This window comes from Elephas maximus, chromosome 2 (assembly GCF_024166365.1).
Source record: "Elephas maximus indicus isolate mEleMax1 chromosome 2, mEleMax1 primary haplotype, whole genome shotgun sequence".
Classification (NCBI taxonomy): domain Eukaryota; kingdom Metazoa; phylum Chordata; class Mammalia; order Proboscidea; family Elephantidae; genus Elephas; species Elephas maximus.
Window position 1 is genome coordinate 167,327,345 of NC_064820.1, and position 126,805 is coordinate 167,454,149.

A 126,805-nucleotide genomic window follows, 5' to 3' on the forward strand; every position below is an offset into this window, starting at 1 on the left:
GCCTCCTCGTTGTTCAGAGGGGAACTAAGGCTTAGAGAGAGCAAGGGATCCCCCACGCCCCCCACCCCCAGGGCCAGAGTCAGGGTTTACGACCAGTGGCCTTTACAAGAGCCTTGCCTAATATCAGGCCATGCTGAAGGGGGGCAAAGCAACTCAAGGGGTTTGTAGGGATTTATCTATGACAAAGACCAAGGCCAGGCCTCGCCTTCTGTACAGACAAGTCATATGGTGGCACAATTGTTGGTGATTTGCAGTGTGGTTTCATAAGAAAATGCAAAACACTGTAACTCTTTCTGCACTCTAATAGATACATAGGAATTAGACTTCTAGCTGGGGGACCTGTGTCATCAGTATAGAACAGGTACAGTGATTGGTGATATTGCTATCATCATAGTAGTAACAATAGCCAATGTTTTGTCGTTGTTGAGTCGGCTCTGACTAACGTAGAGCAGAATGAAATGTGCCTGGTCCTGTGCCGTCCTCATGATCGCTGGCATGCTTGAGTCCATTGTTGCCTTCCAACCAAGGGGGGTCATCTTCCAGCACTATACACATGCTCTCATTCATAGAAGTGGACAAACTATAAGGCTTATCCCAGGGGTTCAGAGGAGTGAGAGAGCTCTTTTGGCTAGATCAGGAAAAGAAGGCCTCCTCGAAGAGATGAGCCTTAAGATGGAATTGGGTTTGAATAACATGGGAAGGGAGAAGGCAGAAAAACATTCTATGATAAGCTTCTACATAACTATCTCCTGTTTCTCACGCCATCCTCTCCTTCTATCGCTCTTCTTGCTCACTCTGCTCCAGCCACACCGGCCTCCTTTCGGTTCCACAGCTACCCCAAAGTTACTCCCACCCCAGGGCCTTTGCACTTGCTTTTACCTCTTCCAGGGACACCCCTCCACCTGAATTTCCTGTGCCCGGATCTTTCTCATCCTTCAGGTCTCTATCCTAATGTCACCTCCTCAGAGAGATCCGCCCTGTGACCACCAACTTGAATCAGTCTCCTTGCCTCTCTCCCAGGCAGAGTTCATCCTTTTACGCTGTTTTATCACCTTCATAACCCTGCCCTTCTCAGAAATGATTTGCCTCCACCACCAGATGGAAGCTCCATGAGAGCAGGGGCTTCATGTGTCTCATTTACTGCAGGGTTCAAATGCCTGGAACAGTGCTTAACCCAGAGTTAGCTCTCAATCAGTGTTTGTTTCAGTGAATAAATGGACCTCTGTTTACCCATCTGAAAACTAAGAGGGTTGTCTTTTAATAGCTTTCTAGCCTGGAACAATGCTTACCACTGGTCTTCAAGAGGTCCTTGAACCTCCTGAAGTTAAATGTAAATGTTTGAGTGTCTGTGTTTTTCTGCAAAGGTCCATGGCTTCCATCAGGCTTCTCAAAGGGGTCAGTAGTCCAAGAAGTCTTCTATAGATTATTCCCAAGTCTTCTCCTTGGTCCAAAAGCCAGGAACTGATGTTCTGCCTCAGCTGTTCAACACAGGGTACTGGCTGAGTCCCAGGTATCTGTTTGCCATCTGGACATACGTATATTTTTATAGGATTGGTTGCTATAGCTCCCAGGAATCATGAGGACTAAAATTAACTTCAATTTTTTGTTTTCTTCATAAACTAAGATGATGGTTTTATGAGGATGAGCCAATGGAACCATCCACAGTCTTTGGCAGGGGTTCCCATGTGGCTTTTGGATCAGGAATTGGAAAGCTGATTGGGGTTAGGCTGAATCTCTAAGGGCAGAAATCTCATTCTGAGGTCACCCCTGAGCCCCTGTGGGAAGACTCTGAGCCAGAAGCCCTCAGAGAAGGAAAACTTGACAGATTTTATATCCAGGGATAAGAGCATCCTAGGGGAGCAGGAGCCTCTGAAGCAAGGACAACTCTGGCTTGGCAAGGGAGACCACTAGAGCTAAAGCTGGTCCTCCTGATACCACCAAGGGTTTTATAGGAAGGTAGAGAAGCACACATAGGGCCAGGTGTGGCAGACCTGGGTGCGAGGCCCTGCTCTGCCACTGAGTGATTTGGGGCTCATCCCTACCCCCATCAGAGCTTCACCTTTTTCATTTGTAAAATGGTTTGGACAGCATAATCATAGTAATATGAACCAGCGTTTATTATTAAACATCTAGTATGTGCCAAGTAGGTCACTGGGTGGTGCAAACAGTTTGCAATCGACTACTAACATAAAAAAAAGGGTGGCAGTTCAAACCCAACTAGCAGCACTGCAAAAGAAAGCCCTGACGATTTGCTTCCATAAAGATTACAGCCAAGAAAACTCTGTGGAGCTACTTTATAACATATGAAGTCACCATGAATGGGAACTGACTTGAGGGCAAGGGGTGTTTTTTGTTTTTAATGCGCTGAGCACTGAGCTAAGCACTTTGCATGTATTTTCTGATTTGATCCTTGGGAAGTAGGTATTGTCATTGTCCTCATTTTATAGATGTGGAAAATGAAGCTTGGATAAAGAATTTGCCCAAGTTCATATACTAAGTACATGGTAGATGGGAATTCAAACCCAGGTTTAAAGGACACCAGAGCCAATGCTTAGCCACTCCACTCCACTCCGCCCCACTATGTTCCCCTTCGGCTCTGACATTTGAGGACTTGAGACTGCACAGCTACTTGGCATTCCATTCCTTAATCAAGTAGATTGCTGATTCAGCATCAGGTTGATTAGCTTTCCACCTTGTAAAATGAAGAGTCAATCTATGAGGGTCCCTTCTGCCTGCCCACCACCCCTCCAGTCACTCTCTAACTCTGCTGTCTGAGGCATCCAACCACTTTCCCTTGAGCCTGCTCTTCCCAACCTAGCACCACAGCCATAGACTTAGAACTCAAGAATGCTGTATTGCCCCATGGCTTGGGAATGTCGCCATATGCGTGACACCTAGGCTTTCTACACCTTCCAGAACATCAGCTACCCTGTTCATTCATTCCTTCATTCAACCAGTACTTATCGTACTTTGCATCAGACACTGGGGATATAGCAATAAGTAGGTCAAAGACTCTGTCTTCATGCAATTTACAATCTAGTTGGTGGAAGAACACAATAAACGAGTTCCAAGTTGTGATACGTTCTGTAAACAAGATGAACAGAGTGACATGAGAGAGTAAGAGGGGGCCACCTCAGTTAGGGTTGTCGGGGAGGTCTTCTGGAGGAGACAAAATTCAAGGAAATTGTTGAACCATAAAAAGCAGACAGTGAGATGAACTGGAGAAAGAATATTCCAAGCTAGGGGAGAATAAGTACCACAGTCCTGAGTTGGGAGAATCTGGCTTATTTAAGTAACTGAATGTATGGCTAGAACTATCCATTAGAGGATTTTATCCTCCTCCTCCTGCTTTTCTTCCTTTTCTCCTTCCTTTTCCTCTTCTTTATTCTTACTGCTTTTTATACAGTTTTACCTTTCCAAAGTACTTCCTCCTTTGCTATCTCAGTGAATAAGTAGTACTGTGAAGAGTCAGGGTAGGTATTAGAATCGATATTGTTCAAAGATATGGGGAAACTGAGTCCCCAGTTACCCGACGGAGTGGGGTGTCAAAACCTTGTCTCCTGGCCTCTGGCTCCGAGCTGGATTCTTGGCCCCATAGAGAACCTCCAGAGCCTCTGTCACCTGAACCGATGGACCATCTCTGGGAGCTGGACTGGGGCCAGGTGGGCAGCCAGAGTCCCAGTGCACGGGCAGGAACACCTGGAGAGAGCAACAGGTTTGAACTCTAGAAATGAATTAGGGAGGCTCTGTAGATTTGGCTTCCAGAGAAAAGAAAAGCAACCAAGCAGAAAGTTGAATAAATCAGTCAGGGCCAAGAAGCATCCCCTAAGGCCTTGCACAGCAGTGTCAGGATCTCTGTGGTTGAAATCTCCAGGCCATAAGGCCTAAGAGTAGCCTTGCAGGAAGAAGACTCAATGAATTTTGCATGTAGGGGACTTGAGGGTCTGTGGGGGGAGCAGATCCCACTGAAACAATTATGACTCTGAACTGGGAAGAAAAGCAATAATATCCAATGTTTACTGAGCAGACACTGGGCAAAGCGCTTTACTTCTATTACCTCATTTACCGGTAATCTCCACATCAGCCCTGTGAGGTAGGCACAATTATCATTACCATTCGTATAGATGAGGAAACAAAGACTCAGAGATTTTATAAACTCATAATAACTCACTCAAGGTTGCAACTGTGGTGAAGCCAGAAATCCACACAAGTAGCTCATCTCTAGGCCCCGCACTCTCCATCACTGCCTATGTCCAGTTCCTGGCCAAGGCTGCCTCCCTTCCCCCATCTGTTCCAAGCCCACCCACCCTTGAAGCTCAGATTGAATTCCTCCTGTTGGTTCAAAGATTAGAGACCATAAGGTCCTTAGGTCCTATTCAGTTCCACATACTCCTTATATAACTGGCGAAATTGAGACTCATAGAGTCCGAGGTCACAGGGTAGACAGCTAGGGCCTGGGCCCTGATCTCCCAGTTACAGACCCAGGCTGAGCCTATCTCTGGCCTACTCCAAGTCTTTGGAAGCAGGGACTGGGTGGGCTGACCCTTTTGGTTTGAGGATTATGTATTAAAATGCTCAAAAGCAGCTTGTGTGTGTCTGGCTCAAAGTCAAGTTTGCCAAGCTGAAAAGGCCGGGGTGCATTGGAGACTGACTCAGCCCTTTGCCTTGATACTGTATCATTCCCCACACAGACCCTCCCATTGGCCATCAGGCACAAAGCCCTCATTGTCATCAAGCCCTAAGTCTCCTGGGCAGAGTGGCCACTGACCAGGGCAAGGCCAAACAGAGGAGGAAGAAATTCAACTTCAGCACCTCCTCCTCCTCACTGGCTACACTCCTAGCAAGCAGCTTAAGAATTTTTCCTGCAGCTTTTTAAATTTCACAAAGGACTTTTATTCCCATAATCTTATTTGAGTGTCATATTCAATCTATAAGATAGATAAGTCATGCTTTGCTAAGCAAATTTTGAGCTTGAAGAGAAAGATACTCCTGTGAAGTTCAGGGACTTGCCCAAGGTCACATGCTGGTCTCCAGAGGACATGAAATGAAAACCCCAAATTCTTCAGGACGCCTTCCGCTACACCAACTGCCTTCACCTAGTTTTCCAGTGAGAGTTTGCTGAGGCATCTTCTTCTCACAGAAACTGCTTGCCACCCTCCTCCACGGAGGTGACAAATGGTTAACAATGAGTTAGCTGCACTTTCTCACTTTAACACAAACCCATCCAAGAAGAAGTGTTAATCTGAGTTCAGATTTTGGTTCTGCCCTTAGAAGGACCTGTTTTCTAAGGTCTTGCTTACTGTCTTCCTTAAGCAGCTCACTTTCCCTCTCCGAGCCTCAGTTTCATTATCTATACAATGGGTATGATTATAATTGGTACAAAGTCTGCGTAAGATTCAAGTGAATGTGGGTTTTAGAGAGTCAGCAAATAGAGAGGTTAAGAGGCCCAGCTTTGGAATCACATCTCTGGACCTAGATCCTCGGGGAAGTTATTTAACTCCAGGAAATTTGGGGCATGTTATTTAACCTCCAGGAGCCCTGGTTGTGCAGTGGTTAAGAGATTAGGCTGCTAACCAAAAGGTCAGCAGTTCAAATCCACCACCTACTCCTTGGAAACCTTATGGGGCAGTTCTACTCTGTCCTACAGGGTTGCTATGAGTCAAAATCAACTCAATGGCAACAGGTTTGTTTTGTTTTTTATTTTTATTTATTTATTTAGGTATTTAACCTCCAGCTTTAGCTTCCTCGGGTGTAAAATGTAAAACCTCCCACTTTATGAAGCTCTTGTGAGGATTCAATGAAGTAATAAAATACATGTGATGTATTTGGCTTATATCCTTATATCCTGAACACTCAATATATGTTAGCTATCTTATGATTTGGTCATCTAACATTTCCCAAAGTACGTTCTACAGAAGATTAGCTCTAAACCATATTCTAGAGAAAAAAAAAAAGAGGGTGGGACTCCTGGGGTCAAATGAGTCTGGGAAATGTCACATTCACCACCTTCCTCATTGAGATTCCTGAAGCATATTGGAACGTAGAGGCTCTAAAAATTTCTGCAGAAAAGACCTGTTTAACTCTGTTTAACACATCACAGAGCCATGTTTTTCATGAACTTCTAGATGTATCCCACAGAACTTGTGTTTCATGAAAAACTCTTTGGAAAATGTTTATTTGGTCTAATATCCTTGTTTTAAGAAGAAACTGAGGCCCAGACAAGTTAAATGACTTGCCCAGGGTCACCCAGCCAGTAAATGGTGGTGCTGGGACTTAACTCCTGCTAATAAAATCTTTTGGCAATTGCTTTTTCTATTAAACCACACTGAGAAAATGCCTTCAGCTCTTGATGTGAAAAAGCACTCTTTAAATGTTGCAGATTTGTATCAGTGGTTTCATAGACTTTAGCCTTTCTCCTGAGCTTTGTGTCCATGACTTTGATGGCACAGGGCTCCCTTAGTCCTGTGTTGTCTCCCTCTGACTAGGCTAGGGTCCAAGCAGCTCGGTGAAGGATTGGTTCTGTCTGCTTCCTTGCCGGGTCTGTAATGTTGCAGCTGCTGGTTCAGGTCCAGGGAACACTCATACGCAGCCACCAATTTTCTTCTGAAACCCCACACGCCTGGAAATCTTTTCTGAAGGAGGGGAGAAAGCTCAATAACCCAACCCCGACAACGTGGCAGCTCTTACATATTCCCTGACGTGGCCCACAAACCAAGCCTCCCTTCAGTTAACAGCTGTGGGGCTGGGAATAATGACAGGACTGGCGGTCCTGCAACGTGGCAGGCTGCTCTGCGACTCTCCTGGCCTGAGGGGCAGCCTGGGGGCTCCATCCCGTCTTCTTGGTCCAGGGCCTAGGACAGGTGGGGAGGAGCTCTGGATTAAACAGCTTAACCCCTACCCGCCTTCTCCAACCCAAGTCTCTTTCTCTCCTCCATTCTGGAGATAAGGCAGGCCTCACTGGCATCTTCTGAAGCTAATATGTCTCGGCCCTCTAGTCCTCTCCCTGTTCCTGTCTCCTATACCTTTCCTTCCTTAGACAGGAGTTTTTTGTGTGGGATCTTAGAGTCAGTGTTTTCTAACCGTGTACTGTGGAGCTCCAGGGGGTCCATCCAGGAGCTTTGAGGTGGCCAAAGGAAGGCCAAGGAGGCAGGTCTCTGGGCTCCTACCCATCCCTGCTTCTACCAGGCAGGACTGCTTATATTGTTTGACATATTGGGCTTTTACATAAAATTCCATTTCTAAAAATAGTTTTACTACTTAAAAAAAAAAATTGAAATGTACTAGTTTATTTCCAACCTCATGGCTTTAGAGATGAAGAAAATGTACCCTGGAGATGGGAGCGGTCTGTGCAAGGACACAGAGTATCACTAACTATACTAGGTACCGTGGGAAAGGGGAAGTTTCCAAGACCCATGTGTGAGCCACCGAAGAACCATGTCAGAAGTTCACAGCATGGCCACCCTGGGCAGGCAGCCAGAAGTAGGGACCCAGAAGGATGAGGAAGGGGCTCCACCCATCAGCCCAGTACCTCCCAGGAGGAGAAGTCCAGGTGTTGTGGAGGATTTTATCTTAGAAAACTAATAGATACTCACAAGTTTGTTGCAAGGTAGTCATGGCAAGGTACACAAGTAATGCCTCACAACATTTCTTTAGAACGAAGAATCAGAAATAACAATTACAATGTTACTTGAATGGTTAGAGTCCAAATCTTTAGACTTCAGGCTTTTACCTTTAACAAGAGGTCTCAGGGAGGAAGGCTTAACCATAGTGTGAACTTGTCAGATGTCCCTTGTTACTAGGGTCTAAGGTCACGGTGGCAGACAAAATCTCAGTTCCATTCTGCTTTTCTCGGTAAGCAAGCAGAAATTCAGGGTTTATATGTGAATTTGTCATCTTGGCTCCACACACTAAGGGTCTCATGCAACGTCAAAGACTAGTATGTTGTGTCTTTCCTGTGGGGGTAGAGAGTAGCCAAATGACGCATCTTCTCTTCAAGGTTAGGGATTAGGAAGGTTGTTTAGATTTAGGTTATGTTTTCATATGTCACATTCTAAATAGCTTTCTTATGATTTACAAGTTTCTAATGACTTTTAGTTAATGTTAGAGAGCCTTACAAAGGTAGACATATTTATAAGTTCATATCATGAGTGCTTATACATATGCATTTAGAAGTAATACTGACTTATACCTTACAGAATTTGAGATCATTACAGAAACATACAGAACACCTGAGATGCAAACTCAAGCACCCTTAGGGACAGGCAGGTAACCCAGACATGAGCAGACCCATGGAGTGGGGCCCATGCCCACAGGGAGAGTACATACCCCACCCTGAGATCCTTCCCCTTCCCATTTTTAAATGTTATCTCCTACAAACAAAACCCATCTGCTAGAGAAATGTCTCCTAACAGGGGCTGAATTCACCTTTCTGTTTCCTGCTGGGAGAAAGACAAAATCCAACAACCTCCTGGTTTTGAAAACTTTAAAGTAACCCAAGCTCTTCCTTTCTTCCTTTTCACTGTTCCATCTATCCCTCTATTTTCATCTCTCTTCTCTCCTTCCCCTCTGCTTGGACCCCTTCTCTTTCTGTCCTTGGAATCCTTTTGAAAAGAACTCTAAGCAAGGAGCTAAGAGATGTGGTTCCTCACGCATTCTGTCAAATGGCTTGGGCAAGTCATTTCCCCTCTCTAGGCCTTAGTTTCCCCATTTGTAAAATGAGGGTGTTGAGTTAGGTCATAGTTTCCAAGTCATGGGTGATGAGGACCCAGATGGTGGGGCTCAGATTCCCCCTTTCTGTCCCCAGAAGCAGCTGTCCTTTTGCTATTTTAGTTGTGTTCTCTCATGTAAACAAAAAAACAAAAAAAAAAAAAAACAAAGAGGTCTGCAAATAAAACTTTTTAAATCACTAGGCCATAAAACATAAAGGCCTTCCAGCCTTTAAAGTCAGTGTTTTCCTCCTTTCTCTCTTCCATTGCCTGCTTCTCTCCCTCCCCTGGATTCCTCACTCAGATACTCAGGTTTGCTAGCAGAACCTTATGATTCTCCAGGGTTGCAACACTAAGTCTATCCTGCTACCTCCCTGGAGGCTGGACTCTGCCCTTTCACTTGCGACACGGGAGAAGAAATTCTTCCTTCTTGAAATCCCAAATATGGGACACCCAAGAGCTATGAGAAATTGTAGCCAACTCCCCCATCTTGGTCCCCAGTCCCCACACTGAGATCTCCACCTCCTCTCCCTCCCCCACTAAGCTGCCTGTTCCAGCTCCATCCAAGTTGGGTTATTCTCCTGATTCAGACATTTTTGTGGTGTGAAATCACCTCCGCCCCAACCAGCTGAAGCCGGGAGCTGGCTACAGCCCACTACAGCTTGCCTGCCCTCCCTTCCTTGCCACGTCCCCACACCCTCAGCGCCTCTCCTCCAGGCTCTCAGAGTTTCCACTTGATTTCCTTCCAATTCTGGAAAGAAATGCAGACAGAGTGGCAAGGGGATGTCTCATTCAGCTCTGTTCCTTCCCCACAGCTCCTGGTGCTGGTCCTGGCACATAGTTGACTCCCAGGCAAAGGGGATTAAAATGAATGTGTAAAGTCAAGAAGACAGAGAGAGACAGAGTCAGACAGGAGAGAGAGAGACAGACAGTGGCAGAATCTGAGAGAGGTGGCTGAGAAAGATAGAAGGAGATAGAAGTGGGGAGATAGAGGAAGAGACAGACACGCAGAAATAGATGTGAACAAAACTTGTGCAAAACTTGGCAATAAGACCAAAGGGTTAACTGCTTGTCCTGTCAGTGTTGGGGATGGCCTAACAAGCTCCTCCAAGGATTAGCTTATTCTCCAAAGGTGCCTCTTTGTTTGATTTGCTTATTGATTAGGGCTCTGACTCTGTGAAGTTATGTGTTGACTCATAGATTATGTCCACTTAAAAAAAGAACCCCAGAAGTTACAATTTTATTGCTTTGTAGGACATTAACCCATTTCATATCTAATCTAGCAATCTTATTCCAGCATTCTTTCAGTGCCTATATGTATATAATCATTTTTGGAGAAGACAGAAGCAAAAGGTCTCTTTGACTTTCTGTCTGAAGACTGAATGCCTGCTGAGATCAACTGCTTTTAAAAACTGACCTTGGACCCTAGGTACGGGGAACCTCCTCTGAGCTCAAGGGGTAGCCAAGTCTCCTCCCCCGAGACTACTCATTAAAGACGAAAGCCTGAAGACTAAAGATCTAGACTCTTTAACATTTAAACTAACATTGTATTTGTCAATTCTGATTCTCCAGCACTAAATGAATGTCTTGAGGTTTTACTTGGCATGCCTTGCCATGACAACCTTGCAGTAAACTGAGTTTATGCATGTCAAACCTGAGCGTTTATTTATTCTTAAGATAAAATCCTCCAAGACAATTCCCCTCCAGGCTCACAGTCCTCTGACTCTCCAGATCCTTGGAGAGAAATCTAAGCTTCTCTGAAGTCATTACTTAGCCTTTCAGGCCATGGCTGGCTTGTGAGCCAGGGCCAGGTGGGTTTTGGCCTGAATCCAGGCAGGGGACCCTTCTACCTCTTAAGGTCCTTCTCCAATTTCTAACCCAGGATTTCAGCCCCAAGGACAGTGTCTAATCTCCTTTAGCTGCTCAGCTGGCCAAGGAATAAGAAAGATGGCCCTGTGCTCCCTGGGAGGGCAGCCAACGGACTGGGGATGGGGTGGGGGGAAAAAGGGCAGTGGAATGCACAGGAGAGTCTGGATCACTGCTATCCATTTCAGGGGCTCTCAAACCCCTTCACCCAGTGACCTCCCAGGGCCTCTCCTGGTCATTTCAATTAAAAATGTTATTTCCCTAATGTTTCTCAGAGACTCTCAAAGTTCCAGAGGAAAGGCAGCCAGGGAAATGCCAGGTGGGAGAGGTGGCCATTACCTAAAACACAAGGGAGTAGTGTGGTCCTGAGCAGGACTGCCCAGATTTCAATCATCCCAGTACCACCTTCACCATCTTTGCCATATCCTCATAACGCCTATAGAATTATTTGCTTTATTTCAACTTTTTAAAAACCTAAATACATTTAACTTAAAGGAAAGTTTATATCATGATGTCTCTGAGCGGTGCAAGCACTTAATGCCCTCAACTACGTTGACACACATGGAGCCACCACAAGTCAGAGTCAATTAGATGGCAGCTTTTTTTTTTTTAATATTACAGCATACATGAGTAAACAACATCATTTGTTGAGCCAGATGTCTCTGTTTGCCCCTCACACCCACTCTCCACCCCTCCCCATCTGTCTGGGTTCCCGTGTCCAGTTTCCATTAGGAATTGGCCAATGGAGCAGCACATCAGAAGAACTTTGGAAAGAGGGAGAATGAGGTTGGCATATTTATTCCCCTAGTTCTTTCCCCAGAGGATCACCACAGGGGGCTATGTTCCTCAGCCAATGTCCAGGTCCTGCCAGGTGGCCCTCTCTGGTTCTAGTAACTGCTCTCCCTTTACCCCTTCAGGCATCTTGCAGCTGCTAACACTGGGGGCTCCACCGTTCCTTGTGGTTTACCCACACCTTTATAGACCCACACCTTCATAAGTTTTTTTTTTTAATCAAATTCTCAAATTATCCAATTTGAAAGCACCATCTGTTTCCTACCAAGAACTTGATACACTTGTCATAAATAGAAATTAATCAACACAATGATAATAAAATTATTAAATTCTAACTAAATATAAAAAGAAATGAGGAAGAATTTGTCTATAATGCCATACAATGATCTCCAGGATACATCGTTAAGTAAAAATCAAACAAACAAAAAACCAAAGTGTAGGACAATGTTTAGAGTGCAAGAAAAGGAGAGAGAAAAATATGTATATGCATCTCCTAATACTTTCAAAAGGGAACAATTGAAAAATAAACCAAAAATTAATAGAAATTGTTGCTTTAGGGAGACAGTTGGAATTGTCCAGACACTTTGTTGCATAGTTTTGATTTTGAAACTATGTAAGTGTTCTGCATAACTAGGAACAATAAATTATATCAAAAATGAAAAAAAGCAATTTCAAAAAATATAAAAGAACAGATAATTGAATCTAATTGTATGTCAAGTTGGTAGCATAGTTATCCTTAGAAGCACTATTCCAAGTTTATTTAAAACAATATTTTGGCTGTTCATCTTTAGTAGAATATATTCTGAGAAAAAAAGAACATTCGATAGCCTTATCCTTAATATGAATATTGGTCTTTTGAAACAATAGGATAAGGACAGAGTAGAACTGCCCCATAGAGTTTCCAAAGAGTGGCTGGTGGATTCAAACTGGCAACCTTTTAGTTACCAGCCATAGCTGTTAATCACTGCGCCAGGGCTCCAATAAATTATATATATATGACAAAGCAGATGAATTGTGTTAATATTGTTATCAATCAAGATTTGCAGCCTAAGAAAAGAGATAAAATTTTAAAATACAAAATAAATTTGAAAACAGATAATGGTGATGGCTGTATAATATGATGAGCAATTAATGTCAATGAATTGTACATATGGAGAATTTTGAAATGGTAAATGTTTTGTTACATACATTTACCACAACAAAAGAACTTAAATAAAAAGTTTGTGATCATGAAAGTCCTTTTCAATAAAGGGTACTAGATCAATTGAATATGGTTATGGGGGAAAAATCTTGATCCCTCATATTATTATTTTTTCTTTTTTAAGATTTTTATTGTGATTTAAGTGAAAGTTTACAAATGAAGTCAGCCTCTTATACAAAAATTTATATACACCTTGCTATATATTCCTAGTTGCTCTCCTCCTAAAGAGACAGCACACTCCTTCCCTCCACTCTCTCTTTTCGTGTCCATTCCGCCAGCTTCTGACCCCCTCTGCCCTCTCATCTCCCCTCCAAGACGGGAGATACCAACATAGTCTCATGTGTCTACTTGATCCAAGAAGCTCACTCTTTACCAGTATCATTTTCTATCCCATAGTCCAGTCCATTCCCTCTGAAGAGTTGGCTTTGGGAATGGTTCCTGTCTTGGGCAAACAGAAGGTCTGGGGACCATGACCTCCGGAGTCCTTCTAGTCTCCGTCAGACCATTAAGTCTGGTGTTTTTACCAGAGTTTGGGGTCTGCATCCCACTGCTCTCCTGCTCCCTCAGGTGTTCTTTGTTTTGTTCTCCGTCAGGACAGTCACCAGTTGTAGCCAGGCACTATCAGTTCTTCTCGTCTCAGGATAAAGTAGTCTCTGGTTTATGTGACCCTTTCTGTCTCTTGTGCTCGTAATTACTTTGTGTCTTTGGTGTTCTTCCTTCTTTGCTCCAGGTGGGTTGAGATCAATTCATGCATCTTAGATGGCCGCTTGCTAGCATTTAAGACCCCAGACACCACTTTCCAAAGTGGGATGCAGAATGTTGTCTTTTTAAACAATTTTTATGGTGCTTTATGTGAAAGTTTACAAATCAAGTCAGTCTCTCACATAAAAACTTATATACACCTTACTACATACTCCCACTCACTCTCCCCCCAATGAGACAGCCGCTCCCTCCTTCTAATCTCTCTTTTCATGACCATTTTGCCAGCTTCTAACCCCCTCTACCCTCTCATCTCCCCTCCAGACAGGAGATGCCAACATAGTCTCAAGTGTCCACCTGATGCAAGTAGCTCACTCCTCATCAGCATTTCCCTCCAACCCATGGTCCAGTCCAATCCATGTCTGACAAGTTGGCTTCAGGAATGGTTCTTGTCTTGGGCCAATAGGAGGTTTGGACACCAAAATGTTTTCTTAATAGATTTTATTACCTCATATTATTTAAAAAAATCAATTCCAGGTGGATTGTAGGTTTAAAAATAAAAGACAAAAAGAGAATATCCTAACTTTAGAGTAAGCAAAAATTCCTTAAATAGGACACTAAGAATATTAACCGTAAACAGAAAAATTCATAAATTGCACTACATTAAATTTGAGTCCTTCAGTACTTTTGTTCCTCAAATTACATTAAAAGAATAAAAAGGGCCACAGACTGGGAGATGATATTTGCAATATATACATCCAACGAAGGACTTACATAAAAAAAAAAAAAGCTATTACAAATCAGTAAAAAGACAGAAATAATAGGAAAAAAAGGTACTTCTTAAAATAAAAGCATAACCAAATGGCCAATCCAAAAACCAAAACCAAATTCGTTGCTGTTGGGCCAATGCCGACTCATAGCGACCCTATAGGACAAAGTAGAGCTGGCCCATCGGGTTTCCAAGGAGTGGCTGGTGAATTCGAACTGCCAACATTTTGGTTAGCAGCCAAGCTCTTAACCACTGAGCCACCAGAGCTCCAAATGGCCAATAGACATATGAGCCTGGGACAACTTTGTTAAGCCATAAAACAAGGAAATTATCAGTCTACTGAGGTCCTATCAAAAGGACACAGGAAATGGATAAGGTCAATGGTTGAACAACATGATGAACATTATTAATGTCACTGAGCTGTACATGTGAAGATTGTTGAAATGGCAAATGCCGATACATACATACATACATACATATATATATATATACCTACCACAACTAAAAAAAAAAAAAAAATTTACCCCTAGACAATCAAAATTGACTAACGTAACAGTGGCATTAAAACTACTGTGGGTGGGGAGGACCAGGGGTTGAAGGGGCCAGAGATGGAACTATCTGAACATCAAAAAACAATAATGGCTGCTGTGGACTGACTCATATTAAATACGTTTTATTCCACGAGTTTATAATGATCCTTAAGAAAGACAAAAAAGGGGAAAGAGGGAGAAAAATTTATTGATTGCTGTATCAGTCATGATTCAGAGCAACAAAACTATAGTAAGGAATTTGTTACAGGGATTTGATCTTTCACAACTGTGGGAGCAGTATCTCTAAGGCTGTTCACATCTGATGCTGGAGCTTGAAGTCCATAGAGCAAGCAGTCAACAAAAGAAGGCTGTTGTCAAGTAAGAAAGAACAAGGACTAACTGGAATCCTCAACCAGAAGTGAGAATTCATGAGAATGGACTGAAATCCATGTTAGCTCTTGCTGCTCTGACCTTGATGGTGAAGGTTCGTGAAGAGTTTGTGGCCTTGGTCATGAATCCAGGAGTCTGAGAAGCTGAATATCCAGGAGTCTGAGAAGCTGAATGGTTCCCAGGGAAAGGTAGAGCTGTGTTCCAAGCTGGACATGTACTCTTTGCCAACCAGATGAGCCAGCAGATGAACAATGACATGAGCTACAAAATGGCTTCTGCTCTACTTCTGTCCTCCAAATCTCCCGTAAGAATCTTTCTTGTGGCATACTTTAACCAGAAACATTTAGGAAAGGGAATTCTGGGAAATGTAGTTCACCCTAGCCAAATTGACAGCTGAGCTTTTATCCACTTCGTGTCAACTTGACACCCATACACATCTCCTTAAACCACACTTAAATCTCCAAATAAAGTCAGTAACCAAGTCATGCTTCCGCCTAACATGATACAACTATCCCATACAACTGAAAACATGCTAACTCTTTTTTCCAAACTTGCTTTTTTGTCTTTGGGTAATGTTCATTCTTCTTGCTGATTCACACTCCCCCTTCGATATCCTGTAATTTAAATACTGAGATTTAAAGTTTACTACTAACTCAAGTTAGATAATAGGATGAGAAAGAAAACCAAAATATCTGTTAAATATATAAAACCCAGTGCCGTCAAGTCGATTCTGACTCATAGCAACACTATATATAGATGAAAATTCATATTAAAGGAAGAAAATACTCAAAACTATTTATTACTCCAACCAATACAGTAACCCTTTCTTCGCTTGTTGATTCACTGGCATGAGGAGCTTTTCTGCTTATTCAGATCAAGTAAGACTTTAGTAGATAGCTTACCTATTTCAGTTCTAAGGACACCATGATCAAACAGCTAACTTCTATAATCTCTATGACAGCTACAAAGTCTGCCGCTTAACTTCTACCTCCAAGTCTTGCACAACTCTCTCTTAAAGCCCACCCTAACAAGATTAGGCCCGCCCTAACCAGAAATAGATGGGGACAGGAATTCTGGGAAATGTAGTTCAGCCCAGGCAAGTCGACTCATCTCACTTACTTTGGACACGTCGTCAGGAGGGACCAATCCCTGGAGAAGGACATCCTGCTTGGTAAAATAGAGAGTGGGTGAAAAAGAGGAAAACCCTCAACGAGATGGATTGAGACAGTGGCTGCAACACTGGGCTCCAGCATCCGTACTATTGTTAGAAACCCCAAGATTATGGCCCTCAGACACCCTTTTAACTCAGTACTGAAGTCATTCCTGAGGTTCACCCTTCAGCCAAAGATTAGACAGTTCCATAAAACAAACAATAACACACATAGCTCAACCATGTATATGAAACCAAATGGGCACACCAGCGCAGGGGCAAGGATGAGAAGGCAGGGAGGGGCAGGAAAGCGGGATGAATGGAAATGGAGAACCCAAGGTAGAGAAGGGGAGAGTGCTGATACCTTGGGGCTGGCAACCAGTGTCAAAAACTATATGTGTATTTATTGCTTAATGAGAAACTAATTTGCTCTGTAAACCTTCACCTAACGCACAATTAAAAACAAACTCACCTACTATTGTAAGGATGGCACAGGACCAGGCAATGGTTCATTCTGTTATACATGGGGTCCCTACGAGTCAGAACTGACACAATTGCACCTAACACCAAAAACAACAGCTTAAGAGACACAAGAACAAAATGAAGGATGTGGGCTTCTTTGGATCAGATTCAAACCAACCAAATATAGACACTTTTGAGACAATCTGCAAAATTTGAACATAGACTGAGTATTGAGTTATCTTAAAGAATTAATGTTGATTTTGTTATGGTGAGATAATGGGATTATGGCTAAGTTAAAAAAAATAAGTATCCGTTAACTATACATGCTGAAATATTTCCGGGTATAAAGATATAATGTATGAGATTTCTTTTGAAATACTTCTGAAAAGAAGTTGTGTGAGGGGTGGGTCTATAAAACAACACTGAGAAACTATCAATAGTAATGAAAGCTGGGTAATAGGTAAACGGTGAATTACTTTTCTTTGCTTTAGGATATGTTTGAAAATTTCCATAAAGCATTAAAACGATAACGTTAAATTAAACAGTATTGAATAATTTGTGAAGGTTCTGAGTCTAAAATCTTCTCCTTTGTTAAAAAGGAAAAGATTAGCAAGTGCTAGAAGGTGTTAGCAACTTACTAGCATCAAGTTAAGGGATTCTCCTTTAGGTAATCAGAAGGCTGGGAAAATAAAAGCAAACAATTGGCTCAGTATGTAGATCCAGTATTATTTCATGTTAAAAAAAATCTTCAGGAAAAAAGTGGTAAGCATCCCACCTTGAGAAACTCTGGTATTGTAAAATAAGCCCAGGACTGGGAGGCAAGAAACCTGGAGTCTAATTTTTGCTCAGTTATAGCCTCATAGAAAATCTCCTTACCTTTGTTTCCTTATCTGTAAAATGGGAAAAATCAGACCAAAAGATCTCTAGGATCCCTCAGATTGTCTCTAGCTGTGACTCAGTAAATAATTGATACATATTTAAGAATTTATTCAATCATTCAACTATTATTTATTGAATACCTACTATGTGCTGTACTTGGTGCTCAGATGCAGTACAACATAGTCCTTGTTTTCATAGAATTTACAGTCTAGCTGTAATCTGCTCTTCCTAAGAGAAAGTACTAGGTACTCTGCAAAATAGGCCCTGACCGAGTGGTATATTTTGGAAGGAATATGAAGCAGTTTCCTCCCACGTCTCTGCCTACTCAAATGTCCTACCCTTCCTCCTCAGACCTTCCGCACTTCAGAGCCCACTAAAAACCCAAAACCCATTACTGTCGAGTCAATTCTGACTCATAGCAGCCCTATAGGACAGAGTAGAACTGCCCCATATGGTTTCCAAGGAGCACCTGGTGGATTTGAACTGCCAGTCTTTTGGTTAGCAGCTGTAGCTCTTAACCACCATGCCACCGAGCCACTAGAACAGTTATAAGATCACTATAAGTCAGAATTAACTCAACAGCAATGGGTTGGCTGGTTGAGGACAGCTGTTGCCTCCCTGTGGACAGGAGATAAGATGCTCTTATTGGCCAGGTGAGCCACATTCTTTCCCTGGAAGTAGGGAGTAGAGTCACTTCATCTATACCCAGGTGCTGGGACTGGGAGTGGGGACAGTGGTCCCCCAGAGGAAAACGAAGATGCTGTTACTAGAGGAAGGGCTAATGGATGCTGAAGGACAAAATGCACCAGCCCACTCCCTTTCTTGTCTCACTCATAAAACTTCCTCATTTCCTCTGAGGAGTGATAACATAAAAATTTCCAATTTTACTTGCACTCCTTGTAAACCGTATGAGGCAGTTCTACTCTGTCCTATAGGGTCGCTGTGAGTTGGAATTGACTCTACCGCAAAGGGTTTGGTTTTTCGTTTTTATCAGTAGGAATCAGCTGAAAGAGCAAATTGGTCTAACCTCTCTATATTTCAGTTTTCTCCTCTGAAGAATGATGATGATAATGGTACCTATCCCCTACAGCAATTGAGAAAATTCAGGAAGATAGTTCATGTAAAATGCTCAGCACAGTGCCTGGCTCAATAGACACAGCTGTTATCACTAACTTTTGTCCATTTAATTCAGATCACCAACCCCAAAAAGCAAGGGGTCCCAGGATGTGACCCCTTTTTTCAGGGTCTTCTACTTGGTGGTTTTCTGCAGCCCCTGCTTTCGTCTTTTCCATGTGACCCAGCAAACCCAACCTTGGGCCGGTCATTCAGCATATGGTGGCTGAGATTCTCTGGGTTTTGTGGCTTGAGCAGCTTTGGTTGGAATTCTCAAGAAATTAACCAGATTTTTTTTATGAGTGCTCCTTAGAATACTAATAACCATTAAAAAACACAGCCCAGATGTTGGGATGGATCCGGTCCCTTGTTTTTCTTGAAGACTTTCCAATTTCCCATGTCAGACACACCTAGCCCTTCTATTAATACTAACCCCAGGCCATTCCTGGCTGCTTTGTTTCAACCTGCCCTAGATCTCCTAGTCTCATCTCCAGAACAGATTATTTTATCCCTGTTTTAAAGAAGTACTCCCTAGGTCCTCCCGAACAGTCACAGTCCTATACCCTTCAAAATTCAACCGTCAGTGGCTTCCCACCTCCCATATGGTCAAGACCAGCATTCTCAGTTCACCTCCAAGAACTTCCAACTTCTGACTTCAGCTTCCACGGTGACCTTTTATACCACGTTTGCTTGATTTATACAGTAACTGGTGATTATTCCCTGTAACAGCATTTATCCACCTTCTTGCTTTTCTCTAAGTACCACAGATGCTTGTTAGACTTTAGGCAAGCTGTCTGTATAATCTGACAGAATTCCAGGTTTTTTCAGGGATTGGGCAGGCGACAATATTTGATGAATCAGCTCAATTTAACCCCAGAGAGTAGGGTGGAACCTGCGGTGAACCAGGATGTACATGCTATGCCTAAAGACATTCAAATTAAAAATACTTAAAAACAGAGTGAGAGCCAGACAAAACACATCTGCTGGCTTGGGCTCTCCAGTAGATCATTGCTTTCAAACTCTTTAATAGTAGAACCCCAGTTCCAAAGGCAATTGTACACAAATTCCTTTACTGGTTTATTGACATAAATTTAAAGATTTTTTTTTTTTTATATACATCATTTTATGTGTTAGAAAATCAGTCAATGAGAAGAATGGGTATTGATCATAAAAATTTGAAAGGGAGTTTGAATGACAGCTGCAGTCTTAAATCACTCTTAGTAGCCAATTTATTTCACAATTTTTTTAAATTATATGATATTGAGAAAATACCAATTTTTCAGATACATAGTTGTAAATGGTAACAGTTTTTAAACAGCTCACGTTGAAACACAAGATATTTTGCAATTAAGCAGAGAATAAGGGAAAAGCTTTATTCCAATGGCTGTACAAAAATAAGTTAACCTGATAGCACAGAGGTGGCACAGGCTGTAGTTGACCCCAAATATTTTATGTACTCTTCTTTCTCTGGGATTATTAACTGGTTGCATGACAACAGAATATTTTTTTTTTTTAATTACATTTTCCAGTCTCTTTTGCAGTTTGGTGTTCTGACTAAAAGAGTATAAGCAGCCCTGTTTACAGGCAACGCTTGGGAAGTGTCCTGCTGACTAAAATGCCAGTCGGCTGGCTGGAGTTTGAGCAGCAGCCATTTTTGGAACTTGAGATTTAAAACTCACATCAAATATGGCAAAGCAACAAAATAGAATGCATCTAGCCCTCTTATGATCATGGATCCACAATATTGGCCCTTGATAACTTACCTCCAAATTGTATCTATGCAAGAGCAAAATTCTATTTTGTTCAAGACATGGTTGCTTTTGGTTTTGTTATTTACAGCTGACCCTAATGCCAATGAATATGTTAAAATGTGGTATGTAACACTTAAAAGTGTTTCTGTTGTTCCTTATTTAAGATTTTCAAGTAAAACTATTATCTAAATTAGGGGTTCTCAAACTGTTGGTCTCAGGATCCTTTTAACCCAGTGCTGTCGAGTCGATTCTGACTCATAGCGACCCTATAGGACAGAGTAGAACTGGCCCATAGAGTTTCCAAGGAGCACCTGGTGGATTCGAACTGCCGACCCTTTGATTAGCAGCCGTAGCACTTAACCACTACGCCACCAGGATCCTTTTATATGCTTAAAAATTATCGGGAACCCAAAGAACTTTTATTTAGCTAGGTTATACCTATCAAAAGGAGTCCCTGGGGGGTGGAAACAGTTAAGTGCTCAACTATTAGCTGAAACGTTGGCAGTTCTAACCCCCCCCCCCCCAGTGGAGTCTTGGGAGACAGAACTGGCGATCTGCTTCCAAAAGGTCACAGTCTTGAAAACCCTATGGAGCAGTTCCACTCTATACACATGGGGTCACTATGAGTTGGAACCGACTGGGTGACAATGACAATATCTATCAATATTTATTGTATCAGAAATTCAAACTAAGACATTTTTAAAACACAAGATACATGAACATATACCATTAGCCCCTAGAGCAATGACATCATCACATATCATGTAGCCAGAGGTTGTGTAGCCTCTGGAAAACTCTATTGTACACTCACGAAAAAATGAGAGTAAACAAAGCAAATAACATCTTAGTAGTGTTATGAGAATTGTTTTGGCCTTGAGGATCCTGAAAGGAACCCCCTAGGACCCTAGACCACATTTTTAAAATCACTGATCTAAAATATGATTTTTTTTTTTAATTGTGCTTTAGGTGAAAATTTACAGCTCAAGTTAATTTCTCATTCAAAAATTTATAATCATGTTTTGTGACATTGGTTGCAATCCCCACAAAGTGACAGTACTCTATCCCTTTGCACCCCAGGTTCCCTGTGTCCATTCATCCAGTGTCTGCCTCTGCCTTCTTGCTTTTGGGCAGGAGTTGCCCATTTGGTCCTGTGTATTTTCTTCACGTGTGTTATTGTTTGTTTTATAGTCCTGTCTAGTATTTGTCTGAAAAGTGGGCTTCAGGAGTGGTTACAGTTCTGAGTTCGTAGAGAATCCAGGGGCTCCTCCAGTCTTTATTAGACCAGTAAGTCTGGTCCTTTTTCATTAATTTGAATTCTATTCTACATTTTTCTCCCATTCTGTCCAGGACTCGCTGTTGTGATCTCTGTCAGAGCAGTATGTGGTAGTAGCTGGGAGCCATCTACTTCTGGTCTCAGACTTGTGGAGGCTCTGGTTCATGTGGTCTTTTAGGCTAATATTTTGCTTGTGTCTTCTTCATTTTTTTTGCTCTGGACGGGATGGGACCAATAGATACATCTTAGATGGCTGCTCACAAGCTTCTAAAACATGAAAAAATTTTAAAAATTAAGTATTTAGAGAAGCTCAGACATACCTCGGAAACCCAGGTGGTGTAGTGGTTAAGTGCTACAGCTGTTAACCAAGAGCTCAGCAGTTTGAATCCGTCAGGTGCTTCTTGGAAACTCTACGGGGCAGTTCTACTCTCCTATAGGGTCGCTATAAGTCAGAATCGACTCGACGGCAGTGGGTTTTGGTCTGACATACCTCCAGTGATTTAAAAATCTCTGAACACAATGACACCTAGGATTCTGTTTAGTTCGGGGCTGCTGGCATTCACTTCCCTCTATTACCGTCTTCCACACTGTTAGCCCATATACTCCAGGTGGGGTTTCACCTTTACATTAGAAACAGAGCATGAGACTAGGGCTAAGCCATTCCATTCCTCTTGGCCACGGTGACTCTTTCAGGGAAGACATGAGATGGAATGTATGACTGCAACAGAGAATCTAGATTTTTCCTAGTGGGCTTGACTAGGAGTGGGTGTACAACTCAGAGTAGCAGCAGCATTCCCAGATCACAAACGGAGGCCAGCATGAATGTGCAAGAACCCACTATGATGGAGGGCAGGGTAGAGAGAGAGAGAAAAAGCCTGGTCCTGGGACTGCATCGGTCTGAGTCCTTAAACCAGCATTGGGAAGACACTACCATTTGCCTGCCCAATATCCTTTCTCTTCTGCCTAGGATTTTGTTCAGGAAGCTCTATGTCCAGCTCAAAATACTCAGCTTCCTAAACTAACTTGCAGTGCAGACAGGACATGTGACGTGCCTCCAGCCAATGACTTATAAGTAGAAGCCACTGGGTAGGGCTTTCAGAAAAGCTTGTGAAAGGAAGTAGACTTGGTCCTTCATCCCTCTTCTTCATTCTTAGATTACTGACACAAGACTACAAGTGGAGAAAGAGAGAATGGAACTCACAAGGAAAGGCTGACAGAAGGAGCTGAGGCACCAATGGTGACATGTATATATACTACATCATCCTTAGGTGGCCAACCTCTAGATTTCTAGAAAAGTGTGGAAAAAAAGCCTCTGGAATCAAGTTTCTGTGACATGTAGCAGAATGCATTTCTTATCTGACATACAGCCCAGCTCCTGGTTTCTTTTACATGGGCCAATAAATCCCCTTTTTGTTTAAGCTGGTTTGGGTTGGGTTTTCTGTCACTGTTAACAGAAGAAATCCTATTTCTGTCTCTGAGAGATTCCGTGCTGACTATGATACCATGGCTAGCAGGCATGTAGCCATCTCCTCACATCTATGAGTCAAGGCCAGCAGTAAGAAGAAGCACCCTGTGGTGCTAAGAGGAATATTACCCTATGGCCTAAAAGGAACATCTAAGCAGGAGGTAGAGAAAGGAAGAAAGTCATGAGAAGGGGAAAAGGGAAGCTTAAGGAGAGAAAAAGTTTGTTCTGGCCTCAGAAATGATCTGAAGCAGTGTCTGGAACTGACTGTCTAGTCACAAAAATAATTTTGATGACTCTTCAGCCAAGCTATGTAGCAGAAGCTCCCTCCAAATTTTAGCGCATTGTAGTTTGCCCTTATTCTTCTGAGGCATGTGAAGAATTGCATTTTTGGGGGGTGGGGGGCTGGACCTTTTCAAGACTTTTCTCTTTCCTGGAGAGGCCCAGGGCAGGAGTGGGAGAAAGATAAAAATTAACCTGGTCACGCACAAATTTTGGAGCCGTTAAGATCTTGAATTTAAGTGCTGAGTCTGTGCCAACTTGCTGGAGACCTTGAGTAATGTATTTCATTTTTATGGGACTCAGCTTCTTCATCTATAAAATGGGGGCGATGAGAGTTACTTCATAGAGTTGTTGCAAGGATTAGATGAGCTATTAAATTTTAATAGGAAAGAGTTACGTCAGATGTAACCATTGGGGGAAAGTGGGTGAAAAGTACACAGGGCCTGTCTGTACTGTATTTTCAACTTCTTGTGAATTTGTAAGACCAAAAAATCAGTTACCATAGAGTCGATTCAACATGTGAACCTGTAGTTATTTAAAAACAAAAAGTAAGAAAGGAAAGACAAAAATTCAAAAGTCATGAGTGTACAGTTTTGTAGTGTTTCCTAGCAGTTGGGGGATATTCTCAGGAGTTGGGGAGATAGGGAACTTAATAGGAATGGAAATGGAATTTTGTATGAATTATTAATTAGATCCTTTTAAATATTCTTAGAGATAAAAAAGTGACAATTGGAGTTTTTAAATTACTTGTGACTATGGGATTTTGTTTTCTTCAACTGTAGCTCTGCTCAAACTGGGCCTTTTGAAGCGTTGGAATTTTCCAGAATTATGCAGGTAGAGACTTGCTCTTTAAGAGGCAGGCCAGATAAGCTGGTTCTCTTTCATTGTTCTAACCATCACCTTCCCTCAGTCCTCTGAACAGACTGCCCAGCACCACACCAATATTCCTCTAAGAAGAATTGTCAGAATAAGGATAAAAGTAACACCCTCTGCCCCTGGGTCTTCCTAGAGCCTTCTATAAGGAACAGTCTGTTAGGCCCATGACCTCATCCCTTCCTACCTCCACCTCTGAAATGGACTAAAAGCCTCCTGTTTTGGGGGACAAAGAGACTCCTGAAGAACAGGGGATGAACTAAACAGCTTACACTTTCCACAATGCTTTCCACTCTCAGAGCTTCATGTAGTCCATTAGGCCCTTCCCTGGCTTCTTTGCCCAGGAGAAAAGTAAGTGGTAGCAGATGGAAAGGCTCTATTGCTGCAGTTTGATTGTGTATGCAACACAGAAAGCTGCCAAAGAGGAAGGCCTGCTGTGGGCTGCTCAGGCAAGGTCTGGGGATGGCACTGCCCTTCTGGGGAAATTGTGATCCCCATGGAGTCGCTGGGCAGTGCAGTTAATGCACGTGGGTGCTAACAAAAGGTTGGCAATTGAACTCCACCCAGAGGTGCCTTGGAAGAAAGCCCTGGTGATCTACTTCCGAGAAGTCAGCCATCGAAAGCCCTATGTAGTTTTCTACTCTGGCACATACGGGGTTGCCATGAGTCAGAATCAACTTGACGGATACTTAGTTTAGTTTGGTGGTTCTCCCATATCTGGGGTCAGAACCTTTGCAGGTTGTGAAGCTCCAGTTAAGCCATTTGCAGTATTAGGGGATTGACTCACATCAACAGGTTGAGAAGGATGCTCTTGGTTAAGGCCAACACATTGACTTCCTTTGAAGGATAGGTTTGTGCACTGGTGGAAAGTTCTCTATCTGCCCTTCAGGGCATATTCTTCCCTGGGCCAAGGTGCTAAATTAGACATCAAGAGGTTGATGCAGGAGCATAAAATTGGGGCAAAGATTGGTCTGGCGGGGGGGGGGGGGGGAGTGTGACATCCAGGTGGTGTGATGAAGTGTTCTTGCCCCATGGTAGTGTCTTCCTCCTCACACAAAGAGCAGCAGCATAGAAGTTAAAGTGTGGGCTCTGCAGTCGCACTGCCTGGGTTCACGTTCTGGTCCACACCAAGGAACAATGTGGCCTTGGGCAAGTTACTTATCTGGATTGCAGTTTCCTCATTTGTGAAATGGCAAAGGGGGGGGGGGGAAGTACCTATCTCCCGGCTACTGCTACTGACCATTCTGACCAGAAAACACAGTAGAAAGTCCCAGACAGAATGGGAGAAAAATGTAGAACAAAACTCAAATTCCTAAAAAAGGCCAGACCTATTGGACCGATAGAGACTAGAGGAACCCCCGAGACTACCACTCTAAGATACCCTTTGAACTTGGAATTGAAGCTATTTCTACAAGTTACCTTTCAGCCAAATAATACATGGGCTTATAAAATATTAATATCACTCGTAAGTAATGTGCTTCCTTAAACAATTAACTGTATGAGGCCAAACGGTCAACATTTATCCAAAAGCAAAAATGAGAAGGCAAGGAGGGGAAGGGAAACTAGATCAACGGAAACAGAACAAACAGAATGGAAATAATTAAAATGCTGACACATTATAAAAATTGTAACCAATGGCATGGAACAATCTGTATAAAAATTTTTAAAGGGGAACCTGATTTGCTGTGTAAACTTTCACCTAAAGCGCAATAAAACATTATTATTACACACAACAAAGCAAAAAAAAAACAGTACCTTTCTCTCAGGGTTGCTGTGAGCATCAAATGAGGTAAAGTATGTGAAATGCTTAGCCCAGAGTCTGGCACATAGGAAGTGAATATGAAATTCAAGCTATTATAATTGATGGTAATGGAAACCATCAGGACAAGTCAGTACTAGGCGCAGCCCTGCTATGAGTTACACTTCACACTAGTAAATCCCTCAGCCTCTCTGTATCCACCCTTTCTCCTCTGAAAAATGAATGTGCTGAACCAAGGGTAGCCCCTTGTACTACAACAATCTGAGACCTCAGGGGGGAAAATCTGAGCCACTCCCTGCTAAGAAGCAGCCAATACTTTTAAGCACTGAGTTTTCAGTGCCCCAGTAAACTATACCTCCTCTGGGGAACCCACGGCCCAAAGAGAAGGCTACTGAATGACAAAGAGTTTTTCGGGATATTTGGCCAGGGCTGTGCTGAATCAAAAGAAACCAGGAACACAGTTCTCAGTCCTGATGATAATGTAAAGGTCCCTGCCAATCCCCAGAGAACAGAATTCTAGAATGTCAAAGCTGGAAAAGCTTTTGGGAAGTTTCTAGTTCTGGGATTTTTAAGCCATGTTCTGTGATTATTTCTCAGTTCCACAAACTACTGACTTTTATATCATTTTGTATACCTCAAACTGTATTTAAAACCATGAGTGAAAAACAAAAGACCTAAATCAGTCGCCCATCAAATGTTAACATATCAGAGACCACAACCCATTAAGAAGTTGCAACATCAGTAATGATATCCCCTGTTCCACGTTCTCTTCTGAATCCAGCTTGAATTTCTGGAAGTTCCCTGTCGATGTACAGCTGCAACTACTTCTGAATGATCTTCAGTAAAATTTTACTTGTGTGTGATATTAATGATATTGTTTGTTACCTGACTAGGGTCCGTGCCCTGGAGCAGTCGAGCCAATGAAACATACTCCAAGTCAGAAAGAGTGAGAAAGTTTATTAAGGAGATGCATACATCACAAGGCTGTCTCTATGGAGTCCCAAAGAGCAGTTTTACATTCGAGCTTATATAGAATCTTACAAGGGTTACAAGTGTCTTTGTAGTCCCCTGCCAGACATTTCTTTATTAGGCTAAAGACATACATATCTGATACCTGGGCTCCAACTTTCCTGTGGGGGTTGTATGCCACAGGTAGTCCCGCCAGAACAAAAGATTATTTGCATCAGTTTAAAACAAAGAACAAAGTCATTAACATTTGGTCCAAACAAAGTCGTTAACAGAGGTATGTGAGGAGGCAGGCAGAGGAAGAACAACTTACAGGTTTATCATGGCCTTAGTTATGTTAAGCTCTCAGTTGCCTATTTTGAAAAAGAAGACATGCTGGGTGGTATTGAGGTCACATGTTCCATAATTTCCATGTTCTGTTGGATCGCCTATCTTTGGAATGGGCACAAATATGGGTATCTTCCAGGTGGTTGGCCAGGAAGCTGTCTTCCAAATTTCTTGACATAGAGGAAGCACCTCCAGAGCTGCATCTGTTTGTTGAAACATCTCAATTGGTATTCCGTCAATTCCTGGAGCCTTGTTTTTTGCCAATAACCTCAGTGCAGCTTGGACTTCTTCCTTTAATTCCATTGGTTCTTGAGCATATCTTACCTCCTGAAATGGCTCAATATTGACCAATTCTTTTTGGTATAGTGATTCTGTATATTCCTTCCGGAATTAGTAATATAACATTTTATAGCACACTGGAATGATTATAAAGGAAACACTCTCTAGTAACTACCACCCAGGTCAAGAAATAGAATTGAAATAGGATTTTTGAAGTCCTGATGCATGCTACAACATGGATGAACCTTGAAAACATTATGCTAAGTGTAATAAGTCAATCACAAAAGGACAAATATTACATGATTCCACTTATATAAAATATATAGAATTGGCAAATGTATAGAGACCAAAGGGGCAGGAAGGAGGGGAAGAGGAGGACTCACTGCTAAGGGGCACTGAGCTTCTGTTAAGGGCGATGGAAATGAATAATGGTGATGATTACACGACATGATGAGCTTAATTAATGTCCCTGAATTGTACATGTGAAAAAAAGTTGAAATGGCAAATGTTTAGTTATATATATTTTTACAGAAAAAAAAAAATAGAATTTTGCAGCCACTTCAGAGGACCCCCATGTGACCCATCCCAATCAGAATTACCTCCCTACCCCAAAAGTAACCTCTATTCTGCCTTTTATAGTAAACACTTCCATGAATGCGTGCCTTTAGAGTTTTATAATGATATGACATTTAACTGAAAAACATTTTGGTCAAAGACCCCCTTTATCTGTTTTATATGGGATGTAATTTAAGACTTTTTTGGACAGAAGGGCTCCTCTGATCAAAAAGCTATAAAATCACTGAAATCATCTGACCTCTCATTTTACAGAGGAAGAAAATGAGGCCCAGAAAGGGAAAGGGCTTTCTAAGTTCAACCAGGAGATTAGTGGCAGAATGGACTAGGACTCAGGTTCTCTCTGATTCCTTACAATTTCACCTTCCAATTCTTTTCAGGGACAGGGACCCTAGATACAAGGCGCCAGCCTTGTCTAATGACTCAAAGATGAGAAAGACTTGCAAGCCCAGCCTTAGTACAGGGGATTCCGTCCTCAACCAACACCAAACCTGGCCCTTTCCACACAGATCTGAGTAGAGAGACTTCCAAGGACCTTAGCAATGATTCTTTCCAGATATCTTTGCATTTTAACCCAAAGGAATGCATCAGCAAAGGTGGAATCACAGACAGAGCCAGGCAATGGGAATGCTAATTGAAGTGATGTCTCAGCCTTCCTCAGAACTCAACACGTGGGCCTGTCTCCCATGGTGCAGTACGCACCAAGCCTGACACACAGAGGACCTTAGAGATCACTGTGGGTTAAAGTGGTAAGACTCTGGAGACCAAGTGTGATGCAGACACAGAGACTGGAGCAGGTCCAGGCTCCTCTGCCCTATTCACTCAACTGTTCTGCCCCACCTGGGGCTGCTCCCAGCTGAGAATTCCAGGAGAATCCTTCACACTCATTGTCTTAGTTTCCTAATGCTGTTGTCACAGAAATACCATAAGTGGGTGCCTTTAAACAATGGACATTTATTTTATCACAGTTCGGGAGGCTAGAGGTCGGGTTTCAGGGCACTGGCTCTAGCGGAAGGCTCTCTTTTCTGTCAGCTCTGGGCGACGGCCCTTGTCTCTTCCAGCTTCTACAGCCCCAGCATTCCTTGGTTTCTTGTCGATCTTCACTTGGCATCTATCTTCCTGTTTGTGCTTTCTCGTCTCTGTGCCTATGCCCCTCCTTATAACTCAGAAGGATTAAATTTACGGCACACCCTTCTCTGATAATAGCCTTATTAATGTAATAAAAAGCCCGACTTCCAATAGGGATTTGTTTTCAAGTAGGACATGGCAGTATCCCAGATCTTTCATTGGCTAGATTTTATAGCCATCTCTGTCCTGAATGCTTAAGGGGAAGCCTGACAGGCTTCAGCTTTATCCTATGGATCAGAATTAGCAAATAACATTTAGCAAAGATGTTAGTAGGTGCTTTGTGTGTGTGTTGGGGGGGGGGGGGATAGGAGGGTGGTTATTGCAAGGACAAAAAGTTTGGGAAACAATGCACATTATATCTCCTTTTTTGAAAATTCACAAAGTACAATATTAGCATTTGAAAACTGAGAATTCCCACAGCAAAGAAGTTTGCTAGATTTTAACTGGCCTGGCATTTCTTTGACTTTTGGACCTTGTGTTTCATTAACAGCATTCTGCTGAAAACAGTTTGGCAATTGATGCTGCAGCCCCTTTGATGGATAAAGAATGCATTATTATACATACGGACACACCATGTGGCTGGAAAATCACCTTTCTGGCCCAGGTAACCCATCTCTTTGGAAAATTACTGAGTTATCCCAAATTCTGTAGAAATCCATTCATAATAACCCCAAGACGTTGTTGGGGTCCTCGGGGGAGAGCTGGGCTGGGCCCCACCACCTGACAGCAGCTTGTTGTCCCAAGAGCCCAAACCAGCCAGTAGCTACCCAGTGTGTGTCTCGACTTGTTTTCCCTTCCTACCCTGCTCCTTTTAGAACACAGCTGAATGGCTCTAGTCTCTCAGCCCCGCTCCCAGCCCAACTCTGGACCCCTCAAAGTCTGGCCAACTCTTCTCCCATCTGCCTTGACAAACACCCAGCTCCAAGCTGAGAGCCACAACATGCGCTGTTTTTCTCCCTCCTGCACCCCAGGAGGCCTCTCCCCTTTGCCTGGGCTTCCTTCCCAGGGTCTTGGCTGCCAACCCATTTTAAACTCATCCTCAGGCCAGTCACCTGAAGAAAAAGAGGTTCACAGAAGGCCCAAGATGAAGGAGTCTTTTATCCTGTGGCCTTTTGAGATTTGTTTTTAGCAAGAAAACCTTATTTTCAAAACAAATTATTATGCAGAACTCACCAGTTTATAAAAGAGACAAATAAGAACCTTTATGGCAGTCTTCTTTATTAAAGTGAAACAATGGAAAAAACGAAATGTTCATTAGTAGGAAACTGGCTTAACAAACTATGGCAAGACATACAATGGAATATTATGCAACCATTAAAAAGGAGGCAAAGTCCAAGAATAATAAAAGTTCTGGGAAAATCCTTATTTTGTACAGACAATATTTGGTCAACAGTTCCATTTTTGTGCAAAGATAAATATCTCTACTCATTTTGTTATAACTTACCACCTCCTATCCAAACTTGTCTAATGTTTTTATGGTACTTAACTATGGTGAACAAACATCCCAGTTTGCCAAGAACTGAGGGATTTCCGAGAAGGCAGGATACCAAAAAACCAAACCAAACCCATTGCTGCTGAGCCAATTCCAACTCATAGCAACCATATAGGACAGAGTAGAACTGCCCCATGGGGCATCCAAAGAGCTGCTGGTGAATTCGAATTGCTGACCTTTTGATTAGCAGCTGAGCTCTTAACTTCTGTGCCACCAGGGCTCCAGAAGGCAGAATAAACCAAAAACCCATTGCCTTCAAGTCAATTCTGACTCATAGCGACCCTGTAGGACAGAGTAGAACTGCCCTGTGGGTTTCCAAGGAGTGCCCGGTGGATTTGAACTGCTGGCCTTTTGGTTAACAGCTGTAGCACTTAACCACTACGCCACCAGGCTCTCCCAAGGCAGGATACTCTGCTTAAACTGAAAAAACCCCAAACTGGGATGACTTAGCCGCCCAACACTTAATGGAAATTAAGACTTTATTTTAGAAAGAATAGAAAGATTATTAAGGTCCCTAGGTGGTGCAAATGGTTTGTACTTCACTGCTTGCCTTAAGATTGGTGGTTCGAACCTACCTGGTGGCTCCTCGGAAGAAAGGCCTGGCTATCTGCTTCTGAGAAGATTGCAGCCAAGAAAACCGAACGGGGCAGTTCAACTTTGTAACAATCAGCAGCAACTAACAACCACCATGAGAGAGACTATTACTACTTTTAGCCCATGTAAATAAGCTTGTATATTCACAAATGAAATTGAGCCAGTATTTACATTCTAAGAAGTCCCTGGGTGACACAGAGGGTTAAGTACTTGGCTACTAGCCAAAAGCTGGCAGTTCAAACCCACTCAGGGACACCTCAGATGACCTGATGATCTGCTTCTGAAAGGTCACAACCTTGAAAACCCCATGGAGCAGTTCTACCTGTACACATGGGATCACCATGAGTCAGAAACAACTTGATGGCAATGTTACCCGATTACGGTCCCTGCTGAGGAGCAGTTAAGCCAATGAAATATAGTCCAAGTCAGAAAGAGTGAGTTTTTATACATCACCAGGGACCCAGCAGCAACACAGACTGTCTCTATGGAGTCCCAAAGAGCAATTTTACATTAGAGCTTATATAGAATCTCACAAGGGTTATAGTGTCTTTGTGGGTTAGTGTCTTTGTAGTCTGCAGATGGGCTGCTTGGAGGAGGAATTATGCATTACAGGATCTTGACAAAAGACTCTTTATCAGACTAAAGAGATACATATCAAATACCTGGGCTCTGATTTTCCTATGGGGGTAGTAAGCCGTAGGTGGTCAGACATAACAAAAGGTTATTTGCATCAGTTTAAAACAAAGAACAAAGTCATTAACAGGTATGTGAAGGAGGGGGCAGGCAGAGGAAGAAGAATCTATAGGTACAGGATGGCTAGTTATGTCAAGCTCTCAGTTGCCCATTTTGAAAAGGAGGAAACATGCTGGTTAGTGTTAGGGTCACAACAACAATTTACACTTTAAATAAAAGGACAAAACTATGTGGGCTGATATGGAACTTGAAACCATCTCAAGATAATAGTGAAATACAAACCAAAAAAAACCCAAACCTGTTGCCAGTGAGTCGATTCTGACTCTCACCAACCCTATAGGACAGAGTAGAACTGCCCCATTGGGTTTCCAAGGCTGTAAATCTTTACAGAAGCAGACTGCCACATCTTTCTCCCAAGGAGCAACTGGTGGGTTCGGATCACCAACATTTCAATTAACAGCCAGAGTGTCTTCATTGGTCCAACAAATTTCCCATTTAATAAATCCTAATAGAAAAAAGTGGAAAGTTTTTTGTGTTCTGTTTGACTGGCTTATGTGAAAGGTTGCTTAAAAGATATTTTCCAAGATTATCCTGTCTATTATTGTCTTTATACCTCAGGGCCCAGTTGATGTGTCCTTGTGAACCCAAGGACAGGGAATAATGATTCCAACATTATTTTCTAAATCATGGCGCAGTGGTTAAGCACCTGGCTGCTAACTAAAATGTAGGCAGTTCACACCCACCAGCAACCCCAAGGGAGAAAGATGTGGCGATCTGCTTTTGTAAAAATTTACAGCCTTGAAAACCTTATGGGGCAGTTCTACTCTGTCCTGTAGTATCCCTATGAGTCTTTGGGTACCCTCCTCTGGGCTTTGACAGTTGTAAACATTTTGTCACTTGTGGTTCAAATCTTTCTCTCTTTAAGAAATAAAGTATTTATATATACAGTGAAACCCAGTCCTATTCTTCATCTTCTCTCTCAAAAGTAACTAAAACCCATTGTTGTCAAGTAGATACCTACTCATAGTGACCCTACACTCTTAACCACTACACCACCAGGGTTCTTTTAGGAATACGTACTATACCTGTTGCCGTCAAGTTGACTCTGACTCATAGTGACCCTATAGGACAGGGTAGTATTGCCTCAGTGTTTCCAAGGAGCACCTGTTGGATTAAAACTGCTGACCTTTTTGGTTAGCATCCAAGCTCTTAACCACTGCACCACCAGGGCTCCAAGGTTTGTGAAGGAGCCCCAAAAATCTAGGTGCTTGGCATAAGGAGATAATTCTGCCAAAGATGTAGACTGGACTCCATTGTTATTCTGTACTGCTCATCCTGAGCTGACTCTAAAAAGCCAGCTAGCCAGAACACCTCAGGACACCTGTGAGCACCCCTCCCTTCCCTTCCTCTCAGAGCAAGCTCCCAGGAAGGATACTTACTCAGGTTGGCCCCCCCAAATATCCATAGATTAGCAAGATGTTACTGCCTCAAACTTTATGATTAACACAGAACAATGCTTAGGGGACCTTGTAATTGCCTGGTGTCTCTTAAATCATGATTTTGTAAATGTCAACCAGTCAGTATTTTTTCCTTGTAAGCTCCTGGATTTTCTGTTCTTAAACTCTGTGAAAATTTCCTTTTGCTGGAGCACTTTTGTGAATCCTCACGAAGTGCTGCACGGTTTGGATCTCTCTGTTCCTTCAATAAAACTCTTTAACAGAAACTCCAGTTTGCTCTTTGACACTTTTTCCTACAATTTTGTCTGTATAACTTTTCCAATTAAAAAAATGATGAAACAATAATTATCAATGGCCACTAAAACCATGGGGTGATGGGCAAACAGATGGGGAAATCTGTAATGGCTGGTTCAGGTTAAGGATGTCCTTAACATGAAGCACCCATTACAAATCCATCCATCAATCTTAGCATGACAACAAGAAGGACAAGCGGGTATCAAATGCTTCCTGATGTAATTATAAGGACATCAGAGCAAAAAATCAAACTTGGCTCTAATCGAGCTTAAACCTAGCCACCATTTTAGAGGAAATTCAGGGAACAGAGGATTGTGTTGCCGCAGAATGCCTTCGTCTAAGATCCAGAACGCAGGAGACCCTACAGTACAAAAGGCCCAGCCTCCTCGACAAATAATTTCCCAGGAAAAAACAAAAGGGGGGAGTGGGCCGGTGGGTACATATTAAAAGAGACTTAAGAAATATATTATTAAAAATATAATCATGTATTAATATAAAAGAGTAACACATTATTTGATTGCTCAATGATTTAATAAACAGTTTGCAAATTGAAGAAAAGGTCCCTCTTACAAGAGGAAGCCACCTCTAGAGAATGAAGAATTCACAGAGATTTAAATAACTTGCTTAAGGGCGGGGAATTGGGGACTATGGCTTCAGGGGACATCTAAGTCAATTGGCAAAATAAATTCTATTAAGAAAACATTCTGCATTCCACTTTGAAGTGTGGCATCTGGGGTCTTAAACACTAACAAGCAGCCATCTAAGATGCATCAATTGATCTCAACCCACCTGGAGCAAAGGAGAATGAAGAACACCAAGGTCACAAGGTAATTATGAGCTCAAGAGACAGAAAGGGCCACATGAACTAGAGACTACATCATCCTGAGACCAGAACTAGATGGTGCCCGGCCACAACTGATGACTGCCCTGACAGGGAGCACAACAGAGAACCCCTGAGGGAACAGGAGAACAGTGGGATGCAGACCCCAAATTCTCATAAAAAGACCAGACTTAATGGTCTAAGGCTAGAAGAATACCGGCAGTCATGGTCCCCAAACCTTCTGTTGGCCCAGGACAGGAACCATTTCCGAAGCCAACTCAGCAGACATGGATTGGACTGGACAATGGGTTGGAGAGAGATGCTGATGAGGAGTGAGCTACTTGCATCAGGTGGACACTTGAGACTGTGTTGGCATCTCCTGTCTGGAGGGGAGATGGGAGGGTAGAAGGGGTTAGAAACTGGCAAAGCAGTCATGAAAGGAGAGACTGGAAGGAAGGAGTGGGCTGACTCAATAGGGGGAGAGTAAGCGGGAGTATGTAGTAAGGTGTATAAAAGTTTATATGTGAGTCTGCATCCCACTTTGAAATGTGGCGTCTGGGGTCTTAAATGCTAACAAGCGGCCATCTAAGATGCATCAATTGGTCTCAACCCACCTGGAGCAAAGGAGAATGAAGAACACAAGGTCACACGACAACTAAGAGCCCAAGAGACAGAAAGGGCCACATGAACCAGAGACCTATATCATCCTGAGACGAGAAGAACTAGTTGGTGCCCGGCCACAATCGATGACTGCCCTGACAGGGAGCACAACAGAGAACTCCTGAGGGAACAGGAGATCAGTGGGATGCAGACCCCAAATTCTCATAAAAGGACCATACTTAATGGTCTGACTGAGACTAGAGGAATCCCGGCGGCCATGGTCCCCAGACCTTCTGTTGGCACAGGACAGGAACCATCCCCGAAGACAACTCATCAGACATGAAAGGGACTGGACAGTGGGTAGGTGAGAGATGCTGATGAAGAGTGAGCTAATTATATCAAGTGGTCACTTGAGACTGTGTTGGCATCTCCTGTCTGGAGGGGGGATGGGAGGATAGAGAGAGTTGGAAGCTGGCAAAATTGTCACGAAAGGAGAGACTGGAAGGGCTGACTCATTAGGGGGAGAGCAAGTGGGAGAACGGAGTAAGGTGTATATAAACTTATATGTGACAGTCTGACTTGATTTGTAAACGTTCACTTGAAGCTCAATAAAAGTTAATAAAAAAAAAAGTTTATATGTGAGAGGCTGACTTGATTTGTAAACTTTCACTTAAAGCAAGATAAAAATTATTAAAAAAAAAAAAACTTGCTTAAAGAATACAGGTTTCCATAGTGATAAAGTATTTAATGGCTACGGCGTTAACATTAAAAAGGTAACATCAGGGAAGATTCATTCTCTCTATCCACCTGCAATCCCCAAAAAACTAGTGACATCTGGAAATTCAAATTAAAGAAGCCTCCGCCATTTAATCACAGGTTAATGGTTTTGTTATGACCTGCTCTTTGGAATGCTATTTTGGGTGAGAGAAAAAAAGCTGCTGTTGGGTTAATTTTGGGTCAGTAATTTTTATGTTTCTGCATAAGAAAAGCCCTCTTGAAATAAAAGTAAAATATCTATTTTTAATATAAATTTGAGTCCACAATATCAACAAAATGCAATGGATGGACCTTGTTTGCATCCTGATTTGAACACACCAATAATCAATCAGTAATAACAATAATATAATCAATACTCAGTCAGTAATAATAGGGAGAATTTGAATAAATAAATAATATCAATAATCAATGACATAACAATAGGAGAAATTTGAACACTGGATATTTTATGATATTAAGGAATTAGTATTAATTTTCAGGTGTCATGATGCTATAGTGGTTTTGTTTTTTTTTTTCAAAGAATTCTTACCTTTTACCCAAAGCCATGGCCCCCAGGAGTTCTGTTAACCCAGAACTAAAACCATTCCCAAAGCCCACTCTTCAGACAAAGATTAGACTGGACTATAAAACATAAAATAATACTCGTGAAGAGCGTGTTTCTTAGTTCAAGCAGATACATGAGACCAAATGGCCAGCTCCTGTCTGGAGGCAGGATGAGAAGCAGGAAAGGACAGAAGCTGGGTGGAGGGACATGGGAAACCCGGGGTGGAGAGTGCTGTCACATTATAGGGATTGCAACTGGTGTCACATAACAATACCCAACAAAACAAACAAACCCAGTGCCGTGGAGTCGATTCCGACTCATAGTGACCCTATAGGACAGAGTAGAACTGCCCCATAGAGTTTCCAAGGAGCACCTGGCAGATTCGAACTGCCGGCCCTTTGGTTAGCAGCCGTAGAACTTAACCACCATGCCACCAGAGCTTCCGACATAACAATACATGTATAAATTTTTGTATGAGAAATTAACTTAAGCTGTAAACTTTTATCTAAAACACAATAATAAAAAAAAAAAGAGTCCTTACCTTTTAGAAATACAAAATGAATCTCTTATGGATGAAATAGCATGTAGTCTGGTATTTACTTCGGAATCATCCACTGGGGAGCAGGCAGTGAGAGAAATTGCAGATCCAACAAAACTGGCTATGAGTTGGTAATTGTTGAAGTTGGGTGATGAGTATATGTGTTTCTCTATACTACTTGGCTTTTGGTATTATGTTTGAAATTTACCATAATAAAATATTTTTTTAAAATATCCAACTAGTTAACTTCAACAAATAAGAGGAGCAGTCTTAGTAGAAAGGTACTAGGGGCCTGGAGCCCCACCACCACCACCTCCCTTTTCCCTGGTACCTCCGCAAAACCTTAAGTCTCCATGGAACACGGTTTGAAAATCACTGATTGGGACTAGGGATTGGCAAACTTTTTCTGTAAGGGCCCAGATGGTAAATATTTTAGCTTTTCCAGGCCACAAGTCTCTGTCACAACTATTTGACTTAGCCATTGTCGTGCAAAAGTAGCCATAAATATTATGTAAATGAAGGAGCATGGTTGTGTTCCTATAAAACTTTATTTACAAAAACAGGCAGTGGCTGGATTTGACCTGTGGGCCATAGTTTACCGACCTAGTGGTTAAAGCTCTCACTGCTAACCGAAAGGTCAGCAGTTCGAACCCACCAGCTACTCTGGGGGAGAAAGATGTGACAGTCTGCTTCCTTAAAGATTACAGCCTTAGAAACCCTATGGGGTAGTTTTACTCTCTCCTACAGGGGCCGCTATGAGTCAGAATCAACTCCATGGCCATAGGTTTTTTTGGTTTGGGTCTAATCCAATCCCTTCTAAAGCCTTGGAAACTGAGACTCAGGGAGTTAAAGTGGCTTAAGATCCCACAAGAAACTTAGGTCCCTGTGAGGACACCTGCTGCTGACACCATCAGCAGTGTCTGCACATTTGGTGTTTTCAGAAAAATTAAAAGCAACAGTATGGTGGGTAGGGGAAGGAAGTCAGGGAAGGAAAATTAATTATATGTCAATTAGGATTAGGTTCAGGTATATGTATATACTACCTATTGCTGTGGACTAGATTCCAACTCATAGCAACGCTATAGGACAGAGTAGAACTGCCCCACAGGGTTTCCAAGGAGTGGCTGGTGGACTAGAACTGCTGACCCTTTTAGCTAGCAGCCTGAGTTCTTAACCACTTTGCCACCAGGGCTCCATGTACGTAGTAGTAAACCCAAAATATCAGTGGCTGAAACAATAAAGAAGGTTGTCTCTCTCACACATGAACCAAGTCTGGGCTTATGTGTAGGATCTATCATATTCAGAGAACCAGGCTCCACCATCCTCAGCCTCTGGGTTCTCATCCTCAAGGTCAAAGTCCAATACTGGATTTCCACCATTACATCCTTGTTCCAGATAGCAGGAAAGAAAAGGTGGCAAGGGCAAAAGAGGGAGGGCTTTCTTGCTGTGTTGGTTCACTTTATGAAGCCTTTTTGGGATTTTCTTGTATCTCATTATCCAGAAGTTAGCCACATGGCCACACTTAGGGGCAAACGAGCCTGGTAAACGTCTACATTTTGGTGGCAATGTCCAGTAAGAAACAGTTACCATCAAGTTGATTTCAACTCATGGCCACCCCGTGCATGTGAGAGAGTAGAACTGTGTTCCACGGGGTTTCAGTGGTTGAATTTTTGGAAGTAGAACACCAGGGCTTTTTTCTGAGGCACCCCTGGGTGAACGCGAAACTCCAATCTTTCGGTTAGTAGCCAAGTGAAGAGTTAACCATTTGTACTACCCAGGGATTCCAGGTGGTAAAGTGCCTGGTGATAAACTGAGGTTCTATTACTAAAGAGGGAGGAATAAAAAGCTTTTGAGTAGGCAATTAGCAGTCTCTTCCATAAGTTATTTGGAAGAATGTGAGTTGACCCTTTCCATCTGATAAGCTCCATGCCTAGGGGTATTTAGTGACCAAGACAAAGCAGCACAAGGCTAGTGGGAAGAATGCTCCCAGCTGCCCTCCACTTCTAACATTCTAGGGGCCCCAGAAGCACTTCCATCTCTGAAGGCTTGGTCTGAGGGAGGTGGTTGAGTGGGTGGTGGTGAGACAGATACCATCTCTGAAGGCTTGGTCTGAGGGAGGTGGTTGAGCGGGTGGTGGTGAGACAGATAGGGTTAACTGTGCAGGCAGCTGAACAAAAGACGTGTTAAAAGATTACCATCTACAAGTTGGGTAAACAGGAACCCACCCTGTCAACATGAGATAAGATTGAAACAACCCATGAATTACCATCTCCTTCTTAGTGTTTTTCTAGTCACTTCCTCCTTTGCAGACTCTGCATGTGCACAAGAATGAAATGTGGCCACTGTTTAATCTGCCTTAGCCCTCCAAAGATGGAGATGCAGTGCCGATGATCAAGAAGATCAAGTGCCCTTGTGCTATATCCCATAATGTGATGCCAAGGGCTACTGAGAGGACTCCATCTTGAATATCAGAGGGTTCCATCTTGGATTCCAGATGCATGTGCAACCTAATTAGCATACACTTCCATTCTGAGAAGTACCCACCCCTTGAAAGAAGCCCACTAAATATTCATTACTCTATTGTCTCCACTGAACCCATATAAGCCCTAGCTTTGCTTCCCTTTTCTAGTCAGTCTTTTGGAGAGGTTTATATCTCTGCTGATTCCTTTTGCTTGACTCAAGCAAAATAAAGCTTGCTGAAGATAAAGTTTGTCTTTCACATGTATTCTTACTCAGGGAAAGACAAGGACCCTTTGTGTCAGACTGGCAGTTGGTAACAATGGGAGGGCCTGAGATCCCGGTCTCCCAACCTGGGGGAATGTAGCCCTTTTAGAGAGCCCAGGTTGCTCTTCCAACCTTTAGCTTTTCACCCTTCCCCTCCGGCCCTCCTAGCCATCTCAATGGCTTTTCTCAGTGCTATTTTTTTTTTTTTATCTCAATGGCCCCTTTAATTACTGGGAATGTAGGGGGGATTACAGCTTCTATTTATGCCAAAAAAAGAATACCCACAAATGGCTGCCTCAGTGAGACCTGTTTCCACATAGGACCCTGGGAGGGGCAGGGATTGTTCCCAGGCGGGTGACACTGAGGAAAGAGTTAGGGTCAAGCTTGATGTTGGGTGTGGCCTGACTGGGCAGGCTTAGGCCTTTTACAAAGTGGTAAGATTCAGGGGAGTCATTCTCAAAAATGTAAAATAGGAAAGCTGGCGTTAATGGAGTACCTTTCACATACCAGGTGCTTTGTGCGCATTACCTGTGAGATGGGTGCCTTCAGAGCCACACTTCCCAAGTGAGGGGAAGTTGAGAAATCTGGCCAGGTTCCATCCATTCGATGAGCTCATGCTCTCTCTATTCCTAACCAGATGGGGTCTAGTTAATTCCAACTCAACAAAGACTCCAGAGTAGAACTGTGCGCCATAGGGTTTTCTCTCTTTTTTTTTTTTGTAAGTAGATTGCCAGGCCTTTCTTCCAAGGTGCCTCTGGGTAGACTTGAACCTCCAACCTTTTGGTTAGCAGCCAAGTGCATTGACCATTTGTGCCACCTACACTCCTAAGGTTCCCTCTCTGCTCTTAGTCCTGCTGCTTCCATTCTGGGTTGGGAACCATGTGAACTGGTGATCACTGGTGATCAGCGGAGACCAAGAACTGCTTGGCTGTGTTTTCTTGGCCTCCAGTATCAAAAAGGCAAAAAAGCTAGTGACGAGGTGGTTCTGATAACTCAAACCTCTGTCCCTGGGGCATGGCTGCAGGAAGGAACTTGGAATATTCCTTGTGGGACAGACCAGGGAGGGGATGGTAAGAGTGGAAAAGGAAGTGACTTTTTGCCTCTGAGGAACCACCAAGGCTAGACTGATGCCCTGTGTGTCAGGACAAACTAAGGACTGCCCACCCACCCCACTGCTGTCGAATAGATTCCGACTCATAGTGACCCTACAGGACAGGGTAGAACTGCCCCATAAGTGTTTCCAGGGAGCGCCTGGTGGATTCAAACTGCCGACCTCTTGGTTAGCAGCCATAGCACTTAACCACTACACCACCAGGGTTTCCAAACTAAGGACTAGTCATGAGAAATGCCCAGGAGAGATACACATGAGCTCAGGGGCAGTGTGCAGGCCAAGCCTTAGGGACCACCCATCAGAGGTAGGGAACGATGCAGACGCTGGGTTGAACAAACAATTAGGTCTTTTGCATTCTTAAGATCCTACAATGATGATAATAATACCCAAACGGAGCTCCTTCTGTGTGTATGCATCATCTCATTTCACTTTAAGATATTATTATTTCCATTTTACAGATGAGAAAACTGAGACCCAGGGAGACTTGGCTAGTGCACACAGCTGGTAAACAGCCAAGTTGGGACCTGAATCCATGTCTGTCTGCCTACAGAGTCTGTGTTCTTATCCAAGACACAGCCTCATTCTAGGTGTCTGGAGTTTTATGCTTCTAAAAGGATTTGAAGTTAGGAGCCCAATGGGGAGGCGGTACCCTTCCTTCCAGAGGCTCTGATATTTTATTTCAAGGCTTTAATCAGCAGTCATGGGATCTGTCCAGAGACACACAGACTTACCCCCCCCCACCACCTTAGGAAACAGATTAGGAAACTTGTCCACTTAAAGGAAAGTGGCCATAGCCCCTAAAGACAAGGAAATCTAAAAGCAGCTCTGACAGACACTCCCAAGAAATTACAGACTCGGGCTTTTAAAGAGACTGGCTCTAATTAAAGGAGAATACCATCGAGAGGGCATGACCTGAACAACAACCGCTCACCCTCCCACATGGTGCAATCCTCCAAGCTCCATTTTTACTTTCCGTAGGCTGCCAGGGTTGAGAGGATCACCAGGATTTGAAGTTTTCCGACTTCCGTTTCATAATTGTTGAAACTTTTTGTTCCAACAAAAAGCTTATTTGTGGAATGCCATTATCGAGTATTGGGCACATCATGATCTTACTGAATTCTCACAATAGTCATATGAAATACGTCCTATTATGAGCCCCATTTTACAGACGAGAAAACTGAGTTGCACAAAAGACTCTATCTTTCCCCAGGTCACACAGTTACTAAGTGGTGGGGGAAGAATTTGAATTCAGATCTGCTGAAGTCTAGAGTAGGGGCTGGTATAGTGGGGTTGTAGGAGGAAGCCTAGCAAATAAAACTATTAGTTGAACTCCACTGCTTTGGAATTGGCTGTGTTAGGTTTGGAGACTTCAGCCCACTGAGACTCTCCCTTGTGCCCTGTGAGGCTGGTGGGGGAACTTGCTGGCTCCAGACAGCAGTTTAAAGAACTGGAAACAACTCAAATATCCAATAACAGATGAATGAATCGTGGTATATCCATAAAATGGAACCAAACCAAACCCACTGCCATCAAGTCAATTCTGACTCATAGTGACTCTATGGGACACAGTAGAACAGCCCCATAGGGTTTCCAAGGCTGTAATCTTTAAGGAAGCAGAGAGCCACATCTTTCTGCCATAGAACAACCAGTGGGTTTGAACACCAACTTTTTGGTTAGTAGCCGAGCACTTTAACCACTGCACCACCGAAGTACAGAATAGTTACTACTCAGTAGTAAAAATAAACAGACTATCGACATATGCATCATCTCAAAATACTTATGCTGAGTGAAAAGGCCAAACAAAATGATGTACCTACTGCATGATTGCATTTACATAAAACTCTAGAAAATGCAAACTAATCAAGTGTGACAGAAAACACTTGACTGTTGTTGCTTAGGAACTGGGGAGGGCATTAGGAAACTTTATGAAGTGATAAATATGTTCATAATATTGCTTGTGGTGGTTTCACGAGTGTGTGTACGTATGTATACATGTCTGTCTATATACATACATACGTGTATATATATGTCAAAACTTAAACTGTACATTTTAAATAGGTGCAGTTTACTGAATGTCAACTATACCTCGATAACCCTTTTTATTTTTTAAGCACTAAAAAGTCAAAAACTTGTATTTACCAGAAGCCAGAGTTGTGAGGGGACTTGCTGAAGCTCACTCAACATATGGTGGGGAGCTGGGGCCAGGTCAGAGTTCTTCCTGAGGTCTACACTGCCATGGTAGATGGGAGAAGGGGGTCTCGCCCAAGAGCAGCCCCCAGGCTCTGTCTCCAGCACAATGAAGGAGCAGAGTGGCGTCTTCTCTCCAGTTCGTGCTGATACTGGCTCTAGAAAAGCCAAGGCTTTGGCCCGAACTGGATGGGTAGGTCCACAGAGGCAAAATTGGTAGAAGCTTCACCCCATCAGTCATGAGTCAGATATTCCTCTAGGGACCCAGGAAACAATGGACTGTTACTGGGAACACCCCAAGGGTGGCTTGTATTCACAAGAGGTATCTTTGGAAAAAAAAAAAAACTGCTAAAAGGGTTAAAACCAAACCCACTGCCTTTGAGTAGATTCCGACTCATAATGACGCTATAGGACAGAGGAGAACTGCCCATAGCATTTCCAAAGTTAGACCAGGCAATTTCCTCTCTGTAAGATGAACTCAGCAAACACCTACTGAGCACCTACTCTGTGACTGGCAGGTCCACTACGTCATGGGGACTGTGCGAGGATGACACGAGAGTAAGGCAAGTGCGTGACCCACGATAAGCACCCCAAAACGGTAGCCATCCTCATCCATCAAACATCCCTTAAACGTCCCCTCCAGGCCAGATGCCTGGCCTGATTCTTGAGGATAGGAAAGACACGTGGACAAAAAGCTTTGCCACAACACTGAAGCTTACGATTATTTCCAGTTGTGTTGAGGTTTCATGGAGGCTGCGGTATGCAATGAAGGGAGAAAATTTGTACACGGAGACAAGGAGGTAGTGGGGAGGCAGCTGCAGGGATTCGCTCCAGTTACAGAGGCAGCAAGAACAAAAGCAAGATACTTGGGAAGACACGTGAGGAGCGGCCTGGCTGAAGTGAGGGGTGGAGCAGGAGGGAGGCAAAGGTTGAAAAGGTGGGCTGGGGCCAGGTGTTGGAGGGAAACAAGAAGGAAGAACTGCATCTATCTTCTCCTCACTCCACCCTTGCGGAAGCCCTAACTCTGCTATGATCTCATTTGTTCTGTGGACAGCCAATTGGGCTGGGGCAAAGGGACATCCCCAACTCCTCTGAGGCCTTGAAGAATAGAACCAAGGGCCTCAGCTGGAAACCTGGATGCCAGCTGAGGAGTGGGGTGTGGAAAAGAGCCAAAGAAGAGGAACTGCTCCAAGGATCACTCACCCTAAAAGTCACCAGTCTCCCAAACCTTGGGCGTTCCCAATGGGCCAAGCCGGCCTAAACCAGGTGTCCTGGGGAAACAGTGAAAATGGAAATAATCCTCAAGTACGTGCTCCCAGAGCCCACAGAAACTGTTTTAAATTTCTCAGACCTGAAGACAGAAAAAACAAAGGGGGTGGGTGGAGGGTATCGGGTATCGGGAGCAAATTCAAAGCACACTGCCCTCTGGTGGCAAAGAAACCTATATACCATTAAAGCTGGGAAAGCCAGTCCTCCCCAAATGCTGAAGTCCCGGTGCCCCTGAGGGACCACAAAGGCAGAACCTGCTCTGAGACTCGTTACAGGATCAAATTATGTTAGCAGTTTAAAGTAGAGGCTGTTTCTTACTACTGGGTACCTAGTTTCAGGCCCTCCACCCTGAGGTGCAGGTATTACAGCACACATTAAGCAAGTGAGGAAATTGCCGCTGGGAGATGTTAGGGGGCTGGTCCAAGGTCCCGGCTGGCCAAGTGCAGAGCCAGGTCTTGTCCCAGGTCCAGCAGTGTTGGGTTCTCAGTAAATGTCTAATAAATGGTTCAAGCAGCAATTCTTAACACATAGTCCCCAGTATTCTTTCAGAAGGTCTGTGAGGTAACTATTTCCATGAGATGCTATTTGCCTTTTTCACGCCCACATGTGTATGGCAGAGTTTTTGTGTCTCCACGATGTGCAGTGGGATGTGCTTATTTATAGTCATGTGTTTTAAAAATTTCTAAAATAATTTCTAATACTGTATGTATTGATAGATATAACCCACATAAGCAAAAGCCCTTTGAAATCCTCATTTTTAAGCATGTAAAAGGGTTTTAAGGTCAAAGGTTGAGAACTGCTAGTTTAAAGAAATATTTTCTAAAAATAAAGCTTCACATGGGGCTGCCATTGAGTTGGAATTGACTCAGGAGCAACTGACACCATCACACAGACAAACTAAAACATTTCTTTTGATATAATTAAGTCCGTTCTCCGCGGCACAAAGTCTTAGGCTAACTAGTACTCTAATTGTCATTTCTACAGATCTTTGGTTAATAAAATACAGAAAGGTAGGGTTGCACAGTCAACTGATGTAATTGCTGTTGGTAAGTTGCACACCTGTAAAAAGTAGAATTGGCAAAAGTTATGTGATGTATTTACAATGACAAAAAAAAAAAAGAAGTGCCTGCTGGGGCTGCTTATGTACAAAACACCTCATGGGATTTGGTTCCTTGGTTTGGAGGTTTATAGTCATGGTTTCATGGGACATCCCAGTTAACTGGCTTAGTAATGTGTTTAGTGCTTCTGTTCTACCTCGTAGTTCATTAGGTAGTGCCTAGGTATTAAAAGCTTGCAAGCAGTCATCCAAGGTACAACAACTGGACTGTGTTCCCCTGCAGCAATAGGGGAAGGAGGAGCTAATGGAATGTATGGCTATTGCCTCCATGAACAACTGTCTCCTCTGCCATGAGGCCAGAAGAACTGGATGGTGCCAAGCTACCACTACTGAGCATTTTGATCAACGATTCCATACATGAATCCTGATCAAAAAGGAGAAAATACAGAAAAGAATGTCAAATTCTGGGGCTGTGAAGGCAGGATGAACCCTTAAGACTATTGCTCTAAGATAATCTTTAAACTTTAAACCACAAATATCCCCTGAAGTCTTCTTAAAACCAAGTAAGAACTCAACTAGTAAAGAATGTCTCCCCTGAGCATTACGTTCTTTTAAGATCTAGCTATATGGGATCAAATTGACAACAGCAACTCAAAAGATTCGATAGGAACCTTGGGGGGCAGTCAGTTTATGTTAATTGGGGAGGTACAACTCAGAAAAGGAGAGAATGGTTACCCAATTTGAAGAATATAATCAATGTCACCGAATTGTACATGCAGAAATTTGAATTGGTGTGTATTTTTGCTGTGTATATTCTCAAAAAAATAAATTATAAAAAACACAGAAAAATGAATGAATGGTTTAAGTTTACTGAGTGATTTCTACCTGGCAAGCACTACGCTAAGTGATTTGCGTGGATCACTTCATTGAATCCTCACAACCACCACTTGCAATAGGTGCTATCACCACACTGTATACATGTAGCCAGAAGTTGTGTGGCCTGTGAAAGGTCACCCAGCTGGGAGGTGCTGGAGCTGGGGCCTTAACCCAGGTAGTCTGTCTTTATGGTCTATATTCTTTCCCACTACTCTAAATGCTTTAACATTTTTTTTTTCCAGTTGTCCTAGAGTTGATTCTGACTCATGGAGGCCTCATATGTTTAAATTAGCTATCCCTTCATACAATTCACTTGATACACAAGTGTTTCAAAGTATTGAGTCTAATACTAGTGAATACAAAGGAAATCACTGATCTGCCCAACCCCTTCCTTATAGATGAGGAAAAATGAGGCCCAGAGAGAGGAATATCACACGGCAAAGAACTGCCAGATAGACATGGAATCTGAGTCCAGGCCTCTGACTCCCAGTCAGGAGTTCTTGAAACTCCAACCCAAGCATTCTAAATACCTTCTTTATGTGAATGGCCTCCATGTGAGTTAAAAGACATCAAGACAATGCAAGAAATGACATCTTCAACAAAAGCAGCTTGTCTTTATTGCAGGGAAGCTAGTGAGGAGCAAGCAGGGCGAGTGAGGGTCTCCGCAGGAACTCCCATCACTGAGCAGGACTGCCAGGTCCCAAAGGTCTGTCTGGAAGCCAAGAAAGGAGGATCAGCCATCCTAGCAGAGATGAGATATTAGGTGGAACAAAAGCGCCATCTGCTGTGGACATGGAGACATTGCAAAAGCAGTAAAAGTTCCAACAGACAACTGTTGAGGGGTGAGGTGCGAAATCTAGGGTACCAGAGCAGGACTAGAACCCCAATGGGCAGGGCCATGCATTTCTCCAACCAAGCCTGTTATACTTGGGCTGAATGAAGCCCATTAACCTGGCTAAGCCAACCACTGCTGAGGTCTTCTTCCTGGCAACTCCCAGGGCTGCTGGGATACCCAGAGAACAGTACTCCCTGTCCTGTTACAGGTTTATGTTGGGAAAGTAATAAACAAAATCATGCAGATCTGCCTAGAGCCAGATAATCAAGGGGACTTCATAATGAATAAACACTGTTACCGTTGTTGGTGTGTATCGTTGAGTCAATTATGACTCTTAACGACGTTATAGAACAGAGCTGCCCCATAGGGTGTCTTAGGCTGTAATCTTTATAGAAGAACACCAGGTCTTTCTCCTTCAGAGCTGCTGGTGAGTTCAAACCGCCAACCTTCGGCTAGCAGACAAGTGCTTAACCAACGACTAGAGCTCCGTAATAAACACTACAGGCCCCTCTATGTCTCTTGTTCCCGGACCTTGCTGCAAATCAGTCGCTGAAGGGCCTCTTAAAACACAGACTCCAAAGACAGATGCTGTATGGGTGTCAATGTTAATGATGGAGAACAACTGCTGGACTCATGATTCTTACCCAGTGCCACATACCTGAATCTCTAGGAACCTTGCCAAACCACACGTGGTTACCGAATCTTTACAGATAAAAGGACGTGCTGTCTAGTATTTGCTACCAAATAACCTGGGGGGAGTGGGCCACAGGTGAAACAATGATGGCTGTGATTTGATCACTGTTCAATCTGGGTGATGGGTATGTGGGGGTTCATTTTATTAATCTACTGACCTATGTTTGAAACTTCCTACAGTGAAAGAGTGAAAAATAAATAAAAACAAACTCCTATGGGAAAAACACACATTAAACTACACATGGTTTACAACCAACATGTGTTACTTTTTGAGTTAAACAAAACTTATATACCCAGGCCAAGAGTTCCCAATTTCAAAGTGTCTGGGTTGGGGCTTCCTGTGTGTACTGCCAGCTCAGGAAAGTTCTTCTCAGCCCTCCCTCTATCTCTACCTGTCATGGAGCACTTTTATCAAACAGTCTTACACAGAGGCCCAATATGAAACACAGACAAAAGCTGCTTGGGGCGGGGGTAGGGGGGTGAGGGCAGAGGTCTACCCACTCACCCTCCCCACCAGGGCGGATTAACCAGTAAAACAAGGTAGCACGGGCTTCTTTGTGTTTACTTACCACTCTGTGGTACCGGATTTCACCGTATCCTTGATGGGGTGAAAAATGAAAAATTGTGCTCTACAGATTAGTAAGCAAGCACAAGTAAGCCCATGCACACCTTGCTTATTGGGGAATCCATTCCTGTGAGTCCCCACGGGACCCCAGGGCTGGAGGCACAATGTGTGAACGCTGTTCTGCAGAATGTAGAAATTGTTAACATTCTAACTCCCTTTGGGATAATCCTTCATATTCAGAGGGGACTCACAGTAATCCTCACGAGGCAGGAAAACAGGGTGGAAGATTTAGCCCTATTTTACAGATGGGGAAGATGAATCTCAGCAATGTAAAGAGACATGTCCAAAGCCAAGGTGTGAAATTACACAGAGCCGGGATTAGAATCCCAGAATTCCAATTATTCATGCAGGGCTTGTCCACGAACATGGGTTGTATCCATGAAGGGGGAAGGGATGCGGAAAAGAGACCCTTGTGACATCTCATGATTTGCATGTGATGTCACCTTATACACAGGACACTGCCTGCCCGAGGTCACTGCTGTGTCACCAGGTCTGACCAGGAGGCAAAACCTTCCACTGAGGATTTGGGGGACGAGAAAGAAGGAGAATACATCAAACTCAAAGTCACAAAAGGATAGCACTGAAATTCACTTCAAGGTGAAAATGACAACACAGCTCAAGAAACTCAAAGAATCATACTGCCAAAGACAGGGTGTTCCAATGAATTCACTCAGGTTTCTCCTTGAAGGTCAGAGAATTGTCAACAATCACATTCCAAACGAACCGGGAATGGAGGAAGAAGATGTGATTGAAGTTCCTCAGGAACAAATGAGGGGAGGGTGCCATTCAACAGTTTAGATATTCTTTTAACTTTTTTCCCCCTTAACCATTTTTTATTTTTAAAAATAGTTCTTTTGTAACGTGGTGTTCAAAGTGGAATTGAAAACCAGTACCTCTCTTTAAAACACCTGATGTTTTGAATTCCAGTGCTCATTATTCATTACTGTTTGTTTTCTTTGTGCTGATTTTTGGTGATCAAGCCTCAGCCCTCTTCATAGTGCCCTCTTCTTAAAAATTATAGGTGTGCACAGACAGTCCACCTTTTCCAGGACTGTACATTTTCAGGCTTGTGGGATAACTAAGATCGACCAATGCAAGTGTTCATAATGACTTTCTACTTGGCCCTGAAGCTCTAGCATGTGATTGCTTCACTCCTGGACTATGACTTACAGTGGTAGATGGAAGTTTTTCAGAGAACTGGGCTATGGAAAAATGACCTTTCCTTAACTTGAAGCTACTTTTAAAATCTAAGGGTCTGGACCAGGAGAAGGGGAGTTGGAATCATGATGACATACGGTGACAGTAGTAACTCCAAAGATGGCTTCACTGAAGAGACAAAGTATTTAAAGATTAAAATAAAATTCTTGCCAGAAGACCCCAGCAAAGTTCTACGCACACCTTTAGCAAGGAGGCTATACCTGCAGGGGACCATCATCAGCCAGCAGTCAGTCGTGGCGGGCCTCGCTTGGGGAACTCTCCGTGGCCCGTTGCCGGGGCCAATGCCACACCACCATAACAGTCATCACAGAACTCAGGTTTAGAATGCCTGACTCTCGTCCTGCTTCTGCAACTCATCTGTGCTTTGACTGCCCCCCAGGCCTCATTTTTCTCAATTACAGTAGTGGCACCAGGGATGGCAACTATTGTAATTAGCCCATCAATGTACTCGGGATGGTGGCATCCTGCAGTGCTCTATTGTAAAGGATTCTGAGACTATGGCTGGGTACAGTGGGAAGGAATGCCGGATCAAGTGGTCTGCGATCAAGTGGTCTGTGCTAGTTCCAGAGGAAGAGTGCTGGCCCAGTGCCACTTATTTGCCTCCCTGGATTATGTAAAATCTAAGGAAACATCCAGCTTAGACACACTACTGGTTTTGCACCATCTAGAGGGCATGCTCAGGAAGCAGACAGCAGTTCCAAGTAAGGAGAAGGGTAAAGTCTGGGTTAACTTGCCTGGTCAGTGCTCAGGAGCATGAGAGCCAGGGCATAGGTTTCATATCTGATGGGCCAATCAAGTTATCATACGCTCTGAACTTAAACCCTGCTGGCCATGAAATGTATCCCTCACGTCACACAGGGGACCCGAGGTGATAGTGCACAGTGCTCTGCCTACTTACACAGGGCTGTGAGGACTCCCAGAACCTTGTGATTTGCATTAGATAGTAATGAATATTTGTAACCACCCCAAAGAAGGTGGACAATCGGTTGAAAATAACCTTGGGTGCTCTCCTACTCTACTCAAGCTCTCAAAGCCCAGGGTATCAGGCCCTGCTGTGAAGTGTGGGCAGCAGGTTTGTTCAACAAGAGTTGGGCTTCAGGGCTGACTCATTAGGGGGAGAGTAAGTGGGAGTATGGAGTAAGGTGTATATAAGCTTATATGTGACAGACTGACTTGATTTGTAAACGTTCACTTAAAGCTCAATAAAAATTATTTAAAAAAAAAAAAAAAAGAGTTGGGCTTCACCCACCTGCCCCCTTTGGTCCATCCTCCGGGCCAGAGGCCAGGACCCTGCTACTTGGGGCCGAGGTAGGAAACGGCTTTTCCTGTTTTCTTCAAGGTCTCCAGCAGAGTGTCCACGCTGTGCTCAGAGGAGTTGATGCAAACCTTCTTGTTGGGCAGGTCAACGTCAAACTGAACTCCTGCAGGAAGGGGAAATGGGGTATGGGGGGAGGAAGCAGAGACCCTCCCAGTTAGAGGAAGAAAGAGTTCAGGCTCCTAAATTATGTTCACAACCACCCTTCCCCTTTCCTCTAGACCAGGAATCAGCAAACTTTTTCAGTAATAGGCCAGACGGTAATTATTCTAGGCACTCTGGGCCACATATGGTCTCTGTTGCACATTCTTCTCTATGTGTGTGTGTGTGTTTTGTTATAATTCCTTAAAAGTGTAAAAGCCATTCTTAGCTTACTGGCCATATAAAAACAGGTGGTTGGCTGGATCTGGCCCCTGGGCCATAGTTGGCAATCCCTGCTCTAGACTAGGGCTTCTCTCTTTTTCAGTTGCAAAAGTAATACAGACACACTACTAAAAACAATAACAATTTCTGAATTAAATTAGAAAGTCAAAAGCCCTCTACTAATCCTACCCCTAGAGGCCACTGTGAACAGTACTTACCCAGTCTTCCTCCCATCCAGCAAATGAAAAATAATTCCCCCAAATGGGCATCATACTATGTAAGCAGATCTGGCTATATTTTACTTTCCAAAGTCCAGGATATCTTGCCATCTTAGCACATACAAATCTTTTTTTTCTTTTTTTCCAACAGTTACACAATACTCTATAGTGTGGATGCAATGTAACATTTAATCAATCCCCTGTTGGAGGTGACTTCCAATTTTTCACTATCACCGCAAAAATGCTACAGTAAATGTCTTTGAACATATCTCAGGAAATGTGTGAAAGTGTTTCTGTACCGTAAATTCATAGAGTGACAATTGTGGGACAACAGACTGGCACATTTTTAATGTTAATAACCTGTTGCCATTGAGTCAATTCCGACTCAAAGCGACTCTAAAAGAGTAGAACTGCCCCATAGGGTTTCCAAGGAGTGCCTGGTGGATCTGAACTGCCGACCTTTTGGTTAGCAGCATTAGCTCTTAACTACTATGCCACCAGGGTTTCCAACAGGTATTACAAAAAGGATAGTAGTGACAAATAGGGAGAAAGCTGCCTAAGCTCACATCTGACACGGATGTGCCAATGTAACCCTCCCCCCATACCCCACACACAGCAGCTAGGAGTGCCTAGAAGGAGTCTTCTTGAGACAAGAGAACGGAGAAGAAAAGCCATTGAGAGAGTTCTAGGCCTGGCTTCACCACTCATTTGCTAGGTGACCATGGTAGGTCCTGCCCATCGTGGGCCTCAGTTTCCCCATCTGTACATGGAGCTGGTGGTGGCCAGCTGCTATGGTCTTTCCAGCTAAACTGCGCATTAGTCCGGAATTCCTCAGGCCCAGTACTGCCCACTTAAGCCCTAATCAACTCGAAAACCCTTCTAACTCTTCTCAAGAGGGCAACCAAAGAAGAATAGCAGTTACATAGGAAAAAAGCTGCCCAAACTCAAAGACAGATCCCCAAGCATCAGTCAATGGGCCTTAAAAAGCACATGGCACAGGGCTTACACAATCTTTGAATTTGTACATAATGGATGCCCAGGGGGAAAAAGTCCCACGTGCCGTTTCTGCACCCTTTTGGTTCAGAAGTGTCTCCTTCCTCTTCGGAATAAACATTTGGGTAGTATCACAGAGCTGGAGGAAGCTCTGCAATATCTAATGTAGTGGTTTTCAAACTGTGTTTCTTCTGGGCAGGTATTCTCGAGCTGTCGAGAATGAAAGCAGGCCCACCCCACTTCATCCAGAGCATACCGCTCTATATACAAGGGGCTCCATGCAGAGTTCTGGATCGCCCAGAGTAAAAGCTGGTATAGGCTGACATTCCCACACCACTGCTGGGGAAACTGAAACTCAAGGAGAAGAGCCCACAGTCACACGGCAAGTCAGCCAGCAGCCAGGTTTTTTCCCGTTTCACATCCTTCCAAGTAAAGTTCCCAGTTTATGGAACTAGAAGCTGGTGGCTGACTCATTATGGGCCGCTGGGCAAGTCACTTCCCCTCCTGGGTCTTGGTGGCTACGCCTCCATTCCACCCGTGGCAAGTACAGCTCAGGGGACTACTGTAAGTGCTAACGAGATCACAAACATGTGGAAGCCCTTTGCAAATTGGGCATTATTATTTAGGGTTTTAAAAAAGAAAATCCTGGAAGACTAACAGCCCTAGTGCTGCCAGAATTCTGATCACAACTCCGTCATGACCTCACTGAGCCCCAGGGCCAGGCCGCAGCCCTGTCTGGGCCTCAGAAATAAGGGGCTGAATGAGCACAATGATTTCCTCAATCTGTCTAAAAGAGGTACTTTAGGAGTTCTGCACACAATTGACTCAAAATTTATTTTTTGTTGTTGTTATTGAGAATATACACAGCATAAAAAATATATACCAATTCAACAACGTCTACATGTACAATTCAGTGACACTGATTACAATCTTCAAGTTGTGTGCAACTACTCTCACCCTTTTTCTGAATTGTTCCTCCCCTATTAACATAAACTCACTGCCTCCCAAATTTTCCTATCTAATCTTTTGAGTTGCTGTTGTCCATTTCAGATTTTATTTTTTTAAATGTTACCATTTAGAAAATCTTAATGGAAAAATGACAAATGTTACACTCAAATGTGTCATATGACAAAAGTGACACACTGGAGATCACCAATATATTAACTAGCACCGTCAGGGCTCTGGAGCTAGACTGTGTGGCCAAATCCTAGCTCTGCCACTTACTGGCTGTGTGATCCCAGCCAAGTTACTTAACCTCTTGGAACTTCAGTTCCTTTCTATTTAAAATGGAGATAGTCAAAAACCTACCTCAAAAGGTTGTGGTGGAGATTAAATGATATGATCTAAAAAAAAAAAGAGTGCTTGGCACATGCTAAGGGCCCAATACTTTCTGTTTTTCTTATTTTAATTGTAGTGAAATATATATAACAAAACATTTGCCATTTTTGACCATTTTTAAGTGCACAATTCAGTGACATTAGTTACATTCACCAAGCTGTGTAACAATCACCACTCTCCATTTCCAAACGTACATTTTAGTTTTACTATTATTATCGATGGCACTAGTTTTTTTTTTTTTTTTATTATTATCAGGTTAAACTACAACAACTCCTGCTCTATGTCGGCATGCACTTGAACATGAACTCCACCCCCCACCCCAGACCCACGCTCAGATGAGGACTACTCACTGACCTTCCAGCTTGCTGAGGACCCGACTGACTGCATTAGAGCAGCCCTCACAGGTCATGTCCACGGAGAACTCGTGCTTCTGAAACAAACAAAGGGGGACCATGAGCCAAGCCCTGCAAAGTGACCCACATACCCTACCATCATGCAGGCCCACTCAGGGGCCAAGACACGGAGCACGGAGACTGGGCAACAACTGGCTAGGCCAGCCTCATGACTAGCCTGTTTCTGAGACCATCTCCTCACCTATAAAATGGGGTAAGTAGGGTTTCTATAAAGAACCCTGGTGGTGCAAACAGTGAAGTGCTCAGCTGCTAATTGAAAGGTTGGTAGTTCAAACCCTCCCACTGGCTTTGTGGGAGAAAGACCTGGCAATCTGCTTCCATAAAGATTACAGCCAAGAAAGCCCTATGGCTTCTTAGCAACATGCAGTTGCTATGAATCAAAATCTACTCGGTAGCACCTAATAATACCAACAAGGTTTCTATATCTCATGAATGGTTGCGTTAAACAAGATAGTTCCTATAATCCTTCAGCACAATGTATGCCGCTCAGTGAGTAGAATCACATAGAAAACATTGGTTTCCAGTCTCATCTTCGCGATACCATTCTGAGCTGCAGCTTGTCTCAGGACCATCAACAACCCTGATGTAGGTGGACCCCCATACTCTGAGCATTACTGATCTGGGACCCCCTTTATGCATCATCACCTTCTGCATCAGAATCACTTGGGATTCTGATCAGCAAGTATGGGCTGGGGCACCTGTTAGTACTACTAAGCTTTCCAGGTGACTCTGATGTATGGAGATCACTGCCCTCGTCCAAGAGCCTCTTCTCAGAGTCAGCACCTGTGAACAGGAAGGAAAAGGATCTACCTGGGCTGCCCAGTGTCTAGAGGCTGGGCCAGGAAGGGAACTCAGGTTCCCAGATCCTTCGTGCAGGCTCTGCATCCTATATTTCTGGATATCTAACAAACCATGGGTCTGAAGACATGGGCTCCCAGAAGACAGGGGCTTTGTTCAATTCACTGCTACATTGCCAATACTGGGAACAGCAACTGGCACCAAGCAGGTGCTTAATACATTTTGTTGAATGAAAGGATAACAGACATGGCTGGTTGAGGACCTCTGGATCCTTTCCTTTGCGTTCAGACAAGGATTACTTATACCAGTACTTCCTTTATTTTAAAATCTTTGGAAATGAGCACATCTGGAAACAGACCCAATTTCAGATTTGAGATCTGCCACTTACTAGCTCTGTGACCATGTGTAAGTTATTTAACTTCTCTGTGCCTTAGTTTCCACATCAGCAAAATGGGGAAAATAGTACCTATCCAGGTGAGTGAATGAGATGAATATGGGACCTTTGGTGTGGTGGCCAGCAACCAGGATGGCCCTCAGTGATCCCTGCCTCCTGGTATTTGCACTTAGGTAGTCTCACCCCACAATGTAGCAGAGCTGGCCAGTACGATCAGTAGAATAGAGCAGAGGCCATCCAAGGCATACCAATTGGTCTTTACTCACCTGGAGCAACAGAGGAAAAAAGAGCTGGGAATAGGAGGAAGAAATGGAATGTGTGGCGAATTGCCTTCATGAACAAACTGCCTACTCTGCCATGAGACCAGAACTGGATGGTGCCCAGCTACCATTACTGAACATTTTGATCAAAGATTCCGTAGAAGAATCCTGATCAAAATGGGGAAAACGCAGGACAGAATTTCAAGTTCTCAGGGACTCCAGACTTTCTAGAGCCAAAGAAGCTGGATGAATCTCTGAACCACTGCTCTAAGATAATCTTTAAACCTTAACACAAACATATCCCCTGAAGCCTTCTTAAAACCAAACAATAGTTTAGCTTAACTAGTAAAGAATGTCTGTCTCGAGCATTACACTCTTTTAAGACCTATCTAAGATCAATCTGACCACAGCCAACTTGAAAGATGAGATAGGAACCTTAGGGGGCAGTGAGTTTATGTTAATGGGGTAGGAACAACTCAGAAAAGGAGGGTGAGAATGGCTGCACAACACGAAGAATGTCACCAATGTCACTAGATGGTACATGTAGAAACTGTTGAATTGGTATATGTTCTGCTGTGTATATACTCAATAATAACAATAAATGAAATTAAGTTAGATAATAGAATATAGCAGAAATGATGTTAGGTGACTTCTGAGGCTAGATCATAAAAGACTATGGCTTCTAACTTGCTCTTTCTTGGATCCCTAACTCTGGAGGAAGCCAGCTGCCAGGCCATAAGGACACTTAAGCAGTGCTCTGAAGAGATCCACTTGGTGGGGGAGCTAAGGCCTTCTGCCAAGGGCTGTGTGAGTAAACCATCCTGGAAGCAGATTCTCCAGCCTCAGTCAAGTCTTCAGGTGACAGCAGCCCCAGCCAATATCTTCACCGAAACCTCATAGAAGACACTAAGCCAGAAATATCCAGCTTAGCCACTCTCAGATTCCTTCCTGACTCTCAGAAACTGTGTGAGAGTATAAATGTTTGCTGTTTTAAGCCACTAAATTTTGGGGGTAATTTGTTACCCAAAAGCAACAGGTAAGTAATACTTTAGGTAAGGAGATTAGAGCCTAGTACTGGGTGCACTGAGCCAAAAGTTAGCTACTGGATTACAGTCAGCCCTCTGTATTCACAGGTTCTGCATCTGCAGATTCAACTAACCACGGATTGAAAATATTTTGGGGAAGAAAAAAGTCATGTGTAGCTACTTCACAGATCTTCAGTCTCTCTCCAGCAGGCATTGTCTGAACATTGTTTGTCTCACATCTGATGTGTACTGTGTAGTTAGGCCTACAATGGTTGTGTCTGTACTGAACACGTGTACACTTTTTTCTGGTCATTATTCTCTAAACAATACAGGTTAACAACTATTTACATAGCATTTACGTTAGATTAGGTATTATAAGTAATCTAGAGATGATTTAAAGTATATAGGAGGATGTGCATAGGTTATACGCAAATGCTGTGCCACTCTACCTAAGGGACTTGAGTATCTTTGGACTTTGGTAGCCGCAGGGGTCCTGGAACCAATCCCCCGAGGATACCTCAGGACTACTGTATAACGGCATCGACTCAATGGCAACAGGTTTACTGAACAATTATGATTAGTTTGTTTCATTTCCTTCTTTCCTTCCCTTCAAAACACAATGGCTACATTTTCGTGGGGCATTTTAAGACTTCGGTGACCTCAATTGGAATTCTGGGTATAGCAATATATCTTGCTGGATGACCTCAAGCAAAATCCCTATTCCTCATGGCCCCCAGCTCCTTTGTCTGTACCAAAAGTGCATTAGCCAACTGAATGTTCTCCAATTCAGTGCATAAAAAAATCACCTGGAGAGCTTGTGGAACATGCAGCTCTCCAGGCGCCTTCCTCATTTGGCTCTGGGGATCTGGGGTGGGTCCTGGGACTCCCCAGTTTCACCCCAGTGGGTAGGGTGGGGGAAGGGTAGGGAATGAAGGCTATGTACCTGACAAAGGCTGGTTTAACTCCAAGTCTCCAAACATCTTTGGATCTGGGTCATCACCCTGTTGTACAGAGGAAACTGAGGCCAAACATTAGGCAGCTGGGTTTTTCAGGGTTGGATTGTTTAACTTTCCATGACCAGGAGGCTACTACTTTTATTGAGGCCAAATCTGTAAAAACCTGCCTTAATGAAAATGGTCAGTTTTCCTTTTCTCCAAGATAAACACCTCTAGTTCCTTAAGCCTGCTTCATGACTATTCAAAAAGAACAACAACAACAAATTCTGGAAAGAGGGATCTACAGTGGGTGTTCCAAAATCTGGAGCCCTGGTGGTGAAGTAGTTCAAGAACCTGGCTGCTAACCAAAAGGTTGGCAGTTTAAATCCACCAGCTGCTCCCTTGGAAACCCTACAGAGTCGCCATGACTTGGAATGGACTGGATGGCAATGGGTTTTTGGTTTTATTCTAAAATCTTGTCTTTGAACCAACAATATTAGCATCACCAGGGAGCTTGTCAGAAAGGCAGAATCTCAGGTCCCTCTTGAGACTTCTTGAATCAGAATCCTCATTTTAACAAAGACATCCAGGTGACTTCTACCCACATTTCAGTCTGAGATGCGGCTCTAGAACCTAGATAGGAAAACCACAGCCCACCTGCTAGCTGGTTTTATAGGAACACAGCGACACTCATTAACTTTTTCACTAGAATGGTAGTTAAGTAGTTGTAACAGTGACTGTATGGTTCATGAACCCTAAAGTATTCAGTATCTGGCCCTTAAGAAAAGGTTTGCTTACTCCTGCATTAGAATAACCAGCAGACAATCAAGATCTGTCAATGGTTTGCACCCGTATACTGAGCTAAAGCTTCAGGGAATTTGCAAGATCAATGTAAAAACTAAATCTACTGAATTCCTACTGTTATGGATTGAATTGTGTCCCTCAAAAAGAACCCCTAGCCCCCAAAAAACCCGTTGCCTTCGAGTCGATTCCGACTCATAGCAACCATATAGGACAGAGAAGAACTGCCTCACAGGGTTTCCAAGGAGTGCCTGGTGGATTCAAACTGCTGACCTTTTTGGTTAGCTGCCGTAGCTCTTAACCACTACACTATCAGGGTTTCGTACCTATAAGTATACTGTTTGGAAGTAGTGCTTTTCTTTTGTTATGTTAATGACATCATACCAGAATAGTAGCAGTTGTTAGCTCAGTGCATTCGGACTCATGGTGACTTCACGGGTTCAAAGGAGAACTGCTGCATAGGGTTTTCAAGGTTGTAACCTTTTGGAAGCAGATCATTAGGCCTGTCTTCTGAGGCGCCCCTGCCTATTAGTTTGTGCTACCCAAGGGCTCCTTACCAGGATAGGGCGGGTCCTAAACCTAATCACATCTGAGTAGTGTCCTACACAACGAGCAGAAACCACACACGCACACAGGAAACAAAGATACCATGTGAGGGCTGCCTACAAGCAAAGAACATCCAAGATTGCCAAAGGACTCCAGAAACTCAGAGAGAGGCCACAGAAGGAACCGATATGGCCATGACCCTGATTTGGACTTTCACAGCCTCCAGAACTGAGAAAATAAATTCCTGTTCTTTAAAGCCACCCATTTGCGGTATTTTTTGTTACAGCAGCAGTAGGACGCTACAACACACACTATACGCCAAATGCTCTTTACAGAGCATCTAATTTGGTCTTCATGCAGCCTGGAAAGGGAGCTATTTGCCCTGTTTTTCTTAGGAGGAAACTGAGGTTCTCGGGGGTTATCTAAGCTGCCCACATCATGTGGTAAGTGCTGAGGATGGGTTATTAACCCCGGCTTTCCTGGCTGCAGGGAAATCTTGCTGGCTCTTTAACAACAGCAAGCTGCACTCCCCCGCCCCCCCCACCTCCTCCCACAGTCCCAACTATTAGCAGGAGCTCTGAGAATGCAAACACCTTGTTCAGGGGTGCAGAGAGCAGAATTTTTTGCTGCTCAAGGACCCAAAGTTAACAGCTATCTAAAGCTTTCTGCTGCTGCTTACAGAGGGTGGGTCCCTTTTCATCCTACACAGTACAGAGGTCAGAAGCCAGGAGGCAGCTCCTCAGTGGCAAACATTCCAATTCAGTACTCCCCTTCCCACACCTGAGTTGGAAAAATAAATTTGGGGGTGGTGGAGGATCTGCTTAAAGAACAGAGCAACCATTCCTTATAGGAGAATCCCAAGACCGGCTCCACCACTGGATGCTTGACTTTGGGCAGTCCCAGCCCCTCAGGGCCTCAGCTGCCTCATCTATAAAATGAGTCGTTTAAAGCAGATGAAAAAGTCCAGTAAGCCATATACTAATTCTTTAACAGAATCTCGGAACTGGAAAGGCAGGGATGGAATGGGGCCACTTTGTCCAGCCCCACCCCAGAAAAGGAATTCTTTCTCAAATAAAACAAGACATTCAGTCCTTGAATACCCTGGGAATTGAGAGTTTAGTCATATGAATATATGTGTGCCTACTATGTGCCCTTTTTCTAAGCACTTTACCTGCATTATCTTCTTTAATCTTCACAACAATTTCATGAGGTCAGTATAATTTTTACCCCTTTTTACAGATGAGAATTAAGTTTAGAGGTCAGTTACTGGCTCAGGGCCACACGGCCAGTAAGTGGCAGGACCAGGGCTGAACACAGATTCCAAAGCTTAAGTTCTTAACCACTGTGATCCTTGTTAATATGGGGTTGAAATCTGCCTGCCCATTGTTCTACCCACCTGACCTAGGTCTATTCAAGAGCTACCATTTTGTGAGCTATGTCAGTGGCTATGCTACATATTTTACTGGTATTTTTCCAAGAAATACTAACAAGAGTCCTGTGAGGTTAGAGTTTTTAATTCCCATTTTACAGATGTAGAAGCCAAGGCACAGAGAGGTAAAGCAACTTCCCTGAGGTCGCTCAGATGGCAAGTGGGGGCACAGATTTTCATAGAGGTTTCTGAGATTCCAAAGCACGCCTCTGAAAAATCTCTCGGGTGACACACTCTTCCCCTTCCTGTTTTGACCACAGTCCTTCCTTCTTCAGCTGTTCATCTCATGATATTGTGTCAATGCCCTCTCCCTTCTAATCATGCCCTCTAGAGAATATTTTGTTTGCCAAAATCCCCAGGAGTGGACACAGAATAAGTAATCCTTGAGCTATCTTTTCCTTACTGCCACCCCCCATGAGAAAATCTGATTTCCAATCTGAGTCCCAAGGTGATTAATCACAGGTAGATTGGCTAAGCTAGTAGGGCTGATTGTGTTATGTTCTTTGTCCATATTTTCTGTTGCCTGGGGATTTGCGCCAAGGCACCTTGCAAGACCCAAGGGAAGTGACACCTGAGACATTTGTGGCTCTTTCCAGGGCGGACCTCTGGCTCACCTGTCAGCTCCCCAAAGACAGGCTGCTAAGACTCAGGGCATCTGTGGGACACAACTAGGCACCCACTTGCAGCAGAGTCATGAACTAGGCATCCTGGGGGAAAATGCTAAATACCACATCACCCCAACCAGGATCTCTGGGATGCAACCTGGATCACAGCTTCCTCCCAAGCCAGTGTGACTGCTTCTGCAGGGCACTTCCCATGTGGTTAGGCCAGGAGAGACTGTAGCCCGAAGATAAGTGGTTTAAACCTGGCGTGCCCAGCTCCCAACACAACCTTGCATAAGTTACTGAGCTTTTTAATTTTTATCTGCAAAAGGTCTTAATTTCGTATCTACCAAATGAGGCTATGAGAAACCATAAATATGCAGTAAGGCTGAGTGAGGTGTAAACGTGGGCTAAGATCTCCCCATTCCTCTCCAAACTACGCCACTGAACAACTAATTGGTGACTTTGGGCAGGTCCCTGAACCTCTGTAGCTCATGGGTTCAGGTTCAGAAAGTGGCCCGTAAAAAAGCACTGTCTCATTCTGTCTCGTCCAGCGATGACCTGGAAGTCTAACAGAGTGAGCAGGGAAAGCGAACAAAAACACGGACCTCTGAAAACCTGCGCAGTCCGGCAGCCAACAGCCGGGCCCACCTACTTGCTCAGAGCCACTCACGCCCCTTTCAGGCCAGCTCCTGGTGCAGGCATCCAGGTCGAAGACACAGGGACTAAGGGGTCCCTGGTCTGTCTCGCCACCAACTCCCTGTGTAATAGTGGGAAACTAACTTGGCCCCCTCTCACTGAGCCTCAGTTTCCCCGTATGTGCAAACAAGGTTTGGGTTTGTAATGGCTGGAGGCCTCACAGCTCTGACGTTCTGAAGCCTGGCTCCGATATTAATTCAACTCCTCTCGGATCGAATTTTCTGGAGGGTCCCAGAAGGTGGGGGGGGCGAGTGGGGAAGAGTGAGAAGAGGGACAATATCAGCTGAGGCCCCGTCCTGAGCCCTTTAAAATGCAACACCTTAGCGGCGGTGCAGGCGAGGCGCGGGTTTGCGCAAGGCGCAGGCAGCGCGGCCACTTACCGGCATGACTGACGACAATAGCGGCAGCAGCGCCTCTTCCGGCTCTGAGGGCTAGCTCCGGATGGGCTTCCGACTGTATGCATCCGGAAAGGCGCCCCGCCCCGCCCGCCCCGCCGCCCCGCCCCGGGGGCGGGCCCTGATTAGGCCCCGCCCCACCCCTGTGAGCCACGAGCGGGGAGAAGTCAGTGTGCCGCGCGCTGCGCAGCCTAGTCCCGGCTGGCTGGGTCCCCAGACATCTGACACCGGACCACGTCCGGTAGAAGCGGTGAAAGGGACGCTGGGCTCACCCCCATCGCCTCTCGGCCATTTTAGAGCGCTTACTCCGTGTCAGGTCCTTCTTTAAGGGCTGGGAGTACAAGGGCAAGGTAAACAGGACCGATACCGTCCCTCCCTAGTGGACTTATAATACACAGTCTTACTTATTTTTTCACTTAGCCAATGTTTATATTGAAGGCCAACCATGAGTCAGCACTATGCTAGGCACCCAAGTTGCAGTAGTGGAAAAGACATAGCCTAGTAGGGATAGGAAACCCTGGTAGTGTACTGGTTAAGACCTACAGCTGCTAACCAAAAATTCAGCAGTTCAAATCCCCCAGGTGCTCCTTGGAAACTCTATGGGGCAGTTCTACCTTGTCCTATACGGTTGCTACGTGTCAGAATCCGGTCAACGGCAACGGGTTAGGTTTTTTTGTTTAGTAGCGATAGAAGGAAGCAGGCATTAGTAATCAGTGTATAAGGAACTGTGATCCAGGGAGTCATGGAAGCACAAAGAAAGGGGCCCTAAATCAGACTGTGAGGGGCGGTGGTGGGGGAGTGGGGTGCTCTTGAAGAGCAGATGGAGGCTTCTGGAGGAGGTAATATCTGAGATAAAGAGTTCTCTGCCATTCAGTGAGCCACAGTTGTGTCCTCTCCAACTAGGTCTGGATCTCAGCCTAGGATTGGGGGACAGAGGACTGGGCTGCTCTATCTCAGGCCAGGGGGCTTGGGGGATGGTGGGAGATCTTTGAGAGCTCTATCTCAGCCCTGGGGGAGGGAGTCTTCCTTGGCTGGTCTAAGCACTAACATAGTGGCAGCTCCTTATATCTGCTATTCCTGTATTCTTCAGAGTTCTGTTTTCTCCTTACTAGCAGATCCCTTATTACTACAGGCAGCGAGGTGGTTAAAAGCTCAGCTGCTAACCAAAAGGCAGTTCAAATCCACCAGCCACCCCTTGGAAACCCTATGGGGCAGTTCTGTTCTGTTCTACAGAGTCACTATGAATTGGAATCAACTCAACGGCAACGGGTTTGTTTCTTGTTAGAATAAATCTCTAAATTTACCTTGCTCAAATTACTGTGTGGTTTCTCTCTTCTGATTGGACCCAGATTGGTAACGGAGTGACAAAAAGCTGCAAACTTCGAGTTAGGGAAGAGGATAATGGATCCACCCTTGGCCCACATCCGAGGAACACAAAATGGAAGGAGCAAGTCTAGGGCAGGCCCAGTCCTGGATGAGGCTTGGTGAGTGGAAGGGGCATGGGTATTAGATCCATACAGACCAGAGTTTGAATGTCAGTCCTGTCATTTACCAGCTGTGTGACCTCGGGCAGATTATTTCACCTCTCTATGCCTCAATATCCTCACTTATAAAATGGGAATCATTAAGGTAACTATACAAGTTTTCATCCAAGCCTTTTGAAAATGAAAAGCGATGCCACTAATAATTATGCCAGGTTAGCTGATATCTTAGGCTGTGTTCTCTAGAGAAGCAAAACCAGTAAAGCATATAAATAAATATATGTATATAGAGAGATTTTTATCCGGAAATGGTTCACACGATTGTAGAGGCTGGAATGTCCCAAGTCAATGGATCAGGATAGAGGCTTCTCCTGATTCACGTAGCCACAGGGGCTGGCAAACCCAAGGTCAGCCAGTAGGAGAGCAGGACTCTTGCTCACAGGCTACGAAGATCTACGAATCCCAAGATCAGCAGGTAAGCTGCTAGCTCAAGTCCCACGAACCTGAGGTCAGACAAACAGGAGCCAGGCGCAGGGTCCAAAGCAGGCAAAAGCCAGAATATCTGCTTATATTCTGATGCAAGCCACATGCCCAAGGAAACTCCCTTTCAATTGATTGGCTACTCACTGCAGATCCCATCATGGGTGTGATCATATATAAACACTAAGAATCATGGCCCAGCCAAGTCGACACACAAACTTAACCATCACAGCAGGCATACACCATGATTGCTCTGGGCAAACCAGGATGTATGGTTCCCCCAGAGACCAACTCTGCAGTATTGTTGGAAAGAATAAATGTGATAATATATGTAAACTGCATAGTACATTGCTTGGCACATGGCCAAAACCAAACCCACTGCCATCAGTTCTGACTCACAGTAACTCTGTAGGACAGAGTACAGCTGCCCCATAGGGTTTCCAAAGCTATAAATCTTTATGGAAGCAGGCTGCCACATCTTTCTCCCATAGAGTGGCTGGTGGCTTCAAACCACCACCATTTTGGTTAGCAGCCAAGTGCTTTAACCACTGTTCCACCAGTGCTCCTGTGGCACATGGCAGGTGGGGAAAAATAATTAGCACTCTTCCAATTGCTAAATCTTCTGCTGGCCTTCCTGGCACTGGGCTTCCCTTACTGGTGAAACACTTGCCTCTTAACCCTCCATTCCCTCCTCCACTGCCAGGCCATTTCCTAAAGCCAAAAGGTTCTTTTTCCTACTCTTATCTATATAGGTCACAGACTATCTGTTCCATATCAGTTCCTCTACAGGAAACACATGGGCATGAGAGAGTGACCATTCTATTCCATGAGGAGTTAGAATTCTGTGTTCCTGTGGAAAAAAGGGAAGGAGGGAGAAAGGAAGATAGGAAGGGAGGGGAAAGAGGAAGGAATGACAAGTACAGGGGCTGGCATCCTCAGGTCCAGAGAAGGGGAAGCTCAGCTTCCTGGCAGCAATAGGGACAGTTGTGCATCAGGACTGGGGATGGCAAGATTGCTGTGGGAGTGGGTTGGGGAAGATGAAAAATTCTTCCCAAAGGCAACAGCACATAAGACAAACCATCCAGGGCAGAGGAAGAGTGGAAGGCTCAGAAAATTGGGGTAGGGGACAGCTAAACAGCAAATTCGTTGCCATCCAGTTGATTCCAACTCATAGTGACCCTACAGGACAGGACAGAACTGCCCTACAGGGTTTCCAAGGACTGGCTGGTGACTTTTGGTTAGCAGCCAAGCTCTTAATTGCTGCACTACCAGGGCTCCAGCTAAACAGAGGTAGAAGAGCAATTTAATAAGACAGCATTATGGAAACCTATTAGAGATGGCAAATGAAGGGCTACCAAAAAGGAGAGGAAAATGTGTAGGATAATGTTGTTAGGTGCCCTTGATTCCAACTCATATCAACCCCACGTGACAGAGTAGAACTGCCATACAGGGTTTTCCATTTTTACAGAAGCAGATTGACAGGTACTTTTTCCCATGGAACTGCTGGGTGAATTTGAACTGCCAACCTTTGGGTTAGCAGCAGAGTGCTTAACCATTGCACCACCAGGTCTCCTTATACAGGATAATAGTACCTATATAAATGTGTGGAAACCCTGGTGGTGTAGTGGTTAAGAGCTATGGCTGCTAATCAAAAGGCTGGCAGTTCAAATCCACCAGGTGCTCCTTGGAAACCCTATGGGGCAGTTCTACTCTGTCCTGTAGGGTCACTGTGAGCTGGAATTGACTGGATGGCAATGGGTTTGGTTTTTTGTTGTTGTCATTATATAAATATATACATACATTGTATGTGTTTATATAAAAATAAGAATTAAATGAATGATAGGGAATGTTACTGGAGGTTATCTTGGATGGGTACAGGATTATAGGCAAAATTCTTCTGCCTGGAAGAGACATATGGCACTTCTGCTCACATTTTTTTTGGCCAAGGCAGGTCACGTGGTCATGCCCATCTTTAAAGGGGGGTAGGAAAGTGTCATCTTGGCTTGTACCTGGAAGGAGGAGAAATGCCAGAAAATAGCACTAACCACTGCTACAATGACTCTTTAGACAAGGCATGCACTCCTTAGGACACCACAGTCCCCAGCATTCCTTAGTGAACTCCCAACACCATAACCAAGGGTCCGAGAACATCTGTTATGCCGTCCTCTCCTTCTTTTATTCTCTGCCAGAAAACTGTAGGCTTCAGGTTTTTAAGCTGTGTTAATAAGGCAACCTAGACAAACCCAATTCTGTCACCAATTGGTTGTGTTAAGCAGTAAACCTCTCTGAACCGCAGTTTCTCCACCTGTGAACTATGGATAATAATTGCTAGACCTATCTCAAAGTGCTGTTGTGAGAAATAAGACAATGCCCATAAAATATTCATCTCAGTACCTGGTACATAATAAGCAGTGAGATGGTACCCTTAGGGTTATGACAAGCTATTTTTTAATTATATATGAAAATGTAATTTAAAAAAATTTAAACAATGTAAATAACATGAAAGTCTCCTTCAAATCTTTATTTCACTCTCTTCCATAGAGGCAATAACTCTTATCAGATTGTATATCTTTGAGACCTTTTCCATTTACAAACACTGATAAATACAGGTGCATATATAGTTGTTGGTAATTGTTAGATGTATATGATACACTGTACAGATTTTACAAGATGCTCTTTCAATGCACAATATCCTCTGTTTTTATATATAATACGATAAATTATATTTTTATGTATAAAACATATAAACTAGCTAAATACACAGACTACCTCAATTTTTTAAATTACTGCCTAAAATTTTCTAATATACGTTATAGTAAATGTAATTATTCCCTTATCGATAGATGTTTAGTGTTTTTTAATATTACAAACAATGCTATGATGAACATCTTTGCTCTCTGTATACATGCATAGGGGATGTTTCTTCAGAGTGGATACCATGAAGTGGAATTTCTGGGTCATAGGGTATGCAGATTTAAAATTTTAATAGGTGCTTTCAAATTCTCCTCAGATGGCTATGCTAATTTATATTTTCCACTAGCAGTATATGAGAATGACTATTTTTTTTAAAGTAATATTCTTCCACACCTTTACTAACATTTGATATTGGCAAACTATCATTTTTGCAATATGATGCATGAACAATTATTTCTTTTTGCCTTAGTTTCCCCACTGTTCAAATGAGTTGTTGTGAGGACTAGGTGAGTTATTGGTATTATATATAGCATTTTACTCTTCTTCCTTATTGAGCCTTTGGTTTAGAGTGATATTAACCTGATTTTGAATACTAGCTCTGCCATTTTCAAGCCATGTGATTTTGGGCAATTTAACCGTTCCGATCCATAGTTTCTTCATCTGTAAAATAGAGTTAATACTTCATAAAGTTTTTGTGAGGATGAATTGGAAAAAATGCGTCTAGCGTGGTGCCACTCACACTGTAGGTGCCTGATACATGCTATCAATCCATGATTGTTATTTGTCCCTCATCTAACCACAGGAAGTGAGGACCCCTTGGTCTGTATGTAGCACCAGAGTGTGCTGGAAAGAGCTTGGGGTGCAGATTACCAGGATTTCCCATGGACTCCTGAATCCTACAACCACCTGGAAGTCTGTCTCTGCAATATTACATGGGGCCACACCTGAGAGAATGAAGAGAAAATTGCTGCCTTTCAGAGATTTTTGAGGAGGCCACAACTCTTTCCCTACAAGGGGCTATATCCTCCTTCCCTGGACAGTACTGGGAAGTGGGTAATAAGAACATGGACTTGGAGTAGGAGAATGCTAGCTTCCAGCCGTAGCTGTGTGACCTTGGGCAAGTTGTTTAACCTCTTTGAACCTGTTTCTGTACTTGAGAAGTGGCAAACAGAGTTGTTGTGAAGATTAAATGAAATCGTCCTTATAGAGATCATTGGCCAGGTACCTGGCTCATGATCAGCACTCCACAGAGTTTGAGGATATGTGTTTGCAGACAGTCAATGTCAGAGCAGGGAAGGAATGCAAATAGGCATGTACTTCTAAGCCAGTACAGGGTCTGTTTGGATCTTTGTATGATAAGAAGGCAAAAGGAAAAGAGGTTAGCAGTTTCAGGGAGGAGGGGCAGATTAAAACTTTCATGCCTTATTTTCAAAAGTCCTCACATAAGGTCGCCATGGCACGGAAAGAACTTGATGGCAGCAGTTTTGGTTTTCATATATATATGAGGGGTAATGTAGCATTACAACCTAATTGTTTTAAAGATAAAAGTTTCTATATTTGCAGTTTCTCACATCAGAATTAAAATCTACACATAACATTCTATTATTTTTGAAAAAAATACATGTACATGGTTAAAAAAATTTATACAGTACCAAAGGGTACAAAATGAAAACTAAGCCTTTCTCCTACCCAGTCCCAAGTTCACCTTCCCATTAATGATCATTAATGGTATCTTGTGACTCTTTTCAGACAAAACCTATGCGTGTACAGCATAAACGTACAGGAGTAAATCTGTATAGATAATTATCACCACCAGTTGCTGACAAGTCAGTTGTGACTCATGGTGACCCCATATGTGTCAAAGTAGAACTGTGTTTTCAAAGTTTTTCAAGGCTGATTTTTTGGTAAGTAGATAGCCAGGCCTTTCTTCCAAGGCACCTCTGGGTAAACCCTTTCAGTTAGCATCTCAGAAAATTAACTGTGCCACCAAGGGACTCCTACAACTATACAATATATCTTAATAGACGAAATGTGGGGTATTTCAAATACCAGCAGGGTCACCCATGGTGTACAGGTTTCAGCTGAGCTTTCAGACTAAGACAGACTAGGAAGACCTGGGGGTCTACTTCTGAAAAAAATTAGCCGGTGAAAACCTTATGAATAGCAGTGGAACACTGTCTGATATGGTGCTGGAAGATGAGTCCCTCAGGTTGGAAGGCACTCAAAATACGACTGGAAAGAGCTGCCTCCTCCCATGGCTGTCGAGTCAATTCTGACTCATAGAGACCCTATAGGACAGAGTAGAACTGCCCCATAGGGTTTCTAAGGAGCAGTTGGTGGATTCGAACTGCTGACCTTTTGGTTAGCAGCCAAGCTTTTAACCACTGCACCATCAGGGCTCCCCTCAAAGTAGAGTCGACCTTAATGACATGGATGGAGTCAAGCTTTTGGGACCTTCATTTGCTTATGTGGCACCACTCAAAATAAGAAACAGCTTCAAGCATCCATTAATAGGAATGTGAAATGTATAAGGTATGAATCTAGGAAAATTGGAAATTGTCAAAAATGAAATGGAACGCATAAAGATTGATATCCTAGGCATTAGTGAGCAGGAATGGGCTGGTATTGGCCATTTTGAATCAGACAATCATATGGCGTACTATGCCAGGCATGATGAACTGAAGAGGAATGGCGTCGCATTCATCATCAAAAGACACATTTCAAGATCTATCCTGAAGTACAATGCTGTCAATAATAGGATAATATCCATATGCCTACAAGGGTGATCAGTTAATACAACTATTACTCAAATTTACACACCAACTACTAAGGCCAAAAATGAAGAAACTGAAGATTTTTACCAACTTCTACAGTCTGAAATTGATCAAACATGCAATCAAGATGCATTGATAATTACTGGTGATTGGAACGTGAAAGCCGGAAACAAAGAAGGAACAGTAGCTGGAAAATACAGCCTTGGTGATAGAAACAATGCTGGGTTTTGCAAGACCAATGACTTCTTCATTGCAAATAACTTTTTTCAATAACATAAACAGTGACTATACACATGGACCTCATTGGAGGAATCAAAATTGTCTACATCTGTGGAGTAAGACGATGAGAAGCTCAATATCATCAGTCAGAAAAAGGCCAGGGGCCAACTGCAGAATTGACTATCAATTGCTCATATGCAAGTACAAGCTGAAGTTGAACAAAATAAGAACAAGTCCACAAGAGGCAAAATATGACCTTGAGTATATCCCACCTGAATTTAGAGACCATCTCAAAAATAGATTTGATGCATTGAACACTAATGACCGGAGACCAGACGAGTTGTGGAATGACATTAGGACATCATACATGAAGAAAGCAAGAGGTCATTAAAAAGACGGGAAAGAAAGAAAAGACCAAAATGGATGTCAGAAGAGACTCTGAAACTTGCTCTTGAACATAAAATAGCTAAAGTGAAAGGAGAAAATGATGAAGTAAAAGAACTGAAGAGAAGATTTCAAAAGGCAGCTCAAGAAGGCAAAGTATTACAATGAAATGTTCAAAGACCTGGCATTAGAAAACCAAAAGGGAAAAATATGCTCGGCATTTCTCAAGCTGAAAGAACTGAAGAAAAACACCAAGCCTCAAGTTGCAATACTGAAGGATTTTTGGGCAAAATATTAAATGATGCAGAAAGCATCAAAAGAAGATGGAAGAAATACAGAATCACTGTACCAAAAAGAGTTGGCCGATGTTAAACCACTTCAGGAGGTAACATATGCTCAAGAACCAGTGGTACTGTAGGAAGAAGTCCAAGCTGCACTGAAGGCAGTGGTGAAAAACAGGGCTCCAGGAATGGATGGAACACCAATTGAGATGCTTCAACAAACAGATGCAGTGCTGGAAGTGCTCACTCCTCTTTGCCAAGACATTTGGAAGCCAGCTACCTGGCCAGCTGACTGGAAGAGATACACATTTGTGCCCATTCCAAAGGAAGGTGATTCAACAGAATGTGGAAATTATTGAAACAGTATTTTTCATATCATTAATATCACATATAAGGAAAATTTTGCTGAAGATCATTCAAAAGCGATTGCAGCAGTATATCAAGAGGGAACTACCAGAAATTCAAGCCAGATTCAGAAGAGGACGTGGAAGGAGGGATAGCATTGCTTATGCCAGATGGATCTTGGCTGAAGCAGGGAATACCAGAAAGATGTTTACCACCGCCCCCCGACTGGGGGAAAAAAAAAAAAAAACCCATTGCCATCAAGTTGATTCCGACTCATAGCAACCCCATAGGGTTTCCAAGGCTGTAAATCTCTACAGAAGCAGACTGCCACATTTTTCTCCTTTGGAGCCGCTTGGTGGTTTCGAACCACTGACCTTTCAGTTAGGAGTCTATAGCTTTAACTACTGCAGCACCACCAGTGTTACCTGTGTTTTATTGACTATGCAAAGGCATTCAACTCTGTGGATCATAGCAAATTATGGATAGCTTTGCAAAGAATGGGAACTTCAGAGCACTTAATTATGCTTGTGAAGAACCTGTACGTAGACCAAGAGACAGTTGTTCAAACAGAACAAAGGGATACCATGTGGTTTAAAATCAGGAAAGGTGTGCATCAAGGTTGTATCCTTTTCCCACACTTGTTCAATCTGTATGTTGAGCAAATAATCCAAGAAACTGGACTGTTAGTTATCTAGTGCTGCTATAAAAGAAATACCATAAGTGGATTACTTTAACAAAGAGAAATTTATTCTCTCACAGTTTAGGAGGCTAGAAGTCTGAATTTAGGGTGCCAGCTCAGGGGAAGACTTTCTCTGTCTGTCGGCTCTGGAGGAAGGTCCTTGTCATCAGTCTTCTCCTCAACTAGGAGCTTTTCAATGCAGGAACCTCAGGTCCAAAAGACATGCCCTGCTCCTGGCATTGCTTTCTTGGTGGTATGAGGTCCCCCTGCCTCTCTGATCTCTTTTCTCTTTTATATCTCAAAAGAGATTGGTTTGAGATACAACCTAATCTTGTAGATTGAGCCCTGCCTCATTAACATAATTAATGCTAATCCCACCTCATTAACATATAGAGGTAGGATTTACAACACATAGGAAAATCACATCAGATAACAAAATGGTGGGCAATCATACAATATTGGGAATCATGGCCTAGCCAAGTTGATACACATTTTTGGGGACACAATTCAAACCATAACACTGGACTATATAAAGAAGGACAGGGCATCAGGATCGGATGAAGACTCATTAACAACATGTGATATGCAGATACCGCAACTTGCTTGCTGAAGTGAAAAGGACTTGAAGCACTTATTGATGAAGATCAAAGACTACAGCCTCCAGTATGGATTACATTTCAACATAAAACAAAAATCCTCTCAACTAGACCAATAAGCAACATCATGATAAACGGAGAAAATATTGAAGTTGTCAAGGATTTCATTTTACTTGTATCCACAATCAACGCCCATGGAAGCAGTCGTCAGGAAATGAAACGGTGTATCGCATCGGGCAAATCTGATGCTAAAGACCTCTTTAAAGTGTTAAAAAGCAAAGATGTCACGTTAATGACTAAACTGCCTGACCCAAACCATGGTGTTTTCAGCTGACTCATAGCATACGAAAGCTGGACAATGAATAAGGAAGACTGAAGAAGAATTGATGCCTTTGAATTATGATGTTGGCAAATAATACTGAATATACCATGGACTGCCAAAAGAAAGAACAAATCTGTCTTGGAAGAAATATAGCCAGAATGTCTGTTAGAAGCAAGGATGTCAAGACTTCATCTCACATACTTTGGACACGTTATCAGCAGGGACCCTGGAAAAGAAGAGAAAAAGAGGAAGACCCTCGACGAGATGGATTGACACAGTGGCTGCAATGATGGGCTCAAACACAGTAATGACTTTGAGTATGGCGCAGGACCAGGCAGTATTTCCTTCTGTTGTCCATAGGGTTGCTGTGAGTTGCAGCTGACTCAATGGCACCTAACAACAACATAGCCTCCATTTGTTCTTTTTGCACAAATGGTGGCACACTCTTCCCATTATTCTTCATTTTGCTTTCTTCATTTAACAATATCTCTTGGTGATCTCACTACAAGTATACATGTAGATCTACCTCATTTTCTCTGTGATTGCATGACAGTTCACTGTAAGAGTGTGTTGTATTTTAGCATTGTATCTCATCAGTACCATGTAGCTAGATACTTGAGTTGTTTCCTGTTTCCTTCTACTTTAAACAATGCTGCAATGAAAATTATTATACTAGGTCTTTGGTCATAGGTGGGAGTTTAACAGTTAAAGATACACACATATTTTTCATCACTCTTCATAAATGAGTAACTATGTTTGAGAAACATTGATTCAGATGATATTCAAGAAACTTTTCTTACCTAGTTAGTATTTCCCACCACCCTTGCACTCCTCCTATCAAACTGTATGTTCTGGGGTCTTGTTCATTCTCCTTCCACCCCGATTCTCAGAGCTCTCGGGAGAGCTGATAGAAAGGCAGGGGTGAAAGAATGTACTGGAGGGGTTTGTAGAACTTGCTTGGCAGCGGAGATAAAGACCAGAAGAAGGCTTGAGATTCTCCCATAGATGACTTAAATGGGTCTATAGACGAGGGTTTCTCAACCTCTACATAATTGGGGTTTGGCAGGATAAGTCTCTGTTTTGGGGGTTCTCCTGTGTATTCCTGGTCTCTACTCACTGGATGCCAGTGGCCTCTACCTAGCTGTGACAATGCCAAATATGTCCTTGCGGGGGGGGATGTTGGAGACAACCTCTCAACCACGTTTTAGACAATTTGTTGGTAGTAAGTTAACTACCGAACATTTACTAAATATCCATTGTCTGGATCTAGAGGGTTTATCTGGATGGGGAAGCTTTGACGGGAGGATGTTAACTCCCTTTCTCCCATGAAAGACAGCAACAGCCATCTGAGGGGTTGTCTTGCCCACATTCTCCCTCCCATAATCCTTCCTTCCTCCTCTCCCTCATTCCCTCCCATTACACAACACAGTATGTGAACACAGTACCATTGTAAACATTTCAGATACATTACCCTCATCCCTCCCTACATACTGAACTCTCCAGGAGTAATGACTGAATTTATTTTAAATTCAGAACTTTCCCCATACATTTACATATATACTTTAACATACAAAATGAGCATTTTTTTTGTTTTTGACATAAATGGGACTTCACTGTATGTTTCATTGAATGACTTTTTTTAAATTAACAATCCATTTAACAAGTGGACATCAGTTCATATCCATATATTCTTTTTTTAAACTACTGCATAAGTATCCTATATTACAGGTATACCACCGTTAAACAGTTTGCCAATTGACGAATATTATTTTAATATTCTACTTCTAAGTATTCTAACGATGCTGCAATAAACACTCTGGTACAGGCCTCTCTGTAAACAAATGTACCTGTCTACCAAGAAGTAGAATTTTATTTAGGGACACACACAATTTTAATAGACACTGCCTACTTGCCTTATAAAATAAGCTGTATCATTTAATACTCCTTCCAAATGTGATCAAGAGAAGCCATTTCCCACATCACAGGCCACCTGGGTTAAATTACCAATCTTGTTTATTTTTGTCAATCTGCTCTCAGTACAGTCATTTTTGTAAAATGTAAACCTTAGTCCACCCTTGAAAAAACCTTCCACCTACAGAATAAAGCCCAAATTCCTTCACATGCCTTACATGATCTTAAGGTCCCTTACCTCAGACATTTTTTAGCTGCTTCTTTCCTGTAGGCTGATTTCCTTCCTTTCCCCCCACAGACCCTTTGATGCCTGTTTTGGGATCCGTGTCCCAGTGTTGCACCCCTCTGTTGAATGGGTGACAGTGAACAGCATCTTGATCATTTCTGACTCCTAGCCCTGGTACTCAGTCAACACTGAATAAGCAGGGCTGATAAGGGAGTGAGACCTGGGGGAACCAGCGGGGCCTTTCTCATGGCTCCTGAGGCCTCCCCTGGTCTCCAGTCTCGTCTGCCAGGCCGGCAGTGCAGAGAGGAAGAGCAGGGCTGGATTTGGTTCAGATGCGGCGGGTGCCCATTTCTCCTTTCAGCCCTGGCTAGGCCATCCTGCTTGGCCTTTCTCTGCATCCAGAGACGCTCCACCTGCTTCATTTCCAACGTTATTGGCAAAATGTAAGAAGACCCTCCCAGCTGCTTACATACCTGGAATGAGAATGCGAGTTTATGCCTAATGTGTTGGAACCAACCATATTCCTATATAAAATGCTTGTGGTGACCAACAAAGGACACAGCAAAATACTAAGACACACGGACAGAACCAGGCTGGAGGGCCATTTAGCCTAACCGTTTCGGGGAATCTTTGGAGTATCCATGCAGGAGTTGGACAAGTTATCTTCTAAAGATGCAAAGGCATGAAGAAAAAGCAAGTCTTCCAAGTCCCATGTATACACAGCAATTAGAAAAAGGAATGACAATCTTGGGGACACACACAAGATGTGATGTTGCATTAGGCCCAAACTTGACGGGAGACGTTCCCTCTGCAACAACCAAAATGGAAAGTCTGATTAAAACCCCCATAAGCCCACCATTGGTTTAAGCAACCGCAGCATTTGCCAAGAGGGAATGGGGTGGACATATACATTCTCAAACTCAACAGTAGTTTTCACATGTGATCTTTTTACATTTCTTACACACACAACAGAAACTATTTTCTTCTTTTGTTTTCCTTTAACTGTGGTCCAAGTCCAACAATAGCGCTAGCTAAAGGTAAGACTCAGCAAGTGCCCTTAGGCAGCCGCATAGAAATTAAAAAAAAAAAAATTAAATAAAAGATTAAAAACAAAAACTTAACGGGGAATTTTACCCCTTGGTTCCCCTAGTACCAACTGTGCGGAAAAGGCGGGAAAAAGGACCCTGGGGCCGGATCAAACAAGAGAAAGAAAGGAAAGAGAACAGAAGCCAGAGCCTGGAAACTCCTATAAACGCCCCAGAGGGCACGGCGGCCCTGGGGTTCGGTCTCCTTGGAGCCAACCCCCGCGTCAATCAGCCCCTTCCGGCGTTACGATTGGCCAGGGACTTCCTTGGCCTCTCTGCAGCCCACCTCCTAGTTACTTGGGGTTTACTTCCCCAAAGTACACGGGCCCCACCTTGTGGAGCAACCGCTCCTGCGTGGAAAACGGATCTCCGCCCAGGGGACGACGTTTTAGCGAATGAGAGTAGTTTCATGGATTTATTGGCTATTACGGGTATCGGTCACATAACTTCCCACCCTCCTTTTCACTGTACCTTTAAGTTATTGGTTTTTCTGAGTGCCAATCCGTTACTAGGGAAACGCGATCCTTACAGTCTCATACGCCCTAGTCCAAGCCAATCAAGAGCCACGCCTTCACCCTGAGTCAATATCCAATTGTGGTTCGAAGAGCCCAGAGGGCGCATTCGGGATTGGCCATCCGCTCGCCCGGCCTGGCCGCAACAAGTTAGGCTGAGTCGTGGTTATATACACCGGCGGCGGAGCACGCGTGTGTGCGGACGCAGTTCCGTGAGGGTCCTCTGCCATCCGTCCTACTGTGGAGCAGAGCTTGTTCCTCTCCCGCTCAGCCGCGCAGGTAGGCTGGGGCGTGGGCGGGGCTGGGCCGCCCGAGGACGAGGCCGAGCTGGGGCTGCTGTTAGACGGAGAGGTCCGAGCGGCTGCCGTGGCGGCGGCGCGAGGCGCGCCCCCCCTTCCCCCCAACGGCCGCAGGCGCGCGCAGCGGCTCTCTGCCTCCCCTACCCCCACCGTCCGGAGCGCGAGGCCGTGGCCGCCGCGTGCACGTGCCGCGTCCAACGGCCACGCGGGGCGAGAGCGAGCCGCGGCCGCCGCCCGGGCCCCAGGGCCATCTCGGGGGGCCGGGAGCCTCGCGCGGCCAGGGAGGGACTGCGAGCCGGCTGGCCGGCTTTTCCCGCCGCCCGCCCCATCCATCCTCTGTCCATCCCACGCGCCAGCCGAGTGTTTTCTCCCCGCGCCTAGAGGCTCAGACTTGGCCCGGACCGGGAGCGAGGGGTAGGGGCGACCTTCAAGTGCGATCAGAATTTTTCGACCTTCCAGGGAGTACAGAGCGAGCGGCCTTGTGCATGGAGAATTAGCAATAACAATAACTAATGTCTCTAAGCCCTTCCTTTTGGGCCAGGCTTTGTGCTGAGCAACTTGTATGTATTTCATTTAATCCTTCCAACGACCCAGTGAGGTAGGTACAATTGTTTTCCTCGTTTTACAGCGGACTTTAAAGCACCTAGGTGGAGTGACATGGCCAAAGGTACGCAGACGGTAAGGGACAGGTATTTCAACTCAGGCTGCCTGACTTCTAGCCCCCGAGCCTGTTTTATTCTTTGCTCCAACGGCTTGTGCGGTCCCAGGGCACCTTTGCCCCGAGAGCAGGCGTCACTGGGGGCAGCATCCACCTCGGAAGACACAATTGCCGAGAAGTCTCTGCGGCATTTGTACTTGAGGCCAGTGGTGGCCTTCCACGGAGATGATCAAAGGTTGGAAGTGGAATTATGACAAAGAAAGAGGGTTTGAGCTTCCCTTTTTGCCTGTATTCGCTGGGATAGCTGAGGGATGTGCTGCCCTAACAGCTTCTGGAAAAAGTAGAAAAATGAATAAATGCCGACGAACATGGACTGTGTTCCTCATCAGATTTGAAACTCAGCGAGGTAATGGGACATTCTCGCCAGCAGGAAGTTAGACTCTGATATGTAGGTCTTGAATCCTTCTTTTTTTTTTTTTTTAATCAGAGCAGATTTTTGAGAAAGACCTTTGAGAAGGTAGTTTAAACTTCCTCGTTTTATAATTGAAGAAAATGAGGTTTAGAATGAAGAGTTTCAGATCTCAGCAGTATCTGTGGGTTAAAAATTGGAATGGAAAGGATGGCTCCCCGTTACAGGATAAATTTGACCTCTGGAGGTTATAAATGCTAGATGAATCGCGGGTGATAGGGGTATGTTGGAAATTGTACTCTTGTGGAGTTGGGATCTTCTGTGGTTGAAAGCCTTACTACATTCAGCTATTGAGCATTTACTCTGCTCCTGTGTAGACGCAAAAAAGTGGAACACACCTTTCTCATCTTCGAAGGCTTGAGTTTTTATCTTTGTAGCAGAGTTAGATTTTTTAAAGCCTGTATACACTTTGGCTTAATGAAATAATGAATGTTCTTAAGTTGCAAGTCAAAATTATTAATTTGCATCACAGGTGTCTCTAAGACAAAACTGCAAAAGAAGCTTTGGGATTAGCTGTTCTAAATTAGTTTTGAATTGAATGGCTTTCAACCTGTTCTGCTTTTTTTTCTTTTTTAAAAAAAATTGTCCTTTTTACTGTATGCGCTCATACTCTTTAGGATTGCTCTTTAAGGAGTTTTTGCAGCCAGAGGGTACACATTATGTACATTCTTTGTAAGTTAAGACAATGAGGGGATTTAATACTTGCATGTGTTTTCCTTTACCTTGTACTTCCCCCCATGTTTCTAAACAAAAAGTAGCAGTAAAAGATCAGAATGTTGTGTGGACAAGTTCTTACGTTTAGTTGTTGCCATAAATTACAGTTCCATTTGGATATAACATTGTTTTATTTGGAACTTGCAGTTGTGTAACAATTTCTGTTACCTGCATTTAAAGAGGAATTAACTGTGAAATAAGTGTTTTAGGACTTAAGATGAGCAATTTAGATTATCAAATATTGACACACTATGATGACAGACCTACACATTTGATTCCAGCCATTTTTAGTACTACTTGAGGTTAAATATTATCGGGATGAAATAACTATGTATTAATTGAGGGAAAGTTTTGTCAGTAATCCCTTCAAGTATTAACAAAATACTGTTTTTGGCCTCAGGCAAATTGCTGTCATTTGGGGAGAAATAAAATTAAGTGATGTTCCTATTGTTGGTACCCCAGTTGGCCTGCTGTGCATGTATTTATCAAAAACAAGCGAAATGAAGCAAATTGTGATAATATAAGACTTGAGCCTTACTTTCCAATCAAGCCATTAGTACTTTTGTTAAGAGTTAAATCCTTTCAAATCGGAGCAGACGTACCTCTTCTAACAGGTAGAAAAGTAGGCAGTGGTTTTCTTTACCTCACACTTGATTTGCTGTTCTTAGCTAATAGTTTAATAAGAGATCATCAGGAGATTTGGTAAAGTTCGTTGGTGACCCTTGCAGCAATTTTTGTAATTTACATTAGGGATCTTTTACTTGAACTTATTTTAATGCTTTGCACAGAAAGTAAAGGGCAGAGGTTAGTTTTTATAAGTTTGTGAGTTGTGTATGATTTGTAGAAGGATAGATGGGCCAGTGCTCAAAAGATGAGATTTAATGTAAAGCCTGAATTTGTGACTTAAACCAACTTTTTTTTTTGGTTTCATAAAAGTGCCCACTGGTGTTTTCTTAATGCTTTGCAATTAGATTGGTTTTTAAAATATCTGGAAGTTTAGATAGGCGTTGTGTGTTACTAAAAAAAAAAAAGTTTTATTATATTGTGTTTTAAGGCTGCCTTGGACTGGACAAAACTATGATTGGCTGGATGCTTTGAAACTTTACAAAGGGGGATCATTGTCAAAGTAGGTAGACCTTTTTTCTTTGGCTGGCCAGGTGTCAACAACTAGTGGGAAACCTTTCCTAGTAGCGGTACGGTCCTTCAGCTCTCAAGTTAAATTTAGATTCTGCAACTGTAGTCAGTGATCACATTGTGGCAGTTAAACTAGGTTTATATTTTAAAATATTATTCAAAAGTCTGCTTTCTTTTTTCTTTTTATGTATTCATAGACACCATGCCTGGCCTTGGTTGGAGAAGGCTGAATTGCAAGCTGAAGGATAGGGTGAAGAGCTAGGAATAATCTGCACATGAAGAACAAAAAGTGGGCTTTATAAAGCAGAACACAATTAAAAAAAAAATTCTCTACAATCTGTGATCTAATAAATAGGGTCTTTAGCATTGCTAGTTATTGTCAAGTCTGCCTTCAATATTATGCACAACAGAATCTTACCATTGTGATCCATAGAGTTTTCATTGTCTGGTTTTTGGAAGTAGATCACCAGACCTTTTTTCCTAGTCTGTCAAGCTTTGCTGAAACCTGTTCAGCATCATAGCAACATGCAACATGCCTCCAATGACAGAGTCAGTGAGGAGCATTGGCTGGGAATTGAACCTGGGTCTTCTACATGGAAGGTGAGAATTGTACCACTGAACCACGACTGCAATAAGGTCTTTAGATGACTACAAATGATAGATTTCCACTTGTGTCAGGGATCTGTCTTATTGTAATATTTCTTAGCTGTTCAGCCTATGTGCTTAATTAAAGATTAAAGATCCTTCAGTGTAAGAAACCTATCTTCCTGAATGGGGCACATGTCTACTTTGTAGGGGTGTAATCATTGGTATGATGTATTTGTGTAGCTCTTTGCAAATTTTTTTTTTTTTTTGGAGCCCTGGTGGTACAGTGGTTTAGAGTTTGGCTGCTAACCAAAAAGTCGGCAGTTTGAGTCCACCAGGCGCTCCTTGGAAACCCTATGGGGCAGCTCTGCGAGTCAGAGTCAACTGGACGGCGATGGGTTTTGGTTTTACATATTTTAAAAGTTTTCGCACATCTTAGCTATTTTTTATATATTTACGGAGAGAACTGAAGCTTTAAAAGCTTAAGTCACTCGCATGAGGGCACATAAGTGGTGGGGACAAGACTAGATCCTAGGTTTCATCTTTGTAATTCTCTTTTCAAGGAACTAATCAAATGGCCTCATCTAAGCTACCTTATAAACCATGTGGTACTTAGTAGAGTACTGCAGATGTGTGCCAGTTTTTTCCCTATTAAAAAAAAAGTTGAAAGGTACAACAGAATCCTTAAGTGTGGCACCAACCTGCCCTTCCATGTTTCTTCTGTTTCTGCAATCCTGTAGGCTGTGCCTCAAGTACAGTTCTTGTATAACAACTTATGTTTTATGGCATCTAAGAGTAGGAAATTCCTGTTTTTAGGAATTTGATACACGAGGCATTTGTATTAACTCTACCTTTTCATTTTGATTATAAATAACACAGTTTATTAATTATGAACACAGCTTACTGCCTTATAACTTAGAGCTGGGGGAAGGTATACTAATAGAAATGACATCAGGCAAGTGTTATAAACTATGTGTAGTATATTATTAAATAGTGAATTAAGTTTTCCAATACCTGCCTTGAAGTGTTTTTATCGTTAAAATTATTTTAGATTTACGTAAGAGTTGCAGTACAGAGAGGTCTCGTATACCTGTCACCTAGCTTCCCTAATGTTAACATCTTATGTAATCATGGTATGTCTATCAAAACTAAGAAATTACTTTTGACTAAATGATAAGGCTTATTTGAATTTTTTCAATTTTCCACTAATATCCCTTTTCTGTTCCAGATCCAACCCAGGATACCATATTGCATTTAGTCATCATGTCTCCTTAGTCTCTTCCGTATGACAAGATCTTTCTTACCATTCATGCTTGATATTTTTGAAGAGTACTTGTTAGGTATTTGTAGAATGCCTCTCAGTTTGGGTTGTCTGTTTTGCTATGATTAGACTGAGGTTATGAATTTCTGGGAAGAATACCACAGAAGTGATTGGCTCTTCTTACGACATCATACCAGGGGGTATATAAATTATGGGTTGAATTTAACCTTGATAACTTGATTAACATGTCTGTTAGGTTGGTGTTTTTCCCCTTTTTTATACTGTATTTATCAGAAGCTGGTAAATAAGCCTAACCTACACCCTCTGTGAGGTGAGAAGAGGGGTGGAATGGAGAATGAAGCATTACTCCCTGGGAGGGAGAATCAAAGAATTTGTGGACATACATTAAAAACTACCATTGTAATTAATATTTTGAGGGAGAGACTTTGAAGCTATCCAGATATTCTTATCTGTGCTTATTTATTGCCTGTGGCTATTATTATTGTGGTCAAATAGTAATTTTTTATTTCATCTACATTTTTTGAAATTCTTTTGTGGGACTGATTTGTTTCTATTCATTTATTTTTTTATGCAGTCACTTATTTCAGTGTGGACTCATGGATTACTGATGTTGCTCTTTGAGTTGTAGTGCAATATTAACCGTATTTTGTTGCTCTAGTTTTGGCTCCTGTGTCTTTTTGATACACCACTTCCTTTTGTCTTTTTTTTTTAAAGCATTTTGTTCTATTACCAAGTGTTCTAGGCCCATCTTGGCCCATCTTGTATTTTGCCTGCTCTAGCCCTAGAATCAACCAGTTTTCCGTGGATCTATTAGGAATCCTTTTGATGGGAGATGACAGGTGGTAAATTCAGGAGTTCAGAAAATAAATTGAACAGTTGATCTGCTCAGATCCGGTGAGGTGCTGTGCCTCTTGGTTTGAACACAGACTTTGGCTTCTATAAAACTCTTAACACATGGTACTTTAGGGATCTCATGTTGGTACACACAAACCATTGTGGTATATTTTTTTTTAGTATTTTTTGATTGAATTTATAAAATAAAACATAACCAGTGTACTCAGAATTGACAGTTAACATTTTGCATCACTTTTTTAAGACTTTTCTTCCGATTCCCCTCTTTTTGAGACAGCCTTTATCCTGACTACTCTGTCTTCACAAACTATTTTATTGGTGGGTTTAAGAATATATTTTTAAACACTTTCATTGAGATATAATTGACATATGATAAATGCGTATATTTAATGTATTTAATCTGATAATTTTTTTATATACATATACATCAGTGAGGAAACCCTGGTGGCGTAGGGGTTAAGTGCTGTGGCTGCTAACCAAAAGGTCCGCAGTTCGATTCCTCCAGGCGATCCTTGGAAACTCTGTGGAGTAGTTCTACTCTGTCCTATAGGGTCACTATGAGTTGGAATCTACTCAACGGCAGTGGCAGTGGGCTTATACATCCTATATCAATGATACCATCATAGTCAAGATAGTGAACATGTCTATCACACCCAAAGGTTTCTGTCATGCCCTTTGCATTTGCTTTTTCTTACCCCTACCTCTCACCTTCTGCCCCCAGGAAATCCTTGATCTCTTTTCTGTCACTGTAGATTAGCTTGTTTTTTCTGGAATTTTTGCATGAATGGGATACTACAGTATGGGCTCTTTTTTTTTTTTTTTTTTTCTGTTATCTCTCAGTGTAATTATTATGAGATTCATTCATATTATTTTGTGGATTACTAGTTAATTCACCCTTATGGCTGAGCAGTATTCCGTCGTTTAGCTGGTATACCACCAGTGTTTCTATTTGTCTGTTGGTGGATATTCGTTTGTTTTCAGTTTTTGGCTATTACAAATAAAAATGTTGTGACCGTTGTGCACCAGTCTTTGTATGGGTGTATGTCTTCATTTTTCTTGGATAAATACCTTAGGGTGGAATGGCTAGATCATACAGTAGGTATATATTTACCGTCTTGTACCATTTTGTATTCACACCAGCAATGTGTGATAGTTTCAGTTCCTCTGTATCCTGGCTAACACTTGATATGGTCATATTTTTTAATCCTAAATTATTCTGACAGGTGTGTAGTGATACTCACTGGGGTTAATTTGCATTTCTGTAATGACTAATGCCATTCAAAATCTCCGTCATGTGCTTATTTGGCATTCATATAAGTTCTCTGGTGAAGTGTCTTTTAATTGTTTTGCTTATTTTATGGGGTTTGTATTCTTAGTTTTGACAGTTCGTTATTCTGGATGCAAGTCCTTGATCGGATATATGATTTGCAAATATTTATTCCCACTCTGGCTTGTATTTTCATTCTTATCTGTCTTTTGCAGAGCAGAATTTTTTTTTCTTAATTTTGATGATGTCCATTTTATCAACTTGTTCTTTTATGGATTGTGCTTTTGGTGTCATATCTAAAATCTTTGTTTAGTCCAAGGTCATGCAGGTTTTCTCCAGAAGTTTTACAGTTCTAGGTACTAAATTTAGGCCTGTAGCCCATTTTGAGCTAAACTTTGTATATGGTGTGAGGTGTGAGTCAAGGTTTTATTTTTTTCTGCATGCGTCCAATTCTTCTAGCACTGTTCATTGAGTACTCTTTCTCTACTGACTTGTCTTTGCACTTCTGTTTAAAATAAGCTGTCCATGTGACCTCCGGACACCCTTGTAGCTCAGTAACGAAGTCACTTCTGAGGTTTCACCTTTCAGCCAAAGATTAGACAGGCCCATAGAACAAAACGAGACTAAATGGGCACACCAGCCCAGGGGTAAGGACAAAAAGGCAGGAGAGGACAGGAAAGCTGGTAATGGGGAACCCAGGGTCGAAAAGGGGAGAGTGTTGACATGTTTTGGAGCTGGCAGCCAGTGGCGCCAAACAATATATGTGTTGTTTAATGAGAAACTTGTTTGCTCTGTAGACCTTCATCTAAAGTAAAATTAAAAAAAAAAAAACAGAAAATAAGGTGTCAAGTCATATGTGGGTATATTTCTGAACTCTCTTCCATTGATCTGTATGTCTATTTGTACATCTAGGGAATATTTTAAAATACATTTACATAGGTACCAATGAACAATATCTGGTATTGCTCAGTGTATACTAAAAGCACTTAAGCATAACAGTATGTATTTGGCAGCTGGCTTTTTTCTTTTTAACATTGTTTTTGAGATCTGTTCCATTCTGAATTTCTTACTGCTATAAATAGGGTGACGTCCTGGTTTGCCAGGACGTGTCCCAATTCACCCCAGTTAACCCAGCATGACTATTAACAGTACCAGTTTTTAAATCCCAGAAGTATCCATATAATTTTCCTATGTGTAGAGGTTTCCATGATGTGAATAAACCACAACTTATCCATTTCCCTTTTGATGGACATTTAAGCTGTTAGCAGTTTTGTGTTTTAGAAATAGGCTGCAGTAATTTCTGTGTGCATGTCTCCTTGTGCACATGGGTGAGTTCCTCTGATATATACACCTAGAAGAAAACTGCCAGATTATTCATCAGAACATTTTGGTTTTATTGACAACCGCAGAATTGTTCTCCACTGTGGTTGTACCACTTGACATTCCCTCCAACAGTCTTGAAAGTTCTTTTTCCTTCTTCCTTGCCAATATTTGATATTGCCTGAGATTTGAGTATACTATGGGGAGCGATGTCTCTTAGAAGTGATAGGTTTTCATTTGTACTTTACTGGTTCCTTAGTGAGGTAGTCTCTCTTCTCTGTTGCACACTTAGTACTTTCCTGAGAATTGCTTGTTCTATTTCCTTTGTTTTTCTCTTGGGTGGTTATTTTACTGATTTGAATATGAATTCTACGTACATTCCAAATACTAATCTTTTATTATATATTACTGTATTTTTTCTTTTTAAAACCAGCACTTACAGTTCATGAACTGTTAAGGCATTTTGTTATTTTGATTTTAGTCTCAGATGAAGGACATATCCTTTCATTTCTCTGTGCAGCAAAGTTATAGATGGGGAATTTAAAGCTGCCATGCAGTTTGACAACTTTAGGTAAAGTGGGAATTTGGAAGGTAATAGAATAATTAGTAGTAGGGTCTGCCCATCAAAATCACAGTGAATCAGTGATTGTGTTATTAATCTGTGAAGCATCATTGATGACATCTCCAGTCTTCATGTCATGCATGCTTTTTTTGGAAGAGCACTTAGTTGAAGGTGTTCTGTGCATTTCTGATTTGATGAGAATTGTGTAAAACACAACATTTCTTAGTGTATATGGGCAGCTAATAATAAATTTTATTCCCTTTAAACTTTTTTTCCTGTAATATAAATTACCTTAAATCCTTATCATGTTGCAGTACAGTGGGTTTTTCTTATATTTTTTATGGCCTTTTAGCCTTGCTTTATAATTCTGCCAGAAATGATTGGCTAGGCCATAATCTGGCAAGGGATTGATGAGAATATTATGCAAGTAGGATACATGAAACCACCCAGTAGGATTAAGTGACTTTTTGGGAATTGGTTGATTACTATGCAAATTAAGTGACTAAGGCCTGCCAAGGGAATTGGTTAGTTCCTGGTCCTGGTGGGAGGTCTGTGACTTGAAATAGACAAGAAGTAGGCTTACATCAGGATCAACTGCACAGAGGTTTAGGGGAAAGAGTCTGGAGCAGAACGTGTTCATTGGATCCAGAGTCCCTGAGCTGAGAACCTCCTGGACCCGAGAGAGAGAGCTGTAACACTGAAGACAGACTGAGACCGTGAGAAAATGGTGGCGGCAGTATGCGTGGCAGGAACCAGGAGACCAGTGTGGGACAGCTACAGTGGGGTTGCAGACACAGGGAGCAAGAGAAAGCTGAGTACCTTTGGACAGGAGGCTTTTGCTGATGGAGTGGGGTGCCTCTGGGCACTTGTTTGCGGAGCTTGCCCTAACTGGGAGGGCAGAGACAGCGGGAAGGCCTGGCTTGCCAGCAGACATGGCAGAGAAGCTGAGAGCTGTCTTGCTAGGGAGCTGTCTTGATTGAAGAACCGTATCGTGTCTCCTGAGTTGTATCCAGTTATATCCAAGTTGTTCCTGATCCCAAGTTGTAGCCTTTTCCTTCCTTAATAAAGCACATAATCATGATTATGGTCTGTGAGTTCTGTGTGACCATTGCAACAAAAATTATTGAACCCAGCAGAGAAGTAGGGAGTGCCATGGTAGGGAAGGCTGATATCAGAAAAGGTGAAGAAATTGGAGAGGGGAGGTGTTCCTGGCCTCTGCCTCATACGAATCATCTTTGGGCTAGCCATGATTCTCATCCCTTTTCCTGAAGTTAGGCAGCTTCTGATGCTAGTGGCTACTCGTGCTCTCATTGTTTTGCTTTGAGGAATCTTAAAGCCAACACATTGTGATACTGTTAGAAAAATTGTGACAAGTCAAAAGTAAATTGCTTGCCTAAAATTTGAAAACTTCATCAGAAAATATTCTGATATAGTACTTTAAGAAAGCAGAGTAAGTGATTATCTTGGTTTAAAATAAATTTAAAAGTGAAACCAGGGATTTTTTAGGAGGATGCTTAGCTCTTACTTAGATCTTAACCCTTTAAGTTGGGAGAAAGTAACCAGACATAGAAAACTTTCTGCATTATGAAACTATTGTAGCTCGATGGTGCATCTGTTGTGTTAAAATAACTGAGATGTCCACTCTAAGATCTGATCTTACAGTTTGACTGGGCACTTAACGTTCTGTGGGCACACAGGCAAGGCTTCTTATGTAGCATTCATATAGGTGAACCACTGCACTCATGAAGTCACCTAGTAGTCCTCTCTCTATAAAGGTAAAGTTTTTGCATAGGGAGCACTGAGCTCTGGTAAAGGTGATGGAAAAGTATGGAAAATAATGATGATGGGTGCACAGCGTGATGAACATAATGACACTGAATTGTACATGTTGAAATGGAAAATGTTTTGTTATATATAAAGTTTTTAAGTCCCCTGGGCTTCCTTAGTCCAAGCTACCTTGCAGATTTTTAGTCTTGCAGGAAATAAAAATTGTCCATTTTTATTTTGCTAGCAAAATAATTGAGAAATACTCTTCTGGGTGACAGAATAGGGTGGGATGTAGAAATGCTTTCCTTCATTATAATTAATACTTCTGATTGTAATAAAAGCAGCTAACTCCTATTTGGTGCTTACTGTCTACCAGGCACTTAATTCTTACCAAACCAAAAAACCAAACCCAGGGGCATCGAGTCGATTTTAATTCATAGCGACTCTATAGGACAGGGTAGAACTGCCCCATAGAATTTCCAAGGAGCATCTCGCGGATTTGAACTGCCAACCCTTAGGTTAGCAGCCGTAGCACTTAACCACTATGCCACCGGGGTTTCCTTAATTCATACAGCAACCCTGATTTTAATTTTACACATGAAAAAACTGAGGCACACGGAGAAATTAAGCTAGTAGTCCCAGGACACAGCTAGTAAATGGTGTTGGAGAATTTTGCTTGATGGGAATTGGTTTAAAGAAATTTTTGGGTATTCCTTTTGTTACATCTCAAATACTCATTATTTTAAAACCAGGCTCGCAATTTTCAAAGTTCATTTGTTATACTTGTGCCTAAAGATAGCCTTGATAAAACTAGTAACGCTCTGTTTTAGATGGCTCAGTTAGAATATCTTTTGCTCAAGTGTTTCTAAGTGGCCAGTTTTTTCTTCCTTCTTGAGGTGTAGAAGTATTCTTCCCTTTTCCTAACCTAGCACGTAGTAGCTTTTCACGGTTTCTTGAAAAAGTTTTTAAGGGGAAGTAGTATATGGAACACGAGGTCCCTGGATAGTACAAATGGTTGCCACTCGACTACTAACCTAAAGGTTGGTGGTTTGAACCTGCCCAGCGGCACTGTGAAAGATCTGCATCTGTAATGATTACAGCCAAGAAAACTTTATGAAGCAGTTATACTCTAACATATGGCGTCTCCATGAGTTAGAATTGACCTGATGAAGATGGCAGTGGGTTTGGGGTTTTTTTTTTTTTTGGTAATGTGGAAAACCATTTCCATGTGTTATCTTTCCTGCTGCAATTTTGGGATTTTATGATATTCACAAACAAGTGGGAATATTGTAAACTTGGATATAAAATTATTGCAAAGTAAACTTTCTTCAATGAAAATGAGTCACCCCCTCCTTACTCTTCATAGCCTTATTTATTATTCTGTTTACTGTAATATTTCTAGGCTATAATGATTTCAGTGTATCTTATTGTTAGGAATATTATTTTCGAGTTACTTGTAATACCCTACCAAGAAGATGCATCCTTGATCTGAGAGCAGTGTAGGAAGGGAGAGATCTCTGAATTTCAACTATTTGTATTGTTTGTTTGTTGTCTTGACACTTGCTTGAGAAGAGCAGACTTGGGAGAGTAGCTTGTATCTTCTATGAGGTTCTCTAGCCTTCCCATCAGCATGGGGAAGGGAGAGTTGCTATTGACAGTTTAAATAATAAAGCTAGTTTGTTTCCTATTCGTAATTTTGGTCATGCTTCTTATTCTAAGCGATAATTGGCATATGCGATTATATTAGACACAGCTAGAGTCCATAGTTGTAGAAATTTCTAAAACTTCTTTAAAAAGGACACAGTGTTCCATGAGTGTTTGATAAATGAGAAAGTATCTTAGTAAAAAAAAAAAATCAGCATGTTTTCATTCATATGCGTAGTTTATAAAGCATTTGTCATATTTGATCATAACTGGCAAAACACCAGGTTTTCTGAGACAAATGCATTTGAATTTACTTATTTTCATTATTTTAAATTTGATAGAACCGAGAATTCTGATGAATGAGCGTGGGATTATAGAATATTCCCAGGAGGCATGATTCTACCTCACGTATTTCTCATAGCTTGTATTTTATGCTTGGGACAGAAACACAGGTGAGGATTCCAGAGAGATGATTCACCAAACATTTCTTGCTAATTAGGATAGATTCTTAGAACTTAATCTGTTTATATAGATTTAAATCTTTTGGGCTCAAATTTGTCAAAATTTTCTTTCTTTTTCATTGAAAATAGTGATTTTAAAAAATAAGATTATTCACAAAACTTCCAGTGTGTGGTTTTAAATCACTTCAGATACTTTCCTGTACGTTCTGTAGTCATTGGTGTTATAGGATACTTTAATATTCTTAGTTATTTTAATACATTACTTTCATATCTCAATGATTTTCTTTTTAATGTGAAAACCTGTTTAGATTTTTTGCTAGGAATAATTCATATACAGTGAAATATACAGAATGTAAGGGTTCAGTTTGACAATTTTTTTTTAATTTTTATTGTGCTTTAAGTGAAACTTTACAAATCAAGTCAGTCCCCACAAAAACTTATATACACCTTGCTACATACTCCCAATTGCTCTCCCCCTAATGAGACAGCACGCTCCCCCCTTCCACTCTCTCTTTTCCTGTCCATTTCACCAGCTTTTAACCCCCTCTTTTTTTTTTTTACCCTCTCATCTCCGCTCCAGGGAGGAGATGCCAACATAGTCTCAAGTGTCCATCTGATCCAAGAAGCTCACTCCTCACCAGCATCCCTCTCCAACCCATTGTCCAGTCCAATCCCTGTCTGAAGAGTTGACTTTGCAATGGTCCCTGTCCTGGGCCAGCAGAAGGTCTGGGGCCCATGACCACTGGGGTCCTTCTAGTCTCAGACCATTAAGTCTGGTCTTATGAGAATTTGGGGTCTGCATCCCACTGCTCTCCTGCTCCCTCAGGGGTTCTCTGTTGTGTTCCCCGTCAGGGCAGTCATCGGTTGTAGCTGGGCACCATCTAGCTCTTCTGGTCTCAGGCTGATGTAGTCTCTGGTTTATGTGGCCCTTTCTGTCTCTTGGGTTTGTAATTACCTTGTGTCCTTGGTGTTCTTCATTCTCCTTTGATCCAGGTGGGTTGAGACCAATTGATGCATCTTAGATGGCCGCTTGCTAGCGTTTAAGACCCCAGACGCCACTCTCCAAAGTGGGATGCAGAATATTAATAGATTTTATTATGCCGATTGACTTAGATGTCCACTGAAACCATGGTCCCCACACCCCCGCCCCTGCTACGCTGGCCTTCGAAGCATTCAGTTTATTCAGGAAATTTCCTTGCTTTTGGTTTAGTCCAGTCGTGCCAACCTCGCCTGTATTGTGTGTTGTCTTTCCCATCACCTACAGTAGTTCTTATCTACTATCTAATTAGTGAATGCCCCCTCCCACCCTCCCTCCCTCCCCCGTCTCGTAACCATCAAAGAATATTCTCTATTTAAACTATTTGAGTTTCTTATAATAGTGGTCTTATACAATATTTGTCCTTTTGCAGCTGACTAATTTTACTCAGCATAATGCCTTCCAGATTCTTCCATGTTATGATATGTTTCCCAGATTCATCGCTGTTCTTTTTCAATGCGTAGTATTCCATTGTGTGAATATACCATAATTTATCCATTCATCCATTGATGGGCAGGCACCTTGGTTGCTTCAGTCTTTTTAATATTGTAAACAGTGCTGCAGGGAACATGGGTGTGCATATATCTGTTTGTGTAAAAGCTCTTATTTTTCTGGGATATATTCCAAGGAGTGGGAGTTCTGGATCTTATGGTAGTTCTATTTCTAGCTTTTTAAAGAAACACCACATTGATTTCCAAAGTGGTTGTACCATTTTACATTCCCACCAGCAGTGTATAAGTGTTCCAGTCTCTCCACAGCCTCTCCAACATTTATTGTTTTGTGTCTTTTGAATTAATGCCAGCATCGTTGGAGCGAGATGAAATCTCATTGTAGTTTTGATTTGCATTTCTCTAATGGCTAATGGTTGAGAGCATTTCCTCATGTATCTGTTAGCTACCTGAATGCCTTCTTTAGTGAAGTGTCTGTTCATATCTTTTGCCCATTTTTTAATTGGGTTATTTGTCTTTTTCGTAGTTGAGTTTTTGTAGTGTCATATAGATTTTAGAGATCAGGGGCTGTTTGGAAATGTCATAGCTAAAAACTTTTTCCCGGTCGGTAGGTAATTTTTTTACTCTTTTGATGCAGTCTTTGGATGAGAGTTTGACAATTTTTAAGTTGTATATAATAACAATAATGAAAAAACCAAAATTATATATAGTATTCTTTTAATTGTCACCCAAATGTATACATTTCTGTTACCTCAGCTAGTTCCCTGGTGCTCTTTTCCAGTTAGTTCCCCATCAGGCAACCACTTTTCTGATTCCTATTACCTTAGGTTGATTTTCTCTGTGAACTTTTCTTCATTGTTAAAGAAACAGTGTGTCTGCTATTTTAACCTAAATTTTGGAAAACCTGACAATTCAATTTTGATAAAGTTAGATCATCAGAAATCCATTTTGCTTAGCTTTTTTGTGTATAAAATTTTAATATTTGAATGAGTGTTAAATGAAACAAAACATTCTATGCATATTATGTGTGAGATGCTTGAGTTTTGGGGCTATAAAGTCAACTAAGATAGGGTGGTTACTCTTATGACACTTAACATTTAGAAAGAAGCTTGCATGGTTTTATCTGAAGAGGACTAATGTAAAATTCTTGAAGCCTTTGGATATGTTACTTTAGGACTTGGTCCTGTTTTTTGCAGTGAAGTAATATGGTTTCTTTTCACTAAAATGCAGTATACTTTTCGTCACATGAAATATTTTTTTATATTAAAAAATACTGTTACCATTTTCCTTGCTTTTTGGTAGATCAGCATTTATTACAGAATAGCTTAATGGAGGGACTTTAGGAGCCCGTTCTGCTGCTTAAATGGAGCTGTACAAGTGGTCCAGACTTATGACGTATGTGTGTTAAGACTAACTACACTTACGACCTGTATTTTACTGTTTTTTTGGTACATCTTATTGTTAGTAATCGTAATTTGCTGATGTTATCATTCTCAGATGTTTATTTGCAGACATTTGATGTTATTATTAATAAAGATACTGATAATAAAAGGCCATAAAAAAAAAAAAGTTTCTGACTAACGTCAGAACTGACTTAGGACGGAGTCGGCAGGACGGAATTCCGTTATAAGTTGGGGTGTATCTGTATAGTGCTTAGAGTGTAAATGGGAGATTGTAAGGGCATTTGTGAGTCCCTTGGTAGCACAAACCATTAAGCACTCGACTACTAGTCAAAAGGTTTGTGGTTGGACTTACCCAGAGGCACGTCGGGAGACAGGCCTGTTGATCTGCTTTCGAAAGGTTGCAGCCTTGAAAACCCTATGAAGTAGTTCTCTGCACACATGGGGTCATTATTAGTTGAATCATGAGTTGGAATTGAAGGCAACTAACAAGTGTATTTGAAACAACCCTGATGACTGGCATTAAAACTTGTAACTTTAGTCCCAGAGTGTGGGCTAATAACTACCACGTGTTTCTGAAGTTGAACAATTTCAACCCAAAATAAAGTAGCATATGTTTAGAAAATTGGAACATGCTAATGAAGTCTCTACTTTGCAAAATAATTCAGTAAATGTAAGCTATTAAACTGTTAAACTAATGAAAAAAATTAATTTTTGGAAACTTGGCGAATGATACTGATTTTTTGACAAGCCTACCAGTTATAGTGGTTTGCAAAGAAAAACCCACAGAGGAGGTAGAGGTCAATATAGCATGTAAATATGTTTAAAGTTAACACTCTGACTTTATGAAAATGATCTGAAATAAAATATTGATGATAATGATGTGACCGAATCAGTAATGTGCTAATTTTTTTTTTCAGCCTTGATGGCCGCTGATTTTGTTTGGTTTAGGTAGTCTCCAAGAGGGGAAAAGAGATGTTGAGATCACATATAGATTTATTTATTTACCTTTGGTATATAGCCTAGATAATTTTTATCTTTATGCGTAGGAAGATTGGATGTGAGTAGTAGTATTCTATCTTATTTAGAAGTTTATTTTAGAACAGAGCTGTTTGGCAATATTAAAAGATAACAGGTTAATGTTACTAGTCTGATATTGATGAAATTTGTAATAATGATTGGGGAATAAGAGTATATAGTACTAAAGAGAAGGGAGTACAACTAATGTGAAAAGACAGGAATTTACTTAGTGTGTACTGTTTTCATTTTCTTTCTCCTATCATGAAGATTTCCCTTTAAATTGCTTTTATGTTGTACATATATGGTATGTTTTAGATAAGGCAGGGAAGTAAAACTTTCCAGGGCTTTGAACTTGTTCGGTCATGGCTGATAAAGCAAAACCAGAACAGACACAAATTTTTACAATTTTAGTAATCCAAAATGATGACCAAAACAGGAAAAATTACAGTTTGTAGCTCTGGAGTGGGAGACTCAGAAGAGGCATAGTGAGACCTTTCAAGAGCCTGATGCATGAGATTGGATTATTGGCAGGATTGTGGAGAGAAGCACATTTAAAGCGGAGCGGTTAGGTGCCATCTTGAGTGGGGCGCTGCTGTTTCCAGCTCTGCTCAAAATCCAGTTGGCAAGAGATTTGGTAGCTATGCAACGTGTACACTGCTTTTGTTTTCTAAGAGGGAGATTAGGTTTCCAGCTGGGCTTTAACCTGTAGTTTTTCCTGTTGCGGTTATCGTTCTGGCCCACCCAAATTTAAAAAATTCGCGTTTGTCCAGTGTCGCGTCCTCAGCCGTGACTATCTGGGAAGAACCAGTTTCAAGCCTTGGAACTTTCTGTTTAGCGTTTTTACATACAAGAAAACGTAAGTGTAACCTTTGTTGTTAGGTGCCATCGAGTCGATTTTTTACTCAAAGCTACCTCATGTGACAGTAGAACGTCCCCGTAGGGTGTTCTTGGCTCTTATCTTTACGGAAGCAGATCACCAGGTCTTTCTGCCTCGGAGCTGCTAGGTGGGTTCAAACCGAAGCACCAAGGGCTCCTTAAGAGCAAGCCAAAGGAATGAAAATGATAAATTTTAGCTTTACTTGTTTCTGGGGAATTGGGAGACCTCTATGCCAGTTCTAGAATTAGTCATGAGGTGTAGAAATGTCGCTTAATCATATTGGGTTTTTTCTTTCATTTTGGATTGAATCAGATGTTGGATTGCAAATAGACTAGCTAAGCCCTTTAAGAAAGACACTTTACATGGGAACTAAAAGAAACTGGTTTAAGTGAGGTGTAATGGGAGATCTCAAAACTTGGAAATCATGGCCAGATGCCTGCCAGGCTCTAATACCCAGCTGTTACCTTTAAGTTCTGAAGAATCTAGGATTGGTTAATAACACCTAAAATCTACCCTCCCCTTTTTGACCAAGAGCCAGGGGAACAATGGAGGGTCGCCTCAGATCATTTCTATTTGAGTACATCTGATTAAGACTCAGGATCTAAATTCTTGTTGCTGATAACCTGGTAGTCATGCCTGCAGGCGAACTACTCTTAGTATGACTGGGAAGCTGATCCTTATTGATCAAGTGGCTATAATTTGGGGAAAGTGAAGAGAACAGGCCTTTGAATTTAGGCAAAGCATGTGGTAAAGGGGGCAGATATAAACAGGAGGTTTATTCGAGAATAATGCAGGAATGCACTCGAAAAAAGAAACCCATTGCTGTTGAGTTGATTTCGACTTAAACAACCCTATAGGACAGAATAGAACTGCCCCACTGGGTTTCTTTCCAAGGAGTGGCTGGTGGATTTGAACTGCCAGCCTTTTGTTAGAGGCTGAGTTCTTAACCACTGCACCACCAGGGCTCCAGAAATGCACCAGTTGAGCAGTATAAACATGTCTACTCAAACTGCCTCTTCAGAAATTGACCAGACAAACTCTTTTATTCTGTAATTAGAACTGTACATAATTCCTTTGTTTGCCTTTATGGTTAAAATCAGGGTGATTTTTTTCTCTCCTTTCAAATGAAAAGTTGGATTATCTCATGTCAAATATTTTTTTCTGAAAGGTTTTTTTGACAGTGGCTGACTAATTAAGGACTTAACTGTGTGCCAGGTACCTTTCTTGGCACTCAAAGATATTAACTTAATAAAACCTCATGATAATTTTGAGGTGGTAGGAATTATTTAGGAGTCCTGGTGGTGTAGTGGTTAACTGCTTGGCTGTTAACTGAAAGGTTGGCAGTTACCAATCCACAGGAGAAAGATGTGGCAGCCTGCTTCTGTAAAGGTTACAAACTTGGAAACCCTAGGGGGCAGTTCCACCCTGTGTCATAGGGTCACTATGATTTGGAATCGACTCACTGACAACAGTTTGGTTTTGGTTTTTTTTTGGAAATTGTTGAGTAGAAGCATCTTGTTTGTTAACTTTCCCCTTTTTATTTTTAGATAATTTTGGTCCCATTATAAGATGAACTAGACATTTAAAATTTTTATTTTCCTGGCTTCTTTTTAAAGATATTAAAAATTTCTCTTAGTTTGACTAACAATATAATAGAGTGTTTATGTCAAAGCTATATTTATTGTTTAGGTTTTAATACTTGTGTACTTAATAATTGCCATAAATAATAACAGTTGTAATCCTTAAAACTGTAACACTTTTAACTTAGTTTAATAATTTACAAAAAGTTTTAGTGGGATGCATGTTGGAAGTACACTCCTTTGAGGTTCTTATATCCTGTTTAAGAAAGTAGAATATTGGGGGTAATGATGAATTCTTGGTGGCTTTTTTTTAACCACCACCTCTCATGTAGTCATGTGATTGCAATACATTTGAATGCATAGAAATCTCACCTGGTCTTTGTGGGTTTAGTTTGTTCTTATTACGTTTATTCCTTTTAAAAACTAACAGTTGCTGAAGTGGCCTTATCTTTGAGTTGGTTTTGGCTAAAGGATTCAGTCATCTTCCCCACCACTTTCTCCCCTTGCGTTTGATTTTTCAGGTTGGACGTGTTTGACCATTTTTTCCCCTCCTCCCAGGTTGAATTGACCAAAGCAATGGTTATGGAGAAGCCTAGTCCCCTGCTGGTCGGGCGGGAATTTGTGAGACAGTATTACACACTGCTGAACCAGGCCCCAGACATGCTGCACAGGTAATGCTGTGTCGTCGTCTCATGCTGTTTCATAAATGGGTACTTAGCTTGGAGATCCTCCCATCTTCATTCTATGCCTTGTAGGGCTGTTGTATAATAGACTTGGCATATAAGTACCAATAAATGATGGCTGTTACCATTATATAATAATTAAAAAAAAAATACAACTAAAAATTTAGACTAAGTGACCTAAACTTACATATTACCAGAAAAAGCATCTGAAAATCTAAATGTATAATATGTGTACTTTTATTTCTATTTTTTGTTTTTAGTGAATCATGCATTATTTAGTAAGAATGTATTGAAAAAGATTCAAGACTGATCCCTGTAATAACATACTTTTATGTCTGTGTGCTTTAAAAAAATTGGAATGTCTTTTAATAGAAATGATGTATGCTTACTTAAATTAAAACACAGATGTATAAAGCAAATTATAGAAGTCTCATACTACCCTAAACAATTTTCTGTGTATATACAAACATGTTGTTAACATACTGTCTTTTAGTTTTTTACCTGTTAATCTGAAGTCATCTTTCAAGGGTATGAATTGTAGTGGCCACAAAGGTTTTTTTTTTTTTTTTAACTTTTTTAATTGTGCTTTAGGTGAAAAGTTGCAGAGCAAATTAGTTTCCCATTCAATAGTTTTATACATAAAGTGTTCCGTGACACTTGTTGCATTCCCCACAATATGTCAGTATTCTCCCCATTTCTGCCCTGGGTTCTCTGTTTGCTTTCTTTTGAATTTCCTACCCTTTCCTGCCTTCTTAACTTTGTGTTTGGGCAGATGATGTCCTTTTGATCTCAAACAATTGATTGTTCTAAGGAGCAGGATCCTCTCAGGTGTTACTGTTTATTTTATGGGCCTGTCTGTTGTTTGGCTGGAAAGTGGTATCTGGGAATGGCTTCAGTTCCAGGTCAGAAGGGTGTTTTAGGGCCATAGTCCTGGGAGTTCCTTCAGTCTCTGTCAGATCAGTAAGTCTGGTCTTTTTTGTGAATTTGATTTTTTTTGTTCTATGTTTTACTTCCACTCTGTCCAGGACCCTCTGTAGTGAGCCCAGTCAGAGCAGTCAGTAGTGGTAGCCGGGCACCATCTAGTTCTTCTGATCTTGGGGTCATATAAGCTGTGGTTCATGTGGTCTGTTAGTCCTTTGGACTAATTGCTCCCTTAGGTCTTTGGTTTTCTTCTCCTTTGCTCCCGACTATAAGAGGCCAATAGATATTTTTTATTGTATTTGTGTATATATATATTTTTAAATTGCACTTTAAGTGAAAGTTTACAGCTCAAGTTAGTTTCTCATAAAAAAATTTATACACACATTGTTATGTGACCCTAGGTGCTTTCTCTGTAACGTGACAGCACACACCTCTTTCCACCCTAGATTTCCCGTGTCCATTCAGCCAGCTCCTGTCCCTTTCTGCCTACTCATCTTGCCTCCGAACAGGAACTGCCCGCTTAGTCACATGTATCTACTTGAGCTAAGAAGCACATTCTTCACCAGTATCATTTTATGTCTTATAGTCCACTCTAATCTTTGTCTGAAGGAAGGGTTGACTTCGGGAATGGTTTTAGTTCTGAGACGTGAAGACGTGGCCCCCGATGTCTTCTGGGGTTTCTTCAGTCTCAGTCAGACCATTAAGTCTGGTCTTTTTACTGGAATTTGAATTCTGTACCCCACTTTTTTCCTGCCCCATCAGAAACTCTCTGTCGTGTTCCCTGTGAGGGTGGTCATTGATGGTAGCCAGGCACTATCTAGTTCTTCTGGTTTCAGGCTGATGGAGAATCTGGTTTATGTGGCCCTTTACATCTCTTGGGCTAATGTTTTTCTTGAGTCTTTGGTGTTCTTCATTCTCCTTTATTTCAGGTGGGTTGGGACCAGTTAATGCATCTTAAACGGCTGCTCACTAGCTTTTAACACCCCAGATGTCAGTGAGATGCGAAACATTTTCTTAATAAACTTTGTTTTGCCAGTTGACCCAGATGTCCCCTGAAACCATGATCTCGAGACCCCCACCCCTGCTACTTTGTCCCTTGAAGTGTTTGGTTGTGTTCAGGAAATGTCTTAGCTTTTGGTTTAGTCCAGTGGTGCTGACTCCCCTGTGTTGTGTGTTGTCCTTCCCTTCACCTACCAATAGATGTATTTTAGGTGGCCGCTCACAAGCTTTTCAGATCCCAAAAGGTTTTTATTGTATAGCGGTATAAAGCAGTCCCCTAATGATGGATATGTAGATTGCTTCCATTATTTTCCCTACTAATGCTGCATTGTACAAAACTCTGTATGTCTTTTTATGCAGACTTGTTAGAATAATTTGATGGAAGTTGTAAAGTAATTATCAGGCCAAAACTTTTTTTCCTTTATACTTTGGCCAGCTTGCATATTGGATATCACATGATTATTAGGTGCAAAAAATATATGTATTTCATTTTGAGTGTAAGATCTGGCCTTTTTCTGAAAATGGGAAACTATTTCTCATGTTTGTTTAAGGCTTTGCTGTTTACAGAATGCTTTTACGTCTGTTCCCTCTTTTGATCCTTACCAAAAGCCTTTTGTAGTAGGCCATTACAGGTGAGTTAACTTCATTTTACAGATAAAGATGCCCAGAAGGGTTGAAAATTTTCTGGTATTCACATGACTATTAAGTGGTAGAACACATGTACAAACTTTTTTTCTTTTCTCTCTTTCTCTTTTGTTAAAGTTTTTTCTCTGCCTTTAGAAGTTAGATGAATGTGACAAAGGAGCAGGAGTTCAAAGAAACTACCTGATGCATTAATATATTTGTTGTCAATATTGTTATTTATTGATTCTAAGACATCTCCTTCCCCCACACACATTTTATTATTTTTCTTATCGAGATTTAGGTATAATGAAAAGTGGTGTAGCCAGCAGTGAACCGAATCTCTGGTTGACATAAAGCTTTTTTTTTTTTTTTAATTTTTTATTGTGCTTTAAGTAAAAGTTTACAAATCAAGTCAGTTTCTCACACAAAAACTTATATACACCTTACTGCATACTCCCAATTGCTCTCCCCCTAATGAGACAACCCGCTCCCTCCCTCCACTCTCTTTTTGTGTCCATTTCACCAGCTTCTAACCCCCTCCACCTCTCATCTCCCCTCCAGGCAGGAGATGCCAACATAGTCTCAAGTGTCCACCTGATCCAAGAAGCTCACTCCTCACCAGCATCCCTCTCCAACCCATTGTCCAGTCCAATCCATGTCTGAAGAGTTGGCTTCAGGAATGGTTCCTGTCCTGGGCCAACAGGTCTGGGGGCCATGACCACCAGGGTCCTTCTAGTCTCAGTCAGACCATTAAGTCTGGTCTTATGAGAATTTGGGGTCTGCATCCCACTGCTCTCCTGCTCCCTTAGGGGTTCTCTGTTGTGTTCCCCGTCAGGGCAGTCATTGGTTGTGCTGACATAAAGCTTTTTAATAGTATTTAAAGCAGTAATGCAGACTTAGGGTTCTTGTGGGCCCCTTTTCTTGCGGAACTGAGGTCACGACACAGAATATGTTTTGTCTCATTTATGACAAAAAGATTTATCTGGAGGACAGGTACCAAGAAATCCTAATAGTGGTTATTCCTGGGTTGGTGCGTTTTGTGTGTTTGTGTGTATGTGTGTTGCATTCCTAATGGACTATTGTTTTAATGAAAACAAGGGAATTGAGAATGTAGGTGAATTAAGCTATAAAACCAAAAAACCCATTGCTGTCAACTTACAGGGTCACGGGTCGCTATGAGTCAGAATCGATGGGAAATTGAAATCTGAAGTTCTTAACAATATCAGCAGAAATTGTTGAAAACTTCTGAAAACACCTCCATGAGCTACTGGGTTTTTAGTGAGAGCTGTTCACATGCATTCTCAAGATATAAAAGAATTTTAAGTCTGTGGAGAATAGAGATGTCCCCAGTTTAATTGCCTGTTTTCTTCCTAAGGGAAAATAGGAACTTCTGTTTTATCTTAAGTGGCCTTCCTTATATGAACTACAAGATCTTTCCAGCACGATCATCTACCCTGAAACCCTGAAACTTGTGACTTGTAAATTAGTGTTCTGCCTCATTGACCAAATTCATTCCCATTTTGCAAATGTTGACTGAGTGCCACATAGGGGATGGAATAGATGATTGCATACAAAGATGAACAAGAAAACACATTCCTGTCTTGTGAGTCTGGTCAGTGAGGCAGATAGGTACCAAAATGAAAAATACTCGGTCTTAGGGTACTTGGAGATGACAAGTAAATTATCTTCCTGTTGTACAGATTTTATGGAAAAAACTCTTCTTATGTCCATGGAGGTTTGGATTCAAATGGAAAACCAGCAGATGCGGTCTATGGACAAAAAGTAAGCATACCAAGCTTTACGAAGGGCATTAAGCAACTGGAAAATAACCCATAAAATTAAGGCGGATACATGCTTGATAGACTATGATATTTGCTGAGAAGCTTATGTTGTATCACAGTTGTTCATTTTGCATGATATATTCTGAAGTTTTTGTATGTTAGGTACATTAGGAGGTGATTGGTTTTAGTGTGGGGATTTTCCTAAACATTAAGTGTTAATTCGGTGGAATTATTTTAAAGGACTCAAGTGTGGTCACTGAGTGTAGGGTATACTAAGACAAAATCAGATCTGTGTATTTATAATTCAAACATGCAGATTTGTGTGTTAGATATTTTGATTGAAGGTGATATAAATTTTAAGGTATTCTTTCCTTTATTTCTTAGGAAATTCATAGGAAGGTGATGTCACAAAACTTTACCAACTGCCACACTAAGATTCGCCATGTTGACGCTCATGCTACTCTAAATGATGGTGTAGTAGTCCAGGTGATGGGGCTGCTCTCTAATAACAACCAGGCTTTGAGGAGATTCATGCAGACGTTTGTCCTTGCTCCTGAGGTATGTGTGCTAGTGATAGTTGGTGTTATATGGTAATCAAATGTATGAAAAAAGAAACAGTAAAAGGTCGTGCTGCCTTCTGAAAAACTTTTTATTTTGACATTTCAAACTTACAGAAAAGTTACCAGCGTAGTACACATACCCCTTACCTAGAACCACTTTCTCTCTTTACCTCTTTTTTCTCCTAAATCATTTGAAAAGAAGTTGGAGACATTGTACTCAGACATTTTCTTCCATAACCATAGTATAGTTATTAAATTCAGGAAGTGTTAATGCAATATAACTAATTAATGTAAAGTCTATATTTAAATTTTGGTAATTGTCCCCAAATTGCCCTTCGTAGTGATTTTTTTTCCCTTCCTGATCCAAGATTAGGTGTCATGTCTATTTAGCCTCCTTTAATCTGTAGTCATTCCTCAGTCTTTATTTTCATGACATTTATTTATTTATTTTTTGAGTTTGAGAAAGTAGGCTTTTCTCTGTTATGCTTTGTTTTCATTTTTTCCTGATTTCTAGTACTTCACCTTTCCAAAGTGTTATTGCCTGGCTTTTTTTTTTTTTCCTATTTTGTTGTGGTGAAATATAACGAAACATTTGTCATTTTGACCATTTTTAAGGGTACAGTTCAGTGGCATTAATTATATTCAGCATGTTGTGCAGCCGTTACCACTGTTCATTTCTAAATGTTTCTTATCCCCCAAAACAAAAACTCAGTACCCCTTACGTAATACTTCCCTATTTTTCCCTCCTAGCCCCTGGTAACTACTAATAAACTTTTATCTATGCATTTGCTTATTCTAGATATTTCATTTAAGTAGGGTCATGCAATATTTATCCTTTTATGTCTTTCACTCAGGATGTTTTCAGAGTTCATTCATGGGATAGCATGTATCAGAACCTTGCTTTACTGGCTGAACAATATTCTGTTGTATGTTTATGTCACATTTTCTTTATCCATTTGTCTGCTGATGGATGCTTGGATCGTTTCCAGCTTTTGGCTGTTGTGCATAATGATGCTGTGAACGTTGGTGAACAAGTATCTGTTTGAGTCCCTGCTACTTTGGAGTATATACCTAGCAGTGGAATTGCTGGCTCATATGGTAATACTATGTTTAATTTTTTGAGGAACCTCCAAACAGCGACCGCACCATTTTACAGTCTCACCAGCAGTAGATGAGGGTTGCAAATTCTTCACATTCTCACCAACACTTGTTATTTTCTCTTTTTCTGATACTATCCGTCTTACTGGGTATGAAGTGGTATCTCATTGTGGTTTTGATTTGCATTTCCCTAATGATTAATGATCTTTCATGTGCTTATCAGCCATTTATGTATCTTTCTTGGATAAATGTCTGTTTAAGTCCCTTTTTAAATTTGGGTTTTTTATTTTGTCACGTTGTAGGCGGTCTTTATATATCCTGGATATGAAACTCTTATCCAGATATATGGTTACCAAATAATTTCTCCTGTTCTGTGAGTTGTCTCTTCACTTTTCTTTTTTTTGAATTTTTATTGTGCTTTAAGTGAAAGTTTACAGATCAAGTCAGTCTCTCATACAAAACCTTATTATATACACTTTGCTGTGGAAACCCTGGTGGTGTAGTGGTTAAGTGCTATGGCTGCTAACCAAAAGGTCGGCGGTTCAAGTCCACCAGTTGCTCCTTGGAAACTATGGGGCAGTTCTACTCTGTCCTATAGGGTCGCTATGAGTCGGAATCGACTTGACGGCAGTGGGTTTGGTTTGGTTTATATACTCCTCCTAATGAGACAGCACACTTCCTTCCCTCCTCCCTGCATTTGCATGTCCATTGAGCCAGCTTCTGTCACCCTTGGCCCTCATATCTCGCCTCCAGACAGGAGCTGCACACATAGTCTCATGTGTCTACTTGATCCAAGAAGCTCACTCCTCACCAGTATCATCTTCTGTCTTATAGTCCAGTCCAATTCCTGTCTGAAAAGTTGGCTTTGGGAATGTTTCCAGACTTGAGCTAACAGAAGGTATGGGGACCATGACCCCTGGGGTCCATCTAGTCTCAGTCAGACCATTAAGTCTGGTCTTTTTTCGAGAATTTGAGGTCTGCATCCCACTGCTCTCCCATTCCTTCAGGGATTCTCTGTTGTATTCCCTGTCATGGCAGTCATTGGTTGTAGCCGGGCACCATCTAGTTCTTCTGGTCTCACGCTGGCATAGTCTTGATTTATGTGGCCCATTCTTACTCTTTGGCTCATACTTACCTTGTGTGTTTGGTGTTCTTCATTCTCCTTTGCTCCAGGTGAGCTGAGACCAATCAATGCATCTTATATGGCCGCTTGCTAGCATTTAAGACCCCATACACCACTCTCCAAAATGGGATGCAGAATATTTTCTTAATAATTTTATTATGCCAGTTGACCTAGATGTCACCTGAAACCATGGTCCCCAAACCCCCGCCCCTGCTGTGCTGGCCTTGGAAGCGTTTGATTTCTCCAAGAAACTACTTTGCTTTTGGTTTAGTCCAGTTGTGCTGACCTCTTCCGTATTGTGTGTTGTCCTTCCCTTCACCTAAATTAGTTCTTGTCTACTATCTAATTAGTGAATATCCCTCTCCCTCCCTTTTTCCCCTCCCCTCATGATCATCGAAGACTATTTTCTTATCTGTTTAAGCTATTTCTTGAGTTCTTATAATAGTGTTCTCATACAATATTTGTCCTTTAGCAACTAATTTCACTCAACATAATGCCTCCCAGATTCCTCCATGTTATGAAACGTTTCACAGATTTCATTGTTGTTCTTGATTGATGCATAGTATTCCATTGTATGAAGGTACCATAATTTATTTATCCATTCATCTATTGATGGGCATCTTGGTTGCTTCCATCTTTTTGCCGTTGTAAACAGTGCTGCGATGAACATAGGTGTGCAGCTTCATTTTCTTGATAAAGTCATTCAATACACAAATGTTTAATTTTGATGAAGTTTACTTTTTCTTTTTTTGTGCAAGTTTTTGGTGTTGTATCTTAAGGGTCCATTGTCAAAAACTAGGTCTTGAAGCATTGACCCTCTTTTCTTCTAAAAATATTATAGTTTTAGTTCTTATTTTTAGGTCATTCATTCATTTTGAGGTTTTCCTTTTTTTAAATGGCATGAGGTGTAGTTTCAACTTCATTCTTTTGTATGTGGAGATCCAGTTGTCCAGTGTCATTATTGAAGAGATCATTCTTTCCTCGTTGGGTATACTTGGTACCCTTATTAAAATCAGTTGACCATAGATGTATGGGTTTTTCCCTGGACTTGCAGTTCTATTTCATTGGTCTGTATGTCTGTCTGTATATCATTACCAGACTGTTTGGATTACTGTAACTATAGTCCATGTTGAAATTTGGGAGTAAGTGTGAGTCCTCCTACTTTAACTTTTTCAAGATTGCTTTGGCTATTTGGGGCCTCTTGCAATTTCATATGAATTTGAGAATTAGCTTTTCCATTTCTGCAAAAAAGATTGTTGGACATTTGATAGAGATTGCTTTGAATATATAGATTGCTTTGGGTAGTATTGACACCTTAATGATATTAAGCCTTTCACTTTATTAGGGCGGGATATCTTTCACATCCCTAGTTAAATTTATTCCTAAATATTTTATTCTTTTAGACTTTTTTTTTCTTTTTAATGTTTTAGTGTGTGGTGAAGGTTTACACAGGAAGTTGGGTTCTCATTTTATAATTTCTATACATACTTTTCAGTGATACTGGTTACATTCTTAACAATATATCAGCATTCTTGTTTTTTCCATTTTGGTTGTTCTTTTTCCATTAATCTAGCTTCCCCATCCCTCCTAGCCTTCTCATCTTTGGTCTAGGGTAAACGTTAACCGTGTGGTTTTATCTAGACAATTATTTTGAGACGCCCAGATGATGTTACTTATTTTATAGGCCACTTTGTCATTTGGCTGAAAGGTGACCTCTGGGAGTGGTTTGAGTTCGAAGTTTAAAGAATATCTCAGGGTGATAGTCTCGGGGTTCATCTGTTCTCTACCAGTCCAGTAAATCTGACCTTTTTTTTTTAAAGGAATTTTGAGTTTTGTTCTGCATTTTTCTCCCATTCTAACTGGGACCGTCTGTTGAGTCCCTGGTCGGAATGGTGAGCAGTTGTTGCCGGGCACCATCAAGTTCTTTGGTCTCAAGGTAGGTGATGATGTTGTTCATGTAGTCTCTTGGCTTGTAGACTAGTTTTTTAGTCTTTGGTTTCCTTCTTTCTCTTTAGCTCCAGATGAGTAGAGACCAATAGTTGTTAGATGCTATTATAAGTAGAATTGTTTTCTTAATTTCTTTTTCAGGTTGTTCATCGTTGGTATATAGAAACAAAAGTGATTTTTATTGATTGTGTACAAACTGCAACTTTGCTGGATTCATTTATTAGCTCTGGTAGCTTTCTTCTAGATTCTTTGGATTTTCTATATACTGGATTGTCATTGATATTTTTGAAGAGTGCAGTTATTTTGTAGAATGCCTCCATTTGCGTTGTCTGATGTTTCCGTGTGGTTAGATTAAGCTTATATGGGTATATAAGTGCTTTTCAAACTAGCTAATGTTCAATTATTAACGATGTTAACTTTGAACACTTAGGTTACCTTTACCAGGTTTCACCACTGTAAAATTAGTGTTTTTCGTAAGTAAATTTTGGGAACTCTTTGAGGTGGTGCAAATATCTTGCTCTTCTTAAAACCTTTATGAACTAGATTTAGCATTTATTGATGATTTCTGCTGGAATCAGTTGTTATTCTGATGGTTGCAATGATGATTATCTAACTCCATCATTCTGTGTTAGTTGGCATTCTACAGTAAAAAAAGTTCTCACCTCTCTTGATTGATCGTCACTTATGGATTCTTTGTTTATTTAATGGCTTAACCGTTAGTAACATTACGTATTTCAATGTCTTAAAATGTCCCAGATCTGCGACTAACAGATACGTGAGGAAATGCTCACAATCCTTAGCCATTAGAGAAATGCAAATCAAAACTACAGTGAGATACCATCTCACCCCAACAAGGCTGGCATTAATCCAAAAAACACAAAACAATAAATGCTGGAGAGGTTGTGGAGAGACTGGAACCCTTATACACTGCTGGTGGGAATGTAAAATGGCAAAGCCACTTTGGAAATTGCTTTGGCGCTTCCTTATAAAGCTAGAAATAGAATTACCATACAATCCAGCAACCGCATTCCTTCGAATATATCCTAGAGAAATAAGAGCCCTCACGAGAATAGATATGTGCACACCCATGTTCATTGCAGCACTGTTTACGGTAGCAAAAAGGTGGGAACAACCAAGGTGCCTGTCAACCGATGAATGGATAAACAGATTATGGTGTATTCACACAATGGATTACTACGCAGCGACAAAGAACAACGATGAGTCAGTGCAACAGCTCATAACATGGGGGAATCTGGAAGGCACAATGCTGAGTGAAATTAATCAGCCGCAAAAGGACAAATGTATGAGACTGCTGTTATAAAAACTCAAGAAAAGTTTTAAACACAGAAGAAAACATTCTTTTATGGTTACCAGGGTGAGGAGGGAGAGGAAGGGGTATTCACTAATTAGATGGTAGACAAGAATTATTTTAGGCAAAGGGAAAGACATCACACAATACAGGGGAAGTCAGCACAACTGGACTAAGCCAAAAGCTAAGACGTTTCCCAAACACGACCAAACACTTCGTGGGACAGAATAGCAGGGGTGGGGGTTTGGGGACCGTGGTTTCAGGGACATCTAGGTCAATTGGCATAACAAAGCATATTAAGAAAATGTTCTGAATCCCACTTCGATGAGTGGCATCTGTGGTTTTAAAAGCTAACAAGCAGCCATCTAAGTTGCATCTATTGATCTCAGCCCACTTAGAGCAAAGTAGTATGAAGAACACCAAGGACACAAAGTATGAGCCCAAGAGACAGAAAGGGCTACATAAACCAGAGACTCCATCAGCCTGAGACCGAAAGAACTAGATGGCGGCCATCTACCACCAGTGACAGCCCTGACAGGGAATACAACAGAGAATCCTTAATGGAGCAGGAGAAAAGTGGGATGCAGACCTCAAATTCTAGTGAAAAGACCAGAATTAATGGTCTGAGACTGGAGGAACCACAGAGGTCATGGCCCCCGGACTCTCTCTTAGCCCAAAACTAGAACCATTCCTGAAGCCAGCTCTTCAGACAAAGATTAGACTGGACTGTAAGATATAAAATGATACTGGTGAGGATTGTGCTTCTTAGCTCAAGTAGACACATAAAACGGTGGGCTGCTCCTGTCTGGAGGCGAGATGAGAAGGCAAAGGGGGACAGGAGCTGGTTGAATGAACACAGGATATAAATGGTGGAGAGAAGAAGTGTGCTGTCACATTGTAGGGAGAGCAACTAGGGTCACATAGCAGTGTGTGTATAAGTTTTTGTATGAGAAACTGATTTGGGTTGTAAACTTTCACTTAAAGCACAGTAAAAAAAATATCCCAGATCTGGCCAGCACGAACCCCTCCAATCTGGTATATGTGTCCTTTTACCATGTCCTTAACTTTCTAAGTATGGAAAGAATCACATGTTGTGTGATTGCCTGTAACGCGCTTCTTTACAGTTCCTTTTTCTTTTCTATTGAAGGCTCTGACCACTTTAGTAGAATGCATTGTTATATAAACTATCTCATTTAATACTCAGAGTTTTGAGGTATATTCTGATATCCCTCTTTTTATAGATGTGGAAAGTGAGTCTCAGAAATTGAATAGCTGGTAAATGATATAGTTGGATTCAGACTCAGGTGTGTCTTTACCTAGTGTGAGCAAGCTTTTTGTGCTGTACTACCTACGAGTGCTAGTATCAATGTTCTTGGATTCAGATTAAAAAAAAAACAAAACTTTGTTGAGTCAATTCTGACTCATAGCGACCTTATACAGGTACAGATTTAGGGAATTTTAAATAATCTACTGCAATTGGGGATACCTATTATTCAGGGATTTATTTTCTCTTAATGATTTCAGGTATGGGCTGTGACATCTTAGAGCTTTATCAGTCTGGTGGTAAGGATAAATATTTTGAGCAAACAAAATATGTTTAAGTATAGTCTTCTTACATCCATCTTACAGAGTAGGGTTTTTTAGCCTCAGTCCTATTAATGTTTTAGACCAGATAATTCTTTGTTGGGGGACTGTCCTAGGCATTATAAGATGTGTAGCAGCATCTTTGCCTCTACTCACTAGTTGTCAGTAGCAACCAGACCTCTTGCAAAAACTGAAATGTCTCTAGATATTGCCGAATGTCTTGGGGCAGGGGGGAAAATTGCCCAGGATTGAGAACTGGTTAGAGTGATTTGACTTTTTAAAAGTGCTGAATAAATGAAAACTTTTGTTGGTATTGCAGGGCTCTGTTGCAAATAAGTTCTATGTTCACAATGATATCTTCAGATACCAAGATGAAGTATTTGGTGGCTTTGTTACTGAGCCTCAGGAGGGTAAGTACTGAAAAGTACATCATAAGTTACTTGGCTTAATTTTTTCTTTTGATGACATCATATTGTCCTAAGAATATACGTTTCTTCAGTGTTTTCATTATACCGCATTCTTTGTTAACAAGAACTTGTAATTATCAAGACCTGCTGTGAAGGGTGTGAAATTTTACCCTACTTGCACACTAACAGGTTTGCCTGCTATAGTTCCATGGCTGTTGGTAAAAGACGTGAAACTCCTGGAGGTGCTTTGGAGGAATCATAAAGTGTACAAGAACTTTTGTTTAATTAGCGATCTAGGCATAAATTGACAGAAATCCAGTCATATGAGTTAAGCAGCAATAAAGAATTTTATTAAATTCTTTAAATTCTGGGTCAGAAATTTGATAGGCTATTCCTCATACCAATAGTAATAGCATTTTTGCCCTAGTTTCCACAGGGCGCTGTGAAGAGGACCAGATGATACTTGCATATGCAATGGGTTGTGTTACAGGAGTGGAGCGTAGAGCTTAGGGCACCTGAATTTTATTATAACAGGCAGTAAACATGCTTGCCCTTTGCTCTGGAGAGAGAAGCTATCTGCTAAGACTTTGCTGTACAGTACAAAGGTTCTTGAAAAGATAGTCTGTAACAAAAGGTAGCCATTGCCTCAATTGTAAGATATACAGAAACACAGACCCATGGAGAATTGTTTCTCAACAGGTAATAATGTTTGAATGTTTTCTGTATGGTTGAGACTGTTAAAAGTGCTTTATATTTATTGTGCAGTGCAACAGCCTTACAGATACGTAAGTTAGGTACTATTGTCCCTATTTAAAAGATTAAGGGACTGAGATATAGAGAAGTAATTTATCCAATATCATATAGCTATTAGGTGGTAGAGGCTGGATTGGGTTCTGGCCATATGACTTCAAAATCCGTGTTGTTAACCAGGACACTATAATAGCCTTCATTCTGTCCTTAAAGCCATGACTTTACCAGATTTTGCCTTTTTTTTTTAAAACTTGTTTGTGTATGTATTTTTCTTAGTAATTGTCTTTTTGACCACAGTGAACATTGTGCAAGTGAATATATTTTGTGAACTTAGTAAGCACAAACTAAAATTTTTGCCCTCACTTAGAATCTGAGGAAGAAGTAGAGGAGCCTGAAGAAAGACAGCCAACACCGGAGGTGGTACCTGATGATGCTGGAACTTTCTATGATCAGGCTGTCAGGTGAGGAAAACTGTTCCCATGTCCAGGGCTGCATGGAAACTTGGGTTGTCTAGCCTTTTCCTTTGCTGGGGGATGCTTATAGATTCTCAGGATTATCTCAAAAAATAGTAACTTGCCAGAAGAAAGGTTTTGCTTTTGTGTCTCTGAGCTGGTGGTTCAAACTCACCCAGTGGCACTGTGAAAGAAAGGCCTGGCGATCTGCTTCCATAAAGATTACAGCATGAAAACCCCATGGAGCAGTTGTACTCTATAACACATGGAGTTGCCATGAGTTTGAATTGACTTGACAGCAGTGAGTTTGGTTTTTTGGTTTTACCTCTGAGCGAACAAAAATATAACTTGTTATATAATGTGTTTAAATAGTTTAAAAATAAATAAATAAATAAATATATTTTTTTTTAAATAGTAGGGTTGTTTAATTAGTATCTATCAGTTGGTTTTTGGATCAGTCTTAGTGGTAAGTGAAAAATAGATCTGATTGGATTTCTTATCAAGTGCTTTGCAGGGAAGTATAAAGTGTACAAAGACTTTTACTTAATAAGCGATCTAGGCATACATTGACAGAAATTCAATCATTTGAGTTAAGCAGCAGTAAAGATTTTATTAACTACTTCAGACAACAAGGGTGTGATGGTATCTTAGGGATTTTTTCCCCCTGCAGTTGGAAAAGAAATATGTTTGATTGGAATGGAAATGAATATTGTTGCCACATGACACTTAATTTCTACAGTGTTTCACCAGGTGTGGTAGTAGACTACTCCATATTACTCATCTGGGTCGCTGGATGAAAGATGAAGGTTAATTGTTCCACCGCGGGCGTACAGAAGTAGAATTTTGGGCAGAGATGTATCTACAGTTTTAATAAGCGTTCCCAGTTTTTTTTTTCCTCTCTGAATAGCTTGCTTTTATTAAAATCTGAGTGCATTTGTTCTATTTGCTACTTGAGAGTAGGTCTTCTAGAGTTGCCATTTTTAAATAGTTTTTGGTGGAGGAGGGAAATTATGTGTTTGGCTCTATTGTTGTTAGGTGCCATCGAGTCCCTTTTGACTCAAGCTGCCCTGGGTACAACAAAATGAAACACTGCCCATCCTCACAGTCATTAACGCTTGAGGTCATTGTTGCAGCCACTATGTCAGTCTATCTCTTTGAGGGTCTTCATCTTTTTCACTGACCCTCTACTTTACCAAGCATGGTGCGCACCATTATCTCTTTGACCAGTAAGTACTGTTGTTGTTGTTAGGTGCCGTTGAGTCGGCTCTGACTCATAGCGACCCTGTCTATGCACAACAGAACGACACTGCCCAGTTCTGCGTCATCCTCACAGGTGTTGCTGTACTTGAACCCCTTGTTGCAGCCACTGTGTCAGTCCATCTCATTGAAGGTTTTCCTCTTTTTCGGTTACACTCTATCAAGCATGATGTCCTTCTCCAGGTCTTTGCACATGTCATTATAATACTTTGTCTTCTCACGCCGTCCTTTGAAATTTTATGTTCAACTCTCCTACTGCATCGTTTTTTCCTTTTGCTTTAGCTAGTCGACGTTCAAGAGCAAGTTTCAGAATCTCTTCTGACATCCATTTAGGTCTTTTCTATCTCCCCCCCGCCTTTTTTTTTTTAATTTTGTTGTGCTTTAACTGCAAGTTTACAAATCAAGTCAGTCTCTCACATACAAACTTATATACACCTTACCACATATTCCCATTTACTCTCCCCGTAATGAGTCAGTCCGCTCTCTCCTTCCAGTCTCTCCTTCTCCCCTGTCTTTTTAATGACTCTTTTCTTTCCTCGTGTATAATGTCCTTAATGTTAATTACAGCTAGTCTGGTCTTCAGTCATTCATGTTAAGCGCATCAAATCTATTCTTGAGACAGTTTCTGAATTCAGGTGGGATATACTCAAGGTTGTACTTTGGTTGTCATGGACTTGTTATAATTTTCTTCAGTTTCAATTTGAACTTGCATGTGTGTAATTGATGGTCTGATCTGGCCTTGTTCTGACTGATGGTGTTGAGCTTTTCCATCGTCTCTTTTCACAGTTGTAGTGGAATTGATTCTTGTGTATTCTATCTGTTTCTTCTCATTTTGAGCTGTGCCACGTCATCAAATGAAGATCCCCGAAAGCTTGACTCCATCCGTGTCATTAAGGTCAACTCTCCTTTGAGGAGGCAGCTCTTCCACAGTCATACTTTGAGTGCCTTCCAACCCGAGGGGCTCATCTTCTGGCACTCCATCAGACAGTATTCCACTGCCAGTCATAAGGTTTTCACTGGCTAATTCTTCTCAGAAGTAGACCACCAGGTCCTTCTTCCTAGTCTGTCTTCGTCTGGAAGCTCAGCTGAAGCCTGTCTGCCATGGGACAAATAGACCTTGCTTCTATTTGAATACCGGTGGGATAGCTCCCAGCATCACAGCAATACCCAAGCCCCCACAGTACGACAAACGGACAGACGCATGGGGGGTGGGGGGCAGTAAGTACTAGAGGAGAAAAATTATTCTGATCGAGAATATTAGGGAAAATGAAAGACCATTAAAGAAAAGGAGAGGGTATATAATTCTAAGAGTTGGGGGTGGGGGAGGAGGAAGAAACTTAAAGCTTTTCATTGGCTTTGAGATTTGGGTTCCTAATTAATTCCGCTGAATTGCAGTCTTAGTCTGTAATCTTTTTTTTTAATTGTGCTTTAAGTGAAAGTTTATAGTCAAGTTAGTTTCTCATATAAAAATATTATAGACACATTGTTATGTGACCCTAGTTGCTCTCCCTATCATGTGACAGCATACTCCTTTCACCTCCTGTATTTCACATTTCCATTCAACCAGCTCCTGTCACTTTCTGCCTTCTCATCTCGCTTCTGGACAGGAGCTGCCCATTTAGCCTCGTGTATCTACTTGAGCTAGGAAGCCCACTCTTCACAAGTATCATTTTATGTCTTGTAGTCCAGTCTAATCTTTGTCTAAAGAGTTGGCTTCAGGTCTGGTGTGTTTTTGACTTTTTTGTGCTATGTGATAGGTAAATCATAATAATTTAAGGGATTCCAGCTGAGTGAGAAATAAGTTTGGCTCACTTTGTTCTATTTTGGTTCATTTGATTATCAAATTTAACAAATAATTTAATTCCAGTTAAGATTTTTATAAAGTTGCTTGTTTCAGTTCTCAGATAAATGAGTATGATTCCTAAATCTTTTTTGAAAGGAGGGAGCTGTTTTGAGGCTCAGGTCTCTATTGTTAATAAACAATAAGACTTTGTTAAATTAGTGAAGACAGAATGATATTTCTCAATTTTTCTTGTGAAAGCAATGACTTAGAAGAACATTTAGAGGAACCTGTTGCTGAACCAGAGCCTGATCCTGAACCAGAACCGGAGCAGGAACCTGTGTCTGAAATCCAGGAGGAAAAGTCTGAGCCAGTATTAGAAGAAACTGCCGCTGAGGATGCTCAGAAGAGTCCCTCCCCAGCACCTGCAGACATAGCTCAGACAGCACAGGAGGACTTGAGGGTATGGGACGGATCCTCATGTTTACTCTGTTTCTCATTACCAGAAAAAAACTCTTCTTTATTACTGTTCAATTGAATTTTATAGGTACGTTTTAATGTTAGTGGTTCTCGGAAATTTCTTGTGTTGGTAAGCCATGCCTCAGACAAGAAGATGCATATTGCCTTTAAAATCAAAAGTAACTTTTTTCCTCCTAAGGAAACTTGAATACCTCTTAGACCAGACATTTCAGATGCTATTTTACCACCATATTAATAACCCCGTCTCTTTTAGTATTTCATTTTTTAAATAGCATATTATTGTGTGCTTGTTATAGTAACATGAATATATCTTTTTTGAAAAAATAAAAGGTTGGTAAACAGTCTTTTGTAGTTACTTTTGTGTTATGTGCTATTTATAAATGAGAGTTGTCATGAGAACCTATAATGAGGTACCTAACATAGTTCTAATTTCAGGAAAGGCTTCCTTTTCAGTTGAAAAGGCAGAGGAATGTGTGAAATGGGAAAGAAAGGAACAGAAGGAAAACCTGTGCGGTTGGATGAGAATTCAGAACGAGGGAGGGTTGTAAAGATGGAGCAAAGGAGGCTAAATCATTGTGGGCTGTCCGTATTTCAGAGTTTGATCTTTATTCCAAGAGAAATAGGAGGCCATTAAAAGGGAGTGACTGCTTTAAAAATTGTACTATTAAAGATAACTAGCTTCCAGGTGGAAAAGTGGGCTGGCTGGATCATGAGTGAATGACCAGTTAGGCACTTTGCTGGGGAAAGGAAATGATGGCTTAGATTAGGGTGGTGGCAGTATAGATGGAGCCGGGTAGATTAATAGGAACTGGAGATTTTGATACAGGTTGGAGAAGGTGTTCAGATGTTTCAATAGTTGATGTAATTGGGTTAATATTTGTACCATGGATGGGGGTGTGGGGAAGATCACAGGAAGAAGAACTGGTGTTGAAGGAGAGAGAATTTCCTTTGGTTACAAACTTGAAATAAACTCAAATTAGCTTTCTTGATTCTAAGCCTCTCTTGAATTTGCCTGATGGCTTGATGTTCCATCCTAAGTTTAGTACTAAATTGTGAGTAGAAGGAAAAAAGGAATCTCAGGATACTTACAAACTCCATCTGGATTATGAGAATTCGATGCATATACTGTATACAGAAAATCAGAGTTAATGGCTTTTACATTGTTTTGATACATGGTGTAATCACATAATGCTGGTATTGTTCCCTTAGACATTTTCTTGGGCATCTGTGACCAGTAAGAACCTTCCACCCAGTGGAGCTGTTCCAGTTACTGGGATCCCACCTCATGTTGTTAAAGTCCCAGCTTCACAGGTGAGGTTGTAGTTAAAATTGTCCATTAGGCAAATTTACTTGTATTTCATGTAATATGGTTTCATAGAGGTTTGGAAAATGTGGAACTGGCATATAGGATAGTGGAGAAGGATGGAAGGGGGTTTTTATGGCCTCTTTTGAGGAAATTGTCATTTTCGAGCTTAAATATTATTGTTAGCTAAGACATTTTAGAATAAAGAAGGTAGACCTGCTTTCTCTTTACACAAAAGTTAATTTATAATATTTTCAGCCCCGTCCAGAGTCTAAGCCTGAATCTCAGATTCCACAGCAGAGGCCTCAGAGGGATCAAAGAGTACGGGAACAACGAATAAATATTCCTCCACAGAGGGGCCCTAGACCAAGTAAGAACCTAAAGGGGTGATTTCTTTCTTTAGTTTGGAGGATCTTGAGGTTGAGAGCTTATTTTTTGAGGGGGAGTTGATGTTTGTCACCGTGCTTATTTACTTTTTAATATTGTAGGGTTGATGGAATTACTCGTAATTAGGCTAGAGAGAAAATTATCGAAAGGAACAGTCACTGAAAGATGTCATCTTTTTCTGTCTTTAATTGCTATTTTTCTTTCCTCTTTAGTTCGTGAGGCTGGTGAGCAAGGTGATGTTGAACCTCGAAGAATTGTGAGACACCCTGACAGTCACCAACTCTTCATTGGCAACCTGCCTCATGAGGTGGACAAATCGGAGCTTAAAGATTTCTTTCAAAGTAGGTTATTGGGCTTGGGCAGTTAAATTCATCTAGAGCAGTGCTGTCCAATAGAAATAAGAGGCGAGCTGAATATATTTTTAAATTTTCTAGTAGTCATGTTAGTAGTAAAAAGAAACTGGAAATCTTAATTTTAATAACATTTTATTTAACTAATGGATCTAAAACATTGTTTCACCAAGTAAAAATATTAGTGATATTTTAATTTTTTTATACTAATCTTTGTATTTACTGTTTTACACTATGGCACATCTCAGTTTGGACCTGTCACATTTCAGGTGCTCAGTAGCCACGTGTGCTGGGGCCTGCTGTATTGAACAGTGCACATCTAACGTTCAGTGGAAACTCTGTAGTAGGTTATCTGAAAAGCTGTGTTTCACTTGCAGATTATGGGAATGTGGTGGAACTGCGCATTAATAGCGGTGGGAAATTACCCAATTTTGGTTTTGTTGTGTTTGATGACTCTGAACCTGTTCAGAAGGTTCTTAGCAACAGGGTAAGCAATTTTTCAACTTGACTTTTTTCTTTTTTTTTTAAATAAATGTGTATCTTGGCTCTTTAGAATGTATTCATCCTTATGGCTAGGTCTTCTTAAATGTAAAGTATAAATTATTCCAATATGTTTAGATAACTTAATTCTATCATGTTCAACCATTATTACTAAAAGACCTTCCTGGAGCTTAGAAAAACAAAACTTGTATCTAAATAACTTGGGCAGTTTTTGAATAAGTGAATGACAAGAATGAAAAAGATTAATAGTTACCAGTGCACTGAGATTTATGTGAATTCTTTTTGTTGGCTGTAGCTTCTGATGTGGAGTTGAAATACAATGTTACCTTTAACTAATAAATGTCACTTTGTCCAGGTAATCTTAGTATACAACTGTTGTCTGAGTATAACTGTTAATTAAGAGTGTCTCCTTTAATTCTTTAAGTTGTCTGGGTTTGGAAGATAATTAGGAGCCCTGGTGGCGAAGTGTTTAAGTACTCAGCTGGTAACTAAAGGTCCATGGCAGTTCAAGCCCACCAGACACTCTGAAGGGGTAAAATGTGGCAGTCTGCTTCCGTAAAGATTTACAGCCTTGGTGTAACCCTGTGGGGTACTTCTGCTCTGTCCTATAGGGTCGCTATGAGTCGAAATCTACTTGAAGGCGATGGGGTTTGAGTTTTGGAAGATAAATTATGTAGTTATCCTACCTGGAACAACCTCGATTAACAGAACTCTTAGGTGTACTTTCTTACAGAGGGATTTGTAGAATCAGAACCTTGTTACCTGTGTAGTTCTTAAAAGAACCCTGTCCTTCCCACATGTCTTTGGTTAGTGAAGACTACTTTTTTGTGTTAGTAGAGAAGAACAAATAATGGTAATTTACTAAGATTAGGTATGGGATTTTAAAACTATACATTTTTTTGAGATGAAATCTACATAGTATAAAATTAACCAGTTTAAAGTGTACAGTTCAGTGGCATGTAGTGCAACTATCACCTCTATATAGTTACGTCACTTCAAAAGGAAACCCACTACCCATTCAGCAGTCACTTCCCATTTCACCCTTCCCCCAGCCCCTGGCAACCACTAATCTGCTTTTTGCTTCTATGGATCAAAACTACACATTTTAAACCATGTGACAGAAATGTGTAGATCATTATTTCCCAGAGGGGACCATGATGTTCTCAGGAACGTTAATGGGTTTGCTGCAAAGTTTACTTTTGTCATAACACTGTGAGTCTTAATCTGCAAATGTGCATTGTAAATCTCTCAAACTGTTTGAACACTCATTTTTGTGAAACTCCTGCAGAACACTGAGAAATGAGGAGGAAATGATGCTTATCCTACGCAGAATTGTTCAGTAGGCTTTATGGACAGATGGATTTGTCCATCATTCAGTATACATTAGGTCTAGTGGGCAGCCTTTTTGGTGTGGCCTTGAATTAAGATTTCCTTTTGTTTTCAGTGGGCCCAACAAGATCAGACCTGCTAATTGGCTTGCCAGCTAATTGTCCAAGATCAGGGGGTTTATTTAATTCACGTGGCCAAGCCATGACATTTTTTTTGCAAAAGAATTGCTTGAGATAATTTTCCTCAGGAAGGGCTGTATGTTTGGTGCCTTCTATAATTGAGATCTCTCCTAATGTTGAAAACTCAAAGACGACTTCCATAACCACCTTTTAAAATACCCCCAGCCCAATACCTCTTCCCCCTCATCTTTCAAACTTTAACATGATCTTGTTTTTCTTTAAAGTACTTCATATTATACAGTAATTTTGTTTGCTTGCATATCCCCCCCCTCCAATGTAATGCCTTATCTTTTCCATTTCCCATTGTATCTGGAACATTGTACCTGGAACACTGTCCCAAATTTATATTTGTGGAGTGATTGATTTAGTGTGTGTGTGTATACACACACTACACACACACATAGATAGGTAATTTAAATTAGAATTTAAAATAGAATTAGGTCAAAAGCTTTTTTAAAAAAATAATGCCAGTTTCTTCATCTCTGCTTTCTGATCATTCCTTTGTACTTCGTGAATTCCTAGTGTAGCTTGCCTTAGGTCATGGAAACCCCATAGTCAAAATCCCTGAGGGACCAAATTACCAGGCTGAGGGCTGTAGGGACCAAGATCTTGCAGAACAGCTAGCTCAGTTGCCATAACATTGTTTGTAAAGAAAACGTTCTACTTTGTTGAGTAGCATCAGGGGTCTTAAAAGGTTGTGTGCGGTCATCTAAGATACTCTACTGGTCTCACCTCTTCTGGAGCAAGGGGGAATGAAGACAACCAAAGCCACAAGAGAAAGATGAGTCCAAAGAACTAACGGACCACAGTTACCACAGCCTCCACCAAACTGAATCCAGCACAAATAGATGGTGCCTGGCTACCACCATCTACTGCTCTGACAGGGATCACAATAGAGGGTCCTGGACAGAGCTGGAGAAAAATGTAGAACAAAATTCTAACTCAGCAAAGGGGGGAAAAAAAAAAAGTCGACTAGACTTACTGGTCTGACGGAGTGGAAAAACCCTAAGAGTATGGCCTCTGGACACCCTTATAACTCAGTAATGAAGTCACTCCTGAGGTTCACCCTTCAGCCAAAGATTAGACAGGCCCATAAAACAAAACAAGACTAAAGTGGCATACCAGCCCAGGGGCAGGGACAAGAAGGCAGGAGGACGGGAAAGCTGGTAATAGGGAACCCAAGGCTGAGAAGAGGGGGAGGGTGTTAAGTCATGGAGTTGGTGACCATGTCACAAAACAGTATGTGTATTAATTGTTTAATGAGAAACTAGTTTGCTCTGTAAACCTTCATCTAAAATACAATTAAAAAAAAAAAAAAAAACTAATGTAGCTTGCCTTTCCTTCATCTTACTATATTGTTGGTAGAACTCTACTGCATTCCCTTGGTATTTTTTTATGAGTACAGATACAGCTTATATAAAAATGATGACTGTGGTGTATATGACATGCTGTAGTGTAGCATAGTGGTTAAAAACTTAGGATTTCCGGTCAGGATGTCTTGGTTTGTTCCTTTTCCACCACTCACCAGCTTTGTGACCCATGGGGCAAGTTCTTTACCTCCCTGGCTATTTTCTTGTCTCTAAAATAGCTGTAATAATGGGACTTAACTCAGAGTGTTACCAATATTAGAGTACTTCTCTCACACAGAGTAAGTATTGTTAGCTGTTCATTTAAAAAATATATTTCAGATAATCATATTGCTAGAGAGGCGCATAGATTCATTAGAACCCTTTTTCTATTTTAGCTCTATTAGAAAAAACGCAGCAAGAATTAGTGTGGATGTATTTTTTTTTCTTTCCTTCACTAACATATGTCATCTTGATCATCATTTTCCAAAATTGTAATAAGGTGAACAGCATTTTGTTAAAGTTATATTTAGGTCAGATTGTGGCATTTTTATTTATTTGCATAAATATGTACAGTACAGTCTTTCCACATTAGGTGATTGAAACTCGTTGCTACCGAGTCAGTTCTGACTCACAGTGCCCCTATAGGACAGAATAGAACTGCCCTGTAGGGTTTCCGTGGAGTGGCTGGTGGGTTTGAACCGCCAGCCTTGCGGTTAGCAGCTGAGAGCTTAACCATTGTGCCACCAGGGCTTCTGCCATTAAGTGATTATGAGGTTTTATTCTAAGCCTCCAAATCCATGGAGAAGGTGACAATTTATATAATTCCTTGGGATAATAAGGTTCGCCTTATACTGGAATAATTTGTGCATCTTAGAAGTACAACAGAGTTACTTTTGCTGCTGTGCTTTTTAAATTGCCTTTTTTGAGCTAGCCTGCATACATAAACCACCTTTTCACGTATTTGTTAATGGACAGTGTGTTCTTGGTTTGAAACAAAAACTGTGAGAACATCGGTGATTTGTAAGCTTCTGGTTCTTGATGATAGTTTTTTTTTTTTTTTTTTAAATCTTTTATAGTAGTCTGTAAGCACTGTGACTAAGTCTGGCCACCTTGATTCTTACAGCCCATTATGTTCAGAGGTGAAGTCCGTCTGAATGTGGAAGAGAAGAAGACTCGAGCCGCCAGGGAAGGTGACCGTCGAGATAACCGCCTGCGGGGACCTGGAGGCCCTCGAGGTGGGCTGGGTGGTGGAATGAGAGGCCCTCCCCGTGGAGGCATGGTGCAGAAACCAGGATTTGGAGTGGGAAGGGGCATTGCTCCAAGGCAGTGAATTCCTTTTCACTGGTCGTCACGCAACAGTACAAACCCTAGCTCTTGCACAAGGGTGAATTTCTTCAGCCACCCTTTGGTATCTTGGAGTATGATCCTAGTCTGTCATAAACTGCTTAAGTTTGTACACTTTTACTCCTTTTTGTGTTAATGGTGTGTTTGCCCTTCCCCTCCCTTTCCCCTCCTGACCTTTTAGTCCTTCACTTCCAATTTTGTGGAATGATATTTTAGGAAAACGGATTTTTAAAGAAGAAGAAAAAAAAAAAAAAAAAGACAATTTCCTTGCTTACTTTGCATTATACAGACTGGATTTTTTTTTTTTAAATAGCCATTTCCCCAAAGGAATGTGTCTTGCTTCTTACTGACATTTGGTATGTTTCATTCGTTGGACTATTTCTTACTTATTTTCTACGTGTTTCAAAAGCCTGTAAGAAATACAGGATTTGATAAAAACATTTTGAAGGCAAGAAATACTGAAATTGTTTCTTCTTTTGAGAGTCATGACTACCTTCTGCTGTGGAGAAATTGCCATTGGAAAAATTGACAGTTTGATTCCTGCTGGTATGGTTACAAACTGAATAAAAAGTGTTAGAGTTTTTTCTTTTGATATCACAATTTCAAAACCTACTGTTTTTTACCATTGAAATTTAAATTGTGTGGTGAGTTTTAAACATCTAGAGTGCAACCGATATGGTTTTCTCTTGAACTGTTAAATTTTTTTGAAGTCGAGTTTTTATGTGTTTAATTTGTAATTGTAAAAAAACAAAGAAATCTCCCAAATCCAAATAACAAAAAACAGAGCAAAACTGTTGTGCCTTCTATTTATCTTTGGTTCCATTCTTGGCAATTGTTTAAAGAAAAATAATAACAAAAAGTCTAGATTTGTTTTCATCAGGTTCAGAGTATGTGGGGAACTTTAGAGCCCTTCATCACCTTGTATCTTTTGTTAACATTTGTTGCGCCTTATTCTGAAATTGAGTCTCAAACTGGAATGCCTTTGAGGACAGATGCTTCTGTAGAGGTCCTTTGACCTAAATATTTCAGCATTTGTATTAAGTTTTATTTCGGTATCTAATCAGATTCCTAATCATAGCTCATAAGAAGGAATGTAACTTTAATATTGGACTTTGCTGATGTGCTTCAGTGTTCACTAGTTTTTTTTTTTTTCCTTTAAATCATAGCCATGTGATAAATTTTCTATTTTGTTATGGTTCTCTTCTGTTGATGGGCATGGAGTGGGTGTTTCTTGGAATGGCCAATTTTTATTAAAATATTTCTGGAAGAAAATTTAATCTGACAATATAGACTAATGCTCCTTTTACAAGTTGTTATTTGTTGAGTGCTGTGTGTGAAGTGGATGAAGATTTTGTTCACACATTTGTGAAGCAAGCCTTTGTGTGATAACTTGTCATTACTAATTGAAGGGCAGCAAGGTTGTCAAATGTAACTTATTTATTTTCTTCTTCACAGTGTTCATCTTTACGACTGTTGTTTAAGGATAGTATATGAATAGGAATTAGGAACATTTTATTTGTTTTGCTGTTACTGAGAAACTCTAGGTTTGCTGAAGGATGTAGTCTTAAACTAAGATTAAAATGAAGTTTGATGTTATCAGTTTGGCCCTCAGTACCTCAAATATTTGAAAATTGTCAGGATCCCCTTCACATAAAGAAACTTAAGTAACTGAGTCACACAGCTGTCCTTTGGGTCATTTCAGATAACTACTTGGTAACTACTTCATTTGGCCAAGGCCATTGATAATTAGAAGAAATTCAGCTTGTAGTTTTATAGCTTATATTAAGCTTGTGGTAGAAAGCAAAAAAGTTAGCCTGAGTTATTTCTGGAAAAAAAAAAAATTCAGGTTGTAGAAACTTTACATTATAAATCATGGTTGACCTAGATATTACTTTCCACAAGTGGATACTGAACTGTGCATTTCAAAACAGGAGCTCTTCCTACTCCCAGACTTAGGGGCACTAACTAGATGCAGTGATTTTCGACTTGGGGTTGTTAAACACCTTCTAGAACGCATTTGGAAGTGTGTGAGTTTTTAGGTGGCTGAAGGGAGATACTACACCTGGCATTTAGTGGGTAGGGCCAAAGATGCCAAGTGTTTGTAAAAGCAAGCAGTCTCACTGAGGGTACCGATAGTCCCTCCTCCTGCCATGTATGGTGAGGGGAGTGGTGGGATTAGGAAAGCTGGAGTGAAGACTCATCTTTTGAAGTACAGCTTCATATAAATGGACTGATTAGGAAATAGAACACTTTTTCAGGAATTATAGTGTCATTACCAATTTTCCCCCCTAAATGGGAGTCAGAGTATGCTAGATAAATTCTAACTTGTTGCAGGAAATCACTGTATAATTGGAAAACAAAAGGCTATTCCAGTAATTTCAGATCGACAGAATTGGATGATTGTGGAATTTCAGATACCACTGGACCTGAGAAATAGGATCAAGCATCACAGCTAACACTGTTAAGAACCTTGGTATCATTGTTTATGTTGTTGGTGATGGGATAAACATGAGACACTAGAGATACATACCTTCACACAAAGTGAAAATAACCATGGATGTAGTTTTGTGTAAAAAGTAAGCCTTACTCAATTAAGAATTCTTAATTTTTTCCTTGGAGAAAAACTGTTCCATTGATTTACTTGGTTTTAAGTTAAATACCCTTTTAAAATTAGGGCAGGATTTTCTGTAGGCAGTATGAGCTCATCACCTTGAGGTTGGTCAGGTTTTAAAACACAATTCTCATCTGTCCAAATGGCTCAATGTATAGTTCTTGACTTTTCAGCTTATAACCCCTTGACCTGTTACTATTTTAGCTAGGTGAGATTAGATTGGTTCACTGGGTCTTGGTCTTTTAAGGTCTGTTGAAAAATAGATTTTGGTACTTCCATGAATCTCTATTTGTATGGTTTTATGGTGAGGTTGGGCTTTACTTGTATATTCCTTTGTCCTCAACTTTGAGCTATTGCTGAGGTGCAGTGGAACAGATCCAAAAATAATTATTTGGCTTTGGATGAGTAGGGTACTACCAGAGAATTAGTGAAATTGCACTTTAGTTTTAGGTTAGAAAACTTTTAAACTGTCCTATGGATTAGGTGACCACCTAATAATAATATATTTTGATATATTATTGTCTAAATATATAATACTGTCTAAAATAGTAGATGAGGAAGAAACAGCATCAGCACAGTTAAATGAAAAGGCCTCCAGGTCACACATGTAGCAAGTAGCAGATTGGCCTCCAAAATGGATGCTTTTTCTAAAGAACCATCATGCTTAGCCATTTACATCGGAATGACTTATTTAGTGAATAAGACATTACAGTAATAAAATTACTACAGTATAGAGACTTGAGCCTGGAAAATATTCACAACAGGGTTAGCATTTCTCTTCTCCGTTTCCTGTAGGGTAAACAAGTTAATTGAACTTTGATTTTGCAGGGCTCCTTTTGGTTTGCAGGTTCTCTATATGGTAATACAGTAATAGTTATTTGTTCTTATGTTCTTGATTGGTTTGACAATGTGTCTAGTACAAACTTGAAACCTGGATATGGATGATAACAATATTTTTATTAGAGCATAATCCAGGTGAGATTATAGCAATTGTGTTTTGTGCTTATAACTGCCATCCCTTGAAACTTATTTGAAAACCTTTTTGTAGAGTTGGATGATTTTCGTGGATAATGTGGCACTTTATAGAAAGCAGTTTGTTAGACTCTGTATGGAAATGACCTTCCTCTGAAGTTTGAATTTGTAGACCATTGTTTATTCTAAGTAAATGGTTGGCATTTATCAAGTCTACTGATCTTTTCTATTGAAGCTGTTTTATTTTTATGCTACTTAAACAAATCTGCAGGAACTGCACATAAATGAGATAATCGTTGATCTTTTAGCTCAGTAATTTTCAGCCTTGTAAAAGAATAAACGTTAACATTTATTTGAACCTGGGATTCTAGCTAACTGCCTGATGTACCAAATGGGCAGAGAACAATTAGAGATAGCCTTCCACAAATGTTTTAGAAACCTGAAGAATGTTTTAGAAACTTAGAAATTTGTGTTGATTGCGGGGAGGGGAGCTTTAAAGTTGCCAATGAAGTAATGGCCGTGTGGCACTAGATGATAACTATTTCTGGTTTTAAGATTGTAATGTCTTTTGAGGGTTTGTATTTGTTTACTGTGATATTGAGGTTCAGGGGACCTTAGGTAGGCTTGTGAACTCTTAACCATAGTAAAGGAGAAAAGGTGCATGTGTGAGATCAAATTTATTTCTATTTACATTATTCTTAGTAGATATGTATCTCATTCAGGGTATACTGAAGTTAGACTGCCTTGCTAATGCTGTCATGTCTCAGTAATGGCCTGAAGGAGTAAAAGTGATTTAGTAAAGAGGTAGCCTAAAACTCTTAACCAGTTTTGGTTTTGATTATTCATATATATTGGTTTAGAATCAAGGTTGTTAGTTTTTTGCTGGTATGACTTGTTGGAAAACCTTGGACAGTCTCCCTTCCTCCAGTTGCCACTGGAACCTGGTTGCTTTTTTTCGTTCTCCATTAGAAGAAAAGTTATTGGGAATCAGTGCCACTATTATTTCCTCAAACCGTGTGACCTGGCCGATTATAGAAATTGGTACTTTGAAATGTGAGCAGGGTCACAGGTTCCTAAGGGCCAGGCATCCAGTGTGTCTTAGGTTTTTTAGTAAATTAAGGGATATTTACCAAAATTTCACTATTGAGCTACTTTGTTTTTCAGGAGCCTACTTATGGAAAGTTTGCTTGTATGTTTGATATTAGATGGAAGATTATATCTTGTTTAATTAATCTGAAGAGAAGCAGTTTTAACTACTGCTGAAACTAACCACTTTGGTTTCTGATACTCAAACATTGATGTCACCTTCACCTGTTTTATTTTGGATTTGACAAATTCTTCAATATTTTATGAAGTATATATATATATACATGCCAGTTTGACCTTTTAAAATGAAGATATAATACCAAGAAGCTGGCATAAGGAAGCAGGCAAGAAGGGAACGTCCCCCTTTTTTGGGTGAGTCTCTGCACACTTAAGTAGACTGTAGAACATGTATTTAAAAATAAATTCATATGAGTAGATGTTAAGATTTGGAAGAAGGGAGGGATAGAGGTGGAACTTAGCTGTTGGAAACAGCTATTTGTGATTTATATGGAAAAAACTTAAAAATTAAGTGAGAAACATCTGAACATTTCCTTAACGATTTTGCTTCCCATTCTGATTATCACCTCAAGGGATAGAAGAGATTCCTAGAATTCTTTGACTCATAGAATGTTGGTGCTGGAAAGAACTAGGAGATTTTTTTTATAACCCCTTCATTTTACAAAAGAAAGATGGCTCAGAGAATCAATTAGTAGAGTGTCCTAAATTAGCTTGTTGAAGCTATATGGAGCACCTTCAGGGATCACCAGTAGGTTCACTGTAGGAAGTACAGTGCTGTTAAAGTTTGGGTTGTGGGAAGAAAAGGGAAGGTGCCACATTTTATCTGCTTACCCAGTTGCTTCTGCAGTTCAGTTTTCCTACCCAGGTTTTCTCTGTTTTCTTAGAACGATCTTAATGCCCAGTTCTACCAGGGCTTGTTGTCTAAGGACATTAGCTTGTGCTTCCCTCAGGGATGGGTTTACTACTAGTTGTCAGAAAGCTATTGGGTATCCTAATGTGTTAATAGCTGAAACTCAGCTGTAATTTTCTCCTAAATCCTTCAGCATTTTGCATTCTGTACATTGTGGTGCTTATTCCACCTTGTATTGTTATAACTGTAAGCTCCTAGGGGGCAGCAATTTGGTCTTAGATATGTACCCTCTTCAGTGCCTGGCAACGTCGTGTATATGTATCAGGGTCCTAATTTTCCTTTCCAGCTGTTCGTCCATTCACAGAAGTGATGCCCCAGCCATCACTGGTTTCTCCAGTAAGCCAGACATTGCTGATCTTTGACTTCAAGTGCCTTCTCTCTTCCCTGAAGATACATTTGAATTGTACCCCCTCCATCTCTTGCCATTAAGATTAAGACTGTCCCCCCACCCCCACCCCAAGAGAATAGATTTGCGACAGAAAGGGGAAGTCCCTTTTTGAGTAATCTTGCTTTCAAGGGCCTGATCTGGCCAGAATTTGAAGTGGGGGACAAATTCATTCTTTCTTACCTGCATGTCCCTCGTGTTTGAGGGTCTGCCCCAACTTTCATTTTTAAAATATGTGTTCCTAGAGCACTTTATACCGTTATAATAGCACATAACTTACACCTTCAGCCTAGAGTTAGAATTTTACCTGGCTCCGTTTTACTACCTAATTAGACTATAAGCTCTAAAGTTAGAGTATGGGATTGGGGGATTAATACCTGTATTCCACCAGAAGGTACAGTGACTTACATGAAAGGCCCTAGGTGATGACTCTGAGTTGGATCACTTAGTGGATTTCTGTTGTCATTCTCACAGGGGAGGCATTCCGGGAGATACGCCTTCATTCAGTAAATTCTAGGCATTATGACATTTCAGTGGAGGAGCCTGCTGGGAGATTTTGGAGGGGTGGTCAGAGGAGGGAGGAAGTCACTGCTTATTTTGAGGTACTTCCATACCTGGTCTGGGTTATTAGCCATTTCTTTTTGATTGCGCCTGGTATAGTCCAGACACTTTGTTTCTATGCAGAAGGATATCATGTGCTGATTTTCACAAACCTACATCACTCGTGCAACAAGTCTGAGTCTTCTTTCTTCCCTTTTTCTTACTTCCCTCATCCAAATCTCCAGCTAAGTCCTGTCAGTTCTA

At 41.4% G+C, this 126,805-nt stretch overlaps 2 protein-coding genes and 1 pseudogene across 6 annotated transcripts; 2 read left to right on the forward strand and 1 right to left on the reverse strand.

The window, feature by feature from the left end:
- Positions 1–30,440: 30,440 nt before the first annotated feature.
- On the reverse strand, positions 30,441–62,222 carry ATOX1 (antioxidant 1 copper chaperone). 5 transcript variants are annotated; one of them, XM_049874157.1, is made up of 4 exons: positions 62,143–62,222; positions 54,215–54,290; positions 50,883–51,054; positions 30,441–34,962 (listed from the first exon to the last, which is right to left on the reverse strand). In XM_049874157.1, the coding sequence occupies exons 1-3, from the start codon at positions 62,146–62,148 to the stop codon at positions 50,927–50,929; spliced, it is 210 nt and encodes a 69-aa protein (XP_049730114.1). In that variant the 5' UTR covers positions 62,149–62,222; the 3' UTR covers positions 30,441–34,962; positions 50,883–50,926. The 5 variants fall into 5 exon arrangements, with proteins under 5 accessions (XP_049730114.1, XP_049730115.1, XP_049730113.1 ...); XM_049874158.1 differs by lacking the exon at positions 30,441–34,962 and adding an exon at positions 34,971–44,331; XM_049874156.1 differs by lacking the exon at positions 30,441–34,962 and adding an exon at positions 44,339–47,004.
- On the forward strand, positions 43,608–49,227 carry LOC126067221 (small ubiquitin-related modifier 1-like; annotated as a pseudogene).
- Positions 62,223–76,313: 14,091 nt separating the features above from the next.
- G3BP1 (G3BP stress granule assembly factor 1) lies at positions 76,314–121,179 on the forward strand. The gene is made up of 12 exons (XM_049874160.1): positions 76,314–76,425; positions 96,081–96,193; positions 100,450–100,531; positions 100,915–101,088; positions 108,471–108,561; positions 109,676–109,769; positions 113,059–113,260; positions 114,487–114,588; positions 114,839–114,950; positions 115,180–115,308; positions 115,695–115,804; positions 119,799–121,179. Exons 2-12 carry the CDS (start codon positions 96,099–96,101, stop codon positions 120,003–120,005), a joined length of 1,398 nt encoding a protein of 465 aa, XP_049730117.1. The 5' UTR covers positions 76,314–76,425; positions 96,081–96,098; the 3' UTR covers positions 120,006–121,179.
- Positions 121,180–126,805: the final 5,626 nt, after the last annotated feature.

Excerpts from the sequence above, each read along its gene's own strand:
- ATOX1 (XM_049874157.1), bottom strand. Across the intron at positions 51,055-54,214 it reads GGTCCTCAGCAAGCTGGAAG|GAGTTCAGTTTGACGTTGAC; the intron begins GTCAGTGAGTAG and ends CCCTTCCTGCAG.
- G3BP1 (XM_049874160.1), top strand. The coding sequence starts at position 96,099 with ATGGTTATGGAGAAGCCTAGTCCCCTGCTGGTCGGGCGGGAATTTGTG. Across the intron at positions 101,089-108,470 it reads CGTTTGTCCTTGCTCCTGAG|GGCTCTGTTGCAAATAAGTT; the intron begins GTATGTGTGCTA and ends TTGGTATTGCAG. Across the intron at positions 114,951-115,179 it reads ACAGAGGGGCCCTAGACCAA|TTCGTGAGGCTGGTGAGCAA; the intron begins GTAAGAACCTAA and ends TTTCCTCTTTAG.